Consider the following 124,651-nt stretch of genomic DNA (forward strand, 5'->3'; position numbering starts at 1 on the left):
GCTGCTGACATGAGCCAGGTGTGCCCAGGTGGGCAAGAAGCCAATGGCACCTGGGCTGTCCCAGCACTGGGGTGGCAGCAGAACCAGGGAAGTGCTGTCCCCTGGGCTGGCACTGCTGGGGCACCTCCAGTGCTGGGGACAGCTCTGGGACCCTCCTGACAAGAGAGACATTGAGGGGCTGGAGCGTGTCCAAGGAAGGGAATGGAGCTGGGGAAGGGTCTGGAGCACCAGAGTGTGCTGAGGGATAAGCCCTGAGATGAAAAATTCTTACCCCTCCATGCCCTCAACTCCCCAGATGTGTCAAGAGTGGTGAGATTCCTGCACCTTTCCATATAAAATACAAACTCTCTGGGCCACAAACCTCAGGCAAATGCTTTTGCAATGGGGTCTTTGAGGCTGGGACATAGAGGAAAAGGGAGAGAAGAGGAGTAGGATATAGGGATGAGGCTGAAGAGGCCCTGGGGAGGCAGGAGAAGCTGAGAAGGAACCTGAGGGAAGACAGAAACAGCCAGGAACTCCTTAAGGGTGGGAAGGGAAGCAGAAATGCCAAGGGAAGAATTTCCAAGGGATTTCACCCAGCACCAGGACCAGAGCAAAGCAGCAATCCTGGAAAAAAAAACATCTTTCACCTATTTGAGCGGGGAAAAAACAAGTGAAGCAGCTACTTCACATAGCAATTATTTCTCTCCTGCTAACACCCATCCCAGGACAACCTTCTGACAAAAGAGGCTCCCTGTTCCCTTTCATCAATCTGCCAGCTTCCATTTCAGCACTTTCCCTAACAATTTTCCCTGGTTTGCTGCTAACAAACAACTTCTGGAGAGGACAACTGCAGCTCAGTCCACAACCTGGCTGGTTTTTGTGCTGTCCCTCACCTGCCTGAGGAGAGATCTCCTGCCATGTTACAGCACAAGGTAGGTAGCAGCTGCCTCCACCTAGACCAGATTTTCAGTGGGAATTTCCTGGAAACTCTTCCAGTCTTTGGTTCTGTAGGAAAACTCATGGAGTGGGTCAGCATGGCCACAGCCAAACTGCATGCTGGGACTAGAAAACAAAGGAGTCAGGACAAAGAAATGGGTTGAAAAGGAGCAAGAAATGGGTTGAAAAGAAATGTGAGGTGAGACAGCAGGAGCAGCTTTCTCTGGTAGGATAAGCAGACACTGGGGAGGCTCTGTGGGTGGGACCTGAGCATTCCCAAGTGGAGGTGAAGAAGGGGTTGGATATGATTCAGCAGGACTGGTGTGGGTGGCACTGTCCTGCCCTGTGGCAGCAGCCACTTCCTGAGTGCCACCAGTAAAGGGGACACTGCTCCAGGGTTTGTCAGGGGTACCCCTCAATAGATTAAACTGATTTTTCCAATTCTCTGCCTACAACTTACAAAACCTCTGACCATGTGTGCATGTGCATCTTACCTGTTTGTGATCTCTCTCCCTAGAACAAGCCAGGACATGAGTGTTGCAGTAAAGTGGAGATTTTCTACCCAAGCTGAGCACTTTCCCAAGAGCTCCAAAGAACCTTAAACAAACAATGGTATTTACAAGCACTGGTAGTGCTGCTGCTTCCTTTAGCTGTGGATTTGGAAGTGTCTGTGGGATAAGTGTGCCACAATAAATTCCCTGCCTCGCTGACTCCACGATGGGTGAGCAAAGGAAAGCTCCAGCTCAGCTCCTGCTTTACAGAGGAGAATTCCTTCCCAACATCCCATCTATCCCTGCCCTCTGGCAGTGGGAAACCATTCCCTGTGTCCTGTCCCTTCATCCTTTGTCCCAAGTCCCTCTCCAGTTTCTTGGAGTCCCTTTAGGCACTGGAATGAGCTTTGAGGTCTCTCTGAAGGTTTCTCTTCCCTATTATGAACAGTTCCAACTCTCTCAGCATCATTCCTTGATGCTTGTGATGCTTCCATGGGCTTCATGAGGGAATCCTTTTCTTCCAATGTGTGGGAAAGGGACAGGGACAGGGACATGGACTGGCAGTGAATGACAGCGATGTCCCCATTCCCCAGTCACTGTCAATGGGGAGCTCACAGGACAAAGCGTAGATGAGAGAAAAGAAAACCAACGTGTAATTAAAGAGCTAATGAGCCCATCTTGGCTATTTTTAGTGCTCTTTTATTTTCCAGTGGTTGCTCAAACAGCCCCAAAATGACAGTACTGGGTCAGCCTTGAAAGTGCAGCTCCACTTTGAAAAGTGAGCAATGTCCTTGTGGGTTTCCCTCTTTATTTCTGTTCAAAAGCCTTAAATCTAATTTGCTGTGTTTACAAAGCTGAGCCCTGCTGGGACTGCGAGCAGTGCTGGTTCTGAAATCTTCAGAAGGAGCCTCCATCCTGCCACAAGAACATCCCAACAACCAGGGCTGATGAATAAAACGGGCTGGAAATTGGCTGCATTAAAACCGTTTAAAACCCATTGCAGGTCTATTTGCTTTCTTCAGTGCTGACCTCTGTTCGCTGCTGCTGGATCCTGACAAGTCTTCAGCACATAATTCCTTATGAATAATATATCAAACACGCTCTGCTGGGCCTGGCATTTCCTCCTCCTTGTGGAAAGCAATGAACTTTCCTTGCAACCATTTGCAAATTAAAAAAAAAAAAAAAAAAAAAAAAAAAAAAAAAAAAAGAAGGAAAGATATCTGGGGCAGGGATGGTTTGTTTAATTTTACCAGTTTCTTCCTGATATTTTTTGTGGGTCCTGTTGAAGTGAGCCATTGGCATTGCTTTTGCGCTGCTCAATATTCCTTTTTGTGCTTCATGACCAGAGGAGTGATTCCTGTATCTACAAAAGTGCCGTTTTCTTCTGATCTAACGTGTGTGCTAAATAACACTCAAACCCCTGGCAACAAATGTATTGTGCAAATGAAATTTGCTGCCCAGTTGCTTCTCAGAAAAAGAACACAATGGTGGTGGAAAGGGAATAATTTTGAAATCTGAACGAGCATCTGCAGGAAATTCTTCATTTTTTCCCTTCCTTTCCCATCTCAGTTAGAGCAAAGCAAGTGACCGTTTCATGGGATTAAATGGGACACTTTATTTTGCAGAGTGAGCTGCACTTTACAGAGGAGCAATTACCACAGGGTTTGGTTTTGTGGTTAAGCCATTGCATCAGGCCTGAGGGAAGATGCCTTCTCAGAGGGCTTCCTGAATTAACTCATAAAGTGATAAAATCTGGAGAACTGGAGGAGCTGGAGGAGCCTTTGGGCAGCCACCTATCTCCCTTCCCCATTCTGTGGTCAGGTCAAACAGTCCATCCATGACAAATGTGACCATCAAAAAAGACAATCCCAGCACCCTTTAGCCATTCCAGGTGTTCTGTACCCTGCCTGTTTTCCAACATGCTCAATTATGTTGGATCCTGCTTTTCCAGGTGGCAGTGCACAAGGAAACCAATCCATCCCTAGCAGCCTGCACTGCTGGAGCTCCTGTGTGCTTTTCATTTCTGGACCAAAGAAGCTCAGTTCATCCAAGCTTTTCCTCAGACCATCTTTTTGAATCATCTGCTTGTGTCCCTTCCTCTCCTCTCTGTTCCATACCTGGCTTATCCCTGATTTCCTGAAGTGCAGTGGCCAGATATGGGCACCTTGTCACAGCTGTGGGGCTTTTTCATCTCTGAGACTGGGAGCAATCATCCTCTTCCATCACAGGTAATGGGTCCAGAAGGGAATTGGTTCTTTTGAACAGTTTTTTACTAAAGGTTCTAATTTCACTTGTTATTTTCTAGCTTTACTCCTTCCTCCTTTTTATTTCCCCCCAGTGTTGGTGCCTCTTGGTCATTCCCACTTTCCCAAATCAGCTCGTGCCCAGATGAAAAGTTTTGCTTCCTTTTGACCCTTAGTCACCAAAACCAGCATCATGGTCAGAGACAAAATTTGGGTTGGTTTGTGGAAGATTATCCCAGTGAATTATTCAGGTGTTTCTTCATCACTCTGCTGTCCTCCAGTGCACAAATATTGAACCATTTATGGAAGAACTTCTGCAGGGTTTTCCCAGGGACTGAAGGCAAAGTGGCTCCTCCATGATTCCCTGGGCTCCATCACCCTTCCTCCCAGTATGATCATTACTGATTCAAAGTCTGTTACATGACAGTTCTCAAAATTTCCAAGCTGACCTTTCCCTGAGTTACAATCCTCCAAGTGGATACATCAATTTTCTTCCTATTCCCAAACCCTCACCATTAAATTTTCTCCAGATTTCAGGAAAATCTGAAAACAAGAAACCTGCAAAGCCTTCAGTCTCCTGTCAATGCTTCTTACAGGCTTCTCACCTCCTCACCTACATCAAGGTGAGACCAAGGCCAGGTTGGACAGAACCTGGAGAAATCTGGGATAGTGGAAAGTGTCCCTGACCATGGCTGGGGTGGAATGGGATGAGCTTCAAAATCCCTTCCAATCCAAACCATCCCATGTTTCCATGATCCCATAAAGCCCATGCTGATGAACTAACAAGAGCATCAATAAGACTATAAACACACTGCACTCATGGAATAGAAGGAAAATAATCAGAATTTCTCTCTGCTGCCTCTTTCGCCACGCTCCCTCCAGCGTTCCCAGCCAGCCACTGCCCAGCACTGCCGAGCTCTGTGCTGGCAGCACTTCCAGGAACAGCACCCTCTCTCCCTGAGCCTGTTCGTGCTCTTCAGTGCCCCAGTGGCTGTTCTTTGAACCCCTCGTCTCCTGGCTGCAGGCACTCGTTGTGACATCCTTTGCTCCATGGGTCACACGTTGTTAATCTCTTGCGCCCTGACTGGCGCTTGATGGGCGGCTTCTCCCACCAGAGCTCACCTCTAATCCGTGTGCTCCCTCGAATCAGTGTTCGAAATCAAAGCTGTCTTGTCGTTTTAAGGTCTCCAGGCAGTCCTTGTCCCTAGTGCTTCCATCACACCTCTCCCAGGACTCCCTCAATAAGCATTTCCAGCCTGGCCTCAGGCCATTTATCGCAGAACAGAGGCTGATTTGCCTCACAGGGGACTTGTTGCACAGACGGGACTCGCATCCTATTTCTTTCCTCGCTTTCCTCCTCCTTTTCCCCCCCACTTTTCTTTTCCTGACCACCTCTCCCTCCTCACATCTCCCTGGTTCATGGGGCATTGGAATGGGGCCCTTCTGCAGGGCACAGAGCTGCTCCTTAGCTGGGAGATGTAATTCTCTCCTTCCAAGGGTCTCCTCCAGGTGAAAAGGGGTGGGCAAGGTGAGTTTCAGGCTCAGATGTGGTTCCAATCCCCCTCCACTTTCCTGCTGTTTCAATTCCCGTGTTGCTGACTCTGTTCATCCCGGCTGGATCTTTCCCTATGACCCCAGCTCAGCCTGGGAGCGGCACCAGAGGAATTCCCCAAAGCCTGAAGGGACCCTGGAGCTGACAGCAATCAGTCAGGATGTGTTGGGAGGAAAATTCCCTGCTCAGACTCCGAGCCCTGGGTGATCCTTGTGGGGCTGGCTCTTGGGAAACAGCTCTTTCCAAGGAAGAACTCCGAATGGAATGCCCACCAGGCATCTTTATCCCTTTATTTTCCAGAGCAGAGCTACATCTCAACCTCCCCAGGCACACTGGAAACAGGATTTTAGGCTATTTTCTTAGAGGGCTGGAATCACCCATAGCAGAAAATATATATTCGAACAATCATATATTTTTTTTTCTTTCCTGTGACACCAGCTTTTGGTCAGGAATGTAACTGGGGAAACACACATTGCCCCCAGATGGAACCTTTTCTCTGCCTAATTTCACTGCCCCTATGCATATTCGTGGACTTAATTGCTTTATAAACTCCTAATTTGCAAGAACTGTGTCGTATAATTTGAACCTTGACCTCAAGCTTCCCGTTAAGCAAATATTAAATAATAATTAAATCAAGTATGACCTCCTTTGTGTTTTCAGTTGAGATTCTTTGTAGGCCGGGAGTGAGAGCTCTGGAGGCAGAAGTGCTCTGATGCAGCCGAATATTAAGTTTCAAAACCAAATAAGAGAAAAATCTCAACCTCAAGGCATCCTTTAACAGAAATTACTTCACATTTTCCACCTCCAGTGATGTCTTTATACCACAGCGATGCTGCTCCAAACGTGGGGAATGCTGCTCCCTATTGGAGCGATCAAATACAACACTCAGCTCTCAGCCAGGAGACTTAAACCTCTCCAAAATGAAAACCACAGCAGAATTCAGCTGGTGTGAAATGGGTCACACAAGTGATCATCCAAACCCTTGACACATGGGTGACAGCACAATTTCATTGATGTAAAAGAGATCTTAGAGGTACAATTCATGGCAATGGCTGCTACTGCCAGGAAGGGCACTTGGATCAGGGAATACAGGTAGAAGGATAAGGGAGGGATAAATTCTTTCATTTCAGGTCCAGATGACAGCAAAGAGTGGCCATTACAGAGAATGCCTGGGTGGTGGTGGCAGGGGAGGAGGAGACTTCCTACAACTCCCTCAAAGGAAGAAGAAATGGCCTCAAGTTGTACAGAGGAGGTTTATATTGGAAATGAGGGAAAATTTCTTCATTGAAAGGGTGATCAAATATTGGAACAGGCTGCCCAGGGCACTGCTGGAGCCTCCATCCCTGGAGAGATTTAAAAGCTATGTGGATGTGGCACTTGGGGACATAGGGCAGTGGTGGCCTTGGCAGTGCTGAGGGAATGGTTGGATTTGGAAGTTTTTTCCAATCTGAGTGATTCTTTGAGGACGCTGGTGAGTGACCTGTGACCACTGGAAAGCAGATGAGGTGACACAGAGCTGGGGAAGGGGCTGGAGCACCAGGAGGGGCTGAGGGAGCTGGGAAAGGGGCTCAGCCTGGAGAAAAGGAGGCTCAGGGGGGACCTTCTGGCTCTGCACAACTCCTGACAGGAGGCGACAGCCAGGAGGGTCAGGCTCTGCTCCCAGGGAACAGGGACAGGAGAGGGAACGGCCTCAAGCTGTGCCAGGGGAGGGTCAGGTTGGACATCAGGAAGAATTTCTTCCCTGCAAGGGTGGTCAGGCATTGGAGGGGCTGCCCAGGGAGGTTTGGAGTCCCCATCCCTGGAGGTGTCCAAGGAACGTCTGGACATGGTACTCAGTGCTCTGGTCTGGGTGACAAGGTGGGGATTGGTCACAGGTTGGTCTCAGTGATCTTGGAGGCCTTTTCCAACCTTAGTAATTCCATGATTTTCTGATCCTGTGTGACTCTATGATCACAGAAAGAGGGCTCCTTATGGTTGATCTCCAAGGATTTCCTCCTGGAGAAAAGTGTTAAGTGAAACTTTTGAACAGGAAAATATCTCTCTGCCACAAGGTGAAGGTCTGGGCAGTATTTATTTGTTTTCACATCAGTCGAGCCTGATGAATGTGACCTGAAAGTGCAGAGAACTGGCAATAAAGTCTGGGGAGAACAAACACTGTGAGGATTCCTGGCAGTGGGATATGGCCTCAGAAATGTATAAAAGGACCAGTTCAATACCCTTGTTTAAAGGAGGAAGTTGGGCATCCAGAGCAGCCAGTTTAATAGGACCTGATTATGAACTATTAAAAATAAACCACCAAGCTAATTATAAATTTAGAGATTTGCCAGGATAAAGCTCCACCGTACCAATGTAACTTTGCTGACAGACAGAAGGGGTCTTAGAGAGGAACAGACACAGATAAAATGTTTGTTTGCTTTGTCTATGAACAAAAGACCAAAAAAATATTTTAAAAACTGTCTTGCACTGTGTTCCCAAAGCAAACAGGGAACTGTAACATCAATCCAAAGGCACAGAGGCAAAGCAGTGGGAAAAGCTGAGCTGGGGAGCTGTAACCCAGCTGCCATCCAGACGGGAGAGTGGATGGAGAAAGAGCAGTGGGAAATCTGTCCTGATCCTCTCTGTGAGGAAAGGCTGAGGGAATTTGGCTTGCCCTGCCTGGAGAAGAGAAGCTTTGGGGTGACCTAATTGTGGGCTCCCAGTACCTGAAGGGAGTCCCCAGGAGAGCTGGAGAGGGGCTTGGGACAAGGGATGGAGGGACAGGACACAGGGAATGGCTTCCCACTGCCAGAGGGCAGGGATAGATGGGATATTGGGAGGGAATTCCTGGCTCTGAGGGTAGGGAGGCCCTGGCACAGGGTGCCCAGAGAAGCTGTGGCTGGCCCTGGATCCCTGGCAGTGTCCAAGACCAGTTTGGACAAGGCTTGGAGCAGCCTGGGATAGTGGAAGGTGTCCTTGACCAGCAGTGCCCAGAGGGCAAAGAAGGCCAAAGGGATCCAGGAGTTCACAAGGAGAGCATTTCCAGCAGGTCAGGGAGCGATCCTGTCCCTCTGCTCAGCCCTGTGAGGCACATCTGGGGTGCTGTGTCCAGCTCTGGGCTCCTCAGGACAGGAGGGACACGGAGCCCCTGGAGCAGGCCCAGCAACAAGGATGATGGAGGGCCTGGAGCACCTCCCTGACAAGGAAAGGCTGAGGGAGCTGGGGCTGTTCAGCCTCCAGAGGAGACAGAGCTGAGAGGGGCCCTCAGCCCTGGGTGTCCCTGTGTGCAGGGAGGTCAGAGCAGGGCCCAGGCTCTGCTCCAGGGACCCAGCAATGGCACCAGAGGAACGGGCAGGAACTGATCCCAGTGAGTTCCACCTGGACATGAGGAAGAAATTTCCTGTGCAGTGACCGAGCACTGAACAGATTGTCCAGAGAGGCTGTGGAGTCACTGGGGATATTCCAGAACTGTCTGGACACAACCCTGTGCCCTGCTGGAGCAGGGAGGTGGCACCAGAGGAACTATTCCAACTTGACCCTGGTCCCTTCCATCCTGACCCATCCTGTGATTCTGGGCTCAATCCTCCCATTATCAACCTCACTCAAGGTATTGAGGACACCTGGGGCACTTCCAGGTGGCTCCAGCTGGGAAGGAGAAGGAGAAACACCAAATATCCACAATTCAGAAGAGCACAACAACATGGAAAGACACAAATACTGACACAGTAAAGGGTAAAAGACAGAATTGTCACGAACACAGAATATAAAACCTCTATCCCTCTATAAAAAGGATATTACAGAACAAAATATTGCACTTAGATGCAAAATGCAGGCAAGAGGGGAGCCAGAGGAAGCTGCCTGAAGAACTCAGTCATATTTTGGGTGCTGATCTTCAAATAAAACAACTGAAGAGGTGCTAAAAATCACAGAAAATATAAAAGATCAAGGGCTCAAAACGTAACTACAAAAAAAAAAAAAAAAAAAAAGCTTCCGATATAGAAGTGCTTTGATTCAGCAACTCATCGGAGGGGTTGCTTCACTCCTCACTTCACTCCTCAAATACAATTTGTGGCAAAAAGGAAAAACTATTTTGTGTCCCCCCCCCCACCCCCATTTCACAGAAAGGCAGGAAGGGGATGTTTCTCAAGATGCCTCTGTGTATCTGCCCCCAGTTCCCTCTCACGACAGCGAGATTTGGGGAAATCGAGAGACATCCACACCCAAAATTCCCTGGAATATTCACCCTGCTCGTGCCCCTTATTTCCAACCACACACAGCGAGCACTGCTCATCCCCTTCCCCCTGCTCGGAAACAGCTGGCACACAACCGAGACGCGTTTTGAGACATTTATTAGAATTTTAGCAAATTTGCAAACTTTCTTTTCATTTCTTTAGTTTCCCTTTGGTGGCCGCCGCGCTCGCCTGTTTTAAAACTTTTTTTAATCAGGCGCTATTCTCGCCGCCCTTTTTATGAGCCGGAGGTCATGAAAGTCCCCTAGCAGGGAGGGAGGCCCCCAAGATGGCGATGCTGGCGGAGCGTGAGTGCCGATCCCGGCGGGAATGCCGCGGGAATGGGGACGAGCCGGTGCCCCGGGAGCTGCCTCAGACCCTCCCCACAGCCCTGCCTGAGGGGTCCGGGCCGCGCTGCCCCTCCCGATGGGTGCGGAGGGGTCCCAGGGCCGGATAAAGGAGTTCGGGGGGTTCCAGAGTTAAGGAAAGGGGAGTGCAGGGACTGGGAGAGGTGGGATGAGGGGCCCCTCTGTCCAGGAAATTGGGTTCTCTGAGTCAGGGGAAGGGGGTCATGGGCCGGGAAAAGGGTTCAGGGGCTCCCGGTGAGCTGGGGAGCTGGGAAGGGCAGGAATGAGGGTCCGGAGGGGCCCAGTGTCTGGGAAAATGGGAGGTCTGAGAGCTGGAAACCCAGGCCGGGGCGACAGAAGGGGCTCAGGAGGTCCCCGGTGTTGAAGAATGAGGGGATTCGGGTCCGAGAAAGGCCGGAATGGGAATGTGGGGGTTCCTAGGGCCAAGGAAAAGGGGGGCTGGGAGACCTGGGCTGAGGCAGAGGAGGCGCTTCAGGGGTCCCGGGGGGTGAAAACCGGAGGATCTGGGGCCTGGCAAAGGCAGGAGGGGGCATCGGGGGGTCCCAGGGTTAAGGAAAAGGTGGGGCCTGGAGGCTGGGAGGGCCAGGAAGGGGTTCCGGGGGGACACTGGTGCAGGGGGCCTCTTGGTGGGGTCTGTCGTGTCCCAGGCACGGCAGGAGCGCTGGGAACGTCCCTTGGACACCTTTAGGGACAGCCGGTCCTGTCAGTGGCTCGGGGCCATCTCTGGCCGTGTGTTTGAGGGGAGACACCTCCAGCTCGGGGGTGTGGGTGCTGGGGACACCCAGGGTGTGGGTGCTGGGGACACTGAGGGGACGTGGCAGAGCCAGGTGTGGGTACTGGGGACACTGAGGGGACGTGGCAGAGCTGTGTTTTGGGTGCTGGGGATGCTGAGGGGACGTGGCAGGGCTGGGTGTGGGTGCTGGGGACACTGAGGGGATGTGGCAGAGGGTGTTGAGTGCTGGGGACACTGAGGGGACGGGGCAGGGCTGGGTGTGGGTGTTTGGGACACTGAGGGGACGGGGCAGGGCCGGGTTTTGGTGTTGGGGACCCTGAGGGGACGTGGCAGAGCTGTGTTTTGGGTGCTGGGGATGCTGTGGGGACGTGGCAGGGCCGGGTGTGGGTGCTGGGTTCGGTGCTTGGGTCATTTCTGGGGCAGTGCTGGAGCTGAGCTCAGCCTGTGCCAATCTCCCGCTTTTAGGGACTCTCCAGAGGAGGATTTGGAGGTGGGGAAGGCTCTGGAGGGACTGAATGAGCAGTGACCGAGGGCACTGGCTGTGTTCAGGAGGGGGCTGGGGTCACGTGTTGGGGCTGCAGAAAGACGGGGCCGAGTGAAGAGTTTAAAAGATGGTTTATTGCAAAATCAGTCATGGAAGGGTGAGGCTGTGAGGTTGTGACATTCACACCCATCACATCAGAAGCTGTTACAATTCTAGTTGCAATGCCTTTTCTAAGGCATTTATTGTCCAGATTTCGGATTTCTTACTCAGTCAGCTGCTTCCACGAAGTTCGCTGGCATCTTCATACTCAGTCGCTAATTGCTACATTTTACTTGATGTACCCCAATTTATCTTTTTCTATCCAGTCATGTAACTCTACATGAGTTACTGCTGATCTACTTCTTATCAACTCTATAACGAGTTCTATCGTTAAACTTGAGTTGTTTTCTTGCTCAGTATATTTGTTCACTTATATGAGGCCTATGTCTACTTGCTTAAAACATATTTCTGCTTAAACTACAAACCCTTATTCTTATTTCGTGTCTGTTTCACCACTCTATTCTAAAGCTTCAAGGCTTCTCCAGGGCCTTAAATCAAACTCTGTATCCATCTCTATCTCTGCATTTCCCACAGTCAGAGCTCACTGGGGCTGCTTCTCCTGAGGGACAGCTCCAATCTCTGCTCCCAGTGACAGGAGCCAGGGAACAGCTGGGGCTGTGCCAGGTTTGGGTTGGAGATCAGGGAAAGGTTCTTCCCCAGAAAGTGTCGGGCACTGGAACAGCTCCCCAGGGAATGGTGACATTCCCAAAGCTGCCAAAGCTTCAGGAATGTTTGGACAACGCTCTCAGGGATGCACAGGGTGGGATTTTTGGGGTGTCTGTGCAGGGCCAGGGGTTGGACTGAGTGATCCTGGTGGGTCCCTTCCAGCTCAGGATATTCCATAATTCTGTGAATTTTGTTTAAGCTTCCCTGATATTGGAAACAAAGAGCTTCAGTTTTGCCTCTGAGGGGATTGAGAAGTTGGGCTTCTCATTTCTGACAGCACACCCTTGACCAAGAGTCCAGGGTCTGGTGAATTTCTTTGCTGGGCTGCAGGAAATATGGACAATACAAATAACAAATATGGTGTACAGTAGGAAATAAAGATCTGATTTTAGGGAAACAAATCTGCATTTGCAAATGGAAATTTTTAGGTATTTTCGGTGTAAACTTTGGTTTCATTTTTTTTTTCCCAGAATTTATTAATTATTTTAATTTGACATGTCAATAATGGACTCATTTGGAGTGGAAGGCACCTTAAAGCTCATCCAGTTCCACCCCCTGCCAGGGGCAGGGACAACTTCCACTACCCCAGGCTGCTCCAAGCCCTTTTCAGCCTGGCCTTGGGCCCTCCCAGGGATCCACGGGCAGCCACAGCTTCTCTGTGCACCCTGTGCCAGGGCCTCCCCACCCTCAGGAGGAACTCCAGGAACTCCTTCCCAATATCCCATCTATCCCTGCCCTCTGGCAGTGGGCAGCCATTCCCTGTGTCCTGTCCCTCCATCCCCTGTCCCAAGTCTCTCTCCAGCTCTCCTGGAGCCCCTTTAGGCACTGGAAGGGGCTCTGAGGTCTCCCTGGATCCTTCTCTTTTCCAGGAGAACACCCCCAGCTCTCCCAGGCTGGCTCCAGAGCTTTGTCCTTCCTGTGCCCCCCAGATCATCTCTGGGCCCACAGGAGGGGTTTGGATGGGAAATTTCAGAAATTATAATTAAAAACATGCTCCAGGCATAGAATTCATCTTGGAAAAGGGATTAGTAATGGATCTTTTCCAGATCATAGAATATCTGAGTGAAGGAGTTGAGTTGTCCAGCCCTGGAAAAGCTGCCCAGGGCAGTGGAGGAGTCCCTGTCTCTGGAGGGATTTAAAATCCATGTGGATGTGACACTTGGGGACGTGGGTTCAGTGGTGGCCTTGGCAGTGCTGGGGTATGGATGGACCCGGTGATCTTGGAGGTATTTTCCAACCTTGGTGATTCCGTGATTCCCGAAAGAAATGAGGATTTTCTCCACTGGATGGTGCTGCTCTCCCAGAGTTCCATCGCTGTCTGTGGCATCATTTTTGAAGAAGCCCAGAAAATTGGTGTTAAATTAGGAACTGAATCTTGTACCTGGTTTCCTCTCCCACTCTAAAGACATCAGTAAACAAATTTACATTTCTGGTAAATTATTAGCTAATTAGTGGATTTTGTTGTTTGTTTGGAAAGGGAGGATGATTTTATGTTTTCTGTAAATGGCATGGAACTGTTCCCGTCTTTCTTAAATACTTCTGTAAAGATGAAAGCAAGTTTGTTTGGGTTTTTTTCCTGCATCTAACTCACCCTGTTTAAAAATCAGAGTATGTTAACCTGGCAGAAACATGAAGATTAATCCCACAGTGTAGCTAAGGAGGTTGCAATACTTAGATTGAAAGTGCTGTGAAAGGGAATATCTCTTAATTTCAAGAAATAATTATGTTTGATGCCCTTGTGCTTTGTTACCAACAGCTTCCTGGGAACAAAACATCTCAGGGGCTTCTCCACAGGGAGAGATATTCAGGAAAAACCATAGAAATTCACTTTTGAAGCTGTGATAGAAAAAAAGGGCAGCTGCTCAGCTGGGGAACATAAGATCTGCTGGAGTCCTTGAACCAGAATCACAGAGGTTGGAAAAGATCTCCAAGACCACCAAGTCCAAGGATCCCCCAGCATTGCCAAGGCCACCACTGAGCCATGTCCCCAAGTGCCACATCCACAGGGCTTTGAAGTCCTTTCAGGGATGGGGACTCCACCACTGCCCTGGGCAGGCTCTTCCAGTGTCTGTCACCTTTTTCATGAAAAATTTTTTCCCTGATGTTGAATCTAAACATCCCCTGGCACAACTTGAGGCCATTTCCTCTCCGCCTGTCCCTTTTCCCTTGGAAAAGATCCTGACCCCCCTGGCTTTCCCCTCCTGTCAGGGAGTTGTGCAGAGCCAGAAGGTCCCTCCTGAGCCTCCTTTTCTCCAGGCTGAGCCCTGTGGTTCTCCATGGGGCAGCAGGGAATCCCAGGTTATTTGGAAGTTTAAAATCACAGACCGCAGTGCTGGTTCTCCATCTTTTCTTGGCACCACAGGCAGGGCTTGGAGGAGTTGCTGCTCTCAGTTTCCTGGTGGGAATAATCACAGAATCTCAGGGTGGTTTGGGGTGGAAGGGACTTTAAAGTTCATCCCATTCCACCCCCTGCTATGGGCAGGGACACCTTCCACAATCCCAGGTGGCTCCAAGTCCCATCCAGCCTGGACTTGGACACTTGCAGGGATCCAGGGGCAGCCACAGCCTCTGAGGTTAATCAGTTGTTTCCTGTAGAGAAGTGAACCAGGCAAAGGTTGGATTCCCCTCACAGCCCTCGGGCCTTCAACCCACTGTAAAAACTGTTTAGGGACTGTTTGGAGCTTCAAAGTTTCGGAAGTGTGTTAAAAAAAACTCCCACCTTGAATTCTGACAGTCTTAGTTCCTTAAAAATGAAACAAAACTGGGCAAAAAATGAGTCAAACATCCCTGTAATATTCAGTCCCTCTGGCCCACATCCCAAATCTTGTCTTTTAGGGAATGATGACTTCCTGATTACATTGAAAACACCTCATTGGATTTGGCTTCTCCCTGCCTTGTGTGGCCTTGGGTTAACCGGTCATTTTTGATCCAGCATTTCCCATGGTGTTTAATGAAGTTTGTGATCTTCCTGTCTCCCATTCTTTGTTTGTCTTGTTTATTTAGGTTCTCTTCCTGCCTGGGCTTAGGTGCACACTTCAAGTGACTGGTTAACCGGGCTGGCTGCTCTTCCTTGATTTCAAGGAAGCTGTTCCTGGTGGGAAAGGGAACATGTGGGTCTGGGAATCTGTAATTTCTTTAGGAATCCACATAGGACAAGGGAGCCTTGATTCTTCTTTGGATCTCTTAACTCCTGCAATAATTTCTGGCAGCTTTTCATTTCCCCCATAAACCATTTTTGAGAAATCCAAAAGCTGAAATCCCACAGTTTTCTATTCTGTCATTCCCTTTCTCTGATCACTTACATTGGATTTTTCATTTGGCTTTTGTTAGGAAGCCAGATATCAAAATCTGGGTTCTGGTTAAAGGGAAGCCTGGAGAATTGATTTTGTCCAGAGCTGGGAAAGCAGCATCCTAATCTCCTCCTCCGTAGAGTCCGTGTTGAAGCCAGATGTAAAACAAAATTGGAATAAATACGGAAATCACACCTAAATTGTAATCCTCAAAGCCTTCCCTGAACTGCAGCCCATCCTAAGGGACAGCAACTTCCGTAGCAATCCTACTTTGGCATCTTCCCATTAATAATTAATATTTTCACCGGGCTTTTATTGTTGTTGTTGTGTTTTTTCATTTATTAAAATTAATCCCCAAAATATATTGAGTCTGGCATAAGTTCTGGGGTTTTTTGGTTTTTTTTTTGCAATGAAGAGGTTTGATGAAGTGATTCAATACCAAAAACTCTCTGGGAATGCCAGTAGAGCCTGTTTGAATTTTCCCTTCCTGCTGCAGCCCGGAGAAAGCAGAAGTGGTCCGTGGATCCACGGAACAGCGCTTGGAGCAACGATGACTCCAAATTTGGCCAGAAGATGCTGGAAAAGATGGGCTGGTCCAAAGGAAAGGTAGGATCTAAAGGAGAACTGTGTAGCTGAAGGGTCTAAAACTGCCAGGGGTCAGTCTTGATTTATTCTCTTAAGTGCACAGGGAATTTGAGCAGTGATAGATTTCTACACTTTGTTACAAAGTCTTGTTTGTGCCTCTGCTGCTTTCCAGTTTCTCTCCATTCTTTGACAATCTAAATTCCCACGTGAGAGCAGGAGCTGGAACATTTAATCAGGTTAAAGGTTTTAAGCTGCCTTTAAACCCTTAGTTCTCTTCTTGCTTTTGATACTCTTTAAAGCAACTCCAGGACCTGCTTCAGTCTTGCACCTGGCTTTAAGATTTTTTTCCTGATCTGTTCATTGAATCCCCAAAATGCTGTGAGCTGTGTCCCTTCCCAGCTCCAGCCAGGACCTGTGGGTGAGGGAACTGATTTCTGGCACTAATAAAAACCTCCAGGTCAGCACAGACACCTGCAAACTGCAGGTTTATTTGCACAGAGGTGCCTCAGCAAAGGCTGCACATCAGGGTGTTTAGTGACAAGAATCCCCACAAAAAACCCCACTACTTTTAATTATTCTTCTAGATTTCCTCTTCCAGACTTTCCTTAAAAGGCATAAAATTAGGATCATTCTCAATTCTGTAAATGCCTTAAACCTTAATTTTGGATTTAAACCGTTGCCTCAGTTGTCTCACAACGTTTCCCATTCGAGATACCGGATCTTCTTGCCAACAGTTGTACAAGAAGGATTTATGTCTCCATTTTGTTACAAACTTGGACAAATGGAACTTTCCCTTGATCAAATTAAGGGGCAAAAGCCCATCTGGGCAGTGAAATTAGGCTGCTTAACACCAGTCCTGTGAATGGTTGTACTGGAATTGGGTCAGGGAAGGATGTGTGGCCAAGTGTCCTGCTTGCTTCCACACTTTTTGGTCAGAAGTTTCAAGGCAAATTTTCCACCCCATTGACCAAATAAACTCTTTGCTTGTAACAGCAACAGCCTTTTCCAAATAGGCCTCATCCCTTCAAATATTCCATATTTCAGGCTGTGTCTGCAGGGCTTCTCTCCACTGCAGCACCATATAAATGTTTATTAATTGTAACACATTTGGCTGATGATCTGTGACAGATGAGGCAAAAAGCAGCTAAATACCAGGAACAAAGTTTTAAACCCAAAGCTTTGCCTTTTAATTTTTTAGCCTTGACCATACAGTTGAGAATGATAACCCTGAACCTGGATATTGCTTCATATTATACAACCCCAAAGTTGTTTGCTCCAATATTTTCATCCAGTTATGAGGTGGAAGGAGTTGTGAATGTCCTGCTGGCTCCAGTCTGCTTCTCCCCTGCCCCTCCCTGCTCTCCTTCCGTATAAATTTGGTTTGGATTGTGTGTTCCATGTGGATCTGCCTCATTCCCATTACCCTTCCCAGTGACAGAGACATCTGTGGGGTGAGGCACCTTCTTCTTATGTAGAGTCTTGTTTGAAAACTGTAAACAATTTGGGCTTGCTTTGGAATGTCAGGTGGCTTCCTGATTAATCACCCAACTACTTAATGTTGTTGCTATTTTAGTGTTTATAATGCTTTGCTGGAGGCTTAAGTAGCGAATTTAAAAAACTTTGTGTGCTGTGTGGTAATGCCTGTGAATGAATTCAGCTACAAGCAGGTAAACAAACAGGAAGTTGTGATTTCTTGCTGTATTTCCTTGTGAACTGTCTCACAGTCCAAAAGCTCTAATTGCTGTTGTGAAATCCTTACATTTTTACCCTCAAATCCTCCTTAGGGTCTCGGGGCTCAGGAGCAAGGAAATCCAGAACACATCAGGGTTAAGGTGAAAAACGACGTGCTGGGATTAGGAGCTACCATCAATCATGAGGTGAGCACTAGACCCAGGGCAGGGAATGGATCCCATTTCAGCAGAAGCACAATTATTTGAGTGGAATATTAGTGAAAACTGTAGTCACAGCTGGTTGTAGCGTGTACCAAACAGGATTGTTTAGGATTTCCAAGACAGCCCTTTTAATTTAATTTCAGTTTGGGATGGCTGTAGGAGCTGTGGTTGGTGTTACCACCTCTGGAGCTTCCCGGGGTCCCTCCCACGGACAAGGATTGGATAGATCCAATTCATTTACTTCTAAGAGTCTTAGTATCTGTTTTGTAAAACTTAATATCTGCTTTGTGTTAGTTCTGAAGACTTCTGCCTTGTATTCATGTGGGTGATATTTACAGGACAACTGGATTGCTCATCAGGATGACTTCAACCAGCTTCTGGCTGAGCTGAATAACTGCCATGGACAGGGTGAAACAGGTAGGTTCATGCTTGGCTCAATCAGATGCTGGAAGCTCAGCAGAGTTTCCATTCTGTGTCTTGAAAAAGTTCCTGAGGCCCAGTTTGTGATGCAAATAATATTTTGGATAGGGTTGAGACCTCCTTCCCCAAAATCACTGGGAGCCAAAGGATGTCTTGCCATCCATGAGCATGGATTAGTGGATCAGTTTCGCTCTCAGCACTCAAAGAAAGGCTTTTTCTTGTGGAAAGAAAACATAAAATGTTTAACCTGATGAAATGTTTATTTCATCCAGGATCACAATATCTGGGACACTTTCCCTGGGTTGTACCTAGAGGAACATTTCTTTCTTTATAAAGCACCCAAAATCTGTCTGAAGGCTCACAATAATCACTCAGCACTGCAATGCTTTGCCTTCCTTTTGCTGATGAACTGTCACACTTGGCTTCCATGCTCCAGTGGCTTCTTAAATACCTCCTTTTCCTGTCCTTGGAGAGCTGCTCTGTAGCTTTTGCCTCAGAGTTCTACATCTCTGCTTTGAGTGTGGCATAAAGTGATTTTTGTAGCCCTGGTGTTGAGCACACAAGTGGGGAAGCTTTCCCAAAAGGGCTATTTTTGAAGTCTTCTATTTTTGAAAAGCTTCTTACAAACTGACCTTGCTTTGTGAAAATGAAGTTAGGAAGTTGTGGTGTGAGCTTAGAGAAAGAATTGGTTTATGAAGTGATTTATCATTTCTCCTTTAGTTAAATGTAGTTTAAACTCTGGTTTTGTATCTGAACACCTCTCTGGAGTGTTGTTAAACCAAGGGCTCCTGTTTGGACACAGCCTGTCCTTGTGCTGCTGGGGCAGAATTGCCAGATTAGTGAATTTAGCAACTCTTCACTCATTCTTGACCTTTGAGCACTGAAGTTTTTCTAGGAGAGAAAATGCAGAAAGAAGAGGAGGAAAATCACTTAGCAAGGAAGTTTTCTAATCCTGGAGTGCTAGGATCAAATTTTTGAGCCTGATGCCTCAAAACACCTTTTTTAACTTGTTATGCAAGCTGTCCTTGTGAAATCATGAGGCCACCCAGGACTCGCTGCTGTCACTCAGCTCCTGGAGAGGTAGGAGATCATTTCATGGGGAAATTCCACAAGTTCCTGTCTCTCTTCAGAACTAAATCCTGCCCAAGTTGCAACTTGAGCCCTGGGAAGATCAGGGAGGTGTAACTGGTGGGAAACCTGCAGACTGATGAGCAGAGAGCCGAAATGACTTGCCCAGGGCCACGGTGAGTCAGCAGAGGCAGGTTCAGGGAGCAAGGCTTGGCCCAAAGCTCTGCTCTCCTCCCCGGGTCACCTCATGCAAAGTGACCCTTGAGAACTCTTATTTCTCCCTGTTTCACTCAGTTCTTTTGGTCCTTTTAGGAGGTGGGACAAGTTTCAATCACGGAGAACAAATTTGGGTGCACCTTTGGAAATTCCAGGTCAGAGTCACATTTGGTGATTTACAGAAAGGCATCGCTCTGAAACTTGTTTTTTTGGCAATTGTTGAAGCTGGCAAAACTCATCCAGGAAAAAACTCTGCCTGCAGCTGTGCTGCAGGAGCAAATGTAACATTATTGGCCACCCTCCAGTTTCAAACTGCATTAAAAGTCAGCTGAAAAACTTCATTGTTCTTAAAGAACCGGTGCAGTTGCCAGAGCTGGATTGCAATTAGAGGTTGGAAAGGAAGGGCCCCATGGGGGTTGATGCCAACATTCAGATACCCTCAGTGTCTGTAACTTTAGCTGTCTTTTCCTTTTTTTTTTTTTTCCTAGCTGAGCACTGAGTGAGGGCAGGTTTAGATTAGATTAAATATTAGGAAGAAAGTCATCCGCTGGTGGTGAGGCCCTGGCACAGGTTGTCCAGAGAAGCTGTGGATCCCTGGAAGTGTCCATGGCCAGGTTGGATGGGGCTTGGGGCAACCTGGGATAATGGAAGGGAGTTGGGACTCCATGGTCTTTTCCCACCCAAACCATTCTATAATTCCTGGCTCTTTTGCTGGGATACTCAGTGATGGTGACTATCCCTTTCCATGGATAAAAAGTGGGAACAACACCCCGGCAGTGCTTTGGCACATCCACCTTTATCAGATTTGCTGCAGAAATGCCACTTTGGTGGCTTTATTGCCCCAACTAAATGTGCTTTTTAAATGCTAAATGTGCTTTTTTAATGTGCTTTTTAAACAGCACATTAATATTCCTGCAGCGCTTGCTCAGTTTGTCAGAGGATTTTCCAGTCCCTGGAAGACACGGGGATGTATTTCCCTACCCACTGCAAGTGCCAGCACGTTCTGTAGTGAAATTCCTCCCTGCAGGCACGAGGCGGTGCTGCTGCCCCTTTCTCTGTTGGAATAACGCGGAGGAGGAAGGCTCTGTGGAAACCTTTTGCTGTGTAATGCTCCTTTTGCTACCAGGAGGTTGGAAACCAGGCTCAAAGTGCTGCATGTCTGTCAGGATATTTTAGTTGTGATCCTTACTTTCCCCACAGATCCTTTTTATTGAGGATTTTTTTTTTTGTTTAAAACTGGATTTGCTGGTCCTTTCTCTTCCCATTAGTGTGGGAGTGAGAGAGTGAATCTCAGCCTGCTGGCCCTCAGCTCTCGCACTGCAGGCTGAGGATTTCAGTTTCAGCTCAGGGTTTCATCAGGTGGCACTGCCTATCAAACAGGGAAGTGCTGTAATTCCAGTGCCAGAAAAGCTTGGGCAGCAGAGCTTTCCAGGGTGGGATCATATGAAAAAGGTGACTCAACTTGGCCCTTGGGGTATGAGGTGATTTCCCTACCCATCCCACAGGCAGGAAAAAAACACCTCACCATAGTAACCTTCTGTGGAGTTACAGAGCAGAGACTCCTGTGGTGCCTCTTTTCAGGACTAGTAAGGCAGTAATTAACTGTACAACAGGTTAGTTCTCTCTTTCTGGCAATGTTTTGTAAATTAACAGATTCTGTGACTGCAAAGAGAACATTTGTACCCCCAAAATAACCTGCCACAGCAGAGGAACTGTGCTATTAAATAGTGAGCTTTAACTTCATGTGGCCTTAACCTGCTCACAGTCTCCCAGAGTACTGCTGAGTGACTCTGGGACTGAGCCAACCCCAGAAACCATTCCCAGAGGACTGTTTAGATGCAGTCCCTCTTCTGGAAGCCTGGAAAATGAGATAATAGGGATGTGACAATTTGTTCTAGCTGGCCTTAGGGACAGAAAAGCTTTGTCACCATTCAGTTTCCTTACACAGATGTATCAGCTTATGTCCAAATAAAGGTATTTTGTGTAGAGTTAGAAATGAAAATTCTGTTTGAGGGGGGTTCCCCCCTTTTTCTTTCTGCTCAATCAGTATTTTATTTCCTACTATTTCTTGCATCTTTCTCAGACTCTGGTGCTGGAGATACTCTATGAAAAACAGCGCTATTATTATTCTCTTACCACAGACACGGACTTGCCTTTGGCCTGGAGTACCTGTATCTGCCTTTTCAAATTACATTGGATTGGAGATGGGAAAGAAAGGGAATGGGGCAAAAAAAATCAAGCATTGACATATTTCAGACAAAATTTAGAGTGCTTTCTTCAGTAATACTTTATGATATGTTGTTGACTGGATTTTGAGAAAGTTAATTACACTGATGTTTGAATTTGGTGCTTAAGTGCCTCGAACAGAACTGGACCCTGTTTGCTTGGGGTTTGTTTTTTTTAGAGTCCTCAGTGAAAAAGCAGAAAAAGACATTCAGCCTTGAAGAAAAATCCAAATCTTCCAAGAAACGTGTCCATTATATGAAGTTTGCCAAAGGTAAGAGGAATTTTGTTGTTTCATAAGCCCTGGCCAAGATTAGAACAAACCCTGCTCAAGGTGATCTGTTGCCTTGTGGAGTCTAAATTTGGCAAGTAAAACCTGGGTTTAAAAACACCCCCTGCAGCTACTTGCTTAAAGCTCTAATGGGCTGTTCCTCTTTATTTTGGGCAATTTTGGGTGGCCTTAGGCTGCTGATGTTGGGAATAAAACAATTCCCTAGGGAATTGTTGAAGGAACTGAATAAAGGAGCAGCGAATATTCTTAGCGGTCGGGGCGTGGGCAGGGATGGGAGCAGAAGGCAAAGGTGAGATGGGAGTGACTTGGGCATCTGCGTGGCACTAACCCCTGCAATCCCCAGTAACCCCTGCTCAGAGATCATGTGGATGAGATCAGGGATCAGATCAAACCTGCATGAAGGAAGAGGAAAGCCCTCTTATATTGACCAGGTGCTTTATGGGATAAATTAGGGCAGCCAGAAAACTGTCAAGAATTTGTAGAGTTTAGTAATTTCTTTCTTTCTTAGAGTGATGACATTATTTTAGTCAGCTTAGGTTCTGTCCCTTGACAGTTGGTCAGTCCTTTCTCTTTTGCTCTGTTCCCCTTTCACACGGTGTGTGCCCGTTTCAGGGCATGGATAGGATCAGTTTCCACTAATGGCTGATTTATTAAACTGAAAGCTCTGTGTAATGTTTTCTGACAGCAAATGCCTCTGCTAAAACAGAGCTAATTGATATCTGAATGGAGGCCAGATTTTCATATCAGGGTTTGGGATTTTTTGGTGAAATAATTAGACCTTGAAGTCCAAGCTGTTAACATGAGCCTGCCACTTTATGACATTAAGCAATTAAATTGGTTCAGGGCTTGCAAGTACAGAGGCCATGGCCTTTTTGAGTAAAGAGGATTTATTTTGATTTGGATTTAACCTTTTACTAAATATAGAGGAAAAAAGAAGTGTCTTTTGATCATGTAAAATACTGCTCAAAGCTTTTATATTCACAATATCGCTGATGTGTTTGGTCTCGTTTCCACAAGGCAGCCCTTCATTTGCTTGTACCCTCTGTGGCCTGACACAGGGAAATTGTCCTTTTTCAGGGAAAGAGGAAAACTTACTTGAGAAAGGCTTGTGTTGTCGTGGCCCTTGTTGTTGAAGTCCAGTCCTGCTTCCTTTCAGACTAAACAAGACAAGCTCACACAAAAGCGGGAGAAGGGAACAGCGACGGCACCAAACGCAGCTTCCGCTCCTGGGGCTGGTTTGGAGCCTCTCTGCTGGAGGAACAGCCACCCCTGGATCTGGGAAATACACCCCAAGCTCAGATTAAAACACTGATTTCAGCTGCTTTTCTAGTAGCTGCTCCCCAGTGATGCTACAGGAGATTGGGGCTGTCAGCTGAGCTGATTTTCTGTTAGAGAAAAAATAGGGGATATGTCCAGAGGGAGGCATGGAAAGGAAGCGTAGCCTGAAAACAGGAGCAGGAGAATTTTAGGTGTCACATTCCAAGTCTTGGCCAAGAGAAAGCTGAGAACAGCCCCAGTCTCTTCCAGCTTTCTTGGACAAAGCCATTTTGAAGCAGTGAGGCAACAGGAAGCTGGGGAACACTTACTGCTCTAGGCTGATGCATCTCTTTACCCTCCAGGGACAGTTAAGGATCCCAGGAAAAAGAAGTCAGATTTGGGGATTTTTGTTTTGTTTTGGGTTTTTTTGGCCATTACAAGATTCAATTTGAGGTCACTGATTTTCAGGTGATTGAGACCCCAGCAAAGTCTTAACAAGTTGACCTGTCTGGGTTAATTTTGTTTCTTTAACTTTTGCTGACTTTTTCCAAAACAATTTTCTGACAGAGGCAGTGGACAACTCAGCAACTCCTGCACTGTGGAATTGGCTAAACTTTTGGCTGTATCTCTGAATATTACATCACACTCTCTGCTTCCCTCTCCTTGCTCATGTCTGATATCTGGCTCACCACACAACAATCAGATGGCAATAATGGCCCTCCTGGAAATCTTTGCTTCACCTTTAAATGGTTTTGAGTTGGACTAACCCAGTGTGTGGCAGAGGTGGAGGTTTTGCTTTTCAAGAGCAACATCAGAAATCAGAGAAAAGTCCCCACTGAGTAAAAATGGATTTTTTTTCATTGTGTGGAGTAGCTTAACTCCCTAATTCTGTCAGAAATGGGGAATCCTTGTGAGAATCCAAAGATCCCAATGCACACACATTTCCTCTTGTGTACCTTCATTTAGTGGCCTCAGCATAGAACCACAGCATGGTTTGGGATTGAAGAGACCTTACAGTTCATCTAATTCCAACCGCCTGCCACGGCAGGGACACCTTCCACTATCCCAGGTTACTCTAAGCCCCATCCGACCTGGACTTCCTGATTTTTGTTTATCTCCAAGAGGAATTTCTCTCTGTCTGTGGGTCACACTCTTACCAAAATGCATCCTCAGATGTGAAGGTTTTGGGGTTTTTCCCTCTCTTTACCCCTTCCAGGTAAGGATCTCTCATCCCGCACTGAACAGGACCTGTCCTGCATTTTTGGGAGAAGGCAGAAGAGTGCCAAGACCCAGGTAAACAAGAATCTTCTCCTTTCTCTTATTTCCTTGTTTATTATCCCTTATAACAAAATATCCAAATGTCTTCTGCCGATGTGTTTTTTTCTACTTGAAGTGCTGTGCTTGAACTGTGAGGAAATAAGAGAAAATTTAATCCCTGTTTTTGTGGATTATCATGATGTAACTTCTTTGGAGATAGGGAACTCCAGTATTTTAATTTTTTGGTAGGAAATGTGCATCACAAAGAAGAATTTTGCTTGACCTGTAAGGTCAGAGGTTGGACTCGATGCTCTCAGAGGTCTTCTCCAACCTAAACGATTTTGTGAAAGATCCACAAATATAGAAAATAAAATTGGACATTCAGTAGCAACTGGGAAATCTCCACAATCTGGCCTTGTTTTCACAAAAATTGGGAAAGGCTGAGCAGCTGCAAAAGATTCAGAGGTGGCCTGAACAGTGATAAATATTTGATGAGAAGACCTTTCCCCTGACTTTGGGTAATGAGATCCAGGTTTGAACCCATTTTTATTTTATTTATGTGTTCATTAGCATTTTGCACTTGCACAGCACAGACCAGCTCTGTCAGTGGATAAAATAACTGTGACATGACCAACATATCCAGATATGGAAAAAATAACATCTGGAAAAGCACAAATGAATGTATTGCCTTGTTGGTCCCAAGTTCTTGGAAATCTCTGGTTTTAAGGAAAAGATGGGGCTTGAAATGGAGTGGAAATTTCTGGAATACGCTGTAGTGTGTGACAACTTGTTCCTTGTGCTCTTGGAAGTTGTGGAATTTCACTGCAGGTCACTGGGAGCTGAAATAAGGATTTGGGAACTTCCAGTCTGTGAGAGCTGTTGGAGCTCTCTTATCCTGTGGGTGAACGTGTACCAGGGAGCCCTGTTGGTTCTGATCACCTAAATATGCCCTGGATCTTCTCCTTGGCTCCCTTGCTGTCAGATCAATGGGAAGCAGGACAAACTGGGATTTAAAGCAGCTCAGCATTGCTGGGGTTGAGGCAGCAGATTTTGCCCACTCATGAGTTGTCTCAAGTAGTTGGTATTGTTTTCTCTCTATGTTCTACATCTTTTGAAATTCAGAGTTGGAAAGTTGCTTCTTCTGGGACATTTTCCTGCAGAACATTTGCTCTTTTGTGGATAAACACTGCTAATCACATGGATTTTATGAAGGGTGTCTAAGTTTGTGCATGTTTTTGCCAGTGCATTGACAGATGCAGTGGCTGGCTGATGGCTACTGTGCAGATTTCCTGAAATGGTTCAAACTTCTGGCAGAAAAGTCACAGCCTGTTCCCTCCTAAGCATCCAAATTTCCTCATGCAAATCCAGGCAGGAGGGAACAGAATTTGGAGCTGCATTGTTGTCTTCTGGCTGCTGCTGAGCAGCCACAGGGGGAGGAAGCCAGAGGCAGCACAATTGCTTCCCCCAGCTCCCCCTTCTCCTTCTCTTCATGGATCAGAGATCTGTGGAGTTTGCACAGAACAGAAGTGCATTGCTCAGGCCCTCCAGCTCTGAGCAGTTTCATTGCACTGCACCCATGAACTCTTATGATCCCTTTCCATCTTGTTCTGGAGCCTGGTCCTTAAGGTGGCACAAAGGGAAGTGCCCCGTGAGGCTTTGCAGGAATTCTCTGTGTTTGCCTTCTGGTTTGAAATCCCTGAGTTCTGGGAATTTCCCTGCTTTGGCACAGAGCTCCCTGCAGGAGCAGGAAGGTGCTGCCATTCTCCTGGAACTGAGTTGTTCCTACGTGGAGATGAGGTAGGAGGGGCCCTGGTGCCCAGCAGAGCCCTGGGTTTGCCTGCAGGTTGTGGTAGGCTCCAGTTCCCCTCAGATTTCAGCTCCTACAACCCTGGGCTGCTTTCCCTGGTGACAGGATAAGGACTTCCATACTTCCACAGGATCCAGAACTGTTCCTATCCATGAATCTGATTGCAGGTTCCCGGCTGTGGTTGCAATGGAGATGATACATGGAAGTATCCCTGTTGATCCTGGAAAAGCTGGAGCAGTGGCCACAGGAATCTCATGGATTTAAAAAGACCAAGTGCTGGTGGTGCATCTGGATCAGGGCAACCCCTGGGATCAATCCAGGCTGAGGATGAAGGGGTGGAGCAGACCTGGAGGAAGGACTTTGGGGTGCTGGTGGGTGAGAGCTGGCCATGGCTCAGCCCAGAAACCCCTGGAGCTGTTGGAGCAAGTGCAGAGGAGGCACCAGGATGATCAGAGGGATGGAGCAGCTCTGCTGTGAGGAAAGGCTGAGAGGATTGGGATTGTCAGCCTGGAGAAGAGAAGCTTTGGGGTGACCTCATTGTGACCTGAAAAGGGCTACAAGAAAGATGGAGAGAGACCATTTACAAGGACCTGCAGGGACAGGACACAGAACAGGCTTCAAACTTATAAAAGACAGAGTTAGATGGGATACTGGGGAGAAATTCTTCCCTGTGAGGGTGGTGAGGCCTTGGCACAGATTGCTCAGAGAAGCTGTGGCTGCCCCTGGATCCCAGGAAGTGTCCAAAGCCAGATTGGATGGGGCTTGGAGCAACCTGGGGTAGTGGAAGGTGTCCCTGCCCATGGCAAAGGGTGGATCTGGATGATCTCCAAGGTCCCTTCCAACCCAACCCATTCCATGCTTTTATAGCTTGAAGTCCTGTCTCTGAGGCTCTTTCTGAGGTACCATCTCCCTCTTGTGTTCTCAGAGATGCAGTTTGAGAAGCATTCAGCACACATTTGATGTGCACTGAATGACCCCAACAGAGCTACCGTTCCACTCTTGATATTTTGACAAAGATTATCAGCTTAATTCTTTTTTTCTTATTTCTATTTGTTTCAGTCTGGGATCAGAAAAACTTGGGTGCAACTTCATGGGGAGACACAGGAACTGCTTTTCACAGAATTACAGAATTGCTGAGACTAGAGGAGATCTGGAGGTCTCCAGAGGAGTCACCTGCTCAGAGCAGAGTCACCTATGGCAACTTCTTCAGGAGTTTGTCTGAAGTTTTGATTATCAGCCTTCCCTAATGCCTCCAGTTTAAGCCCATGACAAAATTTCAGTGTGTGGATAAAAGAGGTCACTTAAGGGGCAGAAGAGATCATAGAATCATGGAATTGTTAAGGCTGGAAAAGACCTTTACAATCCAAGTCTATTCACCAGTTAGCCATGTCTTCAGGTGCTATAGCCACGTGTTTCTTGAACGTTTCCAGGGATGGTGACTCTTCCACTCCCCTGAGCAGCCTGTTCCAGTGCTAGACAACCCTTTCCATGATGAAATTTTTCCTAAATCTAATCTAAACCTCCCCACTGTTGCACTAGGTCTGGCTGGTTGGCTGGTGTCACAACAAACTGCTTTTAGAGGTTAGGAAAAGAGAAGAAAAAAGCAAAACAGAGGGAATTCCGTCTGTGCTTAATGCTCCAAGGGGAATTAGTGGAAGAACTCAAGGCTCAGTGATGGTCTCTGGACCAGGAGGATAATCCTGGCTCTTCTGAAGTGCTTGTCAAAAATCTGTCACCCCTGAACTGCTGCAGTGATAAACAGGGTCTCAGCAAATCAGATGTGTCACTGTTCCAGTCAGTCCTGTCCACTCTTTTCCAGTGTGGTCATTAGCAGTCATTCTATGATCTTGACTGTGCAAGTAGCCTTTGGCAGGAGATGCTCTCTTAATCTGAGCTCTCTGAACTGTGGGGCTGATCTCAGACTCCCTTTTTAAGTGTCTCAGTGGCCAAGGATTGGTCTGGTAATGGATCCTTTCTCTTGTTCCACACCAGCTCTGCAGCAGTAAGTGGGGAATGTTGAAACTTGGATTATCTACCTTATCAAAGGAAGAGGGAGTTGGCTAGAGGACTGTAAAGATTGCAAAAGAGGGGAATTGCAAAGGATGTGGAAGGAAATGCTGTTTGCCCCTGAGGGTCAAAAGGAGTTTCTCTAGAAGTAATAAAACTACAATGCTGTTGTTTTGATGGTTCTGGGATACGTGTTACTAATCAGAGGCAATTGCAACCTCTAATTCTCCTAAATGTTCAACATAACAGTCCTTTTTTTAAAATTATTTTTGATAAATCATGTGTCCAACTCAAACCTCCTTAATAAGGGAGCTTTGTTTAAAAAATATATATATATACAAGTCAAAAAATGAGGTGGGGAAGAAAACAATGGCTGGGCTTCAGAGTGGACCTAAATTGAAAACGTCTGCAGTTTTTCCCAGGGAGAGCAAGTGATCGAAAATATTGAATTGTAATTATGGTGCTCTCTGGAGACCTGCAGTGAGGACCTGTTTTGCAGGCTAAGGTCTGCCAGACTTGTTTTTTGCCACCACTTCTCCCTGTGATTTTCTCACTTGCTTAGGAACACTGGGGAGCTGGGGAGACAGAAAAACAAATTCCATTAGTTCCTATCTGGTTGAACTTCCTGGAACCCCCACTATTTTTTTTTGCTTCTCAGAATTTCCTTCCTCCATCCAGCTGTGTTTCCTGATGGAGCCTTATCACTGGAGAAAATGCTTCTGAGTGAAGCTGAGGATTTGGGAATGAGTTGCAGACAGTCCCAACTTGGTTGCTGAACAACATGATTCTGGCACTGATTTCGCTCTGGGGGCTGGGGGGGCCAGCTCTGATTTGCTCAAGCCCTGCTGGAGATGCATAAAAACCTGAGTGTTTTGCATCCATCACACATGCATGGCTCAGGCCATTCCATGAGTAATCTGCTTCCTCCAAGTTTGTGTAACTTGGATGTAAACCTGCGTAAGTTCCCTTAAGCCACCCAATCCAAGTAGCCCAAAAGTCTCAGGCTTGCAGTGATTTCTTCCTTGTTAGGCATTAGAAATGGAACTGTCCACCCCTGGTGCTTTTTCACTTTTTTTTTTTTTTTTTTTAATCAGGAAATTGTCTTCTGACACATTTTGCAGAACTTCCTCAACTGATTTATATTTCCCAGCACTTATCAGAAAAGCCTGTTGGCTAATCTTAAGGGACATAGCTGAAAATGCATTAAAGTCTGGCTCTGCCATGGGCTCCCTGAAATTATGGGTGAACTGATACCATTCCCTGCACCTCGACTTTCTCCCTGCAAAATACCAATCATGATATTGGTGTTTGTGGGGTTTCACACTTGTGACTTTTAGTCAAGTTGCAAGTTAAATCTTAGAGTTTTTTTTTACCCACGACCAAAACTGTTGCAGGGTTAGCACATAAATTAATTTGCTGCTCCCTTTTTTGGCAATGCCAAGGAAGGGAAAAAAACCTGCAGAAGAGGAAAATGAGTTACAAATTAACACAGATTTTTCACTGTTCTGCTTTGGAGACCACAGTTAGCATAAGGTATTTGGGGCTGAGAAGCAGAACAGAAAAAAAATAAAAACTACATCAAAAACCTGGAGAGAGTCCAAAAGGATTTAGTAAAATGGGAGACAGGGTTAGAGGGCATGTCCTAGAAGGAGAGAGTGGAGGAACTGGATACGTTCATCTCAGAAAAGAGGCAGAAAAAAGATGACCTCTCTGCCTATAAATACCTGGGGGTCATGGGGAGGGAGGAGCAGAGGAAGGGAAGGGACAGTAATCAGAGTAGGCAAAAGCCAGGAATGGGACTGGGGGTGAGAACTTCAATTAGAAAAAGGAAGACTCAGACTTACTCTTCAGCAGGCTTCCTCACAGTGATGTCAGCGGGGCACTGGAGGAGTCTCCTGAGGGAAATCCCAGCTCCTCAGTGAGTGACGCCAAGAAAAAAGATGAATTTAACACTTTTAGACCCGTTGGGATGGGCAGAGATGGATCAGTTTAAGTAAAACATCTCCCAGAAGCTGTTCTGTGAGCAGCTCCGCTACTGAAGTTGGATTCCTGTGGTTGTGTTGTGCTTGGATTCTGTGTGGCTAAAGGAGATGAGCTCTTGCTGGAGTCCCTGTCCTTGTGCACGTGGATCTCTTGGCCTTCGCTGTTCAGTCATTAAATATTTTGAAGTCTTCATATCTTTGAAACCTCTGCTGCTTAGACTTGCTTCAGAATTTTAGTCTCAAGTGGTAGTACAAGGGGGAATGGTCTTGAGACAAGGCAGGGGAGGTTCAGATGAGATATGAGGAGAAAATTGTTCCCTGTGAGGGTGGGGAGGCCCTGGCACAGGTTGCCCAGAGAAGCTGTGGCTGCCCCTGGATCCCTGAAAGTCCAAGGACAGGCTGGATGAGGCTTGGAGCAACCTGGGATAGTGGAAAGTGTCCCTGCCCATGGAAAAGGGTGTAATGGGAAAGATTTTAAGGTCCCTTCCAACCCAAACCATTCTGTAATTATTATCAAGGTATTTTTACAGCCTCCGTAGTACTGCAGGAACTTCTTTGACCTCTCCAGTTTTGCTCTGCCCCCTACCATGGAGTCTTAACAGCCAAAAGAGTCAAAAAGAAGATCAAAAAACAACCCCAAACCAGATTCTGCCAGCAGTGAGCGGTGCAAGGCCTTTGCCTGCACCTGAGGAGCAGCCAGGACAGGCTGGTGACACAAAGTGACAAGGAGGACAACAGACAGTACAGCTGAAGGGCTAAATCATAGAACCACAGAATGGTTTGGGTTGGATGGAACCTTAGAGATCATCCAGTTCCAACCCCCTGCACAGGTGGTACAGGTAGAGCAAATCTGGCTGCACAGACCCATGGAAAGTGGATCTAAAGCCCTGTTACGAGCTTTGAGCTGGTAACTTGCAACATCCTACGTAGCAAATCAGAAAATTAATTAGGCTCCAGGTGTTAATTTGGGCCATATATTAAATATTTCTCCATGCGGATGAGAATGTTTCAGGAACACCAGGAAGAATTTCTTTTACCCAGCATTCTGTCCTAGTTGTGCTTTTGATAAAAAAAAAAAAGAGGAAGAGCAAAGTATTGATGTTTTGTTGCCTATTCTATAAGCACCTTGTTAATCAACTGGAGGATAAATTATTGCTGTTCAGATATCAGGAGAGAGGGAGAGGACGAGATATCTCCCAATCTGGAAGTAAAGGTGCTTTTTCTTCCTCTCTTCATTGGAGAAGTCTTGCCTCCACATTTGTTCCTTGTGGGGGTTGTTAAGGAACAGAAACAAGACTGGGGGGAGCTCTTTTTGATTTATATTCTCTCCTTCCCTTTTGGTCACTTCCAGAGGCTTAAAGAGCCAAGTTGGCTTTAATGTGTTACCATTAGAGACCAGGCATTAGCTGGAATAACCCATCCTGCCTCACAGTGAAAAATATCCCTTGACTGGCTAATTAATCAGTCAAAGGGGAATGACATGGTCCTCGGCTTGAGGGACTCTGCTGCACAGGTAAACAGGTCATTGATAAATGGTTTACCCACAAATTCATATATCAAGAAAACTTAGTCATTTTTTAACTACACTTGGTGTGAAAGCTGTGCTGCGTTTTTTGGAGGTGGATTTTTGCTGCCTTTGCTTTTTTTTGCATCGTGGAAGCTTTTAGGCTGTGGAAATTTGTAAGAGGAAAAGGGCAATCAGAACTTTGTCACGTTGGAGTATTTCTGGGTTTTTTTTCTTTTTGGAAGGAAAAAAAAAAAACTCAAGAATTTTTTTCCCCTCTCAAAAAGAGGAAATCATTGACATGGCTTTGTATTGAGATTAAGTGGTTCTGAAATCAGGATGGCTGATTTTAAGTTGCTTTTGCAATTTAAATATCCTGAGGTTGCTCAATTGGCCATATCCAGTCCTCAGACACTGCATGGACAAAAAAACAAATCCATAAATGGATCTGATGAAATAATTGGGGAGAACCTATGGTGTAAGAGGCAGGTCTGTGTTGGTAAAAGGCTTTAACTGACCTGATTTCCTACTGGCTTTTGGCATTTCTGTGCTGTATATTATATATATTACCATCTGTATATTTTATAACACCTTGTCCTGCAAAGGTGGTTCTCCAGTGGGGTTTTTCACTGAGATTTAAAGAAAAAAAAAAGAGGGGGGAAAAAAGAAAATCAAAAGGGGAGGAAGGAAATTCAGCTCTAAATTAAATTGCATAAAAATATAATTTAGAAACACTTTTATCCATGGGGTAGATAGGGTTAAAGTAGTGGAATTGTGTAAGGGACCACAAAACAATGTTTGGCATAGCTGCTTAACTGGGTGCTCAAAACAAATCCTAATTGTGCTTTTTTTCTTGCAGTTGTATTTTTTTCTTTTTTTTTTCCTTTTTTCTTTTTTAACTGTGTATTGGGAGAAAGTAACACACCAGTACCTAAGAATATGAGTTTGGCTTCTAGGGAGTAAACCTTACCTTATTTTTTGTCCTGTGTAATCCCTTCCTCCCAAGCAACCCTTGCCATGGGCCTGAGCTTTATAGACCAGTTTTGTTTTGTTTTTCCTTTTAAAAATATTTGTCTGATCAAAGAGCTTTCCTTAAAAAAAAAAAAAAAAGAAAAAAAAATGCGGTGCAGCAGTTCAAAACAAGGAAAAATACCTTTTTTTGATCCTATCATAACAGGATTTGTATATGGAAGTGTGAACTAAGCAGGTGGCTTCCTGTTGATTTTTAAGCCAGGTGGGCAAGTTCTTGATGATGAGTTGGTCTCCCTCCCTGCCCTGCTTTCCCTGGAGCAGGAATTTGCTTATTCCTGTGTCTGAAGGAGTGGAATTTAGGCTGACAATTTGTGAGGATAATGCTGCTGTGGGAATGACATGGAAACAGCAGCTTGGTCTCTCTCAGAAATCAGGGATTGGGATACATTTTATTACCTTTGAGGTGGCAGCTGGATGGATCTATTCAAGCAGCCTGCAAGGACTGGGTGTTCACAGCAATCTGGTTTTTGCTGACTTAGTGTCATTAAAGGGTGTCTAATCTTCCTTCAAGGGTGTCTTCTGATTTTTGGGTCATCAAACTGGTTATGAAACTGCTGGTTGGTTCAGATGGGTTAAACAAACCAGAAGTTGGAGCATAGGAAATGATTCAGCTTGAGAAAGTGCTTAAAATCTAAAGAAACAAGATTTTCCACTTCCAATCCAGTATTTCAGCTTCTCTGCTGGATCGTTCTTTCTTCAGCTGTGAATATTTGCTTTTTTAACTCTCCAGTTAGGAGAAATATCTGGTGCAGGAGAGTGACTTGGTGGTGAAATTCCCCATCAGTGTCCAAACTGGTTCTTTGTCTCTCTGAGCTCTCTCCAGCTCCCTGGCATGTTTGCAAACTTGGCCATTTGAATTTAGTTTGGACTTATTTGAGTTTTCCCAAGGTCAAGACAAGGTTAAGAAATCCGGTGTCTGTTTTTCACTACATCTGCAGCCTCCCTCTGCAAACCACCATCAATCCCAGCGTGTTTCCTTTGAACAATTATGGTGTATTGCCATAGAGAGAGGGACAAATGTGACAAAAGTGCTGATTCATGTCATTAATTTCACTATCTGGTAATAACTGTGCATATCCCTCAGCTAAGGAAAGAGGAAGAGGATGATGGGGAAAACAAATCATGCACGGGGACAGTTGGTGCCTTCTGTGCTCAGGTGGCTTCAGCATCAGCTGTGAAAGATGTGCCCCTTGTCAGGATCCTGGTGATGAGAACTTGCTGTTCTCTCTCATGGAATACGCTGTGGGAAAGGTCTCAGATCTGTAGTTAAGGGTGGATATTGTCCTGTTTTGATTTGTTGAGAGAACAGAACAGGGACTTGTGGACCTGTTAGAATATTAGATCACAAGGATGCTCCCAGGGCTGGAGTCCCTCTGCTCTGGAGCCAGGCTGGGAGAGTTGGGGATATTCACCTGGAGAAGAGAAGGATCCAGGGAGAGCTCAGAGCCGCTTCCAGGGCCTAAAGGGGCTCCAGGAGAGCTGGAGAGGGACTTGGGACAAGGCATGGAGGGACAGGACGCAGGGAATGCCAGAGGGCAGGGATAGATGGGATATTGGGAAGGAATTGTTCTCTGTGAGGGTGGGGAGGCCCTGGCACAGGTTGCCCAAAGAAGCTGTGGCTGCCCCTGGATCCCTGGAAGTGTCCAAGGCCAGGCTGGATGGAGCTTGGAGCAAGTGGATGTGCTGGGATAGTGGAAGGTGTGAGTGGGGTGGAGTGAGATGGTCTTTGAAGTCCCTTCCAAACCAAAACATTCTGTGATTCCATGATTCTGTGACATTGTCCTTGGCAAACAATGAAGCCAAAGCTGGAGCTGAATGAAGCTGTGTCTGGCCCTGGATCCCTGGAAGTGTCCAAGGCCAGGTTGGACAGGGCTTGGAGCAGCCTGGGATAGTGGAAAGGGGGTGGAACTAGATTAAGGTCCTTTCCCACCCAGCCCATTCTGTGATAACAATGGAAATTGGCCACAGAACCCAAGAGTTTTGCTGAGTTGGACAGAGTTTGGATACTCTGCTGAAAAGATTCCAAAATTTCCATGCACACAGCAGGGTCTGAAGCCTTCCCTGCACTAGATTAAGGGATGTGATCCATCTGTGGTGTGTCACTTGTCCCTTCTCTCCTTGGGGACAGTTGGTCGTGTTTGGATTTGCAGAGTCACAGCGCTACAGACGCAGTGGGTGTGGGGAGGAGAGGCTGGAGGTTGGTCTGGCTTTGGAGCAGGAGGTGCTGCTGTTTGTGATCGTTAATTCCTCGGAAATTTTTGGTTGTAGCCTGGGATGGACCTCTGGAAGGTTCTGCTGCGATGATGCTGCTGGAAAGTTCTGGAGTCCCTCAGGATCCAGAATTCCCAGGGTGGTTTGGTGGCCACCTTTGCAGCAACCTCTGCTGGAGTTTAAAACCAGCATATGTTGGATAAACTTTCAGCTCCCACAGAACGTCAGGATCGAAGACGATTTCACCACGGATAGTAGAGTGGACAGAGGGTGAGAAGTGTGCCTATCCACAGCATTTGATTTTTAATTTTTTATTTACTGGGATTTATTGTAAGCCTGCTCTGTTTCACCAGGAGCTGACTTCTTCCAAGTGCTGGGAAGTGTTTTTGACAGCAGAATCCAGCCCAGCTCAGGGTAACACTGATCCTGTGTCACCTGTATGGTACAGGTTGTTTTTTAACAAATGAAGGGAAGATCAAAAATATTTCATGCCCTAAAATCCTGTTTTCCAGAATATTGAAGAATTTAAATGTCACTCAGTGCTTCAATACTTGAAAGAAAATTATTTATTCTCAATATTTTTCACAAAGAAATATCTAAGTTCGGGAGTAGAAGAAAGTTTCTGTAGTATAAGGTAGTCAAAGGCTAATGCTAATTAGGAAATGTTTTCTAGTTCACAGAAAATACAATTTATTTTTCTTAAAATTTCTAAAAAATATATTTTAATTTCAAATTGTCACCTTGTGTATTTTGCAATGAATATTTGCAGTTACAAAATTAGTAATAGCTACAAACATCTTGCTGTGGTCAAGTGCAAGCTTGAAGGTGCTTTTTTATTATTCATTAAACCACTATATCTCATAAGGGAGTAAAAAATCTTAGATGAGGAAAAAAATCAAGCAATTTTATTATTTTAGGAATCCCTTTATTTATATATTTCTTCTTTGATGTCTCATAATATGGATATGAGGTTTATATTTAGTGGAGAAAAAGAGGAACAGTTCAAGTAAATAAGCAGAAGGTTTTTGTTGGTTCTCTCCAAATCTTATCTACTGCTTAAACTCTTAAAAATATTGGAAAAGCACCAAATACTCCAAGTGACTGGAAGAGTTCTCAAGTTTCATGAAATATTTGTAAAGTCCTCTGGGTGTCAGTGGATGTGGAATTTCTCTCCAACTACTAATGGATTAAGCCGCTAAGAAATTTGATATGAAATATGTCAAAGACAACATCCCAAATTCTGTCTTGATGCATTCTGGGGGCGGCTGACTCTCCATGTCCCTGCTGTCACATCAGCAAAAGCTGTTCCTCCAACAACTCCCAAATTATTTTAGAGCTTCAGATCTTCACTGACTTGCCTGGCTCAACTCATTCCAGTATCAGCTCCTTAATCAGTTTGTAAACACCACATTTAGCCCAGTGGATTATTAAGTTTTCTAAATATCTCCCTTTTCTAAGGACTCAGTGTAGTGATAGCACCAGTTCAAAACTCCATTTGTTCCATGAAGACCACCCTAATATATAAATTATATAAACCTCCTGGTGCTGCTCAGCTCCAGTCTGGGGCAGTGATATAACAAAACACATGACTGTCAAATTATTCAGCTCTCAATTTGCTTTCCCCTAAAAATGTTTCTCATCCTGACTTAAAGAGGGAATGTTCTGTGGGGAGCAATTCAGCCTTGGCCAAAGTGACCTAAATTCAGCCTTTTAAGATCTGTGTCTGTGCTGATGCTGGGAGGTTAAGCATTCATTTACATTTCACCTTAAGAGTAGTGAGAATGCTGGGCCAAGCTTAGAGGTGATGAGAGAAAATTGGGTAATCCTACACGTCAGCAAGCGGCTGGAAGAGGAAGTTTTTTTGTTGGAACTTGCACACTGAGAAGGCACAATGTCCCTATTTTAACTTCTGCCTTGCTAAGCCTCCTATTAATCACTGCTTTTGAACTCCTCTCTCCCAGCCCCTCTGGATTTGGAGGATGGGATTTGTCTGTAGTGGATCCCAGGAATCTGGCTCAGGTGAGCACAGCCAGGCTTTAGTCAGGGCTCTCTGGTTCCCTTTCACCACCTTCTGTGCAGCCTTGGCTCAAGTTTGCATCCCAATTTCCCAAGCACTAAACCCGATAATGATTCATGTGTCTCAAGAAGTGATATCAGCCTAATCTGTGTTGTGTGTGGCTCTTCATGAAGTGCATTGAAATACTGAGATGATAATTGAGAATTCTGAAGTGCAAAGTGTATCACCCAAGTTTCTCCCGATGGTTATTTCTGGTAGAGCTTTTGGGAGCATTCTGTGCTTCCCTGTTTACCTTTTGAACTTTACAGCCACAGCGCCCATATTGTGGTTTTAAGACATTGCAACTTAATTAAACTTTCAGAGAGTCCTGGAGCGTGACTGTCTCCAGCTTTCCTGAAATCCCTGCAAAAGCAGGGCTGTTTACATAAAATCTGGATGGGAGAGGCATGCTGTGCTCCAGAGCATCCCCTGAGGGCACAGCTGAGGGTGGGGGTGTGTAACCCCGGAAATTTGTGGATCTTGGGAAGCTGAGGTCAGGCAAGTGCAGGAGTATCTCTCCTGCAGGAGTGTTTGTGTAAGTGGTCAAGCAGAGCAGCAGCCCTTGTTTTGACAGCCAGGACTTCCATGTACCTCTTGTGCTGCTGATTCCCTGCCCTCCTCTCATTCCAGCAGTCCCCCTTTGCCCAGGCTTTCCCACCTGGAACGCTGCAGGCTCGGGGGTTTTTCCCCCAACTGCAGGGTCAGGTTTTTTCCCCCTTTTTTTAAATAAGCCTGGCATTTGTCAGTTACCAAATGGCAAAGGAATGCTGTGTGTAGCAACTGTGATGGATCTGGTCCAAAGGCAGGGAGCGTGGCCCGTTCCTTTTTCCGGCGTTGTCGTAGGGAAATGGGCGTCTCCAAGAGACGCCCAGCGGCTGAGCCCTCGCTCCGCAGCACCGCCGGCCTGGGGGTTCTGATCTGAGCGCTTGCTCCTGGAAAACAGAGCTTTGTCACTCCTGGCAACTGGCTGTACAAAAACACTGATAACAATAAAGGGCTCCCTGCCCAGGCCAAGCTTGCTCTTGCTTTCTGGGAATCTTCCGGGGTAGAGGAGATGGTGCCCCTCTGCTTTAACCCCCAGTGGGCTTTTGTAGAGCCCTTCTGCTCCCAAATTCTGTACCTCCACAGACCTAAAGCTTTGCAAGGCTGTGGCAGATCCTTTCCAATCACAGAATTTTGAGTCTTGAAACTCCTTTCTTCCCTTTATCAGCAGAACAAAATGCCCTTCACCTTTACAGAATGGCTGAAGGGATGGGAACTGTTCACACTCTCAGAGGAAGCTTGGGAAGTAGGAAAAGTTATCTCAAGTTCATGTCAGGCAACAAGAGATTGGAATTTTGTCATGACATCTGTAAAGCACTTTTGGTACTGATTTTCCAATAAGTTTTTATGGTTGAAAATTTTGGACTGAAAGCTGCAAAACTCTTTTGTCCTAGTTAGTAACTGATTTTTCTGGAACCTGGATTGTCAGGCTGTCAGACTCTGTTTTTGTGGGTCTGAAATCTTTGGAAGAAAAGATAAGATTGCACCCAAGGGGGAGTTGTGGGGCTTGACACCACATAAGGGTCCGGACAGAAAATCACCTTCAGGGTGTCATGCAGGAGGCACCCACTTGGCTTCTTGTTTTGTCCTTCAGGATACCTTGTTGATGTGATCCTGATTGATTCGAGGCAATATTCTCCAGTTGTTTCAGAGTTAAGCTAAATGCCTAAAGGAGAGGGAGATTAATCCCAGCTGAGAGGTTAAATACAGTGATGTAACATCTAAGAAGCAGGGGAAGAGAAAAGCTTCAGTGAAGGGCCATTTAACCTGCTTAAGGTGTGAGCTGTGCATTTGAGGGTCACCTCTCTCCATTGGATATGAAGATTTGAGACTCCACATGTAAAGCTTCCACTAAATATTAAATATTTGTTTTGAGCTTTAGGTACAAAGCTCTTGGTTTATAATCATATATTGGAAATATATAAAAGCTTTATATTATTTTCCTTCCCATATAGATACTTAGCAAAGCAATGTGCTTGTGACAGTTTCTGTCTTACTCTTTTCATAGAACAGAAGTACAGAATGGTTTGGGTTAGAAGGGACCTTAAAAATCATCTCATTCCAACCCCCAAGCCACAGCCAGGGGTTCACATTTTTCATGCTTATAAAAGGATTCAGTCCCAGAACATGGATAGGACCTCAAGGAACATTGGAAGGGACCACATGTACAGAAATTATTCTGTAGATTAATGCCACTTCCTAACTTATCCTTAGATAAATGATCTTTCTGTCACTTCTGATTGCTTTCCTTTCCCAAGTTCTGCAAATAAAAATACCTTTCTGTAGTAGATACAAGCAGAAATCCTTTTTAAGGCAGGAGCTTTATTTGTCCAGGAATTTATAGGCACCCTTTCCCCAGTGTGCAGCTCTAAATCGGTACCTGGCTCTTATTTAGGAGGGCATATTATTCACTTTTCTCCAATATTTGGGAAAGCAGGACATGCTGCTCATTTGAAAATCATACCAGCTCCTTTATCACTGCCAGTCACAGTCAGCAACGCTGCATTCCCAGCTTGACACGAAGGAGGAGGTTTGCCCTGAATAAATAGAGGAGATAAATGGTCTTTCTGTTCCTCAGAGGAATTTGGGCCACTTCTCAAAGTTGGTGCCAGGAGTACAGTAGCAGAGTGGCATGGTTAAAGTTAATTGCCCTCAGATTTTAGTTAAAAGTCTAACTAGCTTGTCAGCTTTGAATTTATATTTTCACAGTTCACTAGGGAGTGATAATAGGGAGGCTTTGATGTAGCTGCCTGTTTTTTTGCTTTGTATGAAATGCTCCCAAGTTTAGTAAATAAACTTTTATTGAGAGGGGGCAGGATTGACAGCTTAGAGCCAGCCAGGAGAATCACGGATATCCATTCCCTCACCGAGGGGCAGAGGGGCAGCAGGACATTGGAGCATGTGGCTGGAATGATAAAGGAGATTTTCGTGGAGCATGGTGCTGAGCTCTCTAAGAAACAGCTCATCAGAGATTTGTTAATTAGGTGTCACCCGAGACTTGCTGAAACAGTGAAGCTGCTATGCACAAAGCACTACCTAATTAACCCTTTAATAGCCCTGGAATACACTTGCTAGTTCCCTCCACCTGGGAAAGTGAGGAATGCTGGATTAATCCCCTGGGGCTGCCCAAGGCTATCCTGAACAGCATTTGAGAGAATAGAGATGAGGGACTGATTCAGAGAATAGAGATGAGGGACTGATAACAGGAGACTGTGGCTTCTAAACCAAAAAATGCCTCGCCAAATTAATTGGTTACAAAGATGGTCATTCAGGCTTTAACTGGAACCAAAGTATCTTTTCCTTTTTTTTTTTTTTTAATTTTAATTTATGATGACACTTGCTCTATACTGTACCTCTGCCCTATAGCCAGCTGGGAGGGACCCAAGCTGTTCAGTCATCTTTCAAGTAACAGAAGCAAAAAGGCACATTAAAAAACATTTAAATAGTTTGTTACACCTTACTCTAATATTATTATCTTTTTCAAGATTACCTAATAATGTCACTCAGAGGGTGGTGAGGCCTTGGCACAGGTTGCCCAGAGCAGCTGTGGCTGCCCCATCCCTGAAAGTGTCCAGGGTTGGATAGGACTTGGAACAACCTGGGACAGTGGAAGATGTTCCTGCCCATGGTATTGGGTTGGAACTGGATAATTTTTAAAGTCCCTTCCAGCCCAAACCATTCTGTGATTCTGTTACTGGTTAATATTCTAGTCACAGCATTATTAGGGTTGGTACCTTCCAGGCAGCTGTTCTCTGGTTGAAGGGCAGATCAACTCCAAGAAATTGGAGTGTTCCCCCTAATTCTTGCTAAAATCATTCTTGGGACACTTTTGAATTTTAATACATTTTTAATCCTTTCTCATTAAATGAGGAGGAATAACTTACTCTCCTGTTTCACCTGGTGATGTGTGAACAAACCATTGAGCTCTTTGGAGGTGCAAGTGGTTTTCTTGGCTCTGCAGCCAGGGTGGATGAATTCCATTGCCAGGATCTTACTGCCACACAGACCTTGTCTCAGTGGGCTGCTGGTTTTTGTAGTCTGTTCTTCAGCTGCTCTTTTCACTGCAGGTGGTTCTGCAGAGTGAGCTGGCTGCGTTTGGACATGGAGATAAACTTGTGCCTTTGTGCCTGAGCTTACACAAGCACAGATCACCTGCTGGCCACCAGGAATGTGGTCTGATCTTGTTCTGGCTGACCCGAGTGAAAATGGGAACTTGCATTGCCAAAACTATTGGAGCATCCAGTGGCTCCAAGGAGTCCAACGGGCTGCAGACAGGTTTGAACCGAAGGAGTGGGAAGGGACTTTCTGTTTTGTAAGCCCTGCAGTATTGATTTCAGCACTGCCTGGATGAGGCAGAGGTAATGTCAGCTCCTGGAGGAATAGCTAGAGCTCTGTCTGGGTTTGTCCACTCTGAAACCATAAAAGTAAAAATGTTACTTCCTTCAGAAAGTTCTAAAAGGAGCATTTGATGAAAAGAATCCATTTGTAAGGCAAACAATGAAACAGTTACATGGAAAAAGCCATTATTGCTTTAACATAAAATCATGGAATCACAGGAAGGTTTGAGTTGGAAGGGACCTTAAGTTCATCCAGGTCCATCCCCTGCCATGGGCAGGGGCACCTCCCACTATCCCAGGTTGCTCCAAACCTTGTCCAACCCAGCCTTGGATGTAAATTTCCTCCTAATTGGAAAATTACTGATTTTTAATAAAGTGTATGTCTGAGTTGTGGTTGAACTCAAAATTCTCCATTGTTTCACAGTTTCTGCCTGGTGTCACAAGCACTGTATTTGAAAATTATTTGTTTGAGGGAGAGGATGTTGCTCTTGGGTTTTTTATGGCAAATTTTTGAGAGACATGTATCTTTAAAAAGTTTATGCCTTTGGGCTGTCTTGAAAATACTTGAATAAATACAATTCTGGAGTCCTGGAATGGTTTGGATTGCAGGGACCTTAAAGCTCCTCTAGTTCCACCCCTCTGCCATGGGCAGGGCCACCTTCTGCTATCCCAGGTTGCTCAGGGCCACATCAAGCAGGGCCTTGGACACCAATTAATAAAATCCATCGAAATTTTAGGGGATTTTCCTTTCATAAGACACAGGAGGATATCATACAGGGAATGTTTAAGCCTCTATGAGGATTTCAGTGCTTGTACTTCGATCAGGCTGGAATTCCATGTTCTCCCAGAGAGTTTTGGGCTGCCTGTGCTGGATTTGGTTGAGTGGATCAGGCCATATCTCCTAGAGGCCTTTACACAATGCCCTTCTTGTACAGTCAGGAGTTTAAGGTTGATTTCATAATTTTTTCTTCTCTCTGTAATGACACTTCTCCACATATTATGTTGAATCTCATTCAAATACCAGTTTGTGTAGAAAAAAGAAAAAACACCAAACAAAAAGCCCCCTAGAAATGCTGAATCTGAGCTTAATCATGTAATTTGACTCGCTCCAACCCTACAATGAGATTATTTAGACAATCATAATTGTTAATTACATAATTATGTGCTGTTCATTTCTCTGGAAATGGCACTCACATCATGAACAGCTATTGAGTTTTTGGGGTTTTTTTCTCATTTAGGGTGTGCCCTTGGTCTTTATTTACTCCGTGCAATTCAAATGCTGTTCAGGAGTCAGGATTTGGAATATTCTTGCTGGGAATTTGGGAATATTCTTTCTGTGTTGTTTACTGCAGTTGTATCTTCATCCTTTCTGGTCTGGGGATGGTATCAGGTACTTGTAGAGGACAGTTGGTTAGATGCTAAGAACAAGTCAAAATCTGGAATTTGGGTGCAGCTGCCTCACGAGGCAATGTAGATATTTACTGATTTTAGGTTTGCAGGTTGAGATGGCTGAGAACTCAGCTTTTTCTGTTTTTATATTGCTTCAAATGGTTGAGTTTGAGCCCAAAGGCCAAATTCACACATCTGGAGCTGAAAGATTTTGTGTTTTCACTGCCAGTCTCTGGTGAGATAACTGAAGTACTAAAGAAGAGACAGTTTCTGATGTCAGCCCTGCTGCTTTGCTGTTCATTTGTCATGTATGGGAATGCATTTCTCAGCCTTCCATGTATTCCTGGATTGAAGGAATAAGCATTATTTCAGGTGATATTATTCATGACAGCACAGTGGGAAGTTACTGTTTTATAAGAAAGGCAAATTATACCTCAGGGAAATATGCTGGTCATATCACCTTCCATTTAGAGCAGTGTTCCATATCTGATGTGTCTGCAAACAAAGCAAACAAATTTGGAATTTTTTTCCACTATTGGATTCAATTTTTTTGATGCACTGACACTTCTGCCTTTTTTGGGAGGGGTTACAGTTTCTTAGATAAGTAGAGTCAGCAGGCTCACAAGGGAAGGAATATAAATACCTGGCTGGGAACTCAGTCTCTGGAGTTGCTCTATTAATTCATGCCATCCATCTGGGATGCTGCTGATGGATGTCACCTTGTGAACAATGCAGGTGGGAAAATGGAGCATGAGAGCTTTCCAGACAGAGTTTCCTGTAAAAATACCAGGTGATATTTTCAGAGGCCTTTGGCTACCTGAGTATAAGTGATGTCCTTGTGTATAATACACACAAGCCTGGTGCTTGTCTGTGTCCCTGGAAGTGCTTGTGAGCACAAATTCACAGCTTGTGCCTTGCTGGCATGTTTTATTAATCAGATCCAATTGATGGCACTCACTGGGAATTCCCTGGGAACACTTCAGAGTGCTCCATGCACAGACTTTGATTGCCTATACTTCCATCAGGCTGGAATTGCTTGTGTGTGATTCCTGGTGCATTCCATGTGGTTGTGTGGCCTGAAGGCTTCTGGAGTCCGCAGAGTGCTTCGTTTGGGATGGATAAAGGTGCACAGGTACAGAGGGATTCTGCCCCTCTGCTCCACTCAGGTGAGACCTCACCTGCAGAGCTGCCTCCAGCCCTGGGGCCCAGCATAGGAAGTACATGGAGCTGGAAAAAGTCCAGAGGAGACATCAAGATATTTGGAGGGATGGAGCACCTTTGCTGTGGGAAAGGCTGAGGGAATTGGGCGTGGTCAGGAGAAGAGAAGGCTTCAGGGTCACCTAATTGCCCCTTCCAGTACCTGAAGGGAGGCTACAGGAAAGATGGAGAGAGACTTTGGACAATGATGTGGAGGGACAGGACACAGAGAATGGCTTCCTACTAGCAGAGAACAGGGATAGATGGGATATTGAGAAGGAATTGTTCCCTGTGAGGGTGGTGAGGCCCTGACACAAGTTGCCCAGAGAAGCTGTGATCCACCTCTTAAAATGTTCCAGATCAGGTTGGATGGGGCTTGGAGCAACCTGGGGATAGTGGAAGGTGTCCCTGCCTAAGGCAGAGGGGAACTGAATGATTTCCAAGGTCCCTTCCAACCCAGTCCATTCTGGGATTCTGTGATTTGGAAGGCAGCACTTTGCTTGATGCACTTGGTTTACAGAGAGAAAAACATCTGTGTGTGTTTGCTTAGTGGTCTCTTCCTACTCTGGTTTCCATGGTTGCGACCCAAACCTTTTTCCAATTTCCCACCTTCTGCACAATTTAAGTGTCCCAATTATTTCTGATGTTTTCATTTAATACGAAACATGTCACAGTGGCAATGTAGCAATCATACAGAGTTTAGACCTCACTGAAATACCTCAAAATACCCATTTTTGTGGATGCACAAACCATTTACTTGTTATTGTGGAGTATTTTAAGAGTAGCAGCAGGAGGAGTATCTGTGGGTCAGGTGAAAGTTTCTTGTGCCAGGGTGTAAAAGCATCAATGGTTTGTCAGTATTATGAGATGTTTCTCTACTGTGTCATATTCCTGTGCCATACCTTGTCCTTTTTTCCAGCCTGTGCTCTGCTTTTGGGGTGGATCAGGGCAGAAAAGGACAGCTTTGTGTTTCTTGGAGAGCCATTAAATTGACTCCTGGAGAGGCAGGAGCTGTCCAGGCTTTCTCCCCTTCAGATACATGTTATCACACATTAACTTATCTTGATTAATTCTGCACCAGATACGGGAGCAGTTCCCTGGAGTTCTTGTGAAAATGAGAGGGACCTGCTATCTCCCCATCATCCTCCCTTGGCGTCAGAGTGTCTGTCTCTGGCATGACTGGGAGCCAAGGGAAATTGCTTGACATCACTTCAATTTCTGAATCTCTCGGCAGCGGGAGTTTGGCACTGGGAAGGTGAATTCCAAAGCCAGTTTTATCCATTGGATGGTACAGATCATGTTGACACACTTCCTTTGCTCCTTGTACTAAATCTTCCAGGAAGACTTCCCCAGGTGAAGTCACAGCAGCTTGAAAAGTTAGGGATTTTCTTCTTTTTTCCCCTTTTTCCTCCTCTGTTTTTTTTTTTTTTTGCCAGAGGTGGGCAGATGCCACCCTCCTCCCATCTAACCCCAGACTATTTCTGAGCATTAAATTGGGATTCTGGTCACTGTAAGATCCAGATGTTGTTTTTCCCAGTCTGAGGTAAATCCTCTTCTGTGTAAAACAAGCAAATTAATGAACTTTGGATAGAAAGTCACATTTCTAAGCCATGATTTCAATTTCATATCCAGGTAATATCCAGGCATGTCTTCAAGACAGAATTTATTAAAGCATGTCACTTTTGGCTCATTTTAGTCGATGGAAGCTTCCTTTTTAAAAAAAAAAAATTCAGATAGCCTAGTTTCTGCTGGGGAGGCTTTCTTCTGAATTGAGCATGAAATGCTTTTTTTTTTATTCAGAAAATCTGTTTCAGATGTGTTTCAGACTTTTGCTTTGATCAACAAACAAGTTGCCAATCAGCCTGTTGAAATTCGCTTTTCCAAAGGAGACCAAAAGAAAAGAAAAAAAAATGTTTTAGGAAGTTCATTCTGAGTTTTGTTTCTTCAGACACCACCTCAAAGCCACTTTACCAAACAGATTCCCCCTGAAATGGCTGATTTTTGTCCTTTTTTTTTTTTCTTTTGGCTTTTCATTTTTGTTGTTCTTCGACAAGATTATCTCAGCAGTGTCAGAAAGGACCTGACTTACCCAAAACAGCAGCAGTTAACGAAATCCAGCCTCTGATCCGGGTTTTCCTCCCGAGACTCTGCTGAGTTTATTTTGCCATTCTTGAGAGGTGGTTGCTTTTCCAGTCAGCTCTGCCTTTGATATCCCAGCTAAGTAAAGCTGCTAAATTTGTCCTGGCTGTGTTTTCTTTTTGAGCATTTTCTGGACAAGTGTTTCAACTCTTCCTTTCCTGTCCTGTCTGATATCCAGGGATAAACACACCCGGACACACATACACATACACACACACACACACATATGCTGGTTTATCCTGAATCCTGGGCTCAGTGCTGCTTTCATGTGATTAGAGTCTTAAAATACTTCTTTCATTCTAGTTTGAAGGAATATTTGACATTTTTTATGCCATCACTATAGTTCCTGTCTTGCCCTGTCTTGATAAAAAAGTATTTTATCATTATTTCTTCATTTTTGTATTATTGCAGGAGGTTTGAGTGAGGAAATTTTTCTTTATTGTGGTAGAACTTAAATGGCAGAACAAAGTCGGAGAAATGCTGAGCTCTCGTGATTTGCCTTTTGAATTCTTTGCTCAATAGCAGTAAGAGTAACATGAGTTTTCTTGTTCCATGTATACAGAACAGTGTTTTTCATTTAATGGGGGCACTAAGTCATGTTTAAGGGCAAAAATGTATCAGCAAAACAATTATTTTAAAAGCAAAACTTTAGAAGCTTCTTTTAAGGAGGAGGAGGAGCAGGAACTTCTAAGAGGGAAGTTCTATTTCGCCTCAAATGCCAATAAATTGATTTTTTCTTCATTGGCCTCTGTTCATTTTGGGTCTCCACATGCTGTGGAGATTCTGAGTTCTTCTGTGTAGATACCAAGTAAACTCTTTCAATCACCTGGGAAGTTAGTATATTTTAGGATCTTTCGTGCTTTTAAAAATGAAACTGGACTGTTCTTTCAAACATCGTTCCAAACACCTTGTCCTAGAAGAAACTGGTAGCAGAAATAAGTCCAGAATTTGGGAATCTTGAAGTACTCAAGGACTTTCTCTGCCCTGTCACATCCATGAAGTTCTCCCCCGTTTTTTGGCACCCCATGACATCTGTGATGTAGATTTAACAGCTGCTGCAATTACATGAGGGGTGTTTCCTAAAATTGTTTCAATTTATAAACTGACAGTGCAGCCATGATTTTAATAATGACATTGAGGGCTGGGGAGGAGCATAGGAGCAATTCTTGGGGTTTCTAAAACAGCCATTTGGCAATTTTATGTGGGTATTTGCTAGATGATTTTTGGTTTTTTCTGCATCAATAGATCCAGGTGGGGCTTTTTGGAGAGCTGGACGTTTGGTTTCCATCTGGAACATTTATTTATCGCCTTTATGTTCAAGTCTTACTTGAAGGTGCCTCCTAAAATGACGCTGAGTCCATCTCACTTATGGCTGACAATGTTTCAACAAGAAGTAACTCCAGTTTTATAGAGGGTGGAGACTGAAGCACCCATAAATTAAATCCTATGTGGGCAGAAGATGGAAAGATGGGAGATAACCCAAAATCCTTGGAGGCTCTGTCTAGCCTGTCCTCTGCACATTAAGAAAATGAGGTAGCAGGATTGAAGGAACATAAACAGAAGGAGGGAGCAGTAGAGAGAGAAGGAAAAGCAAAAGAAAGCATGAAGTAAAAATATTAATTTATAGAATGGGCTTTGGAGCAAAGGAAACCATGAAATAAAAGCATTAGTTTAAAGAACAGGGCTTGGAGCAACCCGGTGTAGTGGAAGGTGTCCCTGCACAGGGCAAGGGGTGGAACAGGTTGATCTTTAAGGTCTCTTCCAACCAAAACCATTCTGTAATTCCAGTATCATTTCCATATGCAGGGAATGTCCTTTTTCCAGCTAATTGGTTTTATTTGCAAGGGGAAGAATTCTCATGTAGTAATGATTATTTAAGTCATGAGATATCTTTTAAAACCTAAGTCATCCTGGGTGTGTCAGAGTAGGTCAGTTTACACTGAGAATACAGAAGATTTTAGGTAGTTTTCAGTACACTTAAAAATCATAGCAGTTTTTTTCCTAAAACTTCAACCTTTTGAATTATAGTTATGAGAAATACTTTTTTTTTTTTCTTTTTCTCTCCTCCTCTTGCTTAAGTTTAATTTTTACTGCCAGCCTTGGTGGTGTCTGTTCTGGAGAGTAGCAGGAAAAGCTGATAAGGGCATAGGACAGAAATCTTTGTGCTTATCTCCCTGCAACACATGGAGCTGAGAGTGCATCCTTTTCCTGTCCTAGGACAGGAGACGTAAACTGACCATCTCCTGACAGCAGGGACTTCAAACAGAGCCTCCAGCGTCCAGAGGGTAGGAATCTTCTCAACTTCAGAGGCCAGCTAGGTGAAAGTGGGTCACTGGCTGTTTAGAAAGCTGGGTTTGTGCCAGAAAGAATAATAAGAAAAAAAGCCCCACCACATTTCTGATAACTGCTGGGTCAATAGACATCTCTGTAGATATTGTGGAGTTTTGTGGTGGGTTTTTCCCCCCAAAGGGCATGAATTCAGCCTGACTTCTAATTGTTTGTTTAGACTTTCACCAGAAGGTGAATTAAGTTTAAAACTAGGGAAAGAAAAAAGTGTGTTCCAAGAGAGTTTTATAAAATCAGAATTTTGCTGTCAGATTTGGAACAAAGGTCAGACAAAAATTGTCCTCACAGAAGGGGTTATTTGGACAGTGTTGTTACAGATGAACATTCTTTTATCTATTGTCTTTATGTGATCTAAAATTGAAGGGTCTAAGGCAGAGGGAATGGGAATTGGAGCAAAGAGAACCTTCCACCAGGAATGCCTGAGCCTTGGTGTGCCTGGAGCTGTGCCAAGGCCCAGGCTGTGACTCCAGGTTGGGAACCAATTCTTGGAAAACTGTAAACACAGTTAGGAATTTGTTAGAGCAGCTCATTTGTTACACTGAATAACAGTTAGGGTTCATTCCTAATTTTCACCATTAAGAGAGGCACAGAAAATCCCAGCTCTTCTGGCTCCATGGGAAAATCTTCCTCAGTGGCCAAAGCCCAGGAAGAGAAATGCAGGAAGAAAACCAGGAGTCCCCACATCAAATATTGATGCTGAACAGTGTGGGACAAACTGCTTCAGTGCTTCCCAGGCCTTGGTGTCCCTGATGTAGGACAGCCCAAGAACTCCATGGCAATGCCAAGTTCAACACAGAAGATCACAATGGAAAAGAATCTTCGGAAGTGTTTTTCTTTTAAGTGCCTGCCTGGCAGCCTGACCCTTTCCAGAGTGGCTTTGCGCTGGAGTCTCCCTTCAGGGGAGTGCAGCGTCACATCTTCATTTTCCCAGAAATCCTGGGACTCTGCAGGTTTCACAGCTCTGAACAGCAGCTCACATCAGCTGAAGGTGCAGCCTCACTCTCTGAACATTTATTTATTGCTCTGACATTGGCAGGCCTTGCTGAGGCAAGTCTCATCTGCTTCATATGTTCACTTGGAGACCTCACCAAGGCTGAAGAAACAGTGATGATCTCATCCTTTCCCTTTGTTTCAGGATTCACAACAGTTCCTTCAGAATGATTGATTTGTTTTTTTTTTTTTTAACAGTCACTTCTAGTAAATGTAAGGGCTGGAGGAATTAGTAGCATTAAATCTCAAAGGTTTTCAGCTCTAGGCTGAGATTTGAGGTTTACTACAGTCCTTAATCTCAGCTCGTGGTCACGTAACTTTGATAAAGACTGGCTTTGAGTGGAAAACCAGCAAACATTTATCTCTTCCCTCCTTCCAATCTGATATTCCTGTCCCAGCAAACCTCAAATTACTTCCCAAATGCAGCTCAAGCAGTGCAGAGCAGGTCTAGGACCCTTCAGCAAAGGCATGAATGGGATCCCTGGAGCCATGTGATTAATCCCATTATAATCCCAACTTCCTAGTTCTCTTCCAGTTCCTGTGAATCAGATGCAAATTGTACCCAGTGGGGTTGGCTAATCTGTCATCAATAGCAGGCTCTCAGCTGCCTCTGCAGGTCTTTTGGTGTTTCCAAAATCACCCTCAAACCTTTACATTGTTGTTCTTCCACGACTTTCTGTTCTCCAGGATACACATTATTGTCAGCTCTGCTTTAAAGACAAAGCACAACTTCTGGGGAATGTTGTAAAAGCTTTTCCTAAAGTAGTGTGAATCTGAGGCCAGGTTAAATTTGCTGAGATTAAGGGTTTTCTGCAGTCTTCAGACTAGTGATGGAATAAAGGCCTAAATTTCAGATTCAAAATCCAAATACCTGATGGAGGGGATGCTGAGTTTTCTGAGAAGCAGAGGAGCTGGAGCTGGGAGTTCAGCTCCCAGTTTACACCCACATCCCCTTTTCTCCAAGGCAGGAAAACTGGGAACTGGTCTGAGCACAGGGTGTGAAGATCCCATTCCAGGAGGGAACATTCTTGTACACAGCTCACCCTTCCCCTGGACTTGGCAAAATGAGCTCAGCTTCCTCCCTCTGAATCACTTTTACCTTCTGCACTAGCACAGAGTTGCATGGTTAGGTGGTGAACTGGGTAGAAGATGTAGAGGCAGAAATTAGAGTTATGGATGGTTTAGATTGGAAGGGATAATAAAGATGATCTAATTCCAAACCCCTGCCATGGGCAGAGACACCTTCCACTATCCCAGGTTGCTCCAAGCCCCATCCAGTAACTCTTGTGTAAGAAATTTGCCATTTGCTCTCAAGCCTGAAGAAGAATTCAAGTAGCTGTTGGTTCTGCAAAAGTTTCTGTCCTCTCAGAAGGACCCTGACCTGCAACTGGAATTTATCCCCAACCTTCCACATCACTTGGCCACTGCCTGAAAGGCCACATTACCCAGTAATTCCTGTTGGATATTGCAGAGGCTGTCACTCATCTCTGGAGCTGCCCAGCAGCATGGTAGGAGCCGTTGTTACGTGAGTCCCATCAGCTTTTCCGTGCCCCGGGACATTTGGGAAGCAAATCCCACCACCTGCCAGGGATTTCAGGACTGTCAGTAAATTCCTTAGTTCCTTGAGAAGTGTTGCCATGGAAGGTGGCCTTTTATTCCTGTTTGTGCTGGCTTGTCTGCATGAGTGTCAATAGCAGCATCAGACTGGGCAAAATGAAACCTGTCAGTAGCTGCCTCCCGATGTTAACGTTGGCAGCAGCTCCTCGGAACTGTTGCAGGGAAGTAGCTCTGGTGGCCAAATTCTTTCAAAATTCAGAGATTACCTGTTTGAATGGTTAACTCCTTCAGGAGAGCTCTCAATCCATTTCCAAGCTGTTGTCCAGGTTTCTTTACAGGGTAGGTAATTTAGGAGAGGACCTGAGAGCTCATGAAATCCATCACCTTTTCTCCAAGAGGGGGATCAGCTCTGCTCATGTGAGTCTTGACAGATGTATTCAAAAATCCCACCATGGGTGCTCTTTTACATCAACCTCACAGGCTTTGCACAGGCTGTTGTGTGCCTGAGCAAACATGGAAAGGCTTTTCCAGCTCTTTAAAAAATGCATCTCTGTTGCTTCTGTTTACAATCATTACTTCTTTACCACATGGAGTAGAACATGGAGGTGAGACCATCGTTCTCTCCCAACCTTTGAATCCAGGAATCATAAACCCCAAATCATGCATTCCTGCCCGTGTCCCTGGTTAAGGCTTTAATAGCTACTGGCACTCCAGGCAGTGATGAGCTGGCAGATTTTCAGGTTTTCTCAATCATCAAGGCTAAATTACCATTTTTCTCCTTACAGTGAGTATAACCTGACCAGCCCTCAGTGTGAATCATGGCAGGCTCAGACTCTGAATCTGTAGTCTGGCATCTTAACCATTACTGTGACTTGATTGTTGCTGTGCCTGACCTTTCCACTGAACATATTTTAGGGAGTTAAACTGGAAAAGACATTTAATATTGTTTATAAAGTATGTGTCGGAAGGGGGGAAAAGGTGGGTAGGGCAGGTTGAAAGATGAAGGTGCTGGAGCACCAGGAGCAGCTGAGGGAGCTGGGGAATGGGCTCAGCCTGGAGAAAAGGAGGCTCAGGGGGGACCTTCTGGCTCTGCCAAACTCCCTGAAAAGAGATTGTAGCCAGGTAGGGGTCAGGATCTTTTCCCAGGGAACAAGAACCGGGATCAGAGGAAATGGATCCTCCACAGAAGTAAATTCCCTCCCAGATTCTGCTTGGAAGTGAATGAGGAAACCCCCTCTGAGTTTCTGGAGACAGTGTCAGGAATCCTTCCCATTCCAGCCATATGGACTAGACTGAACCAAGTCCGGCTCCTTCCACCCTTCCAGCTGTTCTTTAATTCCCAAGTGTGGCCTTTCACTTGCACGCTGGGAAAGCAGTGATGTCTGGCTGTTCTGGGTGGGCTTTGCAACAATTACACTGTTATAAATTGAAAACCAGCTTGAATACACACACACAAAACTTGTAACGAGAATTCCCAGAGCAGCATCCCATGGTGAACTCCCTCTGAGCCCAAGCAGAGAGATAAATCCAAATTTGTGCTTTTTAACTTCTACAGATGTGCAGCAAACAAGGGGGGGGACTATTAGGGAATGAAGAATGTAGACTCTCTCCAGGGAGTTTAATCTGTCCTGGTGACTCCAGGCTTAGCAGGAGATACAAATGGTTCTGTTTCACTGCTTTGTTTTAATGTTGATTTGTTTGTAGTCTGCCCGAGGTACTAATTGGTGTTTTACAAGTAGAAATACAAAGGTGTCTGCCCTGAAGAACTCACTAACAAAAAGCACTGCAGCACCGTCTTAATGACAGTCAGATTTTCTGCCTAATGAACCAATCGCTTTGATAAAATCTCTACCTCCTGGTGAATTCCCTGCTTTGATTTCCCCCTCGACTCCCATCTCCTTTTACACCTCACTTTGTATTTTTTTTCCACTCTGCTTTAAATTTTGGGGGCGGTTCGAACTCTAATCAACATTTTACAGTTGCAGCTCCTGGAAAGAAAGTGAATCACCTCTTTCATTAGGAACAAACAACACAGGCTGATGTTGCAACTGTGGATATTTCAGCTAAGAAAGTGGAAGCCCCTGGCCTGGCACTGGATTTTAAGAGGGATGGTGGCCTGTCATTAGCTTTTAATCCCTTCAACATTCTGCGGTCCCTAACAGGTTGTAACACGGGTGTCAGTGCCTGCATTTGCAGTGCTCATACCCAGGATAATAATTGAACAATTCCTCCTCTTCAGTGCTGTGTTGGCTTCTTACCACCTATGACTTAGCATGGATTCTTGCTTTTTTTTTCTTCAGGAGGTGTTGATTGCTGCAAAAATAGTCATGTTAAAGGTTGCCACCAGCACCTTACTCTCACCACTTCCATTTGGATATCGTTGCTACTTTTCCAGAGGTGATTTCCTCTCTGAAAGAAGGTCTGTGGCTGCTTCTTGTCTGCTTCAGCACAAAATATTTTTCTAAATGGTCTTTAGTGGTCATTCATACTGTGATTACTGTTTTCCTGTTTCTCATTGAGCCTCACTTCCACCTTAAATCAACACCTCCTTTGAGCACAAGTCGTGTTTGCATGAAGGAGGTGAAAAATGTCTGAGAAGTCAGATTAAGGGTAGTTGGAATTAATGGTAAATAGTTCTGGCACACTTGATTTTGGGGAGCTTTGGACCAATCAGCAATATATATGTATATTATACATTTTAACCTCTGTGTGATATACTGCTTTCTAAATTGTCCAACTACTTTTAGATATGGGATTTTAGACATGCAGAAGCATCAGTAACATCCAGTAACAGGCTGGATGAACTGCTGAAATACATCCTGACTTTCTAATTTTATACTATTTCATATTAGGTTCTATTTTACCTAAGTACATTTCTTTTTATTTATCAACACTGAATTATTTTGGTTTTATTTCAACTACTTAAAGGACTGCTTCATTTTTAGCCTAGCTTCCAGGTCAGTTAAAGAAGAGATTATTTTTTTTTCTTTTGTTTTGATCACTCACCATCCTTGGAAGTGTTTGGAAGACGTGGCTGTGTCACTTGAGGATGTGGTTTATGGGTGAACATGGTGGCGGTGCTGGATTGACTTTTTCAACCTTAATGATTCTGTGATATTTTTTTTTTTGTTCTATTCCATCCTCTCTCACTGATCTGAGGCACAATCCGCAGGCAGGCAGTAACCTCACAAATATGAAGATCCTACTCTTTGTGAAAATAAATGGTTGCATGAAAAGGAAAGACAAATTGTTTTCCCACCTGTGTTCAACTGTATCATTTGACATCAGAGAATCCACATGGAGAAAACGTGTTAAAAACTCCATAACCACAGTTACAGCTTCTCTCAGAACCTGTTAGAAGCTTTATCAGGTCCAGGATTATCCAGCCACAATATCCAAAGCCACAGGAAGTGGAGCTGCTTTGCTTAGAGTTACCACAACCATCCTTTTCTAAATGAAAAACAGAGCTCCCAGCTCGGAGCAGCCGTGACCTTCACCTGTGCTTGGAGTGAATTCTTGGAGAACTCCGTGGCTCCACCCTCCTGCTTTTCTCAGGGCATTAAGTGTGGGGCAATGAAGGGAATGAACCTGAGCTGGCATTGCTCAGTCACTGCAAGGATCTGAGATGGGATGACTTGGTGGTGGAGGGAGCACCCAGCTCTGGAGGCAGCAGGAGGGATCAGCAGAGGGCAAACCCAAGGAAAGAACAGGGCAGGGGAGGATTAACTGGAAGGAGGCAAAGCAAAATTAGCAAGCAGATTTAAGGTGGATTTTAGAGTGTAAATGGGAGTAAGCAACATCTCTTGAAGCTTCTGTGTTCCTGCTAAACATGGGGCATTCAGGTCTGCTGGATGAGGGGACACTTCCCATCCCTGGAAGTGTCCTAGGTCAGGCTGGACAGGGCTTGGAGCAACCTGGGAAAGTGAAAGGTGTCCCTGCCCATGGTCTTTAAGGTCCCTGCCAACCCAAACCATTCTGTGATTCTTTATTTCCCTTTTCTCTACACCCTTTTAATGTTCAGCATCAAGCAATAATTTCTTTGCTCTTTGGCATCTGTTTTTTTTTTTTTTTTTCCTCTGCTTCAGGACACTTAGGACTTCTTGCTGAGCTCTCCTGAGCCTTCCATTATGGATTTAAGACCCCAACCAGCAGCACTTCCCTCTCAACAGAACAGCTTCCCACAGCTGAGGAATGGGAGGAGGCTGGGGACAGCCAGCTCTGTGTTGGGCTGATACATCCCTGACAGGAGGGTACAGCCAGGTGGGGGTCAGGTTCTTCTCCCAGGTGACAAGTGACAGGACCAGAGGAAATGGCCTCAAGCTGCACCAGGGGAGGTTTAGATTGAATATTAGGAAAAATGGAAGGTTTTGTCCAGCCCTGACACTGCCCAGGGCAGTGGTGGAGTTCCCATCCCTGCAGGGATTTAAAAGCTGTGTGGATGTGGCACCTGAAGTCTTGGGTCAGTGGTGGCCTTGGCAGTGCTGGGGAATGGTTGGACTTGGTGATCCCTGAGGGCTTTTCCAACCTCAGTGATTCCACAATTCTGTTTTCCTTTGCTTACCTGCAGACCGCAGAGCATTAGGAGCAAATGAGACACTGGGAACAAATTGGTCTTCCCTTTAATCTGACATTTCCTCTTGAGTCTTCATTTTGCTGCTTATTCCTGGAGCAGTTTGCTGCTGAGCTGTGATAAGCATCCCATTCCCACTCCTTTTCCAGAGCTCCTGTGCCAGGAGATGTTCCGGCTTGGAACACGAGTGCTGCCTGCGGGGTCGCCTACCTGGCAATTATTTGTATTGTTTTGTACCCACTCAGAGCTTTAACCTGCAAGTCCCTTGGGGCACAGGTTCTGTGTTTTGTGTGGTTCACTGGGCAACCACAGAGCTCTTCACTCCCCTCAGGGCATTGCACAAAGTGTTAATAATAAAATCCTAGGAAATCTATCTGGAATTGCAGGCACGGGGATTTTCTCATTGTCATTTTTTTGCATTGCTGCAGAATCTTTATGCTGTTCCATAAAGCTCATACTTGGTGTGATGAAAGACAAGTGTGCCTTTAAAACTCAGCCGGGTCAAAACCAGGGATGCAGTCATCACCAAAACAATTTGAAAAAAAAGGGAAAACACCTCTGCACTGGAGTCAAGCTGGGAGAGCTGGGGGTGTTCACCTGGAGAAGAGAAGGATCCAGAGAGAGCTCAGAGCCCCTTCCAGGGCCTAAAGGGGCTCCAGGAGAGCTGGAGAGGGACTTGGGACAGGGGATGGAGGGACAGGACACAGGGAATGGCTTCCCACTGCCAGAGGGCAGGGATAGATGGGATATTGGAAAGGAATCCTTCCCTGTGAGGGTGGACAGGCCCTGGCACAGGTTGTTCAGAGAAGCTGTGGCTGCCCCTGGATCTCTGGAAGTGTTCACAGCCAGATTGGACGGGGCTTGGAATAACCTGGGCTAATGGAAGATGTTCCTGATCATGGCAGGGGGTGGAACTGCATGAGCTTTAGGTTCCCTCACAACCCAAACCATTCTGTGATTCTGTGAAAAGCAGAGCAGAAACACAAAGGTTGGCCATGGAAAGCAGCCCAAAGGCAAAGAAATCCAAGGATGGGTTTGAAGGTGGAAAATGAGGCTGCTTACTTTCAGGAGAGGAATTCAGTGTAAACCCAAGAGCAGGTTGGCCAGATATGGATGTGAAACAAGAATAAATCAAATGTTTTCACCTTTAATGATTGGGAGATCAAGACTGGATTACCCATGAGCAGAAAAGCTGAGATAAGATCCTGACTGTGAGGCTACAAAGTGTCTCAACATTACAGGATCAGAGAATCACAGAAGGGTTTGGGTTGGAAGGGTCCCTAAAGATCACTGAGTTCCAGCCATGCCATGGCTTTTTATCAGTTTTGAAGGACAAGACCTCTCCTCCTGGACATTCAAGACTTCTTTTGCCACTGAAGCAGGCCTGGGAAATTTCTATGCTGTATGTGCTGATCTGAGCTGTTCTCTCCTGAAATGACCTAAGGTTATACCAGGTGAGTTGTTCTGCAGGTTGGCAGAGCCAAAGTTGTGCCAGGGATGGCAGATTTCACAAAGTGACCATGAGGATCCTTTGTCCCAGGTCACAGCAGACTTGTTCTGTCTTGCTCAGGCTGCAGGGCTGGGTGAGACATTCTGGCACTCTCAGGCTCCGGGGATTATCCATAAGTTAGTGCCAACTGCTCCATTACAGGTTTTCCAGCTGCTTTGTGGCTCAAAAGTGCTGTTCACTTTCCTGTTCTCAGTGAGGATCAGCTCAGTTTGGTGTTTCAGGACAGAATCAGTAGTGGGTGGATCTAAAATCAGAATTTCAGAGTATGGTCATCATTGTTAACCTACTCAAGGCTGTAAAATGTGGAGATTAACCCCATACTTTCTCCCCCCTCTTTCTTCAACATTATTCCTTCTCTGTACATTCCAAATGCCATCTTTCTTCATCCCAATAACCACTCCAAACTGATAATTTATCCTTTTCTTCCCTTTCTTCATCTTCCTTTATGCTTCCTTGGCTCCCCAGCAGAATTCTGCTTCAGCCTTATTATAAACCTTTGTCTAATTGCTTTGGCACCTTATTTTACAGTATTGAAGGGATACCCAGGACTCATAACACTTCCTAGGAAGTGTGCAGGAGCCTGGAAAAGCTGTCTTACAGTAGGAAGCCTGAGGAGTTGGAAATATTTTATTTGCTGCTGAAATAAGAGTGAGTTTTTAGGCTTTCCCTGATAATTGTTACCATTCCTTACAGGCTGTTGTGGGGCGTGTTGATGGAAACCCAAGAATAGGTTCTGTCCTTGTCTCCTCCAGCAGTTTTTTCATCCTATATGATGTCATTATGTTGGTGTTGCATCTTGCTCATGGTTACAGTCATCCTGTCTTTCCTTCCTTCGGTACTCCTGTTGCCAGAGTTAATTTAGAACCAAACTATGAGCCTTTCACCTCCAATTCTGAGATTTATTGTGGTGTTCTCTGTCTAAATACTCACAACTGGTCGTGTTAATGAGCAGGGAAAAACAGCAAAGCCTGTAAATCCAAATAAAGTCAGAACATTTTACGTCTTCTTTAAAACACAGCGTTCACCTTTGCTTTTGTGCTGCCTTGGAGGAGAATCTGTGCCTCCAGGAACTTGGAAGCTGCAAGCGAGCACAGAACAATGCAAGTCTCTGCAGAAATGGGGCTGTGATAACTTGGCTTTTTTGGCCTACATTTCTCAGTGGTTATTATTTGTTAATTATGTTGTAGAGTGCTCACAAGTGGGCTAATTGCTTCCCCAGAGAGCTTGTAAGGAAATGATGGACAGAACAAGGGCAGGATGTTACACATCTCAGATAGCAAGAGGGTAAGGTAGGACTTGGGCAAGTGGGTAGGGAAACACTTGGAGCAGCATTTTGATGCTGAGAGGAGAAGAGTTGTGTTGGTTTTTGGAGGGAAGGATGAGTCCCAGTTGGAAATTATCTGAGGAGCTGATTGTCAGAAGAGTTGCTTAAGGAAGCACTGAAACTAAAGGCAGAAATGAAGAAGAAATGCAAGAATTTATTAAAAAAAAGGCTACAGAGAGGTTGTACCTGGCTGGGTTGTAGTCACTGGGCTGTGCTGTGTGAATCCTTGAAAACAAGGATAAGATCCTTATGAACTCTAGGCACACTGCATGAATGGTATTCCTTAAAAAATAAACCCCATTCCTCAGACAAACTCTTTTCTTCAGACCCTTATAGATAGGAGAGAAGAAAAAAAAAATGTGCATACACAACCCTGCTGTTGTTTTTCAACTTTAATTCTCATTCTTGCTGTTTGTGTTTCTGCATCTGTCTTTATGCCTACACAGGAGGGCCCTGCTGGTATTTAAGGTATTTCTGGTCTGTCTTGCCCCAAATTGTGAAGTTCTGATTCATTTCCCTGTGCTCTGAGTCCACCTTCACACCTGCTTAGAGGAAAGGAACCAAGCCTGAGGAAGGCACACTAAAAAGTGACAACAAAGTGACACAAGGTATTTCTCGGGCCCCCGGGCCACTGTTGGTGCTGAAAAACAGGAAATGTCTGTCCCCTTGCCCAGAGGTCTGAGCTGGTTTGGATCCATGGATCAGCTCTCCCCCAAATCACCCTCTCGGATCAGAGGAACAGAAGAGGCTCAAGTGTTGATTTTCTTTTTGAGAAGCATTTTCTGAGGGAAAGGGGAAAGGAGTGAAGCTTTGGTTTAAATTAACTGCTTCAAATGCTCCTGGAAGCACTTTATTTGTACACAGATCTGCTTTTCTACATTTATTATTAGAAAAGAGCCAGAAGAGGAGTTTGACATAGGCAGGTGTTGTTTTCAGATTTCGAAGCATGTGTGGTTTCCTCTGCCAGAAGCCAAAGCTGTGCTGCTGTGACTGTGCTTGCTCTTGGAATTGCTACCAGAACTCCTTTCTCTCCTCTGGGTGCTTCCTATGGTTTTTATTCCATTCTTTCTCTCAGCATCCCAAATCTTCAGAGCCCTCATTGATACCTTTGCTTGTATTCACAGTCTGGCTGGCCAAGCCCACTTGGTACTTCTTTTGGGGTTCTTCGGTATCTGTGGAGCACAGGAAGAAATCCTGAACTCGAGAATCAGTGAGGGTTTGGTCTTCTGAATCCTTAATAGCAGCTGCCCATTCCACACACATTACAAAGGGATAATAAAATTGCCCAGGACATGTGGAGAAGGCTTGGATTGCTTCTGAGCATGCCACAGTACCCACAGAGCTGGGGACAGGGATAGGGATAACTGTCCTGGACTTTTGAAGACTTTTTAGACATTTAGAGTCTGGATTCAGGATTAACAAAACAATCTGCATTGGTCTGCATCCTGGGCTCATCCCCCAATGTAAGTAGCAGGAGAAGGGGGGATTGTGCTGCTCTGCCCCTCTCAGGTGAGACCCCACCTGCAGAGCTGCCTCCAGCCCTGGGGCCAACAGCAGAAGGACGTGGAGCTGCTGGAGCAAATTCAGAGGAGGCCACAGAGATGCTCCAAGGGCTGGAGCCCCTCTGCTCTGGAGCCAGCCTGGGAGGGCTGAGGGGGTTCACCTGGAAAAGGCTCCAGGGAGACCTGAGAGCCCCTTCCAGAGCCTAAAGGGGCTCCAGGAGAGCTGCAGAGGGACTTGGGACAAGGCATGGAGGGACAGGATGCAGGGAATGCCTACACACTGCCAGAGGGCAGGGATAGATGGGATATTGGCAAGGAATTCTTCCCTGTGAGGGTGGGGAGACCCTGGCACAGGTTGTTCAGAGAAGCTGTGGCTGCCCCTGGATCCCTAGAAGTGTCCAAGGCCAGGCTGGACAGGGCTTGGATCAGCATGGAATGGTGGAAGGTGTCCTTCCATGGCAGGGGGTGGAACTGGATGAGCTTTAGGTTCCCTTCTACCCCAAATCATTCCATGTTTTCTCTCCTGCCCACTCCTTTAAAATACAGTATCTGAGACTCCTGGTGGTTTGATTCCTCACAGATCTGTCACAGGAGTGCTGCTGGGTCAGGTTTGTGTTTGGTGTCCCAGCCCCAAGTGCACATTAGTGAAATTCCAGGGTTATTTCCATCCTTGTTCACCTGGGATACCTCTGTGAAGGATCTCAAAGCACCTTACAAGCACTTTATGAAACTCCTAGCTCTGCTGTGAGTTTCATGCAGTTGATCAGGCATGTTCTGTGCTTTGATAACCTGTGCCAGAGCTGGAGGGAATAACTTCTCCAGGATTTCCCAGCAGCTGGGAAGAGAACTTGGGAAACGTGACCTTCCCAGTCCTGTGCTCGCTTTGCTGGACTGTACTTCCTCTGTTATTCAAGGTGAGAACAGAACAGTTCGAATTGATTTAGGTGCTTTTTGGGAAGATGAAGTCACTGTGTTTGGATCTCTGCATCGTGCCAATAGAGAGATCCTAGGGGAAATCTCTTCTAGTAGTTTTGTTTATATCCAGTCTAAGGCACAGATGTAATTTGCAGGGAAATGTGAAGGAAGAGAGGTTGTGCTGGCCTCAGCAGAGGGGCTGGAGTGGAATGAGATGTCACAGGGATATCTTTATATCTATAAGTGATATCTATATATCTGTAAGGGATATCTGTAAGTGTCTTTCAAGATATGAAAAGGATTTTCTCTGCCATGTGCTGAATTTTTTTAACTCTTTCCTTATGTGCCTTCAGGCTTCTGCTCCTCTTGAGAATTATCCTATGGTATGTATTCCCCCTTAGCCTCAGCTCCTGGATTTTACTCTTTGCCTTTGTTGTGCAAAAACTTAAATGAATTGTGTTCTTTTTCCTGAAAAGTGTAAGAACAGTAGGAGGAAGTGTGTGTGTGTGTGCCCTGTGGGACACAGTGCCAGGATTCCCAAGCTGCCCTTGGAAATACAGGTGCTGTGGCCTGACCAGGATCTGCTCAGGACAGCTGGAATGAATCCCCGGGACTATCCTTGCAATCAAGTCCCTGGCCAAAATTTAATCCGTTGCACTTTTGCAACCCTGTTGTTTCCTGTTCTGCTGGTGTTTGCAGGCTGGAGGCAAAACCTGGCTGAGTGTCACAGCTTTATTGTGAAGCTCCTGTTTCACTGATGGGATCAGGCTGACCTCCAGCTCATCCTAAAACCCTGGAAATGGATTGTTTGTATCACAAACAAATGGCATTTTGCATACCAGGAGTATTCAGCAAGAGAGATGGGGGTTTTCTGTTGTGTGAATTATAAGAATGAATGAAAATTGCTAAAATTGGCCACTTGCTGAGGTACAGGATGAGCTTTTGACAAAAATATAAAGTAGAAGGACGAGACAGGCTGGGAGAATTTGGATGTGGGTTTAATAGAAACGCATCACCACAGAATTTAAAACTGAAATAAAAACGGAATCAGCAAATACAATGTAAATGAAAAGCAAGCACCTGTAGATTGCTGCAGTGGGGTGAAACGGGTGCTGTTATGTGGTGATAAAACATCTTCATTAGGATGTGGTGCCACATCCAAGGCCAGGCTGGATGGAGCTTGGAGCAGCCTGGGATAGTGGAAGGTGTCCCTGCCCTTGGCAGGGGGTGGAATGGGATGGGCTTTAAGGTCCCTTCCCACCCAAACCATTCCATGATTCTGTAATCACAATAGGGATATCCTGAAGGGTGGTAGAACTTCTGTCTTTGGAGGTTTCTGTGACTCCGCTAAAAAAAGTGGAGCTGGTCTAGTACTCAAAGTAGTTCTGCTCCAGAGGTCAATGATTCTATTAATAACCTCCAGATTATTTTAGGCATAGATTTACTATAATAAAATTCCTTGGCCTTTTGATTGCTACAGAAACAATCTGCTCTTTTGTAGTTGCAAGTGTAGCAAAAATGGATCTTCATAATTCCATGGAAAACATTTTTCCTTGTCCTCTTTCCATTAATTACTTCCTTACCTCTCTTCTTGTCCTTGCTGTGTTAGAGACAGCTGATGGCTCATGTGGAGTGCAGAAGTTAATATCAACTGCAAGACAGCAGCTGATGTTTCAATATATTCTGGCACAGAATTTATTTTATCAGAGTCAAACAGGAAAGTGCTTCTCTGTAGTAATTGGAACTTGTCCTTTTAACAAGTGTCATATCACCCAGGTATTGGACATTCAGGATTTTCATTCCATTTCCCTTCAGTGGATTTATTGTTCTATTGGTACACAGGATAAATCGTAGTGAAATTAAACCTTCCTATGGATATGTGGTGATTACACCACCATAGCCAACAAAAAATAGAAGTTGCAAGACACCTGAATTTTTACCACTTTTGTCCAGGTTGAGTATCCCTGCTTTCTCATCTCTTTCATTAAACCCTCATTAATTTAACAGGCTGCCCATGGAAGTGGTGGAAGCATCATCCCAGGAGGGATTCAAAACTTGTGTGGATATGGCACTTGGGGACATGGGTTGGTGATGGCTTTGGCAGTGCTGGGGAATTTTTTGACTCAATGGTCTGAGAAGGCTTTTCCAACCTTAACAATTCTGTGATAACCAGGAGGTCAAATTGCATCCCTGTTTAGGTTTTTGAAGCATTACAGGACTGAAAGGTGCTTCTGGAGCCTAGATCCTGCATTTGCCATTCCAAGCAAGGATTAACCACCCTAACACTTCCCTGGTAGTTGTCTGAGTTGCTTTCAGTGGTTGAGACTCCCAGTGGTTGTTGAGGCTTCAGAAAGAGACTGATTTCTCCTACTGGCAAAGTTTTCCTATCGATAATTTCCATCTGCTGCTTGTCCTTTTCCTCATGAGCACCGGGGCAATTGTCCTGTTTTCCCTTTGCATCAGCCCTCCCAGTATTGGGAGTCTGTTCTCATCAGCTCTTCACAAGATGCTGTCTGAAATAAACCAATTTTAATCAGGTAAATTAAAAGCATTAGAGCCTCCTGGGTACCTGTTCTGATGCCAGAATTGACTGCAGAACTGATGGTATGTGGCCTTATTTATGCATGTATTTATTTTAATCCTGCTTAAACTCATCAGGCTACAGGTCTTTGTTCACCCTCACGCCTGTTTGATCCCAGTCCAAATGTTAATGCTTGTACTTAACTTGAAGTTGTCAACTCCTTGAAGCAAGACTCTGTCATCCTTGATGTCTGCAAAGCTCCAGAGTGACTCTTCAGGAATTATCTGCATCCATTCCTGGGATGGAAAGATACAGGGGTGCCCTCAGTTCTTGCCTCTCAAGTTTTGTGCACTGCATGGGGGTCCTACCAACCTCTCAGTGAGGATCTGAAGCAGCAGGAACAGAACAGGATTATTTTAATCTTATTGTTACAGTTTCTTGGCAAGGAAGTTGGTAAGAAAGGCAGAACAGCGGTGGCTGCATTTTAAAGCTAAGAGTGATCCTGTGTTCTCCATGGAACTCAGGCTCCATGTGCTTCATCTAGCCCACTTTCTGTCATTTAAGTGAGAGCCTATTGAAATAGTTTAGCTTTATTCTGCCTTTTTGCTCATCCCTTCTGGACTTCGCCTTTTGTGTCGTTTTTGTGAATCAGATTTCACAAAATCATTGTGAATTAGTACCAACAAAGCAAAGTCATGTGAAATAACTGCCCTTAAGTAATAGTAGTTCATATGTAGCAGACAGAGATGGTATAAGAGATTCTTTTATTCCCCTGTTTTAAGGTTTTAAGTGCTAAAAAGGAAATTATTGCGTTCTGAAGAGGAGAGAAACTTCTCTGAATTAATCCAGGCTGCTTCTCTTACTCCTGTATGTTGCCAGCACCCTTTGCTTTGCACATGGGTTCTATCTCACTTTTCCTCCCAGTGTAACATGCAGGTGCAGTTCTTATTTTTGACTATTACTTACAATAATCCCAGAATGGTTTGGGTTGAAACAGACATTCCCACCTCTGCCATGGGCAGGGACACCTTCCACTGGACCAGATTGATTTAATGATGTGTCTAAATCCTGCTCCCTTTAGGCTTCTTCTCTTCTTGTTCTCATTGATGTGAATTCCTTTTATAATTGACCATAATCCCCTGTTTTTTCCTTTCACTGAATAACTGAAAGGTGCTCTGGGAGCGGGATGTCCTAGAGATGCAATCCTGATCCTGCAGGATTCAAGGGAACCAGGACTTCCCTCTGTAAGTTTAGTGTACTCCCTTAATGATTTAATCAGCAGCCGAAGAAAGGCAGAGAAAAACACGGTGGTACATGGAGTGCTTTATGTCCTTTAGATTATTTTCCATACATTTCACTAATTACATAAACAGATTATATTTACAGGGGACTTCTGCCTGTAATTGACCTTCATCTCTTCCTGTGCACTTCCCAACCTCTCCTTGAATTTTGCTATTGTTTCCTCTTACTCATTCCACATTTAACACCACGTTTCAAGCAGTCCTTTTGTTTTGCTTGGGACCATCCTACCAATTCCCTGTTCCCAATTCCTTCTAACTTCATCTCCTCAGCACGATTTTGTGGGCAATTTTGGAACTTATGGCATGGACAAACATCTTTTCCAAAGCCCAGTCTTCAGGTTTCCCTCCAGTTCCACTCAACTGCTCTTTCCCTTTTACCTGATCATCACTTCTCTGGAGCAAGAATATTTCTTTTTGTCTTTTATCTGATGAAAATTTTGTCTTTCAGAAGCTTCAGCAGCAGAATCCACTTTTAGGGATGTCTGCCTTATTTTTCTTTGAAATTTTTCTCTGTGTTGGGTCAAGCAGGGGAAGAATTGCATAAACTGTGAGGGGTTAGAGAAAACCCCTGATTAGAGTTCAGCAGTGTTCCCATGGCTACTGGGACAGGTACACCACGGAAGCAGGAATACCTTGGCATTTAACAGCCCTTCCAGGTGATTTATGGTTTTACATAAGCTTTTCCTAAACTCAGAGGTTTTCTAGGGTTGGCACCTCTTTGCTTGTCTCCATGCCCTGTTAGTTCTGTGCTCAGTGGCCCGTGGTTATTAAAATTCTTATCAATAAAGGGGTTTCTGAGCAAGGTTCTTATTTTCTAAACTCGTACATACCTTTGGAACTCCTCTGCTTAACCAAAGGAACATTTGTTTTTATGCCTAATGTACTTTATGAAAAGAAAGAAATGTGTAGAGTTCAAGTAATATTTGCCTTCAATTACAGTAATTAAGTTGTCAGGACTTGAAGTCACCAAGGCAATGAGAAAATCCTTTCCTGGTTGGCCAGGGGGTAATGGGTGTTCTGAGCCCAAGTGTGTTTTACACATCGGGGTGGGGAGGGAAACAGTTCTGGCTGAAAACCTGGGAGTCTGTTTGTCCTTTTGCAATCCAGGGTGTCAAAATCCTGCTGTGGGGGCAAGGAAAATGACCCTGTTTGCCTGGGCTTCAGCAGGACCAGGGAAGTGATTGTCCCTCTGAGCTGGCACTGCTGGGGCACCTCCAGTCCTGGGGACACTTCTGGGATTCTCTCAACAAGAGAGACCTGAAGGGGCTGGAGCATGTCCAAGGAAAGGAATGGAGCTGGGGAAAGGGCTGGAGCACCAGGAGCAGCTTAGGGAGCTGGGAAAGGGGCTCAGCCTGGAGAAAAGGAGGTTCAGGGGGGACCTTCTGGCTCTGCACAACTCCTGACAGGAGGGGACAGCCAGGGGGGTCAGGCTCTGCTCCCAGGGAACAGGGACAGGAGGAGAGGAAACAGCCTCAGGCTGTGCCAGGGGAGGTTCAGGTTGGACATCAGGAGGAATTTCTTCATGGAAAGAGTTGTTAAACATTTGAAGAGGCTGCCCAGGGAGGTTTGGATTCCCCGTCCCTGGAGTTGTCCAAGGAAGGCCTGTACATGGCACTCAGTGCTTTGTGCTGGGTGACAAGGATGGTCACAGGATGGACTTGATGGTCTTGGAGCTGTTTTCCAACCTAAATGATTCTGTGATGACATGGGATTCTCTGCTTGTTGGGTTAGGTCTTGCTAAAACCAGGTTTAATATAAATACAGCTCAACCTATTTATCCTGGGAATTCTGACTCGTTAAACTTCTGCTGCAGGTCCCCTTTCAGATGTAACCTGTGTGGAGACGTGTGTGGATACATCCTGTTTTTTCCTGTGTTCCACATCCCTTTTCAGGCTTCTTTGCCAGAAGTCAAATAGTTTTAGTTACTTCATAACCCTTCAGGAACACTACAACATATCCCTTCAAGAAAAGTCCCTAATTTTGATAAGTGCCCACACAAACATCACTGGAATCTCAAGTGCAGCCTTACTTTCGTTCCACTGGAATAGCTCTCTTGAAAGCAGATGGATGAGGAAATCACCACTCGTAATGCATCACTAATGACACCAATTTTTGCATTCCTGCTCATGGGAGTAAAGGTTATGGATGCATAAGGAGCCAGACCTGGAAAACCTTACTCACAAACCCTAATAGACCCTCCTTCAGCCAACAGGTTTAACGATGCCCTCAAGAGAGCCAGGTCCCTTATCTGCAGCATCACACAATAACTATAAGGTGTTGAGATAAGTGGGCTTTTATCTCCCAGCTCTCTGCTGGCCTTCCCTGAGTATCAGGTTATGGCAGTGAAAGTGGCTGTGAAATCTGACTGCTCTGATTTGGGCAGGCAGGATTCAGGATGTGTAGGCAGAGGGTAAGAGGGATGCTCTTACCCATCTGTGCATTTATGAATGGACATTCAGGGAATTCTCTCTGACTGTAATCCCTGTGGATCCCCTTTCCTTCAGGAAGGGGATGTGGGGCAGATGTTGGTGAGGATTCTACACCATCCTTCCCAGCTTTTCCCATCCAGAGGGGGTACCTGTTCCCTGTGGTGTGTGCAAGGCTTTGAAAAAACAATTAATGAACTGGGGAAGCTGGGAAAGGGACTCAGCCTGGAGAAAAGGAGGCTCAGGAGGGACCTTCTGGCTCTGCACAACTCCTGACAGGAGGGGACAGCCAGGGGGGTCGGGCTCTGCTCCCAGGGAACAGGGACAGGAGGAGAGGAAACAGCCTCAAGCTGTGCCAGGGGAGGTTTAGGTTGGACATCAGGAGGAATTTCTCCATGGAAAGGGTGGTCAGACATTGGAAGGAGCTGCCCAGGGAGGTTTGGAGTCCCCACCCCTGGAGGTGTTCAGGGGGTGACTGGACGTGGCACTCAGTGCTCTGGGCTGGTGACAAGGTGGGGTCAGTCACAGGTTGGACTCAGTGGTCTTGGAGCTCTTTTCTAACCTGAATGATTCTGTGATTCTGTGAAAATTTGGGATATTTCCAAGAGTCATTTGTGACTTTTGCTAAGCAAAATGCAATACCACAAAGGCTTTGTTTTGAGTGCTTTGGTATGTATGTGAACAAGCCTTAATTTCAGCTGCCTTTCTGGTTTGTTTCTTTTGCAAATGTCAGATAATTTAACAAATTATACATTTCCAGCTTGTGGTATTTGTTGCTTTCTCAGTCAATTCTCTTCGTGCCATCCATAACATCCAGCTCCAGAGCTGTACTTTGCTTGTAGTTTGATATTTCTTCATTTGATATTTCCGTTCTAGTAAGGAGACTCTTCAACTGCAGCTGGAGATGAGCAGCTCTTTATTTCATATCTGCAGAAACCTTGTAAGATGTAACCTGTGATGTTGTTTGTGCCATCTGATAACGTGTGATCAAATGGAGCCTGTTTAAATAACAACATCTGGGACACCCTGACAGCAGAGCAGCTCCGAAACAAACATTTCCAGAGATCAGATAAGCTGAAAGAGATGCCTCAATGCTGGATTGCTCCCTGGATTACAAGTTCTTTGCTGAAGAGTTATTCCAGGCATGGGATTTCCTTTGTGCCACAGGCTAATGGATTGTAGTGGATCATTTTTCATGCCGGTTTATGTCTTGCAGAGACATGTGCTTTGTAAAGTCAGTGTAATGCACTAAGTATGGCAGTGGTAGACATGAGTTGCGTAGGAATAGGTAAACTAAGGAACTCAAAACAACTGAAAATTGTCTTGGTTTGTGTTGTCTTGCTGCCTTCCCTCCTTCCACCTCTTTTCCTTAAACCTACAGCATCTTTCACATTAAGAGCTGCCTCACTTCCACCCAAATCTGTACTTTCACAGTTAATTTTCAAAGCACCATGTTGCTTTTTAGTATTTTCCTTATTAGCATGCAAAAAAACAGCATTATGTTTTAAGCCATGACTCCTGACTCACTCCTGCTCCTCTCTGTTCCCTTGCAGGAGGATATTGCTGATCCTGATTCCCAGGAAGAGAAGGAGAGGAACAACTGGCTCTCCAGCCCTGGAGATGGTTCCAATACAGTGAAGAGTGCTCTCACTGTCCAGGAATATTTTGCCAAGCGCATGGCAAAGTTGAAGGGATCCCAGCAGGAAACAGAACCAAAGGTGGATCATTCCAGCCCAACAGCTGACGAAGCTGTGGAGCCTTCAGAAGAGCTGGAAACCAAAGTCAAAAAGAAAAAGAAGAAGCAGAAGAGAGATGATGAAGCAGAGAGGACAGAGGACTGTGAGAAACCAGGGAAAAAGTCTAAGACAGGGAGCTTGAATGGAAAAGAACTGTATGATCCACTAAATGAATGTCACAAAAGGAAAAAAAAGAGGAAACATAAAGAGGAGAACGAAGGAGAAAACATCAGTTGTGATGAAAATACAGGCAATGGAGAAATTTCTGTGGGAATGTCTGAGGGGGAGGAACTCAGCGCAGAGGAGCAGGAGGAAAGGCAGAAGAAACGCCACAAGAAGAAGCACAAAAAGCAAAAAGAGGAGACAGAGGAGTGTGGGGAAGGAGCACACAGAAAGAAAAAGAAGCACTGCAAGAACATTTAACCCTTTCAGGCTCAGGGGTGAGTCTGTGTCAGAGGAGGCTCTGTGCACAGCAACAATCCAGGCTTGGACACTGCTCCAGCTCCAGCTGGGACAGGTTGGATCTAAACTCAGGCTGGATCGAAACACAGGCTGGATCCAAACTCAGACTGGATCTAAACACAGGCTGGATCTAAACCCAGGTCTCCCAAGGGAAAATGTGGTGATGGGCTGACAGGAGCTTCAGTGCCATGTTCAAAAGGGAGGATCAACACATCAGGACTTTGAAAGGCAGGGGATGACTTTCTGCTGCTTCACCTGACTGTGTTCTTCTCAATCCAGGATAAAAAAATTAAAAATCACCTTAGTACTGCCTTTTTATTAAAATTGTTTTTACTCGTGAAAGCCCAGCTCTGCTTCTGGAAGCAGGAGGGGCTTTGCAAAGCTGTGTTTTTTCATTGATTTTTGAAAAGTGGTGTCTAATTTTTACATTCATCTCTTTTTACATATAAAATGAATGTTGTTTCTTCCCAAAATGCTTACTCTGATTAAAAGTTTGCTCCTGAGTGTCAGCTCTTAAGGGTGAAATAAAAAGACCTCCCTGTGCCTCCAAACCATTGTCAAACAGTTGTTACTTTGCACCAAAGCTAAAGGAAATGTGTATTTACCTTATCATTTATTAACCATACCTAAATCTTTGATTTCTGGGCCATATTCAGGATCTCTTCACTGGTACCTCTGGAATCCAGAAATATCTGCCTTGGATAGAGAAAGGTTTTTTTCCTGAAACTGGGACACCAACAGATTTTAAAAGCACAGTCAGATTGCTGTTGCCATTCACACATTGAAAACTTACAGTTTGGATTTATAACCAAACTAGAGCTTGTTTCTCATTGTAAGCCTGGAAATAAGGAATGCTGGAACTGGGCACTGCCACAAGCAGTTTTGTGGGAGATCTGAAACATTCAGTATGAATTTTGGCATTTTAATGTTACTCAGAGCTGTCAGAAGACACAGGTGAGCTTGGAAGTGGTGGAATGGGAAGAAGGATTCCCCTTCCTGGTGTCCTGTTCTGATATTTCTTTGGCCACACCAAACTGACAGCACAATCCTGAACACCAGCCAGTTATCCTGGCAGAATCCCGAATCCAAATCCATGAGCTGCTCATTTCATCCAGGCCTGGCTGGGTTTCATCAGTGTAAATCTAAAACATCCCATTGGCTGCTCTGCTGAAGAAAATGGGTACATTTTTATATTGTCTCAGCTCAGTGGAGTTGCTTAACATGGTCTGAGGGACATTGTCAAGATGCAGATGTTAATAGGGAAAAAAATTTCCTTAAGCTGCCTTTATTGTGCAGTGGAGGAAGCTCCATCTGCAGCAACCAGACCACATGGATGGTTTGGTTGCAGCTCAACTCCTCTTTTTGCAATCTCTTGGTTTCTAAAGCACCATTTTTTTCCCCTGCCTTCAGGACATGTTCATTCACTGCAGCAAAATGAAGTTTCACTTCTTGTATAGGAGAACAAGATGCCTTTCCCTGGATTTCACATGCCAGGGTTTTAACCCTTGTTGCATCTCCTTTTCAGGCTGTACAATTATTATTCACCATGATCTGCTTGTCCCTGGCTTCCTTAAATGAAATACCACCACATACCATCAGTTATTGTCAAGCTGGGAGGAAACTCTGTGCTTGAGGTGAAAAAATCATCTTCTCAGTGACAGAAGACAGCAAAATAATGTTTTATGTTAAACTGAAGCATCCCTCCTGATTTCTTGCTCACCACAAGTCAGAATTTTTGTTACTAGGTTCCAAAAACCTGATTGTTTCCAATTATTATTTTCTAACTCTTAAGCCAACTAAACTTTACAGCCTCTCTGGGATTTCAGTTTAAAAAGGTGCTACTCAAGGAATAAGGTTTCTTTCTCTAGATACTGTTGGGCTTGTTTGTTTGTTCCCTCTGTGAATTTTCATGTGTTTCTTTGTGCTGATTCTTGTGGGTGCTTGGCCAAATTCCAGTGTCAGTTACAGGAAGAATAAAACCAGGAATAAACCTTTAAATTTGTACTGTTGCTCCTGTTAAATTCAGGATACCCAAGACTTAAATCTGGCTCAGATGGAAGTATCAGCTACCAATGGAAGAGTCTCTATTTCTGCAATAAATACACGGCACTTTTTCCTGGGAAATGTGGAATTTTAATGTGCCCCAAGCTCTGCATGTGGTTGTAGGAGGGGAAAATCATAATAAATAAATAATCATAAATCATAAATTGCTTGCATTTGACAGAAACAATTGATTTAACTGCTCTGCTCTGTGTTTGTGGTCAACGTTACTCAGTGAAAAGCTCTTCTTACCAGATACTGTCCAGTAAAATGGATGATTGGAACAAGAGAAACATGTCTCAGAGTAATAAATTACATATATATATATTTTGTTTGCTTCTAGTGGGTTTTGAATTCTGTTTTAACCCAACTCTGGGTTTGGCAAGAAGGCCTTTTTTAGAAAGCACAAGAAAAAGAATTACGTCAGTGCCCAGATGGTGGAATTAGCAGAATGTGAGCACAAAGGAACGACTTGGTTTCATTTCCGCGAAAATCAGACTTTCAAACTCCGAGGCCTTTTGTTATAAATTCATCCATTGTACTCACAGAATGAGATGGCTCCCAGTGAAATTACCTGGACACCAAGGAAAATGAGAGTCCTCGCTCTGCTGTCGCTCCCCAACGGGGAACGAGGCACGTGCAGCACAGATATTGAAATGTTTTCAGTTTTGGTAACCCTGGGTCAGCAGTGACTGAAGGAAATTTTCCTTTTTGCTTTGGGAACATTCCAACACTGGTTTCTCCTGAGCTGTTCCATTCTTTGCAGGCATAGGGCTGTTCTTGGCTTTGAGGCTCAGAATTCACTGTGGGATCCACGGCCAAGGACATGATTGGCAAGTGCAATGTTAGAGCAGCAATCACAGAGGTTGAATTGTGCTTGTAAACACCTGCAGCCACCAAACTACCCTGGGAAGTAGAGACCGTGGAAAAATAGTCCTGGTACTATTGTTGGACCCAAATCTGTGTGAGTTTTGTCTGACTGTGGAGCTTTCCTTGAAGCCAGGGATGGGAGATGGCACTGGAGCCCCTCAAGTGACATCCCTGACACGTGGTAAAGGCAAAATTACTTGAATTTCCTCCCAAGAGGTTCCAGCTCTGATGCTTCACACAGAGCCAGTGTAAAGCAGAGGTAGAATTGTAGAATCATGGAGTCATTAAGGTTGGAAAAGCCCTCTAAGAACATCGAGTCCAACCATTCTCTCAGCACTGCCAAGGCCGCCACTGACCCATGTCCCCAAGTGCCCCTTGGTAACAACCAGGGTTTTTTAAAGCATAAACGCAAGACACCATTAAAGATTTCAGAACCACCTGTGCTTGTGTCTAAGTGAATTTGAGTCCACTGGGATGCAGCTGTTTTGTGAATGGAAGAGTCTGGAACATGTCCAGGCCAGGGAACAGAGCTGAGGAAGGGGCTGGAGCACCAGGAGGGGCTGAGGGAGCTGGGAAAGGGGCTCAGCCTGGAGAAAAGGAGGCTCAGGGGGGACCTTCTGGCTCTGCACAACTCCTGACAGGGGGGCACAGCCAGGGGGGTCAGGCTGTGCTCCCAGGGAACAGGGACAGGAGGAGAGGAAAGAGCCTCAGGCTGTGCCAGGGGAGGTTTAGGTTGGACATGAGGAGGAATTTCTCCATGGAAAGGGTGGTCAGGCATTGGAAGGGGCTGCCCAGGGCAGTGTTGGAGTCCCCATCCCTGCAGGGATTTCAAAGCCATGTGGATGTGGCACTTGGGGACATGGGTCAGAGGTGGCCTTGGAAGTGCTGGAGAATGTTTGGACTCAGTGATCTCTGAGGGATTTTCCATCCTAAACCATTCTGTGGCTCTGTGAAGTGTTTGAGGACAGCTCAGCATCGTGTCCATGGCTGCAGTTCTCCTTTCAGCTGCCCTGGTGCTCTCTGCCTCCAGCTCCTCAGTTCTCAGCAAGGACAATTAGCTGCATTCATCAGCATAATTAACCACTTTTCTCCTGTTTAAACACACGAGGCTGAAGTTGTTGCAGCATCCACCTTCAAAAGGCACAAGTTACGTCAGGACACCTCCGAACCTGCCAATACCAAGGGAAGGAAGGAAGCTCCAAGAAGAGAGGGAAACCACACAAAATCTGTTGAAAACACTACCCAGTGTTTCCTATTGGATATGGGGTGAGGATTGTGGGCATCCAAAGCCATCCTTTGCCTAATTCCCCCTCGTTCCTGGGCAGGAGCCCCCAGGAAGGATCTGAGCTCAGAGAACTTGGGACAATCACCAAGGCTTTTGTTTCTGTACCTGTTCCATTCAGGGATAAACCAATTTTGTCTTGGATCAGCAAACTTTTAGTGATGTGGGACTGGGAAATGCTGTACAAATACATAATTTGTGGTGGCAGAAGTGGGAATATTGTAAAACAAATTGAAGCTTCATTTCTCAGCAAGTCAAAATCTGCTTCTGAATCACGCAAATACATTTTTTTCTTATCTTAATCCATCTTCATAAATTTAAAGGTGTAAGAGGGGAAACTCTTCCTACTTCCTTTTAACCTAAAGGCACTAAAATATATATTTTTGTAACCTTTAAACTGCATTTTAAAAGTAGTAAGAGCAGAAATATTGAGCACCATGCTGAAAAATTTAGCATTTCAAGGGGTGGGGGCGGGAGCTTTTCTGCATTTTTTTTGTATAATGGGAAAGCTCTGGGGTTTTTTACCTAGAAAATAAATGGTCTAGGTAGCAATCCCTGGGGAAAAGCTGGTTGCATCAAGGAGGATGGGTGGTGGGCAGAGTTGGGAACTACAGCACTGAGGGAATCTTCTGCTGGGAACCCCCAGCTCTCTCTGCAAAAACTTCCCTTGGGAGCCAAGAGTTTCATCAATAATTAAGGAACATGTGAATATTGAGCTAATTTAGGATTTGCACTTTCTCACATATTTTAATGTCCCTGAAGGTTGGTGGGGTGTGAGGTAGGGGGTGGGGGGGGAGTGAAAATAAACCCTCCCTTTGCAGGAATAAAATTCCAGATGTTGGATCCACCCAAAAAAAAAAAAAAAAAAAAAAGGGATATTTTTAAAGAGGTTGTCGTTCCATATAGGGTTCAGCCACTCATTTTCTGCCTGGCCCATGGGAGTTGTTGCCACTGTTCCCCATCTGTGAAAATGGGGGAGAACAAAGCTTTCTTCCCCCCTTTGTCTGCTCCATCTATTTTCGCTCGCGGCTTTTCGCCGTAATTTCCCTGTTCCTAAAGCCCTGGGAGAGCTCTGCTGCTTCCTGTGCCCCAGATACAGGTGAAGCCTCGCAGCAGAGCGGGGAAGGTGAGCACACACACAGAAAAAAAAAAAAAAAAAAGGTAATCCCGAGGTTTTTCCAGACTAATTACCCCGATCCGGTGGTAATTAAGAGGTGGCATTTTCACATGGCCCCAGCCTCCTTTATGTAACGTGGGAGCTTCTGACAGGACAGGTTTGACCAGCATTTTAGGCAGGGTGCAGAATGAAACCCTCCTTACTAATGCCATCAGAATGCCAGGTGCTGCAGGAGAGGGGGAGAAAGGGGGGGGAAAAATGGTTATTAATAATAGTAGCAGTGTTTGCACTTAAAATTCTGTGTGGGGGCCCTGGGAAGGGAGGAAATCCAAATGAGAAATATTCTGCTGGATTTCTTTGTGCTGTAACCACACAGGAGCCCCAGATTGTGTCTCAGGAGGTTCTGAAAAGCCACGAGTTGACCCCTGTGATACCTTTGGGAGGTCAAATGTTATTCCCAGGATGTGGAGGGAATAATGAGGATCAGGAACACCCAGAGAGGTGCTCCAAGAGCTTCCAGGCTTCAGCAACAGAGGCAGGAGGTGGGTGCAGGTCCTGTCCTTGCTCAGAGTTTTATCCTCTCTCAAACCTATCCACCCATCCTGCAAAATGTGGAAACACAGGCCAAGGTGGAAGCAGTCCTGTAAAAGGCATCAACTGGAATTCATCCATCTATTTTCTTTTCCCAGGAAGAGAAATTCTGCTGCTATTACTAAAGATTCCTGGTCTCTGGGGCCTCCACAGAGGTGTTTTTATATTCATGATATCCAGGTCCTGAGCATCCCGAGGGTTAAAAAGTGAGCCATGCAACATATTCACCATACCCAAAGTACCATCCTATTCAAAATAAAACCTTGCAACCCCGGGCAGCCTCTTTTGCAGGGCACTTCCACCCTTCCTAAAGGGAACTAAACAGAATTAAGGATGGTCCAGGTTTTCTTCCCAAACTCTCGCTGCCAACCTCTGCAGCAGCTCCAGCCTGCAAAATGCACCCAGGAGACCTGTGCAGGGCAGGGTGGAGAGTTTGGCATCCTCCCTCCCTGCCCTATCCCGGCACTTCAAGGCGTGAGACAGGACTTTGGGAGAGATCTGGAGCTGCTGGGACAGAACAAGCTGTCCCCAGGAGCGTGCCCGGCTCCAAACCCCAGATGAAAGGCAGCTCCTCCGTGTGTGTGTGTGTGTGTGTGTGTGTGGAAAGGTTTATAAATCTGTCCCGAGACCAGGAAATCTCCTGCGCCTTTTAGATTTAAGAGAAGTTGCCTTCCTGTTGTATTCCCAGATAACGCAGCTCTGATGGAGCCCACTTGTAAATAGCTTAATAGATTTAATCAGCTCCCTTGGAAAATGTTGCTGCTTCCGCAGGGTTTTAGTTCGGTCCCAGGGAAAAGCTCGGGGAGGGCAGTTGCTGCTTCTGCTGCGAGCGAAGTTGGCACATTCCAGCTCTCCTGACCCCAAAATCGCTGCAATCCACAAAAAACCAGAGCCATCGCGCTCCTGTGCAGAGGGAAGGGAGAGACCAGGAAACCCAGGCGGATCCTGCCCGGCTCACATTGACACGAGCTCTCTCCATCACTCCTAATCTGACAAGAGTCAATAGGAACACCCAGGCACGTGGGAAACCTGCCCGAGCTCCCCGGCCTGGGATCTGCGCCGGGGTTTTCCCCCCTGCCTTGGGGTCAGATGGGGCAGCCTTGGCCAGCCCCAGGAAACGCCCGCCCATCCCGCGCCCCGTCCCGCTGCTTTTCTGGCAGCGCGGAGAGGAAACCCACGGTCAGTCAAAGCGGAGCCGCCGCAGCCCTGCAGCCCCACGTCCGCGGGTCAAAACCATACAGGAATCCATCCACCAAACACATTCCCCAGGGCAGGCTGCGGGGATGAGCCGGGAAAGGGCAGCCGGCTGGGGATTTTCCGTGCCATCTACCTTTCTGGAGATCCTTTGTCCTAGTGAGAGGAATGCTGCTTGGATGACTTTCCCACCTTTGTGAACACCGTTGTGTGGCCTTGGGATTTCCATCCCATCCAGCCTTTTTGGGTTGGGGCAGCACTCCTTGAAAAGCAGCAGCAAGGAGAAGATCCTTTGTTTTCCAGTGTCCAGGGATGGGCAGCGGGGACCGACTGGAGGTGTTTCAACCTCTTTGAAGTGTGCCCAGCCCCATCCCTGCCTTGTTTTCCCCTAAAAGCTCCCTTAGGAGTCAAACAGGCTGGACAAGCCCCCACCACCAGGTTCACTGTGTCGTGGTTTCCATCCCATACAAGGGGACCTGGAAGTCTGGGGTGAAAACCCACATAGGGTGGGCAAAGCACAGCCTGGGCTGGTCGTTAAAGCAGGAGAAGTGGGGAAAAGTTGTCCCTGCCTGTGGGATCCATGCCTCGATTTCCCTTGGCAAACAGGGTTCCTGCAGCTTGTCAAAGCCTGGGGAGGGGCCTTTTGCACCCCAGTGGGATTTTCCTTTCGGTGCCATTTCCCTTTTCTTTCCAAGTTTTCAGTGCCTTTATCTCCTCTCTCTGTGTTACCCCCCAGCCTTTAAAGTTTGAATGTCTCTGAGGTGCAGGGGGGCAGCGGGGCTGTTTGGGGGCGGGACATCTCCAGCTCTCTCCTCACTCCCGTTCAGCGGGCAAACCAAGGAAAAATAATAATAAAAGAGGGGGAGGGGGGATTGGGAAGGAGAAAGGGGGGTGTTGGGGGTGCTACTTCCCCGGGGGGTGCCGGGCAGAGGGTGGGGAGAAGTTTTCTCCCAGCACCATCCCGGCCGGGGCTGAGGAGTTTGCAAACAAGGAGGAGCAGCGAGTCCCTTCGGTGTCATTGGAGGAGGCTTTTTCCAAGGAGCTCATAAATACGGGAGAGGCCGGGCAGGAGGCTGGGACTGCGCGGGGACCCCGAGGGCAGCGCGGCGGGGCGGGGGGGCCGGGGGGGGCCATGGCTGCGCTGCTCAGCACATTCCCCTGGCCGGAGCGGCTGGAGGGGGACGCGGGCGAGGGGCTGTCCCCAGGGCCACCCCCCCGAGCGTCGCAGGGCGAAAAGGGCTCCGAGAGCCGCATCCGCCGGCCCATGAACGCGTTCATGGTATGGGCGAAGGACGAGAGGAAGCGGCTGGCGGTGCAGAACCCCGACCTGCACAACGCGGAGCTCAGCAAGATGCTCGGTGAGGAGCGCGGTGGGCGCGGGTTTGGGGGGCGACGCGCGGAGGGAGGTCGGGGACCCACCCGGGCATCCCCGGGGGTGCAAAGCCTACGCGGATCCGGTGTCCCGGGGTGAGCACCCGGGCACCCACCCGGCCATCCAGGTGCAAATCCTGTCGGGATTCAGTGCCCAGGGGCACTCACCGGAGATCCCTGCGGGTGCAGACCTTGTCCGGATTCGGTACCCATGAGTGCACCAGGGCATTCCAGGGGGTGCAAATCCTGCCCGGATCCGGTGGCCCAGAGGAGGCACCCACGCAGCCACCCGGGCATGGGATGCACACCCTGCTCGGATCCAGCGCTCCGGGCTTGGTCCTCAGGCACCCCCACCTGCGGTGCCTGGAGTGAAAACCCCGTCCGGATTCAGTGCCCTGGGAAGGGGATGCAGGCACTCTCCGGCCATTCCTGGGCTGCAAATCCCGTTCGGATCCAGTGCCCCGGGGTGAGCACCATGCACCCGCCCGGTCATCCCGGGGTGCACATCCCATCCAGATCCAGCGCCCCGGATTGGGAATGCCAGCGCCGCTGGCCATCCCTGGGGGTGCCAACCCTGCCCAGGTGGGGACCCGGTCTGGCACGCAGCAGGGGGGCACATCTACACCTTCCTGGCTGTTTTTGGGGTGCAAAGCCAGCCCGGGTGCAGCACCCTGGGGCTGCAATACCTGATGGAGTTCTGCGCCCTGGGAGCAGCACCGTGCACCCACCCTGTCACCCACGGGGTGCTCACCCCAGAACCGTCCCACACTCCAGGTGTGCAGCCACTCCTCAGGGTGCAAAGCCTGATGGTGTCCTGCATCCCAGGGGACAGGCAGCCTGCCACCCCTCTGCTGCAAACCCTGAGGGTGCTGCCCTGCTGTGCAAGGAGGGACCCCCAAATTTCTCTGGCCTGTTCTTGCTGTGCCACTTTGTGCCAGTATTACATGGCTGGGGTGGCTGTGTGTATTTCTGTTGATACTTTTGGGGGATCACAACCCATTTCGAGCACACATTTGTTTCCCACTCCCCATCCACTATTTCTCCCTTCCTCTCAATCCCCATATTGATGTGAAACCAAGAGGGCAAAATTATCAGCCCAGACAGCCTGAGAAAGAGCTGCCCGAATTGCAACACAGCTTTGCTGCCCAACCTCTTATCCAAAGTTTGTTTCCCTGGACAGTTCTGCGGTGTTTTCTTTGGTGGTTTGGGTTTTCTCCTCGCTGCTTTGCCATGCAGCATCTCAGCTTATTAGTGTTATTTCTGCTGTCTCAGGCCATGGGAAGGCATCAAAGGCTTTGATGTGTATCCTCATTTCTCCCCCTTACCCTGAGGAGCAGCCTGGGACAGCCTCACTGTGGGATAAAACCCCCCTGCCCAATGCTGCTTCTCTGTGCTGTGTCTTGGGGACATTTTATCTCAAACACGGAGGCACGAGGTCATAGGATTACAGAATCATGGAATGGTTTGGAAGGGACCTTAAAAACCATCTGATTCATGGGCAGGGACACCTTCCACCATCCAGACCAGCTGTCACAGTGCCCAGGTCTCCTTGTGCCCTGGTGCAAGTCCTGGCAGGGCACAAGCTGGGGCACTTTAAAGGACAGCACGTCCTGACCTCTGCTCAGCCAGGCACGGCCTTGGCTGTCCCTTCTGCACAGCCCATGGAGCTGGGAGAGTTCATCTGCCTGGATTTATTTTCTAACCCTAAACCCACCTTGTGTGGCGACTTGGGATGAAGGGAGTCAGAGACCCTACAGCAGCCTCAATTCCCCCCTTCTTCTCCTACCCACTGCCGCCACGTCCCCCTGCGGGGTTTTTGGGATGTGTCCTCTGAGTGTGCCAGGTGGATTATTGGGCACCCTTGGGAGGCTGCGGGTGCTAAGGGAGCGTGTTCTCCGTTTCAGGGAAATCCTGGAAGGCGCTGAGCCTGTCGCAGAAGCGTCCCTACGTGGAGGAGGCCGAGCGGCTGCGGGTGAAGCACATGCAAGATTATCCCAACTACAAGTACCGGCCCCGTCGGAAGAAGCAGGTCAAGCGCATCGGGAAGCGGGTGGATCACGGCTTTCTGCTGGGCAGCCTGACACGGGACCAGAACTCTGTGCCGGAAAAGCGGACCTGCAGCCGGGCCGGGGGGGACAAAGAGGGCCCGGGTGAGTACCCGCCCCGCCCGGGGCTGCCGGCTGTGCGGGGGTACCGGGAGGCTCCAGGCAGCGGCAGCAGCACCAGCGTGGACACCTACCCCTACGGGCTGCCCACCCCGCCGGAGATGTCCCCTCTGGATGCCATAGACCCCGAGCAGAGCTTCTTCTCCTCGCCCTGCCCCGAGGAGCATCACCACTCCCACCTCGCCGGTGCCACCTTCTCCCCGGAGTACGCGGGCGGCTCCCTGCCGTGCGGCCACCACCCGCTCAGCCCCATGCCACAGCCGGCCACCTGCATGATCCCCCCGGCCTCCAGCTGCCCTTCCCTTCCTCCTCCTCCTCCTCCTCCTCCCAGCTACTACACACCCGCCTTCCCCTCCCTGCCCCCTCCCAGCCTCCATGCCCACCTGGGCCAGCTCTCCCCACCGCCGGACCACCATGGCTTCGACACCTTGGACCAGCTGAGCCAAGCAGAGCTGCTGGGGGAGATGGACCGCAATGAGTTTGACCAGTATCTCAACAACCCCGGCCACGGTGACCACCACGGTGGGGCTTTGGCCAGCGGGCACGTCCCAGTGTCCGGCAGCTCCCACAGCTCCGAGAACAGCCTCATCTCCGTCCTGGCCGATGCCACGGCCACCTACTACAATAACTACAGCGTCTCTTAGGAGCCCAGCCGGGGCCGCCTGGACCGGCCGAGGAAGGACCCGACACTGTTCCGAGGCGCTGCTCCCTGGGGACATCACCTGCGGCCCCTCAGGGTGACCGAGTCAGAACCACAGGGCCCTGGAGTCTCCTCGGTGCTGTAGGTAAAAGATTTGGGGTGTTGGGTCACCACCGTGCAAAGCCTGGAGTGCTCTGCTCCGACCGTGGCCAGGGGGCACTTCCCGACGCCAAAGCTCTTTGGCCAAGTCCCTCTTCCAAAGCAGGGATTCTCCTGGGAGCACAGGAAGGCTGCCCCTCATTTTGAGGCATCCCCAGTTCTGCTTTGGAGTCAGGAATGCAGCAGCACCCCGCAAACATCAGGTCTAAATTCCCCATGGAAAGGGGAAGGGCAGGGATGGGAGAAGGGAAGATTTTGGTAAAGGTCCATGAGCTGTGTTTGGGTTCTGGTGGCGGCATTGCAGCCTGACCACCCTGACCTGCCTGACCACTCCAATGGAGATTAAAGCCCCCATCCCCTGGCCCAGAGCATGGATTGGGGTCTTCATCCCTCAGGACACCCCAGAGGGTATGGGACACCAACCAGGAGAGGGGTAGCCAGCCCTGAGAGCGCTGAGCCTGTTCTGGAGTGGGGTAAGATCAGGGCTTGGAAAGTCAGGATCCGGCCGGCATCCACCCCTGGGAGCAGGTCCTGGGATGAACATTTTGGCCAAGAGGTGATGATGTAGCAGACACTTTTTTTGTCAAACATCCTTTGAAGGGGAAGGCTCCGTGTTTGGAGCCACAGTGCCCAATGCCTCTCCTAACTCTGGCGTTCTATTGCTTGTAAAAAAGCTGTACATTGATTTATTCCTTCCATTATTCCTCCCGCCCCCCACCTCGGATTTTGTATTGCTCAAGTTCTCTTCCTTTCCATAAAGATGAAGCTTTATTTTAAATCAGTTATATGACATGATTAATCTTAGTGTTTACTGTATGGCACTTGGTAATGATTAGTTAGTAACGTGGTTATGATTTCCTGGTTTCAGTCCCCAAAATGTATTAATAATAATTGCAAAGAAAACTTTAAAAAAAAAACCCCAAAAGTTCACCGGTTTTTCAGCTAATACATTCCATCTCTTTTGTGTGACTCTATGCATTTTGAATGAGTGTAGATACGAGTTTGCATAAAATATTTAATTTAAATAAATATGTTTTTATATGATGATTGTTCGATGATTTAAATTGCTGTCGCTATTGACAACAGTTTTCAAAACAGAAACATTTCCCGTGCAAGTGCTATTTTTTTATATTTTTGTTGTCATCATTGTTGTTGGTATTTTCAGCCAAATTTTTCTACTACCATTTTTTTATAAATAAAACAAAGATCTGTGGTTATCTTTACAAATTGTGGATTACTTTCTAACAAACAGACTCAGGGCATGATGGGTGCTTACCCTCACTTTTCACAGAGTATCTCAGGGCTCAGGTCACTGTGCTGGCCTTGATCCTGCTTTTGCCGTCTCTCAGATATGATATTTGTAATCCTGTTTCCATATTACAGTGAAGTCAAGAGCTTTGCCTTTGGTGTCTTGGTGAGCACAGATGGTGTTGCCAATTTATGGAGCGAGTGCCAGTGCCTGGAGCGTGGGTTTTAGTCACATTTAGGGTTCTCTTTTCTTTCACCATTTGGGTAATTCACCTTTTTAGGTGCTTCACAGTGTGGTGACCTTGAGAAGGGTCCTCATTTCAGGTGCAAAGATCGAGGCAATGAGGCCTCAGAAATGTGTGGGGGTCAAATTTGGGGAGGCACGTGAAGGTGATGTTGAGTGATGGTCTTCAGGCCTGGCCAGCAAAGAGAAAAGCTTAATCCATGTAATTGTCCCTGGAAAAACATCACAGCCTGCTCTTGCCAGACATTAAATCAGGCTGTGCCCCTGCTGTCCTTGAGGTTAAGCCATGCACAGAGAATCCCAGAGTTGTTAGGGCTGGAAGGGACCTCTGGAGATCCAAGGCAGGGTAAATATCTCCCAAAGCAGTGTCCTCCCCGGCTGGGTCCTCCTGCTTGGCCCCCAAAAGTGGAGGAGCAAGTTTCTTAGTGCCCTTTGTGATGCCACCTCTGCGTGGTGGCTGGGAGGGGTCTTCAGAGGTCACCCAACCCCACCCAACCCAGTCCTGTCCCTTGTCTCCCATAAATGACATCTCTGATCCACAAAGCCCATGGTTCCAGAAGGTGGAGGCTGTGTGAGTATTTGGGGAGGCACCAACACGACCAACAGAACACTGTCCTGTTCTCCTTTATCCCCCAGTTGTATCCCCTGGATTCAGCTCTCCCACCCTGGCTCTTCCTTCTTCCATCTCTCAGGCATTCAAACTCACCCTTGGCCTTTCCTTTTAGGGGAAAAGGAATGGATGCCTCTGGGTGTCCTGCCAGCCTCAGGTACTGGGGCTGACTGGGGTAGCTCAGCCCAAATGTGACTCTTCCAAGAGGATTTTGGAGCTGGAGGGAGGGAGGTGCCAGGATCCTGTTTGGCCTCTCTGCCCAGCAGCGCTGACTCACATGGGACCATGCCAGGAGCAAGAGTGGGGCTGGAGAAGTCCTGCTTTTCCCTTCTCCATCTCTCCCTGCAATCCCTGTGGTGTCCCAGGCCCAAGAGGCAGCTGAGAACAGTGAAACTGCCCTGGGGAGGAGGCTCAGCTGTCCCAGACCCCCAGAAAATCAGCTCTGGGTATTGCCACCAGCCTGACCTGGGATGTCACATTCTTACCCTATAGGACCCTTTCTCCAGGACATTGGCTGCTCCCACTGGTCCTTCTCCTTATTCCCACGCCCTGAGCAACGATGGGATCAGCTGCACCACCCTATAAGCCTTTTCCCCTCCTTGCTTTCATCCCATGCAGGGCTGCTGGCAACAAACCCCTCTCCAAGAGCTCCCAGCAGCTCCCAGAGCCTGATTTCCCCAGGACAGGGGGTTTCTCCACACACCCCGTGCCCAAGGAGCCCATTGTGCCCGGATGAACGCAGAGCTCCGCCAGCCAAGCCTGTCCCCACTTGCTCTACCCGGAGCCACGTGAGGAGAGGTGGGAGCTTGTCCCTGTGCTCTCTGCACGCCAGGAACAGCTACAGGCCCCAACCGGGAGCTGGGGCCCCCCGAGGGCGTTGGGAGCCGCAGCCAAGGCGAGGTGCGGCTCCCTGGGAGCCACGGCCGGATCCGGGCACACGCCCAGCGCCGGGAGCAGCCGGCTCCCACCTCCAGGACACTGCAGCCGAGATGAGATTCAGGAGCACCACCCCTTCTCTGGGGGGATGGAAAATGAGATGCTATGGGTCAATCCCCTCTACCCACAGCAATTTTTTGGGATGCAGGGTGTTGCTGCAGGGAGCAGATGGAAAATAAGTGGCTGGCAGAGGTGGGAAGGAGTGGTTTTGCTTGGAAGGTGGGCATCCATATGAGAGACTGCTGGCCATCATTGTTTACGGATGTTGAGGGGGGTCTCTACCCCAAGCAGGACTTGTTCTGCATCAGTCCTGGGCTTGTTTCTCCTCCTTCCCCATCCCAAAACCAGGAGCCCATGGCTGTCTCTCTGCATGCTGAGGAGTCCTGTGGTTTGTGGCCTGCTGTCCCCAGCCTGGGATCCAGCAGGAAAATCAAATCAGGGCTGCAGGAAGGGATAAAACGGCCTCACTTTGGGCTCCTGCTTGGGGGTGCCAGCTTGGGCCAGGACGGGTATCTCCTTGCCACGAGGTGAGCAGGGTGTGAACCCTCTGCCCCTGGTGTCCAGTGGCCTTGGCCAGTCCTTGGCCCCGTGGCTGTGCAGGTCGTGGTGCTGGGCATGGGGAGCAGGGATGAGGTCACCTTCCTGGATAGCTGGAATTTGGGCTGGCCAGGAGCTGCCTGCTGTGTGTGTCATGCCCTGGGCAATTTCCCTTGCATCCCTTGAGCAGGTGGTGACTCCTCTGTCCTCTCTCTGCTTGTCCCAGTGCCACTGGACAGGGGTGGGCCCCGGTGACAAACAGCCAAAAGGATGTTCCATGCCTCAGTTTCCCTGTCAGTAAAACAGGGATAATTCTTCCTTCCCTCTCACCCTTTTTCCAACCAGTGCTGGACATGACCTGTTTCTTCCCCAAAATTTGAACAGGACCAAGTGCTTGTGCTGCCTTTAGCACAAGGGGTCCCTGCCCCATCTGAGGGATCTGGATCCTGCTACGAAATCAGTTGGGAGACAACAATTTTCCCTGATTTTTCAAAGCAGAACCAGGTGAGGGAAGTAGAGTCAGAGAAGGGGGTGAGGTAATTGGACTGAGCTCACCCTTCAAATCAGCGACAGAGCCTAGAGAGACCCTCAACACAGCCAACTCCCCCAAATCCCCACATCCTAAAATCCCCCTTTGCCCCCTTTTTGCTCACCTTCCCCCTCCATCCCTTTTTCCCCCCCCACCCCACCCTGACTCCGAACCCTGCTGCACCCCACAGCGGGGAGGGCAGGATCAGACCCTCCCTCCTGTCTCTCCAGAGGAGGGAATGAGACAAGCTGCTGAGTGGTTTCCTGCCCAGCACTGCCAATGGGAGCTGCTTGGGGTGCCGGGAGCAGGGGAGGATGTATCCGGAGCTGAGTGTTTCCTGGCAGATAAGGCCAACCCCTCCTGCCGGATGTTATGAGTCCAGGTCCTACCTCCACGTTTCAAGAGAAGGGGCCGAGGAAAGGCTTGGATGTTTATGTCAAGGAAAAATAACTTCTCCCTCTGTGTACAATCCTCTGGCTCCCCCAGGGCTACGTGCGGCAGGGTAAATGCTGGGAATAGGAAAGCGGGCGAGGAGGATGACGGGGAACAAGGAGGGCTGTGGGCAGGCTGGGGTCTCTGCCTGCTTGGGAATGTGCCAAGGCAAAGATAGGATGGATCTGGGGAGAAGAGCCTGAGGATGGATAGTGCATGCTCAGCACTGAGGGATCAGGCTCATCATCAATCCAGGGTCACCATGGCCGAACCCCACGTGTCACCCCTGGTGCCCATCTGGGGCACATCCAGGCCCAGTTAGGATCTCTCCTCATCCTTCAGGTGAGCCAAGGCAGCCCCCATGGCTGGAGATCATGGTTATCCTGCTCACCTCTGTCATCCAGGGAATCAGAGATGCTGGCAGAGGGAGGACAGTGGCAGAGCTGGGTCTGGCAGCCCGGATGGCTGGGGAGGAGGCGGAAGTTGTGCAGCGGGTATGGAGGGAATGAGGAAAGCATGGATTTTCTCCATATTTTTTGCAATGAATAAGTGGAATCCAGTGCTGGCCAGAGCCTCCTCTTTGGCTTGTAGCTGTGCTATCCTAACACCCTTCTGGGAACATCCCCAAGGCTCAAGCCAGAACCTGTGCACTGCCTGAGGGCTGGTACATGTCCAGGGCCACCTCTGGATGATGGAAGGAACATGGAGAGACCTGCACTAGACTTAGGCTGGTCAAGAAATTAGGACAGGGAGGACCCCCAGCCCTCAAGTGTTACCATTCCCACTGGAATTACACCAGATCCCAGCACAACCATGCCCAGGCCACAAGTCCTGCCCCAGGCCCAGGACACGGGCAGTGAGGACATTCCTGGTGAGGCTTTGGATGTGATCACCTGGTTTGGATGGGTCCTGACATTGAACAGCTTTTCATGGAGAGTTTTTTCTTCAGCATCAATAGGGAGAAATCTGAAATTAGACAAAATCTGGCAACCTCTTGTCCAGGGTGATTAATGAGAGCTGAGCTGCCTTCCACTCCCATCTCAATCCAAAAGGGACCGCTGGAGGTCCCATTCCCCACCCAGTGGGTCCAAGAGAGGACTGGAGGACAACCTGGGAAGAAAGGAGAGAGGGAAAAGCCCTGTTCTTCCTCCTCCAAGCTTGAGGAGCCCATGAGGCACTGAAGGGCATCCAGGGAGCACGGCTGCATTCAGGGAGAATTTTGGGACAAGAAGCCTGGTGCTGGAGCCTTGACCTGTGCCCTCCTCCAGTGCCTCCCAGTCCTCTTCCCTGAGCCCCCGGAATTCCCCTGTGTCCCATCCAGCCAGGACGCCGCACCCCGCCTCAGCCAGCCTGAGATGTTGTTTCTTTCCCTTTGATTTCCAGGAGCTCCCACTTGGCCCCCAGAGCTCCACGGCAAACAAAACATCAGAAGCCCAGGCTTGGCGGTGCAGGAAGGAAACCGGCTCATGTGGGGCTGAGTCACGATCCCGCTGCTCCTCCCGGCATCCCAGGGAGCGGGATCGGGTATCAAGGGATGCCCGGTCCCACCGACCCCTGACCGGCTGGGGCACCAAAAATCCTCCTACACCACCACCACCACCACCCCATTTTATTTGTTTTGATAAACAAAGCGTGGCTTGTGGGCTTTTTTTCCCATTAAGCTGGAGTGGGAAAGGCTGGATTTGCTTCCTTGTTGAGGGAAAAATCTCCACACTGCCCATCTGGGCCTCGGCCAAAATTCAGGGAGGCTGCCAAAAACCTGAGTTTAAAAGAGGCTCCTCAGTACCCCTAACCTGGGACCAGCTACTTGATTTTCTCCTCTCAGGGCCAGACTTCTTGTCTAGAGCTTCACGTGGTTGTGACTGACACCACTCAGACATTTCCAACTCTCCCACTCATATTAATGTAGATTAAAAAAAAAATTTAAAAATAATAAAAAATACACACACACACACACACACTGTTTATATATATATATATATATATATATATATATATATAAAAATAAAAGAAAGATAGGTACTCCCAACTCTACCCCTCTCATTTACTGGAGGTACCAAACATACATAAATAAATATAAATGTATATAAATATAAACATATAATTAATATAAATATTTACAAATATATAACATATATATAAATATAAAGATATATACATACATGTACATATATATATGTATATATAAGGGATCCCTGTGTATATATATAAAAAAACGATTTCAAACTTTTTAGCAAGGCCAGTCATGATAGGATAAAGTGTAATCGTTTTAAACTGAGAGAGGGTAGGTTTAGATAAAATATCAGAAAGAAACTTGGTCTAGTGAAAGGTGTCCCTGCCCATGGCAGGGGGTGGAAGGAGAGGAATTTTGAGGTCTCTTCCAACACAAGCCATTCTTGTATGCCATGATTTTATGATTTTATACATATTTGTGTGTGTGTGTGTGTGTGCACGCAGAAGATGTAGGACATATGGCTTAGAGAAAGCGGCATCCCTTGGTTTCCTTTGCCACAGCTCTCAGCACAGTCTGGTGGAACTCTCAGCAGTGTCCATGTCCCACGTGTCCTCTCAGGGGGATATCAGGAAAAGGTTCTTCCCCAGAGGGTGTTTGGGCACTGAAGAGGCTCCCCAGGGAATGGGCACAGCCCCAAGGCTGCCAGAGCTCCAGGAGCATTTGGACAACGCTCTCAGGGATGAACAGGGTGGGATTGCTGGGTGTCTGTGCAGGGCCAGGAGTTCGACTTGATGATCCTTGTGTGTCCCTTCCAAATCAGGATCTTCTGTGATTCCAGGATTCCATGATTCTCATCCTCTTCAGCGCTGGCCTGGGAGAAGTGACAGCCTCTGACTGTACCTTGATGGCCTGGTGGCTCCAGAGGCTCCAAAGACCCCCATGGATCACCTATGCAGGAAAATGAAGGGATCAGCTCTGAACCCCACTGATCCATCCTCTCAGCCTCCCAAAAGAGGATGACAGAATCCAAACAGTGTCCTGGGAATGATCCCTGGCCTTTGCTCACCTTGCACCTGACCTGGGCAGTGGTTACATCCCTGCCACTTGATCTGGGCCAAGATCACCCCCAAAAACTGGAAGGTCATTGGGAAGCCCGTGACTCTGCTCCTATTCCTTGATGGGTTCTTCTGGAGTGTGGATTTGTCTGCTGGGCTTTTACCACCTTAGAAAACATTCCTGCTTCCCTTCCCCGTGCCCAGGAAGATGGAAGATGTGTTGCAGTTGCAGATCTGTGTGCTCCAGGATTAGGAAAAGCCAGGCTGGAGCGTGTTTGTGCAACCTCCCTGCTCCTTCCAGGTGCCAGGCATTGCAGGAGAGCTGGAGTTGCAGGAGTTCCCAGGATGTGACAGTGCATTGGAAGGCACTGGTGGATCTTGTGGTTGCAGGATCACAATGAACTTTTCTCCCTCCTTGGACCACCCTCAGCTCAGGCAGATTTGGGTGCATCTACTCATCATTTAAGTTTTAGCAAGGCCTGCCAGGTCCCTTCCTACTGACTGCACTGGGCAAGCCTGATAAGTGATTAAAGGTGGGATTTAACTCCCAGGTGTGCCCAGCTGCCTCCACTCTGATTTGGAGGTCAAATCCATCCTGGTGCAGTTTTCATCTCAGCTGGTTGGAACAACAATGCCTTGGTTGTGGGTGTGATCCCTCTGTGGGAAATTCACTTAGAATTTGGACTTGATGACCCTTGTGGGTCAACTCAGAATATTCTGTGATTGTGTGATTCTCACAGAAATGCTGAGATTCTAAGGGACCTCTGGAGATCCCACATGGGATCTGTGACAATATTTTCTTAGATGGGGGCCTGGCTTGGAGGCAGAAGGAGGTGGGACTTTCCTGGGGTTGGCTGACCCTCTCCAAACCATCATGGCATTCCAAAATGCCTTTTCCTGGTGGCCTGAAGGCTCTTCACTTGAAACAGAACCCACACCTCCACTAGCAACAAACAGCTTGGGTGTCTCAGCAGCCCGGTCCCATAGAGGATCCATGGAGGTCCCAGCTTTCCCAGGATCTCTCATGTCAGAGCTCCTCCCAATCCAGGCTCCTCTTCCCTTATTTTACTCAAGGGATAGAAGAGAAGGAAACCCACAGCCCAGGTCCCCCACACCACCCTGCCTGCCTTCCGTCCCCAGCCTCCTGAGAAGCCCCAAAAGCCACTCCAAGGGAATTTCTCCAAGGCATGGGGCTCCCCTGTAAAGGACCTGCTGTACTAAATGACCCATCAGACCTTCCTGGTTGCTCTTCCCTGCTGCCTTCCCGGGTTCAAAAGGTGATTTAGGATGACTTGCTCTGCTCTACATGAACTTACCAGCTATTGCCAGCTCTTGCCAGCAGCGTGACGAGGCACCCCTTCGTTGTACATTAATTCCAGCAGGCGTACGGCCCAGCAATCAAAGTGCCTCATTAAAATTTAATTAAATCTCCCAAGTGATTTGCTCCCGGGCGGAGAACCTGCAATGCAAGCCCAAGCAAGTCTGTGTGTGTGTGCGTGTGTGTGTACATGTGTGTGTGTGTGTGTGTGTGTCTGGGCTTTTGGAGTCTTTTTGGTCTTTTTTTTCCCCAAAACGTTAACAACATTTCATGGCTGTGGTATGAAATAAAGCTAGAGGTGGAAATGCAGGCCAGAGGTAGAAATCCAGTTCAAACTAGGAAGAAAAGCCAAACTGAACAGACATTCTGCTCCTGCTACTCCTGCTGAGTGCTGATCTCCTGGAAGAAGAGTCTCCAAGGCCTTCTCTTCTCCAGGCTGAACAATTTAAGCTTTCCCTGCTGTTCCCCTGGAAGACCAGGAAGATGTTGCACTGCAATCCCTTTTGTAGGATATGGACAGGAGATAGAATGGTCAGGAATTAGAATTCACCCTCAGATCAGTTCCCGCAACCAAAGCTTGGCAAAAAAACAGAGGGACAAAGGAATTCCAAACTTGTAATGGATGGCAAACAAAATTAGATCTCTTTCTATCAATGACAAGTCTTAGGATCAGAGGGGTGAGGGTTAGAAGGGACCTTAAAGACCACCTAGTTCCACCCCCTGCCATGGGCAGTGACACCATCCACTGGACCAGCTTGCTCCAGGCCCTGTCCAACTTGCCCTTGGCCACTTCCAGGGATGGAGCAGCCACAGCTTCTCACATGAACCTGTGCCCATCCTCTGCCTTGATAACCAGCTGGCCTGGTCTGGTCAAAACTCTCTTCAGAGCAAGGTGGCTGCACCTGAACAACCACCAGGAATGGTCCTTGCGCCGTGCTGACACCTGACCCACGGCTGGGCTCATTTGGGCTCACTCCAGCAGACTCAAACCCAAGCCAGGACTGCAAACGAGCGACGTCCAGTCCTCATCGAGACACATCCAGGTTGTCTCTGTCATTTCCTGCAAGCTGCGAGTTGATCTCCAGATTCAAATTCCCTGAAGACTCCAGAAGGAGCCAAAACCAAGGCCGTGTTCAGGGGGCTGCACAAAACTGACCCGGCGCGGACTCTGCGGGTCCCTGCGCCAGGATCCTGCACAAGGTGAAATTTCCCTGTGTTTTTCCTTGGGCTGGAGTGGATGGATAGCAAACAAAAGCCAGTGCTGGAGCACTTATTCACATCGAAAGAGGCACGAGCACAAAACCCAGTCACCCCCTTGAAACTTCGAGTGAGGTGGGGATTTCCATGTATTGCCTGCGCTTCCAGATCTTCAGATAAGGGTACAGCTGGTCAAACATTTTCCATTGATGATTTCCTTGCAGAAAACATCCTTCTAAGGAAAAAAAAAAAAAAAAAAAGCCCTGTAACTTAAAGAAAACTTAGAGTTTAGCTTTGTTTCCTTTAAGCACACTTAAAAAGAAAGTGGATTTTATGCAACTTTTCAGTTTTTTCTCATAGAGAAGAAAAATAAAAGTGATGAGGGACCAGTCAGAGTGAGATTGTTTGATTTTTTAAAATTACAAGATGTATAATTTTTTAAATGTTTTTCATAGCAATATCCAAACTCCCCAGAAACACTCATAGAAAACAGACTTTTTTTTTTTAGCATGTTCTGTGCTTTTCCTTTCCATTAGCTGTACTTAACAGTTTCTTGGTTAAGTTTCATTCTCATCAACAGATTCTACCAGTTTGAAGACCTAAAGACCTAATTAGTTTTAGGGGTCAGAATAGATGTTCTTCGAGGATCCCTTGCAGCCCAGTGATTCTGTAATTTAAATCCTTTCTATTTTAATATTAACTATATTCAGGTGTATAACTGTGAGTAAAAATAAGAGATTTTTCAATAAAATTGATAGATTACTACTCTCAATTAAACAAAGATAAACATGAGATAGAGAAGATGATTTTCCCTCTAAAAAAAAAAAAGATTTTAATAAGATTTTTTTTTCAAAAGGCAATTTTTTTTCATTGAGGAAATAAAGATGAGAACCTCAACTGGGAGAACAATTGGGATTTTCCAGTGGTTTGTTGCTGATTTTGCCTGTCGCTTCAGTCAAGCACGATAAAGACATTTCTAGAAATAGAGAATATTCATAAAAAATATGATTGGAAGCTGAAGGGAAACAGGGATCTGCTTCCTAACTCTAGAGCCTGCATTATGCTAATGGAAGAGAATAATTAGTAATGGAACCAGATCTCTGCATTTACACGATTTTGCTCCTGCCAGCAAATCATTCCACACCCTCTGCCACGTCCCTTAACCCCAGTGAGCTCTGTCTAACCTGTGGGCAGTACTGGGATGATAATTCCTCTCTTAAGGGACCTGGGAACATCTATTATTCCCTGCAAGACCCTGAAGTGAGCACACGCTGTTGTTGCTTTCCTCCAAGGTGACACGAACGAGCTGGTGGGAGCTCGGTGTCTTGGGGGAGAGATGTCTGTAGGAATAGGCTGAGCCTTGGGAGATGAGGCTGTTAGCATGGAAACATTTGTCTGGGAAGGAAGATCCATGGCAAAACCTGGCAAAAGCCCAGCCCAGCCCGCTGGGGAAGTGTTGGATAAACTGATGTGGTGATTAAGCCCAGCATTCCCTCGGTGGCCTTTTTGGTGGGGAATATCTGAGACAGGTTAATTGCAGGAGGCTGGAGGAGCCTGATGCCCACTGATTCCACTTGGAGGCTTATTCCTGGACTTTCTTCGGGCTGGATGTCCAAAAATGAGTCATGTCCCGGGAATGGGGTTAGGGGGTGAGACCAAGAATTGACTGGGTACGCCTCGTCCTGCCTAGGCATGAAAAATCTTTCAGGGATCCTGTGGGATGAAGAGGAACAGGTTATTGTTGTGCAAAGTGCCTGGCTACCACTCTCCAACCTTTTGCAATTATAGGTTCACGAGTAAAAGTGGAGTCTGCATCCTTTGTGCATTTATACAGGGAAAAAACTTGCAAGACTGAAGTCCCCCAAATCCTGCAGCTTTGAACACATCTCCCAGCAGACAAGGAGCAATATTATTTCTGGGGAACCGAAGGCCAGAGAGCCACCCCCTGCTTCTGATTTGTGCACAGCATTGGTGAATTACTTTGTAGTGAAAATGGCAGGATAAACCTCAGCATCTGTCTTTTGATCACCATCTTGGAGGTCTTTTCCAACCTTAAGGACGCTATGGATTCTGTGAGCACAGAATAAAAGGTAGGGTGCTGTTTATCCCACTTAAATTATGGAAATTCAGAGCTTTATCTCCATTAGTTGTCTAAATATTCTAGGGAAAGGTGTCTCTGCCTATGGTCTTAATAGTTTCTTCCAACCCAAACCCTTCTATGATTCTATGATTTTACTATGATCATTTCTTGCCCAAATAATCATAATATTAAAGATTTTAGGATGGTACACCTATTTCGCCTTTTGGGAATCACCCTAGGAAATGCAAACTCCCAAAATCTTCACAGGAATACACTGGGTCTGTGCTGGTTTTCCAAGAAAAAAAAAACCATTTCAGTGCCTTTGCTCTCTATCAGATGGGACAGCAGTGCTCCAGCACTGGTGCCTTGAGACCTCCTGGTTTGCTGGGAGATGAATGACCAAAAAATTCAGGTCTCAGCTAATTTAATTTGCCTCTAGTCCAAGAGGAGGACTGACAACCTCCAGATATGGTGAGGACATTTTATACAGCTATTTTAAAATAAGACAACTTCTCCTTTTGAAAAGCAACCTTTGTTCTTACTCTATTTTTCAATTTTATTCTCCAGGTGTAAAGGGAAGCAAGAACTTGGATTTCTCCAGCTCCAGGGTGTTTCCTGCAGTTCAGTCAATCCCAACAACACACAAAGAGCCTGGCAGCCTGTGCCAAGGCTTGACAACCTTCTCAGGGAACATACTTTTCCCAATATCCAATCTAAACCTCCTTTCTTCCCAGTATCCCATCTGACCCTGCCCTCTGGCAGTAGGAAGCCATTCCCTGTGCCCTGTCCCTCCATCCCTTGTCCCAAGTCCCTCTCCAGCTCTCCTGGAGCCCCTTTAGGCCCTGGAAGGGGCTCTGAGCTCTCCCTGGATCCTTCTGTTCTCCAGGTGAACACCCCCAGCTCTCCCAGCCTGGCTCCAGAGCAGAGGGGCTCCAGCCCTTGGAGCATCTCCGTGGACTCTCTCCAGCTGCTCCATGTCTCTCCTGTGCTGAGGACCCCAGAACAGGACACAGTTTAATGAGCCTCATCCCAGACACTGATCATCCTGCCTTTTCCTTGCAGTAAGACATCACAGGTCAGGGAATGAACCAGAAATGTTGTTTTTCTACTTCTCACTCCCTTTTTTATCGAAGTTCATCTAAACGCTGACTGCTGGAAGCCTTGAGCTTCTTGTGCTCCAGCTGACTTTGCTCTTCCAGGCTCTCACTGGAGATTTCCCTCAATGGAGCAAAGCAGGAAGAGCCTTTGTGCTCTCTAAATATGAAATAATTTTGGGTGGATTAAAATTCCCACGTAATCAAAGCCATACACTGTGGTTACAGCCATTAACCTCAGGATTTCTGTTAAAAAACCCTTCTAACAGGGACAGTTTCAAGGCTTGGAGAGGGAATATCAAGCAAGTCCTTGCTCTCCAGCTCCCAATTTTCATAGCTCCTCACCTCCCAGAGCTTCTCTCACTCCCAGGACCCCACATCCCCCATTGCCCCCTCCACTGGTCCCTGTGTTTGTGGGGATGTGTGAGAACAAGAGCTGCCTCAGGATTTATTTTCGAGTATTAATACTTGTGTTACAGGAGGGGAAGTGCAGTACCAGCGTGAGAGCCCAGAAGGCAGTTTCTGAAATTACCCCCAGAAAAATGCACCTCCAGAAATCTGTCCGGAACTGACAAAGTCCTCAAGGCTGTGCTTTCCATCCTTGTTTCTTAAACTGAATTTTTTTTTTTTAATTGCCATCTCTCCACCTCCTCTCAAAAAGAAAGGAGCTGTGGAAGTACATCCTGGCTCCTCTGCAGGACTTTGGATTGTCATTAGCATCTCATGCATTTTTCAGTGAGCTGATTATGAATGAATCAGCATAGATCCCTCCCCTTGGAAAGCTGAGAAAAGCTGCAGCTCTGTCAGAATGCCCCATGGCCCTTCCTGACCCAGCTGGCTGCAAAAGGAGATGTAATTTCTTAGTGACGTTTAATTAAAATTTAATTAATTTGTGAAGAAGCAGTGGATGTCCTGAATAGATTTCTATTTCAAAGGGAATGCTTGAGAATTGGTGCCCTGATCCTGTGTAGTGCTGGGAAAGTACTGAATGGACACTTTTTTATTAGGATTGGGAGATCAGTGGGGCAAGAAGCACCTGGAGGAGGGTTGGGGGTGCGATGTTTGATCCATGATTGAATTTCTGTTATTTGCAAAATAAATAAGGGATGAATGATTATTAAGCACCTTCTGATTAGGAACACCAGCAAGAAACAAAAATCCCCTCCAAGTCATAAAGCCTGGGATAAATTCCACCTAAACCCAGCAATGCAAGAGGAATTACCACAGTGAAAGCCAGCTGCTTTTCCCTTTTCCTCTTTCCTCCCTCTCAAAATTCACCCTGTGACAATTTCCTCAGCCTGAGAGCTGATCCCCGTATTGAATGTGCTGAATGGATAAAATCTGCAGCAGCAACAGGTTGTCTGTGAGATTAATTTGTCTCTGGAATCAACATTATGCAAACGGGACCCACCCTAATTTGTGTGAACAGGCTGCGTATGTTATCTTATGATTAAACAGCTTTGTAAGCATCAAAATATCTCACCTGGCTTCCCTGAGCAGGGTCTGATCCAGGACAGGATCTTCCCTTCAGCTCTGCTCTGCACCTCCGCCGTGATCCTTAGGGCTTAGAAGGTCCCAGCACTTTTTTTAGGGAGAGGAACCAACTCTCTCTCAAGTTATGAATTAGTGGCATCTTAATTTTATTTTGGAGGAGCCCTAAAAGCCCAGTGGGCAAAGGTTTAACCCAGCATCAGCACAACCCCATTAGCTCTCTTTAGCCATGCCGTGGACATGGACCACCTCTCAAACGTGGCTGAGGTGGGAAGAAAACCAGAATATTGTGCAAAATTCCACGGTGCTATAGCACCATTCCCTCTTTTCTCTGCATTCAGTGCAGGAGATGTTTTCTCACCCAACTGTTTTGTGGAAATCTTTTGAATTGATTGATGGAGCCTCACTGGTTCCTCTCATCACTTGCTCTCTTCTCATTCTCCGTGGAGGCACAAAGAGAAAACGGATCATCCTCACCTTTCTCTTAGCTTGGATCTGATTCCTGCCTTACATGATTCAATTCAAACAAGAAAAAAAATTAAAAATACCAAGAAGATAGATATGAAAGAATCCAAGAGGAGGAGAATATTTTTTACTCCTTCTGGAGTACAATAGGGTGTAACAGAACAACATGAGTGTGTCAGAGAGGACTTTTCTCCTTTTTATGGGAGGCTTTGGTACATGTGGGACACGTCCAGAATACTATGCCTGGTTGGAGACTTCCGAGTTTTGAGCTTTTCCACAAGGAGGGGATTGACAAACTGAAGAGAGTCAGACAGAAGGTGTCTGACAGGTCCCTATACCTGTCAGTATAAATACATATATATATGGATATATTTATACTGACAGGTTTAGGGAGATAAAGAGCAGGATTTAGAAGCAGAGGCAGAGGGATCTGAGTTTGTTCAGCCATGGGAGGGTGTAGAGAATGTAGAGTCAGATTTTCCTTGGATGTGCAGAGTGAAAGGAGAAGAGACAATTGACTTTAATAGCAAGAACAGAAACCCCAGTTAGACATTAGGGGATTGAAAGTGCAGGAAAACCACCATGAAGAGAATAAAAAACGGGAGGGGTGACCCAGAGACACCTGGGCAGGGGTGGGGTCTCCATCCTTGGAGATAAAATATTGCTGAGTATGACCCTGAGCAATGTAACTTTGAACTTGCATCTAACTTGGAACTGGGTTTTGGATCAGACACCTCCTGTCTGTGAGGAGCCTGGACATGGCTCCAGCTGCAGCTGTCCTGCCCAGCCCTGGAGGTGAGGGCAGCTCTAAGGAAGCTCCCACCAGGCTCCATGGCCAGAGGTGATGTCCCCAGGTGAGGGAAGCTCTAAGGAAGTTCTCACCAGGCTCTATGGCCAGAGGTGATGACCACAGAGAGCCCCCCGTGCTTTGAAGCTGCCCTGTTATCTCAGAGGCAAACAAGGGAAGTGTTAACTCAGGATTATTTCTTGGCAGCAAGTGCAGGAGAGAAAGAATCAAACTAATGATGGTTTTAAACAACAACAATGCAGATACTTCAAAGCACTGAGGGACTGAGTGGGTTCAGTCTGAAGCCATTAACACAAGAAAACTGAGGCTCTTGCAGGGGGAAACCCTCAGGATAGTCTTATCTGTCTGTGCCTAAGATATTCTTATTCAACAACCCACAAACCAGCAGAGGCAACATAAAAACAAAACAAACAAACAAACAAAACAAAACAAACAAAAAAAAAACCAACCCTTTATTGCAATATCTATAGATCAAACAGTGCCTTTTCCATTCTCTGGGACTTCATCCACCTGACACGGTTTGGACATGTCCATCCTGTCAAGTTCAGCCTTCAAAACAGGGTGGACCTGTGCTGACTCCTGATCCACACCTGGGATTTGTTCCTGAGAGTGGTGCAAGGTCATGCTGAAACCCTGCCAGGGATTTGACACTGGGTTTAGAGGTAGCCAAAGTTCCCAGTGACTCAAGTCAGCAGTCAGGTTATCCATGCACAGGCACGGACACACTCCAGGGCTAATTCATTCCTTAAAATTACCAGTGCATTCCTGATGATGCTCGGGGATCACTATTGGAAGGGAGTAGAAAATGCTCCATTAAGAATCATCCCATCTCTCATTAAAGAGTTGGGACCACTTCAGTGGAGAGTCAGAGCTGAGCAAGGTGGTGACATTCGCACAGCACCAGGGGTGGAGGCTCAGCAGATCAAGATGCTGGGTTTGGAAGAGAGAAAGTGCTTGTTCTCTGGGAAGAATCCATCTGCCCTGGGATTTGCAGCAATGGCATAGCCAGGCTTCTGCAAACTCCACACAATAGAGCCAATTTCTCTCCTCTGGACAGACTGTAATGTCCAACATGAATATAATAATCAGCATCAAGTGAGGGGTTGAATTCTGGACTTATTTTAATGTAAAGCCACAGTAGCTCCTTCATCTTCAATCTGATCAGATCAATGCTACTGTGATGGAGAATCTGTATCTAGACCTGATACACAAGAACATCTATAAGTCCAAAGCAATACAAGATACAAGTAAAATCAGTAGCAATTTTTTTTACTGACATATAGGAGGCTGAAGTGTCAGGGTTTTTATTTAATTTTTCATTTCTGACATGGTGTAAATGTACTCTGAAAAGGCTGGGACAAGGAAAGGAGATGGATAAAACCCAAGACCTGAGTGCAAAGCTGCAGTTGCAGAGCCAGTTTTTACCCAGGAGCAAATCCTCAGAGAGCTCTGTATGGGAAGTGTGTGTGTGTGTTGAGTCGAGCTCCTTGCTGCACAAACCACAGGTACTCAGAGGTGTGCAGGGGCTGTGGGCAGGACCCTTCCAGCTCAGCACCGCAGGGATGTTTTCCCTGCCACTCTCAGATCCCTGCTTGGCAGGGCACAGATGGATGTTGTCATCCCTATTACAACACAGGGAAGCTCTTCACAGCTCACTGGGAGGTAGGGTGAGGGCAGGATTTCATACCAGTCACAGCGGTGTGAACACACCAGCAACCCCACCAGACTCGTTCTGCCGGGCTGTGCTCCCAGACACTTCACCCAGAGCATGACTGCTCCTGGTGTCCCCAGCAACCACAGCTCCAACAAACCCTTCCCTCCTGGGCTTATCCCAGCCTGGGGCCACTCTCAGCCTGCCATGGAACTTTTCTGCCTGTATTTACACTTCCTCTCTGAAACAACATTGAATGGTTTGGGGACAGGGCAAGAGAACACAGCCTTAAGCTGCACCAAGGGAGGTTTAGGTTGGACGTTAGGAATTTCTTCATGGGAATGGTGACTGGGCTTTGGAATGGGCTGCCCTGGGAGGTGGTGGAGTCACCATCCCTGGAGGTGTTTAAGAGAAGACTGGATGTGGCACTCAGTGCCATGATCTGGTTGACAAGGTGGTGTTTGGCCACAGGAGGAACTCGATGATCTCACAGGTGTTTTCCAGCCTAGTTAATTCTGTGTTTCTGGGTTGGAAGGAGCCTTCAAGACCATCTCGTTCCAAAACCTCTCCCATGGGCATCCACCTGCTGTGGCCTGGATTTTGAGCTGAACATCCCATACTCTTTATGTAAAACCTCTCTGGAGGCATCTTTCCTGTCTGCTCTCCCCACTTCCCCTCACCTCGGGAGACACAATGGGCAAACAGCTCAAGCTGGACCACACAAGATCAGTCCTCCATATCCTTGAGGAGCTCTAGATCTTCCTCACTGCTGTTGTAGAGGACATCACTGAAGATCCCAAATCTGGTTGCAGTGGCACCTTTTTTGCTTGGGAGGGGTCTTCAGGCTCTGCAAGAGGCTTTTGGGAAGCCAGAACAAAGATCTGGAGCCCCGTTAGAAAATTATTGACTCCCACTCTTGGCTACTTCCAGGGAAAAAGAAAAATTCATTCCTGAAGGTGAAAGAAAAGTGAAAGGGAGGAAAAAAAAATGAGAGAGTGTCTGGGAAGAGCAGAGTGAAGTAGCTGGGAGAGTGGATTTTGAATCCCAAAAGGACACATGGTGCATCCTGTAACATTGTCATGTAAGGGAGTTTTAAGGCATTTCCCTTTTCAGCAAAGCCGGGAGAAATCCAAGCCACTTTCCCTGAAGGCATCAAGTCCCACAGTTGTGATTAAATCTCTGAATCTCATCCCCTGAAAGTTTTTCCAAGTGGACCAGAGTTGGGTGGTGGGTAGGGAAGGAACCTCCACTTTGCACACAGTGTAATTTCCCTGGGGAAGCGTTTCTGCCCTGATTCACATCCCCTCCAGCACTTGAGGACCTGACCAGAGCCAGATTTCCTTTTCCTCAAGGTTCTCCACCCTCTCCATCATGTTCTTGGCTTTCCTTTAGTCTCCAGCTTTTTCTGCTCTCTGAATCCAGCAAAATGATGATGCTGAGAACAGTCAGGGACAAGCACTGGGTTAACTGGTCTGTAAAAGCTGTTTGACCACAATCCCAGGTCTGGCCCAAACTGGTACCAAAGCCCATCCCTGATCCCAGACAGGAAACATTCATTTCATTTTGGAGGAAGTTTAATACTGTGGGCATTGCCAGCCCCGACAATTATCGTCAGCACCAGAAAATTTCCCCAAGCACTGATTGGTTTCCTGGTAGAGATGTCACCTTCCTGTCTTGTATCAGCACTGCATCCTAAAAACTGAGGTATGAAAATGCTGGAGTGAGCAAATCCTGGTTGTCATCACCCATCCTCTCTAAACCAAAAAATCTGTTGTGACTTTATCTGAATTCTGAAATTATTACCCACCTCTCCCTTCCCAGCCTCCTGTGGTCATTTGTGGGACAATCCCAGAAAACACAGGTCATGCTCCAGCATTCCCCAAAGGTGTCTTCAACTTCTACATCCTCTGGTTAACCATGGCTGCTGATCAGGTGAGAGGAAATAAGAGTTTGTGTCCCAGGTTTAGAGGATTTGCTGAAGCATTCCCAGTCTGTGGCACAGCCAGGAGAGCACCAGAGCTTTAAACTTCCTACTCATCATTTCCATCACCGTATTTTGGATGTTAAAGTGTTCAAACAAGCAGCTCCTGGATGAGTGGGAGAGGTTTTCCCATGTGCTGACATGACAGGCCAGATCTTCAGTTTAAGAATTAAGGAAGTTGCATCATTCCTCAGAATACAGAGATTTCCACATTTTTCCCACCTCCACCTCCCCTGCACGGCCTGAGTTTTTCCCAGCAAAAATCTTCCCTAAGGAAGATCTCCATCTACTCAGTAAATACCTACAGCTTTGTTGGATGAATTCAGGCTGATGCAGCTGAAATTGTGGGAAAAAATAAGCCATGAAAAGCTCTGCTTTGCAGAAATTCCCTCTGGACTGAAGGCAAGGCCTCAAAGTGGAAGTGTTGGGTTATGGCTACAGCAATCAGCCAAAGCAGCTGATTCCTGCTGGGAAATTGTATCACCTGAGGAGAATGGGAGATGCCAAGCTGGCACATGGCTGTATTTGAGGGTAGCTGCAGACTAGGGGTGATCCAATTGAGGCCTTCCAGTACCCAAAGGGAGCCCACAGGAAAGATGGAGAGGGAATTTTTACAAGAGCATGGAGTGACAGGGCAAGGAAGAATGGCTTCAAACTGCCAGAGGGCAGGGGCAGATGGGATATTGGGAAGGAATTCTTCCCTGTGAGGGTGTGGAGGCCCTGACACAGGTTGCAAAGAGAAGCTGTGGCTGCCCCTGGATCCTTGGAAGTGTTCAAGGCCAGGTTGGATGGGGCTTGGATCAACCTGGGATAGTGGAAAGTGTCCTTGCCCACGGCAGGGGTTTGGAAAGAGATGAACTTGAAGATCCCTTCCAACCCAAACCATCCCATGATTCTGAGACTCTACAAGATGAGAAATGAGTGCTGGAAGGCACAAGGAGCAGGCAAGGATGGAGCCCTTTAAAGACCAGTGACGTGGTGGGCGGGGGCGTGGAGGTTGCATCATTAATCAAGTCCCTAATGCTCTTATGCTAATCCATTAATGCCTCAGCATATATGGCAGTTACTTCTCTCTTAGACCAATTTTGGGCCCAAGGGGATTAGGACAGAATGTCTCTCATCTCCTGTGCTTGTGTTGAGCAGTGCACCCTTGCATCTGCTGCACCTTGGAAGGTGAAAAAATGCAGTCCTGAAACTGCATTGCCCATTGCGGGTGCAACTGTGGCAAGGCCAGAGATTTATCCTCAGCCCAGCAATGCTCAGCTGGCTCCCAACAGCAAGGTGAGATCCTGATCTCAGAGCCCACCACACTGAGAGCATGGTCAGGGCAGGTATGTCACCCTGTGCATCTGCTGCTTGTGTCCCACCACCAAGAGATGGAGCCCTGAGGAGATGGCAGATGCTGCTCTCCAGATGAGATGAGCACAGGCAAGGCTGGCAAAGCTCCAGCTCTCCTTCAGGCTCACCTGGAAGAGCTGTTGGTGATGGAAGCTTCTGCTCAGACCACTGTGGGGAGCCTGGGGTTGATTTTAAAATCAAATCACAGAATCACAGAATAATGAGGTTGGAAGAGACCTCTAAGATCATCAAGTCCAACCTATGCCTTAACACCTCAACTAGACTATAGCACCAAGTGCCATGTCCAGTCTTTTTTTAAACACATCCAGAGATGGTGATTCTACCACCTCCCTGGGAAGACAATTCCAGTACTTTATTATTCTTTCAGTGAAAATTTTTTTCCTAATATCCAACCTGTACCTTCCCTGACGTAGCTTGAGACTGTGTCCTCTTGTTCTGTCAGTTGCTGCCTGGTGGAAGAGACCGACCCCCACCTGTCTACAGCTTCCCTTCAGGAAGCTGTAGAGAGCAATGAAGTCACCTCTGAGCCTCCTCTTCTCCAGGCTAAACAACCCCAGCTCCTTCAAACGTTCCTCACAGGGCTTGTGTTCCAAGCCCCTCACCAGCCTCGTTGCCCTCCTCTGGACGTGCTCAAGCATCTCAAAATCCTTCCTAAACTGAGGGGCCCAGAACTGGGCACAGTAAGGAGGGTCCCAGGCAGGAGGTGAGGTCTGGAAGATGCTCGAGCATCCCAAAGCTGTCTCGTACATCTGTGATGGACCAAAGCAAGGTAATGTCACTGTCCTGCCAGTCAAACCTCCACACAAGCAGTGTCTTGAGACCAGTGCTTTTGGCCTCTTACTCCTGACACAGGACATCCCAACAGTCCCACCCTGTGCCCCAAAGCACTGTCCAACCACTCCTGGAGCTGTGGCAGCCTTGGGGCCCTGGCCATTCACTGGGGAGCCTGGTCAGTGCCCAGCCACCCTTCTTTCACTGACCCACATAGCTTAATGCATTCACGCAGCTGCATTTCAGGACAAAACACAGTTTTCAGGCTTGTTTGGTTTTCAGGTGTTTCTATTTTTGTAAAATTCCAGAGCAAATGAAGAACTTTCCCAAGTGACCCTGCAAGGCTGAAGCAGGATGTGTGTTTGGTGAGGAAAGAGGGGAGGTTTGGCAAAGAAATAACTTCAGTCTCAATGGCAAAGAGGAGTCTGCCTCCAGCTGCACTTCTCAGGTTTCTTGTCTCCCCTCATGCAGTCCTGTAGAATAAGAACCATGGAATGGTTTGGGTTAGAGGGGACCTTTAAAGTTGATCAAGTCCAACCCCCTGCAACAAACAGGCACATTTTCAACTAGATCAGGACAGTCTTGGTAACACCCAGGCTTTTAGACCTCCTAGAAGTTGATCACACACCATTGGGATCATCTGAGCAAAGCAGTCCTTAAGTGCAGTCTGCTTAAAATTGTACAATTCTGATGTGTCACCATGCACACAGTGAGAATTTAATTTTCTCTGGAAATTATTTTGGTAGAGAGCAGAAACTGATAACTGACACAGGGAGGTCTAGGCTCCTTCTCTTCTCCTGGGCAGCACAGTCACCTCCTGATGAACACCTCTGGGAGGCTGGGACTGAGGTCCTTTCACTACATGGAAATTAACTCCATAGGGAGAAAGTGAGGCCCTGTTCAGAAGAGGAAAACACAGGAGGAGGTTAAACATCTCCTGTAAATGAGGTGCTGGCTCATATTCCTATGGGAACAGGGACTAAGTGATTTCCCCAAAATAATCCCAGTTGTACCACACTCAGTTTTTCTGAGTAAGACCAAACAGCCTTGGTAATTTCACTGTTAAGTGCAAAACCTTTCAATAATGGATTAGAAACAGGTGCTAATAATATCCAAGCATCAGGAGGGGTTTATGGGAGTCAAGGGGATTAGGTTCTCCCTGTATGTCAGCAAATTTCTCCTGTCTTCTGCTAAATTTCTCCTCGAGGGGCAGGAGGTGTTCAGTAGGGGAGGAGGGGATTAGAAAAGGGGACCCCTGGGTTTGTTACTGCTGTTCAGTGGGTGTTTGAGCTCAAGACCTTACAGAACCCTTTATCTGGGGAGGAAATAGGGTCAGAACAGCCACTGTGGTGAGGAGCTGGGACCTACAGCTTTAATTTATTAAAAAGGCCTGAATCTGGGTTAACAGTTATCCACTCTGGTGCTTTCTCTCCCCTGTAGACTTTACTGGGGTTCAGCCTTGAATTTGAGCAGTGGTCCCAGCAGGAGTTTTTTCAAGCCTAACACATTTTCCAAAATGCCTTTTCCCTCCTGCATTCTCCCTTAACACTTAATAAAAGCTCCTCAGCCACCTTCATGGGTGAGTATTTTCATTAATGCCTTGAAGTTACATGGAGATTTACAGGTAAAATAGTCCAGGGAGGCTGCCAAAATGTAATTAATTATAATAAACAATTAATTATTGAGACAGTCTCGGAGGAGAAAAGCGCTGGCAATCCAAGTCCGAGTAACTCTGTGTAATCTCCTTTTGGAAAAAACCCCAGTCAACCACAGCAGCGTGAGGTCAAGCTGATCATGTGCAGCTTTAGGTGATGAAGACATTGCACGGGGTAAAGCTGGAGAGATTCCCCCTGTTCTGATGATAAACAGCCACCAATCCCTCGAGAGATTTAACATGACACCTGCCTGGAGTTACAGCCTGCAATGTGTAGAATCCTCACACATGGCTGAAATCAGCTCCTTTTTTTTTTGAGTCTCGGAGGGGATGGGGTGAGGAAGGAGGTGGGAGCTTAACGCACCAAGGGAGAAACTTTTTACACCACAGTTCTTGTGGCCTTGTCTTTTGGAGTGTTATTTTGGACCAATCATGCAGAATTTTAGATTTTTCTGAGGTTACAACCATTGAATAATTGCAAGCAGCCTCTGGTCTGTCATTAGTGGGGCAAGAGTCACTTGCAGGGGTAATTCAGAGCTGGCTGAGCTTTCCCTGTTTCCCTCTAGAAGAAACAGAAGCACCTGAATGTAGGTAAGAATTTCTGGGACTTTTTATTTACAGCCACACCTCATTTAGGATTATAGGATTCATTGAATAAACTCAAACATTGAACTGTTTATACTTCTACTGCACGTGTTTTGCATATGATGATATTCCTCCTGGTTGAGATGTGGACAAAAGGGCCTGGAAAATGGTTCAGCTCCTTCTCAAGCAAGGATTCCATGGGTGTCTGTCTTGGCCTGGAAGGAATAGTACCACTCGTTACATGGCTTGGAGCAGCCTGGGATAGTGGAAGGTGTCCCTGGCCATAGCAGGGGGTGCAATGAGATGTGCTTTAAGGTCCATCCCAATCCAAACTGCTCTAGGATTCTGTGACAGTTGTTCTGTGCTATAGTCAGTTTTCACTCTAGGATGACAAAAGATTTTGGAAAGTGCTTATCCTCCCATATGACTGGTGGGCATGATGAAAGGATGCACCCATCCCATGTAATTCCAGCTGTCCATTCCAGAAGTCGGAATCTGAGCTAAAATCTCAAATTTCACTTATTCCCTGAAGTGATTAAGTCATTCTTGAGGGCGAATCGTGGAATCACAGAATATCCTGAGTTGGACAGGACCCACCAGGATCATCCAGTCCAACCCCTGGCCCTGCACAGACACCCCAAAAATCCCACCCTGTGCATCCCTGAGAGAGTTGTCCAAACACTCCTGGAGCTGTGGCAGCCTCGAGGCCGTGCCCATTCCCTGGGGAGCCTAGGCAGTGCCCAAGTGGGAATGAAGCCTAAGAAAACACAAGAATTTTGGCATGGAGGCTTCACCTGGGGTGAGGATGCTGAGCTCGGCATTAGGACATTGGGGTCTGCGCTTGGCCTTACTGTGGGGAAAAATACCAGAATCTGAAGATGCCTCTTCTCCACTGAAAGGATGAAACCAATGAAGGAAGAAAAGCACTTACCCTCACCTCTCTGGGGTTGTGGTTTTTGTCATTCCTTATAGCTTATAATACAATTTAAGAGTCACAGATGAAATATTTGAAACTTTGTCCTGGATACTGAATTTTTCTTTTTGCCATCCATGAGAGTTTTTCAGGTTGGGAGAGGCTTTTGTATTCACTTAATTCTGATTTAATTATTGCATATCGGAGGCTGGAGACTTAAAACATGGGCTTGGTGATCAGAGAAGGCAGGAAAGCCTTTGTCACCAGGAGCCAGCTTCTCCCTGTGCTCCAGCTCCTGGCTGGAATACACGTGGACAGAGGAGGAGGAGGAGGCACTGGGTCAGGCTGGGCGAGCAGCAGAGACCACGCTGCTCACAGTGATGCAAAATTCTCCGTCACTAAACCTGTATGGGGAACAAGAAGAAAAAACCCCACAACTTTAAAACCTCATTAGTTAATCATCGTCACCACAGATGGTGCCCAGCTGTAAGCTCCTTTCTGCTCATCCTAATCCCATTCCAAGCAGCTCTCCTTGGCAGAGGAGCCTGTTGGCTTTGTTATCTGGAGAAGTGGCTGAGCATGGGAGCACCTGGCAGTGGGGAGAGCTGCAGGAAGGGGAGAGATGTAAAGATTTAGGAAGGGAGGTGGGGGCCCATCTCCCTGTGCAGGCAGGGACTGAGCAGAAGTGTCACACCCTTCGCTTGCAGGGCTGAGGAGCAGGAGCCAGAAGAATTCTCTGCTTGGCTTTTGATCTCCACTGTCAGTGCTCGAGGAAGGCCTGACCTGGGATGGATTATTGACCTGAGCAAAGCTATGTACCTGGATTACCTTTGCTGTGGTGAGTGGAACCTGCCTCTCTCTGTGCCTCTAGGAGCTTTTAAACCAACACTGGGAAAGGAGTGACGAGGGAGGTACTGGAGGAGTGATGTTACTACTGATTGTCTTTTTTCAGCAGCTCTGTCATCCTTTTTGATTTGTTTCTTACTAGGAAATCGAGGTGTTGTTGATTACGTGGGAGAAATAGGTGCCTGTGATAAACAGGAATTCTGCTTACAGGGAAAGGTTCTGATGGGAACAAGCCATCGCTGGTGGCTGTACTTTGCTCTGTTGAGCAATGCAGATGTTATCCCTGGAAGGCCTCCAAGGGCTGTGTTTGTGTTTTCCTAGGAGGCTTTGCAGGACTCTGGGTCCATCTTTTTTGAGGCATTTCCCAGGCAAACAGGTCTCCTTTCTGACCAGAGCTGGATTCCAGTTTTCCTGATGTCACTTGCTGCGGCCACTTAAAGTCTCTTCTGCTATTTCGGGACAGCAGGAGATTGAGTGGATCAATCCCATAAGAAGATCCATGCTCCTGTGCACAAAGAGGAGACTCCTGTCCATTTTAAGCAGTGCTGCCCAGGCAGGGAGCCAGGTTTGCTCCAGGCCCCGATGGGAGAGATGTCACTGTCACCACAACCCCAGCTGGAGTCTAAACCAGAATTTTTGCTCTGATTTTCTCTGTAAGAACTGAATAACCACAAGGCCTTTTTTTTTACCCTTTTCTTTTTCTTTTCTTGGCAGCCCCTCAGTCTCTCTAAGCACAAAATAAAAGGGGGGCCTTTTGTTTTTTTGGCTAACATGAGCCTCAGATCATTAACCCTTGACAGTTCTTTAATGAATTACTATTTAAAAATGAATTGATTTCTTGAGATGAAGAGATATTTATACTGTTGGTGACATAAGGGTCATTTAGATCATCAAATGTGACTATTTGTATAGAAAATGGCATTGAATTTCATCCTGTAGCTCCTTTGCTTTCTGATCTTTTCACATTGTGTTGAGAAACTCATGGCAGGACCACATAAACTGAATTAATACAGAAGGGAAGGTGAGAACTGATATAAATTCACCAGGAGACCACAGTTCAGCGTCCCACTGAGCCTTTGAAGAGAAGAAACTGGAAATCCATGGTTTCCTCTGCTGAAAACCCAGCTGGTTCCACCTGCCTGTTATGGGAGGATGTTTTCTGGTAGCCATGCCCCTCATCTGGGAATTTCTGCACCTCTGTGACTCTTCTAGGGTTTGGATCAAGATTTGTATTTGCTTTTGAACATCTGAAACTTGAGTAGGTTCTTGGCCTGGCTGCAGTCACTATGAACCATTGATTGTGCTGGTGATTGATTTCTCTTTATCTTCCACATCTTCTACTCCCCCAAATTGCTCCTTACAGCAACTGAGGGCACAAGATAATGTTTCCATCTCTTACTGGTTTTCTGATTTTGGGTTTCCCCCCCCCCCCCACTTCACTGGATCTCCCTTGGATCTCCTTTGGAACTTCAATAGATCTTCTTCTCCTCTCTTTTAATTTATTTCCCTGTAATGGCTGTCTTCTTATTTTGCTTTGAAGAAACACAAACCATTGGCCAAGAGGTGAGTTTTATTGCTATCAGTTGTTACAAGTAATTTGTGCCCATTAATGTAGAAGAGGGACAAACTGCACATTTAAATATAAAATGATGTTTATAATGCTTAGGTGGTTTAAATATATTTAAAATAATTTTTGAGAGATAAACAATGCATCTTTTAATCTCTTCCCTTCACAGTGTGATTCTTTCCCCCCTGCTAGAAAAAAAAAAATCTTTTTCCCCACTCAGTCTAGTTTTAAATAACCTGTGGGAAGGGGCTTCTGCTCCTCCATTTGAAGATTATTCCAATCTAAATGACCTCATCTGCCCTTTTCTCAGTTTTATCCCATCACATCTATTTTTACCCTCTTGCTCTACATTAAGCTGTTCCTCTGCATGCCTGAGAAGAGGAAGAATTAGAGCCTTATAATTTTGGCCACTTAGAGAATAAAAAATACAGGAGAAAATCAAGACCCAGGTGCCTGGCTGCTGCCAGAAATGTTGTTCCAGAAAGGACTTGATTTCATCTCTCTGTGCAGTACCTCCACTCCTCAGCTTCCCCCTCAGCCTAACTTATCTCCCGGCTCCCAGTCATTCCTCATTGTTCACTTCCAAGGGCTGTGGGCTCTCAACAATGGAGATCCTACTTCTTCCTTGGCTCTTGGCTCCCTCCTGCCTGCCAGCTCTTGAATTTTCCCTTGGGCATTACTTGGCCAAGCAGTGTATATTTAGTTCTTTCAACATTTTGTTTTCTCCCTCCTTCATCTCACCAACCCCTCAATCATTCTGCTGGTTTTCTCCAAAACCTCCCAAAACTGGCAGCATCCTGCAGGCTTGTGGTTGTCCAGTGCTACCCTCAATCTTTCTCTTCCTGCAGGGCATGGAAGTCGAGCTTGTTGCCTTTTTTTTTTTGTGTTTCCACTGATGTTGGTGCCCCGGATGGCGTGAGAAGGATCCTGTGTGTGCTTAAGGGCTTAGAGGGAGAAGTGGGCTATGGAGAAGGGAGAGCAAATCCTCCCATGCTGTTTCCAAGCAGCTCACCTGGAAACAGTGGAATTGTGTCAGATACTGGGTTTGTGTTTCTCTCTTTGCTTTAATGCAGAAATGTAAATCAAAATATCGGGGCCAAGGGGACAAAGGTCATGCTCCTGTTGCTGTCCCAGTGGCCAAGCAACTGGTACTGAGCTCATTACTTGATCCACCAGGACCTCAATTTTCCCTTCAACCTGTCTGTGTCTTCTGCCTCATGCTCTGAGAAATTGTGGATACCCAATCCTCAAAGTGTCCAAGGCCTGGTTTAACAGGGCTTGGATCAACCTGGGACAGTGGAAGTTATCCCTGCCCATGGCAGGGGATGGAACGGGATGAGCTTTAAGGTCCCCTCCAACACAAACCATTCCAGGACTTTATGACTATCACTTAGGTTTCTGTCTCCACAGTCTGAGATGGGGAGATCCTTCAGGCTCCCCAGGCTTCCTGTGCTATGTGCTGGATTTCAGCTGGGTCTCAGCATCTACCATGTGCTTGGAAGGATCCATGCATGGATACAGGGAGAATGGAGAACTTGGAGAAGAGAAGGCTCCGGGGAGATCCTAGAGCCCCTTCCAGTACCTAAAGGGGCTCCAGTAGAGCTGGAGAGGGACTTGGGACAAGGGCCTGGAGGGACAGCTGAAGGAAAATGGATTTAGACTAGAAGTTAGGAAGAAACTTTTGGCTGTGATGATCAAGAACTGGCACAGGTTTCTCAGAAAAGCTGTGGCTGCTCCTGGATCCCTGGAAGTGTCCAAGGCCAGGTTGGACAGGGCTTGGAGCAACCTGGGATAGTGGAAGGTGTCCCTGCCCATGGCAGGGGTGGCACTGGATGATCTTTAAGGTCCCTTCTAACCCGAACCATTCTGATTCTATGATTTGAAGAGGAGGTTCAGAGGGTACATCATCACTCCCTCCAGCTCTCTGACAGGAGGTTGCAGTGAGGTGGGGTCAGTTTCTCCTACCATGACTGCATGGAGAAGACCAGAGGAAATGGCCTTAAGCTGAGACATGGGAGATTCAGATTAGATATCAGAAAAAATATTTTCACTGTTTGGCTGGTCAGGTGTTGAGAGGAACTGTGCAGGAAGGTGTTTAAGGAGTCACCATCACTGGAGGTGTTTAAGAGGCACCTGAACCTGGCACTGGCTGATGTGGTTTAGGTGTCACAGTGGCAGCTCTGGGCTGATAGCTGGACTGGATGATCTCTAAGGTCTTCCAGCCCTGATGATTCTATGATTCCATGATCCAGCGATGGCAATGCAGCATGACCTGGATGTTAGCCAGCAGAGGGAGGCTGGCTCACGCTGTGGCACCCGGAGAGCAGAGGTGACTCTCTGTGTGCTCACGCCTGATCACAGCAAGTCTGTTCCTGCCTGCAGGCCTGGGCCTGTGCTGCCTGGCTGCGTCCGTGTCCCAGTGTGTGCATTCCCCATCCAGCCTTGGAGCACTGCTGGAGTCCAACCGACCAATAAATCTGTAGAAATTATACCTGCTTGCTCAACAGACACGATGCTCATCCCAGAGCCACATTGTGCCAGTTCTTCTCTTTAAACAAACATGGGTTTTTTTTTATTTTTTTTTTTTACCCAGGTGCAGTCAGTAAAGCTGTCAGAATTAGAAAAGGACTCTGCTGCCTGATGGAATCATGTGTAGAGATTCCAGTTAACCTCCAGTTTCTGTGCTGGGTTGAATTGGGTAGTTCTGGGAGTGACAGCAGAGGAGACCCTGCCTCAGAGCCCAGAGAGCAGTGTGACTCTGGCAGGTAATAAAAATAACCTGCAAAGCTGTAAACTGGGGAAGGGGCTGGAGCCCCAGGAGGGGCTGAGGGAGCTGGAAAGGGGCTCAGCCTGGAGAAAATGAGGCTCGGGGGGATCTTCTGGCTCTGCACAACTCCCTAACAGGGGGGGCAGCCAGGGGGGTTGGGCTCTGCTCCCAGGGAACAGGGACAGGAGAAGAGGGAACGGCCTCAAGCTGTGCCAGGAGAGGTTTAGATCAGAGAACAGGAACAATTTCTTCCCCCCACAGGGTTGTCCAACCCTGTCACAGCTGCCCAGGGCAGTGCTGGAGTCCCCATCCCTGCAGGGACTTAAAAGCTGTGTGGCTGTGGTACTTGGGGACATAGATCAGTAGTGGCCTTGGCAGTGCTGGAGGAATGGTTGGACTTGATGATATTTGAGGGCTTTTTCCAACCTAAACGATTCTGTGACCTAAATGTAGAATATTTGATCAAGAGTTACTAGGAAGAAACACATTTGCAGCAACTTTTGGTACTAAAACTGCACCTAAGAATAATGAGGCCACTACAGCTGCTTCAATAAGTTACAGCCGTCTGGTAGAACTTTTTGTCCTACTTCTGGGAACATTCCCAGATGCATCAAAGTTTGATTAACGTTGTCCCATACCAACTGCTCCCAGGTTTCTCTTGCATTTTGCATTCTTTCTGCATTAGCGGACCAGACTTATTCACCAGGTGTCATCCTCTATTCTTGACTGCACAAGCCAGTCTTGTGTCACTGAGATGTGGCCACGAGGCCTGGCAGGGAGGGAGTTCTGACTTGCCCTCCATGAACACCCCAGCAAGCCCACGAGCGCATTTGGCAGGTGCCCTTGCCATTTAAAGTTCAGGCAAAGTGAACACTGAAGTCAGAAAAACGTGGCCCTTGGCCAACCCATGGAAAAAAAAAAAATCAGCACAGATAATCACAGGTATTTTTTTTTTGCAGTACTTTTCCAGGCCTAGTCCCATACTGCTGGCAATTCACTCGCCCATTTCAACACACTATCACTTTCAAGCTTCCTCAAAGGCATGCAAAGCCTCTTAATATAAATAATCTTGCTATTCCTTATCACATCTGCTTTTGAGTGAGAGGCAGGACAAATGGAACAGTGATCCCATCTGAATCCAGGTCAGGATCAGATATAAGCTGGAAAATGGTGGAGCTGAGTGATCACTGCAGTGTTATATAAGCCTTGCTTTAACTCTGACATGTTTTAGAAGATCTGTGGATTTGGGATAAGTATGAGGCCAGGGAAAGGAGGTGAATGGCAGCAAGGACTGTATCTCTCCCTAAACCTTCACTTGCTGCTGTGGCAGGCACATTCTTCTCTCTCTCAGGATTTTTTCATAGAGGAGCACAGAGAGAAGAAAGAGAAAACAATTTCTATTTCTGCTCCTTGTTTTTCCCATGTGGAATGTGTTTGGAGAATTGTTTGCCTGGGGTGATTGCTTGATTGGATTCTGGTGAGGATTGTTTGAGCCTGATGGCCAATCCAATCCACCTGTGTCTGGACTCTCACAAAAGGGTCGTGAGTTGTGAGTTAGATATGGTAGTTAGAAAAGTAGGTATGTAGTTTTAGTATCTCCTTTAAATAGTATATTAATGTATTATAGTATAGTTATAATAAAGAAATCATTCAGCCTTCTGAACTGGAGTCAGACATCATCATTTCTTCCCACCGGGTTCACCTGCATTTACAATATGCTGCCCATTCCTATAGTATGAAAACTGTTCCTGCTCCATGGATTGAGAGGTGTGAGCTGGATTGGCCAACCCTTGCAGTCCTCAGGACAGGCAGGAGCAAGAAAGATCTTCAGATCAGCTGAGCATGGTAAGGGCAAAGATGAAAACATGGAAAAAAGCAGGAGGTTAAGCACTGTAAGGGGCTGCCCAGGGAGGTGGTGAAGTCCCCAACCCTGACAATGTTCAATAAACCACTGGATGTGACACTCAGTGCTGTGGTCTCCTTGATGAGATGGTGTTTGGTAACAGGTTGGACTCAGTGATCTTGGAGGGGTTTTTTCCAACCTAAATGATTCTGGGATTCTGTGACTGCAGAAGTGAAGAATTTTATAGGCAGAATATTGAATGGATCTTGTATAATATCGTGAAAACTCATGGGAGTTTATGTAGGCTAAAGTCACTCAGAAACGGGTATTTTACAAGAAGAGATGGCAGGAGGTTTGGGAGCAATTTCATCCAGGAATCTGTAAGATTTGGCAACATTCCAGATGGGAGTGTTTGGTGTGCAGGAGATGAAGGTGTTGAACATGACACGGAGGTCGTGAGCTTGGGTGTTGCGTGAGTGCAGGTTATTCCAGCAGGGAGGGAGGAGCTGTGCTGGGAGATAAGGAGGTGCTCTTTTAACTGTGATAAAAGGATGCCCAGGGATTTCATGGAGTTTCCCTCTCTGGAGGCATTCCAAACCCACCTGGATGCGTTCCTGTGCCACCTGCTCCAGGTGACCCTGCCCTGGTGGTGTGGTTGGACTGGAGCATCTCCAGAGGTCCCTTCCAACCCAGATTATTCCATGATTCTATGACAAGTGTTGACAGAACCACCTCTGGGAAAGCTCAGGAAGGAAAGGAGAGACCCAGCAGTGGAGGGTTGCACCTGACACCATGAATATCAAGGCTGTGGTCACCAGCTGACATCACAGGGATCACGATGTCAGCAGAGAGGGGATGAGGATGAGGAAGAAGCACCAGGACATTCAGATCCTACCCTGGGGTGAAGGCAGCAGAGCAGACAAATCTTAAAATCATGGTGTCCCTTGCTATGGAGGAGAACTGGATCTCAACGGTAGCTAACACGGAGGAGGAGCAGGAGGTGACTTTTTTGGCTGTTTTGGTTTTAAATCACAAGTTCAAATGTGGAATCTTTTAAAGACCCCAAACTGTCTCAATATGATATTTCTATTCTATTTCAAGCACTCTTTCAAATGCTTTGAAAAGTGCTTTACTGCTTTGAAAGAGTAATTGAGGTGAAGCAAAACATTTAATTTAATTTAATTTAATTTTTACTTTCTCATCTCTCAAGAATATCAAAGGAAGGCTATTTGAAGGGTCAGCTCAGGAGGAAATGCAGTGCTTTTGGGGGGCATTTTCTCCCTTCCTTCTCAGTACTTCAGGTGTTCATTCTCAATAGTCCTTTTCCATTCAATTTTTAAAAGAATATTTTAAACATGTTCTTTGAAGGTTTAGCAAGGAGCCATTCAAGCACACATTTTTCATAATTTAGAGCCAGGACACAGGGAATGAGACAAAACGGATGAAACAACCTATTGTAATCTGTGTTCATCACCTTGAGCTTCTTTTCCAGACAGTGGAGAAAAACAACAGTTCTAAGATAGAGTTCATTTGAGATTTCCAGTTAAGGATTAAGGATGTGGAGCTGCTGGAATGAGTCCAGAGGAGGCCACAGAGATGCTCCAGGGGGTGGAGCCAGGCTGGGAGAGCTGGGGGTGTTCACCTGTAGAAGAGAAGGATCCAGGGTGAGCCCAGAACCCCTTCCAGAGCCTAAAGGGGCTCCAGGAGAGCTGGAGAGGGACTTGGGACAAGGCATGGAGGGACAGGACCCAGGGAATGGCTTCCCACTGCCAGAGGGCAGGGATAGATGGGATTTTGGGAAGGAATTGTTCCCTGTGAGGGTGGGGAGGCCCTGGCACAGGTTGCCCAGGGAAGCTGTGGCTGTCCCTGGATCCCTGGAAGTGTCCAAGGCCAGGCTGGACAGGGCTTGGAGCCACCTGGGACAGTGGAAGGTGTCCCTGCCCATGGCAGGGGGTGGAACTGGATGGTGTTTAAAGTCCCTTCCAACCCAAACCATTCCACGGGTAAAACACAGCCTGAAGGACATCGTATCTTTCTGGTGGCTCTGAAGGAGAGCTGGAGTGACATTCTCAGCTGGAGTCATTACAGACATCCACATCCACCCTCAGGTATCCTGCCCAGTAGGATTTATTTCCCTCACATTATCCAGGCACTGGCTGATCCCTGTCCCAGTTCCCTGGCTGCACTCAATCTCCCTGACCCTGTTCAGGGTTGAGCAGTTGTGGGACCACCTGACTGTACGACCCCACCAGGACACTTTGTTCTCTCCAAAACATCTGGGAAGGAGCGTTTGTGTCAGAAATACCCCCCATTGTCCCACAGCTGGCAGCGGAGGGGAAGCATTGTCCCTTCTGCTCCTGCGCAGTGCCCGAACAGAGCAGGTGTTCAATCCCAGGAGATCCCGGGAGCTCTTGCTGGCTCATCTGATCGGAGAGTCTGGCACTGGCATTCAATAGATGGGGGAAATTAAGAGCAGTTTAATTGTGCTAAAAGTGTAGGCAAGCAAAAAATCGCAGAAAACACCAAATTTAGACTTTGGCCAGGGTGCCAGTATTAGCAATGCTACTCTGCATGAGAGGTCAGAGTTCTGCTGACATGAACTAAAATTGAGGATAAGCAAGAACTGGAAGGATATAAATCTTGGGGGTAGAGGAAAAGTAGCAGAAAAAGCAGGACTAATAATAAATTAATAAGGAGGACAATAATTCAAAACTAGCTGAGTTATTGAACACCTTAAAAAAAATCTCCTGAAGAAGAAAACTATAAGAGAGTGATTTGGACAGGATTTAAAGTGAGGAAGGAAGTCACTATAAAAAAAGCAATTGGTAAAGAACAAATGGAGAAACCCTTGAAAAAAATTGAAAGAACACAGATCAGCTTTGCTGATCTTTACAAGGTGGAATGATCTTGACATTAGAGAATGAACTGAGAAACCAACTCTGTCACTTCCCAAAGACAGCTGATGTGAACTAGGATGAATAAAGGAGAAAAAACTGGGATAATATCCCTGATAATTTTTTTCTTCCTATTACTCAAAGCCAAAAGGAGTCACTCCAGGTGAGAAGTTGTGTCTTCTAATACAATGGAGCAAATGTTGAGGCCCAAATAAGAGTACAGCTGTATGGCAGAACAATTTCAGACAAAAGGCTAGATAAACACAAGATTCTAGAGAAATTCGACTGTTTATCAGATTTTACACAGTGCTGGATTTGGCTTGGAAAATTATTTAAAAACATTTTTAGAAAGAGATATTTTTGAATGAATAAATGCTGTCCATGGATTCAACAATACACATTAAAAAATGAAAGGATATATATGTTGGAATGTGGAGGGAACTGATTTGATTTAATATATTTTGAAATAACTTTTTTAAGAATGTAAAGGACACATTTATAAAAATCAAGATTGATAATCATTTGGAAGGAGCTGAGGGCATAAGAAAGGAAAGAGAAATCATATAAAGGGGCCTGGAAATGTTAACAATGGTCAGAAAAATGAGATTTGTACTAAGGGAAAAAAAGCCAATGTTTCATTCAAAGGTTTAATAATCTTAGGTGAATGTCTTATTGGAAATGGAAAATAGGGAAATGATGGTGCTGTAGAGGAAATTGAGTTGTGCCTTACGGAGATGGAAACACTGGGATGCAAATGGTTGTTGGACATATGGAGAACCACATGCTGAACTCCAGAGGTCTGGGCAATGAAATGTCCGTGTATTTCAAAAGTTGCCTGTTGTCCTGAGAAAGGACTGGAGTGGTTTTTTGTGGAAACTGGGGAATAAAACCTTCCAACCCCTGCAGTTTCTGGAACTTGTGGTGAGTTCCTTCTCCTGAGGCACAGCCTTGAGCTGCCAGGCCAGATGCAGCTACAGACTGGAACCTCTCCAAAGCTCATGGGGACTTTCTTTGTTCACCTCTTGGCAATCAGCTTCTGTGTAGCAATTTTTAGGTGCAGCTTGCCTCAGGTCCTGGGTTTTGTGCATATTCCTGGTTCTTCAGCTTCTCACTCGAATCACCTAGTTTGCTTCCCTGGATGCTGAACTTTCTCAGCCTCTTCCATCATTCCCTGTTGCAGAGAGGAATTCCCTGTTGCAGAGGAGCTCACCAGGTTAGGACATCTCAGCTGCTTCTCTATAAACTCCTTGTGTGCCTGAGCTTCCTCCTCAGAGCTGGGAACAGCCCTGGGATGAGAGGTGGGAGGTACAGGAGCCACCTTGTGTGGCTGTGATCACGTAATCAAAGGACATCCCTACCAGACAGTCTCCATGGAGAGGCAAAAGATCTGCTAACATCTGCTCGGCCCATTCCTCATCTTTGTGATCCATGTGTGGTTTTGGTATCATGTTCCTTTCATGTAATTAATTGTACAATTTTAGGTTTGAGTTGGGCAAGCTGCTCCAATTTTGCCGTGCTCTCTCCTCTGTCTGATGTGATGAATGGAATCATGGAATCAGAGAATCTCCTGAGATGGAAAGGACCCACAAAGATCATTGATCCAACTCCTGGCCCTGCCCAGGACACCTCAACAATGCCATCCTGTGCCTGAGAGCATTGTCCAAATGCTCCTGGGGCTCTGGCAGCCTTGGGGCTGTTCCAGTGCCCAATCACTCTCTTGGGGAAGAGCCTTTTCCTGATATCCAGCGTAAAACTCCTCCTGACACAGCTCCAACCATTCCCTCGGGTCCTATCCCTTGTTATTAGAGAGAAGAGAATTAGCACCTCTGTTTATCAATTTCCTGGTACAAACATGCAGAGCAAGTTGGACATCAAACTTCACCTCAGAAGGAAATACAAAATTATTTTCCCCAGTATTGCCAGAAACGTGAGTAAAGGGCAGTGCTGGTTACCTATAACAATATTACTGGGAAATGCCTGGATCAGCACTAGAAACACCCTCTGAAACAAAAGCTTTGTCCCTGATCCTAGAGGTATTTCTGCCCTATTGCTGGAGCTAAACAATGCAGACTCTGAAAACACCCAGATGTGGCAGTTGCTGTCAGATCCTGTCACGGTGTCACTGGGGCTGTGTCCCAGCCAAATGGGCTGCCCAGGGAGGTGTTGGAGTCCCAGGTCCTGGAGGTGTCCAAGGAAGGACTGGATGTGGCACTCAGTGCTCTGGGCTGGGTGACAAGGTGGGGGATCAGTCACAGTTTGGAGCTGATGGTCGTGGAGGTCTTTTCCAATTCAACCATTTATGATTGAGGGTTGTTGTTTCAATAGACCACAGGTGGGTGTTGAAGAACAACTGGTAGAACTGGCCTCTCTTTCTCTAGTTTATTAAGCCCTCATCTTCATTTTAGGAAAGACAAATCCTACATTTCTTTGGGGGAAAAAACCCAGTTCTCTCTGTTAGGTCTCATTTGGTGGGAGAGTGTTTTAATCTCACAGTGGACTGTGCTTATCAGCATCCTGGGGGAGATGTCACAGCGTGGTTGAATAGAGGGACTCTGAGATGGGGGCAACAGGATGTGTAGGGAAGGGGTAACAAACAGGAATCACGGTGTCCCTGTTCCTGCTCACCACAAATCACAGAGTCATTGAGGTTGGAAAAGCCCTATAAAGATCACTGAGTCCAGCCCTTAACCCAGCACTGTCGCTAACCCATGGCCCCACACATCTACGTGTCTCCTGAACATTTTGAGGGATGGTTACTCCATTATTTCCACAGGCAGCCTAAGCAGAAAGCAAAACTCACCACCGAGGAGTTTGAACCAAGTCTTGGTTTAGAGCCAGTCTTGGTAAGGTCTGTCCTGTCTGAGGTTCTGATCCTGGAACCAGACCTTTAGGGCTCCTGAATTGATACCAGGAGTTTGGTCTTCAAGCTTCATGAATCCACCTTTTATTTGCATAGTGAAGGCACCTCTTGCCAAAGGAATAACCACAGAATGGTGTGGCCTGGAAGAGAAACACCAGCTAGTACCAAAACACAACCTCTAAAGTTTCTCAACTCATGTATTTTATTGCATGTTGAAGGCACTCAGTTTCATGATTTAAATCCCTGGAAAATTATGTATCAACTGTAGAGACCTCGTAACAGAATAAATGCTTTAAAAATAAGGAACACTGGAAAAAAACACCCTGATTTTTCAGAAATTTCAGTAGATTTTCTTTCTTTGCACCTGTGGCTGATGGCTGGAAAACTAATTAGATAATATATCTAGAATAGCAGGGAGATTTTCTGTAGATGAATCTGATCCCTGAGACTAATTCTTATCCTCCAGAAGGCTGGGCTTCTTTGTTACCTAGGCTAAATGCTCTGTAATCCTTTGCATTGGAGGTTGTACATGGAAATGCAGCTTGGATTGCTGTGCTTTGAGGTTTGACTTGTTTCAAAATGATTTGGACCCAAGTAAAGAAAAATAAGTATATTCTTTAAAAAAAAAATCCAAATTAATAAAAAACCCTATCCTGTTAAAAAAATCCCACCAATGCCCCCCCCACCGCCACCAAAACCTAGAACAACAAAAAAGTCACATATGTAAATGAATATTTGGATTCTTAGAAGGAAATCCAGTGATCACAAAAGGGAAGAGTGAATAATGTTAAAGAAACTTGAGGTGGAATATTCCATCAGATCCCAGAAAAACATCCCTGATGACAGAACAGTTCAGGTGGCAGCAAAGGATGGATCACATTAAACTGGCATTTAGGTGGATCCCAATTGCCACAGGAGCCTGACCCAGTGCAGGCAACCTTTGTAGAAGCTGCTTTGCCTTTGCTAAATCACATAATAAATTAGGTTAGAAGAGATTTCGGAGGTTCTACACTCACAGTCTCAGTAGATCAGATGAGTTTTGAGTATCCTCAGACTTGGCTGTTCCTCCACCTCTGAGGCCCCAGTCTCTGATCATCAAAACAAATTATTTCTTTCTGCTATCAAAATAACCTTTTTCCTGCTGCCACTTGTGTCTGCCCTGTCTTAATGCTTTGCTCCTCTGGGAAGAGTCTCTATCCCACACCTACACCATGGCCTAGGCAGTTATAGACGAGGATGTGGATGTCCCCAAGTCCTTCTCCAGGTTCAACAATTCCAGTGCTCTTATCATCTCTTATGACCAACTTTGTGCACTCCTAGAATCCTAGATGGATCCCTAAAGACCACTTATTCCACCCTCCGCCATGGGCAGGGAACCTTTCACTAGACCAGGTTGCTCAGAGCTCCATCCATCCTGTCCTTGAATGTTTCCAGTGATGGAGCCTTTACCCGTCCATCTATCCTGCAAATTCCTAACAAAATCCCAGAAGAGAAGGAAAATAAATTAAGTATTTTAGATGCAGTGAATCCAAACCCTCCTAGAAAATAGTTGATGAAAATGTTCTAATCTGTAGGTGCTGTCAAATAGAGAAGATTTTTTGGCACAGAAGACAGAGTTTTCATCTCCAGCTTCCTTTCTGATCCAGCAGTGAGGTTCAAGGAATGGTGTCAATCCCAACATTGTTCCTACCTAGAGGTGATTTTCCATGGGTTTAAGACCAGCTCTGACAAGGACCTGGGTGAGGAAGATGAGGAATGGTTTAGGCTCATTCATCTGTGGAATAGAATGACACGTTAGCTATCAGAAATCTCCTTCCCAAACAATGAAAAACCTAAGGCCCTTTTGATAACCCTTTCCAAATAATTTAAGTAACAAATTAATTGAGGAGAAAACATACATTCTATCCATTTTGGTCTCTCTTTTTTTCAGATAATTATTATAGATTCATAGGGAAATGGGTAATCTGCTTTCCAATTCAATGCTTTTATCTTTTTATGAATCAAATTTCTTGAAGTTTTTAATTTTCCATTACTTTGTCTTGGTCAGACCATAAATACTCCTTGTTAATTAAGATCACTTTGATATATAAAAAATATTTTTCTTCATCAAAAAGATCATGGAGCAAATTGAAATGAGCTTTTTTTAGAAAAAAAAACATGGTTAAGTCTTCAAACTGATTCATCTTCCTAGCCCGAAACTCTCACTTACTCTGGGAAAAATTCCACATGAAGTAATTTTTGTTTACGATTTCCCTGGAAGAGAAACCTGGAGTTTTCAATCAGCTGCATTCCAAATGTTAGTGGTGGTCTGTAAATTTTTCTTCTGTCTGAAAGAAATGACTTTGCAGAAGTAGAAGCTGCAACTACTTCTATGGGAAGAGAAATTTCCAGCAAAATTCTGCAGCCTGATTAATCGACAAAAGTCATAAAAAAACTGACACTGGGGCTGTTCAGGTGAGAGGAAAGACACAGATTTTAGTATTAAGTGAGATTAATGAGCTGTCACTGCTGGGTGGAGTGGATTCTTGATAATTTAAAGTATTTAAGTCAAGTCTAGAAGCTCCTCATAAAGGTCTTGAACTGTGGTTATAGACCTGGTGCTCAATTCATGGAGTCACATTCCCTGACAGCTCTCCTGCCTTAGCTCAGGCCAAGGCTCACTTCTGGGTGACATCTGGATCCTTCTACTTCTTCTACACCCCTAAAAGTGAGAAGGAGGAGCAAAAACTTTCCAAGATAAGAGGAGTGCAAGGGACAAAAGGTGAACAGATGTTAATGCTGCAAGTGAAAGGGCCCTCCAGGAGAGCTGGAGATGGAGTTTAAACAAGGAACAGGAGGGACAGGGCACAGGGAATGGCTTCCCACTGCCAGAGGGCAGGGTTAGATGGGATATTGGGAAGAAAGTTTTGACTGTGAGGGTGGTGAGGCCCTGGCGTAGGATGCCCAGAGAAGCTGGGGCTGCCCCTGGATACCTGGAAGTGTCCAAAGCCAGGTTGGAACAACCTGGGAGAATGGAAGGTGTCTCTGTCCATGGTAGAGAGTGGGATGAGAGGATCTTTAATGTCCCTTCTAACCCAAACCATTCCGTTAGGTTTTGGCTAAGGGGTCACGCAGCTTCCTCTGTGTGAATTCCAACAACAGACGCTTGATAAAGTTGAGAAGTCCAGGACTTCCTTTTCTGTTATACTTTAGTCTTCTTGAGATTTCATTTCTAACTGGGAAGGGAAATTGAAAAGGAGGGCACAGCCCTGAGTGTGTAGAAAAGCCTCCATGAGGGATTCAGTCTTTCCCATGGATGGACTGCTACAAATTTTCCTGTAGAGCTGTGACCTCTTATGCCCAATGCAAGCCTACAAAGAGATGACCTTGGTCCTCTGGGTCAAGGATCCCACAGGAATGGCCTCTGGACCATCAAAGATGCGTCCACAGCTGGAAAAAAAAATCAGTGCTGTACAAAGAGAACTGTAACAGCTCCTGCACTGACATTACATTTAGAAGATTCCCGTTAAGGATGTGAGATGTAAACCTTGCTGGATTTATTCTTGCAGGATCCCCAAATCCCTGCCCTTGTAATAGAAGCCCTTTATGACCCTGATCTCTCTGCAAGTAATTTGTTTCTACAAAAGAATGTGCTTCATGCTGGGAGTGAGAGAGGTGCACAGGCTGTGTAAGTAATGGAATCACAAAACCACAGTCACTAAGGCTGGAAAAGACCTCCAGGATCATCAGGTCCAATCTTCAAGAATTCCAGTCCACGCAGGAGTGAGATTTCTCACTGATTTTGTACCTAAATCCAACTGGGTTTTTTGTTGTTATTTTCGTATGTGTTTTTTGCAAGTAGGAGCTGAGAGACAAAACAGGAAGGCCCTTCCAGGTGAATTATGACAGAAGAAGTAATTTCCCATTATTTGTCATTCATGTGCTTGTCTGTCTGTATTTCATGCTCAAATCTCAGTGATCCAGCTGTCGAGCATCACTCTGAGACTGACTTTGACATCTGCCATGAACTTGAAAATTTTGGGGTTAGGGCTCTCCAGACTTTCCTCTTAATATTTCCTTGAAAAAGTTGCTATGGATCTCACCCATCTGAGTGAGTAAGGGACTATCAGCCAGGTGAGAAGTGACAGATCCACACAAATCATCCAGAGCCACCATCATTCTTACTCCAGTCCCACTGATTCCCCCAGAGTCCAAAAGAGAAATAAGATTCCAAAGCATTTTAATGAGTGGGTTGGATTAGGAAAGTTTTCCAGGTCTCTGCAGGCCTTTATTTAAGAGAGGAATTGCATTTCCAGTTGTACTGGTGTGATTTCAGAGCAGAGTCAGATTTATGCTGGAGTTACATGGCCACAAGGAAAAGAGGGATTGGACAAATTGTGGCTAAAGCCCCAGTGGATTTGGGAGCCTTCTCCAGCAGCTTAGGTAGCTTTTCTTTCTATCCTTAGCAACACAGCCCTGCTTAACCCTCCAAGCTGTGGTCAGTCTTTTCGAGGCCAGTTTGATTGACAGCAGGTAACCTGTTAACATTTTTCCGTGCCTTTTCCAGTGGGTTTGATCCTGGAGGTGGCTGGTTGGATGTGTTGCTTTTCTAAATCATTATTATTTGGTTGATTTTATTTTTAATCCCTTGGATATTCTGTAAGAAAAAGTCATCTTGAGCCAGAGGGATGAAGTATTTAAATGTAAGTACAAAAATATGGATTGAGACTTCTCTTATTTCTCTAAAAAGGTGTATTTGGGCAAGATGAGCATTTTTCTTTGCAGATTAACAGTAGCATTCCCTTCCAACTCTGACCTTTCAAGTGGATAATATTAAACTTCTCTGTATGGGAACTGTTTATATTTCCTTTTTTTTGTGGATATATGACTTTGTAAGAGTAGATCTGATAGACCCTCTAGGCTGAGGTGGGTAATCAGCTCTATCACCCAAAACTCAAGGAATAATATTCCTTTAAGTTAGTCATCCCATAACAATCCTATGAAATTATTCCCCAAGAAAAGTAGTACGGGGAATGCATGTTATGGTTTGTCCTGTATTTATTTTTTTTCTGTACTTTGTACAATATGATTTAAAAACTTGAAAAATGTACAATAAATCCGCGAGAAGCGGTTTAGATTTCTGGGAATGCAGTCAGCATAGTGTGGATCACCATTTGTCCAGTGACTACAATTTGGATAATGGCTTTGTTTGGAAATGATGCTGTCACTGTTTGAAAGCTCCAGTGTGGGGCTTGTGGAGAAAATTTGAACCCACCTTTCTGGAAGCTGTTGGAAAATAGAGAAATGAGATATTTTTTCCTGGAAATGATGAGTTGGAGTAATGGATTGACCTTTAACTGGGAAATAAATAAGTGAATAATTGCTTGGTGAAATGTGTACATGGAAAGAATAAATCATACTGAAATCTTTGGGGTGTGCCTGGATATAAAAAAAGCAGGGATTTGTCACAATAATGGTTTTTCAAATGATGCCTAATATCTTTTCTCACCTAGCTGAGCTGAAACTTCCATTTATTGCAACATTCACTGTAGTACAACGTGCACAAATATTTTACTTGAAAGTACTGTGGTAAGAATATAATGGTTTTGTTCTAAAATGTAGAAAAATTCAGCATTTACAGCTTTTTGAATGCTCCAACAGTGACAGAATTCCCATTAATGTCAGTGGGCACCAAATTGATTCTCTGAAGAATAAATTGTGATTATCACAATTATTCAAACTAGAACTTCATTCAGCTGCTGCAAGAGAGGTAACCAGGAGCGAACTGAAGGAACCATTTCATTATAAATACATTTACTGTTTTCTAATTCATTTGTGAGCACTAAAACCATTTTCTTTCTTGTAAGATATTTTTTGAAAGTCACCATAGAAAACAGATACCAACTAAGAACAGAATTTGGAAAATAAATTTAATGTAGGTGTTTGTGGTCAGAACCCCCTTCTGCAAGTTACATTTCTATTGATTCCTTACTAACAATTCAAATTATTTCCTATCTGTGAGCAGATAAATGACCTGAAGATGACATATCTAAGTGCCATTTTTAGAGTCTCCATTGAAGTCTGAGTAATTAACTCAGAGTAACCTGGGGAATCACTGCTTGTATTCATGAAATAAATGTATTTTGCTCATTGCAGCCAATATTTTAGTGGTTGTAAAAATGGTGTTAATTTTTTTTTTTTTTCATGTCGAAATCAAGGTGTCTTCTTTTTGGGCATAATAATTTCATTCCATGTGAGGTATGATTTTTTTAGCATTTTTGGCTTCCATGGCAATAGATTTGATAAGAGCAAGTAATAAGGAGTCTTGTCTTCATCAGGACAGTGACATTAAAACCACAAGTGTTCAAAATGTGTCATACAACCACCAGACTAAAACACCAAAATCAGTTTATCTTTCAAAGTGAAGGACAC

The 124,651-nt window shown here is 46.3% G+C and overlaps 2 protein-coding genes across 3 annotated transcripts; both read left to right on the forward strand.

Moving 5' to 3' along the window:
* Window positions 1-9,692: 9,692 nt before the first annotated feature.
* Window positions 9,693-73,571, forward strand: PINX1 (PIN2 (TERF1) interacting telomerase inhibitor 1). 2 transcript variants are annotated; one of them, XM_053939381.1, is made up of 7 exons: window positions 9,693-9,717; window positions 15,546-15,655; window positions 17,419-17,511; window positions 17,865-17,943; window positions 21,635-21,727; window positions 24,219-24,295; window positions 68,478-73,571. In XM_053939381.1, exons 1-7 carry the CDS (start codon window positions 9,699-9,701, stop codon window positions 69,081-69,083), a joined length of 1,077 nt encoding a protein of 358 aa, XP_053795356.1. In that variant the 5' UTR covers window positions 9,693-9,698; the 3' UTR covers window positions 69,084-73,571. The 2 variants fall into 2 exon arrangements, with proteins under 2 accessions (XP_053795356.1, XP_053795357.1); XM_053939382.1 differs by lacking the exon at window positions 9,693-9,717 and adding an exon at window positions 9,754-9,839.
* Window positions 73,572-77,348: 3,777 nt separating this feature from the next.
* SOX7 (SRY-box transcription factor 7) lies at window positions 77,349-81,595 on the forward strand. The gene is made up of 2 exons (XM_053939691.1): window positions 77,349-77,574; window positions 79,492-81,595. Exons 1-2 carry the CDS (start codon window positions 77,349-77,351, stop codon window positions 80,394-80,396), a joined length of 1,131 nt encoding a protein of 376 aa, XP_053795666.1. The 3' UTR covers window positions 80,397-81,595.
* The last annotated feature ends 43,056 nt before the right edge of the window (window positions 81,596-124,651 follow it).

Source organism: Vidua chalybeata, chromosome 3 (genome assembly GCF_026979565.1).
Source record: "Vidua chalybeata isolate OUT-0048 chromosome 3, bVidCha1 merged haplotype, whole genome shotgun sequence".
Classification (NCBI taxonomy): Eukaryota; Metazoa; Chordata; class Aves; order Passeriformes; family Viduidae; genus Vidua; species Vidua chalybeata.

What these genes read in the sequence shown, in the direction of transcription:
- SOX7 (XM_053939691.1), top strand. Translation starts at nt 77,349, where the DNA reads ATGGCTGCGCTGCTCAGCACATTCCCCTGGCCGGAGCGGCTGGAGGGG. An exon ending in GGAGCTCAGCAAGATGCTCG is followed by an intron (nt 77,575 to 79,491) that starts GTGAGGAGCGCG and finishes TCTCCGTTTCAG; the next exon opens with GGAAATCCTGGAAGGCGCTG.
- PINX1 (XM_053939381.1), top strand. An exon ending in GAGCTACCATCAATCATGAG is followed by an intron (nt 17,512 to 17,864) that starts GTGAGCACTAGA and finishes TGATATTTACAG; the next exon opens with GACAACTGGATTGCTCATCA. An exon ending in CCATGGACAGGGTGAAACAG is followed by an intron (nt 17,944 to 21,634) that starts GTAGGTTCATGC and finishes TGTTTTTTTTAG; the next exon opens with AGTCCTCAGTGAAAAAGCAG.